The 121,896-nt window shown below is 55.7% G+C and overlaps 3 protein-coding genes, 2 long non-coding RNA genes and 1 pseudogene across 10 annotated transcripts; 2 read left to right on the top strand and 4 right to left on the bottom strand.

Annotated features, from left to right (window-relative positions):
* Positions 1-1,859: 1,859 nt before the first annotated feature.
* On the bottom strand, positions 1,860-3,620 carry LOC124083641 (myotubularin-related protein 14-like; annotated as a pseudogene).
* Positions 3,621-27,710: 24,090 nt separating this feature from the next.
* LOC131423654 (uncharacterized) lies at positions 27,711-36,583 on the bottom strand. The gene is made up of 2 exons (XR_009225509.1): positions 30,617-36,583; positions 27,711-30,448 (listed from the first exon to the last, which is right to left on the bottom strand). It is a non-coding gene; the product is annotated as an uncharacterized LOC131423654 (long non-coding RNA).
* A 108-nt stretch (positions 36,584-36,691) lies between these two features.
* On the top strand, positions 36,692-40,665 carry LOC124083650 (uncharacterized). Of its 3 annotated transcripts, XR_006848847.1 has the most exons (4): positions 36,692-37,365; positions 37,950-38,003; positions 38,732-38,912; positions 40,252-40,665. It is a non-coding gene; the product is annotated as an uncharacterized LOC124083650 (long non-coding RNA). The 3 variants fall into 3 exon arrangements; XR_009225506.1 differs by having other exon boundaries at positions 36,692-38,003; XR_009225507.1 differs by having other exon boundaries at positions 36,692-38,003; positions 38,732-40,020.
* Positions 40,666-42,940: 2,275 nt separating this feature from the next.
* LOC124083649 (palmitoyltransferase ZDHHC11-like) lies at positions 42,941-54,152 on the bottom strand. Its single transcript, XM_046430413.2, has 6 exons — positions 54,041-54,152; positions 51,741-51,981; positions 50,895-50,996; positions 49,327-49,451; positions 47,410-47,565; positions 42,941-43,444 (listed from the first exon to the last, which is right to left on the bottom strand). The coding sequence occupies exons 1-6, from the start codon at positions 54,114-54,116 to the stop codon at positions 43,296-43,298; spliced, it is 849 nt and encodes a 282-aa protein (XP_046286369.2). The 5' UTR covers positions 54,117-54,152; the 3' UTR covers positions 42,941-43,295.
* An 18,709-nt stretch (positions 54,153-72,861) lies between these two features.
* Positions 72,862-90,167, bottom strand: Brd9 (bromodomain containing 9). 4 transcript variants are annotated; one of them, XM_046430345.1, is made up of 16 exons: positions 90,054-90,167; positions 88,497-88,711; positions 88,161-88,293; positions 86,833-86,893; positions 86,325-86,469; positions 84,862-84,972; positions 84,212-84,387; positions 82,297-82,429; positions 81,083-81,158; positions 80,055-80,150; positions 79,272-79,404; positions 78,695-78,806; positions 76,072-76,110; positions 75,277-75,376; positions 73,981-74,148; positions 72,862-73,445 (listed from the first exon to the last, which is right to left on the bottom strand). In XM_046430345.1, the coding sequence occupies exons 1-16, from the start codon at positions 90,103-90,105 to the stop codon at positions 73,345-73,347; spliced, it is 1,851 nt and encodes a 616-aa protein (XP_046286301.1). In that variant the 5' UTR covers positions 90,106-90,167; the 3' UTR covers positions 72,862-73,344. The 4 variants fall into 4 exon arrangements, with proteins under 4 accessions (XP_046286301.1, XP_046286302.1, XP_046286303.1 ...); XM_046430346.1 differs by having other exon boundaries at positions 84,212-84,327; XM_046430347.1 differs by having other exon boundaries at positions 84,212-84,324.
* A 53-nt stretch (positions 90,168-90,220) lies between these two features.
* Positions 90,221-104,903, top strand: Trip13 (thyroid hormone receptor interactor 13). Its single transcript, XM_046430422.2, has 13 exons — positions 90,221-90,350; positions 91,135-91,300; positions 92,255-92,384; positions 93,300-93,355; positions 93,845-93,935; positions 97,360-97,432; positions 100,044-100,107; positions 100,575-100,661; positions 100,897-101,003; positions 101,513-101,666; positions 102,961-103,073; positions 103,689-103,758; positions 104,098-104,903. Exons 1-13 carry the CDS (start codon positions 90,259-90,261, stop codon positions 104,191-104,193), a joined length of 1,299 nt encoding a protein of 432 aa, XP_046286378.1. The 5' UTR covers positions 90,221-90,258; the 3' UTR covers positions 104,194-104,903.
* The last annotated feature ends 16,993 nt before the right edge of the window (positions 104,904-121,896 follow it).

Here is a 121,896-nt window from a genome sequence, read left to right as displayed (position 1 = left end):
GCCACCACCTGCTCCTCAGCCCCTCTGTGCTGTGGGGGAGAAGCCCGCATTCCAGGCCGCTGGCTGAGCCGGGGGAAGAGAGGGGATCCTGTTATGCAGAAACCTGGGCTGTGTCCTCGGATGTCTGTGGTGCCTGAGGGAGCAGGGCAGACACCTGCCCGGCAGCCACGGCTCCCCCAGAGCAGCCACTGGAGGATTTAAAGCGAAGACCTTCCTCCTCTCTTGGTAGCTAGACTTTTGAAAAGTCTTGTCAGGTCGTTGACTGAACTTAGACAGCAGAAGGGAAGCTTCAGTTGTAAATAATACACATTTCACAAAAGTAGTTTGGAAAAGTCACAAATGGATGACTTTGCCCTCAACGAGGAAGAATCCATAACCCCTGTGGGGTAGGAAAGTCTGATTTCAGGGGATGAATACTTGGAGCATCTAGTTATTGATTCAGTCACCTTCTGCTGCTGTGACTAAAAGACCTGACAAGAACAACGTCAGAAGAGGAAAAATGTATCTGGCTCACAGTTTCAGAGGTCTCGGTCCACAGAGAGCCAGCTCCATTCCTCAGGGCTCACGGTGCCGCCGAAGAGTGTGGTGGAGGGAGGGAGCTCACAGGAGGATCGGGAAGCGGAGAGAGCCTCAGCTCAGCTCCCCAAATACATACCCCAGAGCCACACCCCCAGTGGCCCACCTGCTCCAGCCACACACCCGCCTTCAGCTCCCCCCAGTGAATCCCCATCAGGGAGGCGCTCACGGATTGGGTTCCGGCTGTCACCGCCCAGTCCTTTCACCTCTGAAGGGTCTTGTATTGTCTCTCACATGAGCCCTGGGGTCACCTCACCTCCAAACCATAACGGTCATCAACAAAAACCTACAAAGAAACGAGAAAATATGGCCCATTCACAGAAGAAAAAGTCTTTGGCAAAAAACATCCGAGGGAGCTTGGACACTTTACCTATCAGGCAGAGACATTAAATCATCTGTCTTCAATGGACTGGACAAACTAGAGGGGACCCCAGCAAAGGAAATGAGGACAGTGGGCCTCAACAAGGGAGTCACCAACATGGGGAGGAACCGCAGGGTGCACCAAGACGGGCTCCAGAACCAGGCCGGGAGGGGTGACATGGCACTCCCACCACAGGAGCCCCACAGCTCCGAGCAGGAGGCCAGCTGCCACCATCCTGTCTGCAGGGTGAGGGGGAAAGAATGAAGAAGACAGATCCTGAGGCACAGGGGACAGGGGACAGGGCGAGCACCAACCCACGCATCCCAGGAGTCACAGGCAGAAAAGAGGGAGAGAGGCAGAAAACAAACTCAAAGAAATTCCCAGACCTGACCCAAGGTGGGAGTGCACATCGCTGAGTGGCCCACAGATTGGAGGGGGACACACTCTGCGAGGTCCAGACCCAGGCCCCTCGGAGCTGTCCCAACCTCGGCAACAAGAGGATCTCTTTTTCTTTTTCTTTTGTTCAAAGACTCTGATTTTATTTTGTGATCTATGTCAAACAGCCTCATTCTCAGTGCAGGTGGCCCCTCCTCCCCAGGGGACAACTTGGGGTGGGGTCCCCTATGAAGTCATGGCCTCCACAGGCCCCAGGGAGACCCACGCAGTTCCAAGAGTTGAGGGGAATCCTGGCCAAGACCCGGTGGGTGGGAGGCCGTGACTAGATGGGGTGGTGGTCATGTCAGGTAGCTGAGAGCTGGAAAACCCTGTCCTCGGCCCTGCTCAGTTTGGGGACTGCTGTGCCTGTGACGGAGAGGGGTGTGAGGTTTCCCCCCACCTCACAGGACGCCCTTGGCCAGGCATGGCTTCGATTCCACCAAGGGCTCAGCTGAGAGGGGAGCAGGAAACGCGTGGGCTGGCTGCTTCACAGGGTGTTGGCGCTGGTGCCCCGCAGTCCCACACCGCGGGCCAACTGTTCCAGCAGGCCCCCAATGGCCCCACTGGGCTGCTGTATGCGGCCAAGAAGGCTGAACGCACCTCCGGCAGCCGCGTCTCCCGGGCACTCAGAGCTGCAAGCCTGGGTTTGGGACTTCCAGTGGACTGCTACCCATCCTGAAGACGTTGTCAGAATGGTTTGAAGATGAGGAGCTGGAAGACTTGGCTTCAACCAGCCCCGGGTGGGAAGGCAGGCGGTCCTCAGAGGGCTGTGGCCGGTTCCAGAGCACACTCTGTGGAGAGGACGAGTGATTCTTCCTCCAAGCTGCCCGAGTCTGTGCTCCTGCCGGGATCAGCTCCAGGGCCTCGTAGGTGAGGCTCCCGGTGGCTCCTGGGGAGCTCTCCATGACTAGGGAGAAGTCACTGCCAAGGCTGGTGGTCTGCCACGGTCCCTTCCTTCGTCTCAGCATGCAGATGTCTTCCACAGTGAAGCCTGCGTCCCGGGCTGGCAAACTCTTCCCCCTCTGGGTCTTCAGAGCACAGAACTCCTCGGAGGTGATCTGCTTCAAAAAATTGAAGCAGCAGAAGAAAACCTCCTCTCCTTTGCTGAGCCGATCTACCAACATGTGCCCAAAGAGGAACCAGTCACAGGCCACAGTTAGGTAGAGGATCTCAGCTAGAGACGTGTGGATGAGTCCAGCAGCCACAAGGAAAGGCGCAGGAGAGAGATGAAGAGGGGGGTCCCATCCCAGCCTGAGATACAGTGCCCCAGCAGCCCGCTGTCATCAGCGCTGCTGACTACGGACAGCAGCAATTTCAGGTAGTTTTGTGTCTGTTGCACCAGGTCCCAACTCTGATACAGGCTCCAGTCAATATTCAGAGGGTGAGTCAGGAAATCGGGGATGCTCAAGGGGGCATCGACGTAGTCCTGCTTCCAGTTAAATATGAGCCCTTCGGCCATGTAATCCCGATCCTTATATTCCTTGAAAAATTCACAGCCTGGATACGGGATGGAGAGCAGAGTGAAGTCGGCATAGCCCTGGGCTTTGTCCACCTTCTCGGAGGAGGCTACGTTCATGCCAGATTTCACCTTCTTGTTCTCCACCATTAGATCACAGATGTACTTGACTGACAAGTACCAAAGTAACCTGATGTCATAGCCTCTGACCTTATCAAAAAGATGCATGTCCCCACTTCAAAGAGCACAATCCTCTGTCTGTGACGTCCTCCACACCTGCCCAGGAATCATCTGCACCCCCTGAGAAAGAACAGTTGTAGCCAGAGTGTCCATAGAGCTCCCCGCATCCAGCCAGGGTGGCTGACCTGCAAATGTGCTTGCCTTTGAACAAGATTACTGGGCAGACGCACCGTCCTCTGCACCTGGCCATCTTGCTGCGGTGGACGAGGTCTTGCAGCTTGCTCATTGCACGGTGGTCTGAAACGTGTCTTTCTCCTTCTCAGAACTCTCATACTCCAGGAACACCATGTGCCGGGGATAGTGACCGCAGATATCCCCATTCACATTTGGAATCACGCTGAAACAGAAGTCTCGGCCAAACAGCTCCAGACATCTCTTCTCAATGCGCTCAACCTTAGAGCCGCTCATCCCGCTGCTGTCCTTGGCCCGGTACTGAGTCCGGGAGAACTCTTCTAGCAGCTCCCCGAGCCCCGGCTCCTGAGGCGGTGGGTTGCCTGAAGAGGCTGAGGACCCTGCCGAGGCGGCGGCGGCGGTGGCCCGAGCGCCAGCCATGGTCCAGCCCCATGTCCCCTCAATGTGCCTCAGCCCGGCCCATGGCACCTGGCGGCACCGACTACTACTCTGGAACCTCGCGAACCGCCTCAGCCGCCGCCTTCTTCTTCCGCTTGCAAGGAGAGGATTTCTACAGCAGCAGGAGAGAAACGACTGATCGCAACCAAGAAACTCGAGAGAGCTAAGGTGATTTCTCACAAAACCCAGCGCCTCAGCACAAGGGGGATCGTGAAGCCCGAAGGAAGGCAGAACGGGGAACAGCTGTACCAAAGCTCTGTCTGACAAGTGGATCCTCAGAATGGAGGGGAATTGAGACACTTTCCGATTCACAGAAGCTGAGGAAGTTCCAACCCAGTGGAACTGCCCTAAAAGAAGTCCAAGGAAGCCCTTCAGGCTCAAGGGGAGCTGGATGTGACTTGAATCAGAGAGGAAAGACGGGGCAAGGGCCCAAGCCCAGGGCGCCCTGAGTGTCCTTCTCCGGGTATGTGACTCTCCTACCTACGCGACTCAAAAGGGGACCGTGGGAAGCCCTGATCTCAGTGTTGGCCACAGGGCAGGGTGAGAAGCGTGATCGTGACAACCAGAGGAAGAAGGAAGATGAGAAGGTCCAGGGGGCACCCTCAGCTGGAGTTCCTGGGACTGGCTGTGACAGACGGAAGGTGCCAACTGTGTTCCCAAGGTGACCACTAACAGAATGATGAGAAGATATACAGAAAAGACAAGAGACGTCAAAATGGCATACTATAGATATTTAATATGAATAAAACAATTGAAAATATATTAGGTACAAAAAGGCAGTAGTGGAGGAATTGAGGGGTAAAATTACATAAAATAATCAGAAAAATGCTAAAATGCAGAATTAAGTCTTTTCTTGTTAGTAATTGCTTTAAATGTATATGGATTAATTAGTACTATTAAAATGAGATTGGTTTAAAAATATGGTCCATTTAAAAAAATATATTTATTGTTTTGGTGTAGATAGAAACAACACAATGCCTTTATTTTTATGTGGTGCTGAGGATCGAAACCGGGTCCCGCCCATGCTAAGCAAGCGCTCTACTGCTGAGCCACAATCCCAGCCCAAAAAATATGGTCCATTATATACTCTGTATAAGAAACTCTGTAGGGTTTGAAACTTGGAGTTTGAAAGAACAGAAAAAGATTGCATACCAATCATAATCAAAAGAGAGCCAAAGTAGCTGTATCACTGTCAAAAAATAGACTTTGTTGAAAAAAATTTTAAGACACAAAGAAGGATATTGGTATTAATAAGAGTTTCAATCCAGCAAGAAGATATAAATATTCTACACTTCTAAAGGCAGAGTCCCAAAGTAAATAGAGCAAATCCAGACAAAATTAAAGTGGGATATAGGCAGAGCTACAATAACTGTGGGAGACTTCAACATGCCCCTGTTAGGAAATGATGGGAAAATCAGACATGAATCAAAAAGAAAGAAAGGACGTGAACCCGGAAAACTAATCAGGACTCACAGACCCACACAGAACACCCACCCAACAATGGAGTACACCTTCTTCCTCTCCAGGACACACGGACCCTCTCCAGGACACACCACATGTGAGTCCACAGTACTACAAAAATGTCTTCAGGAATTTCAAAAACTGACATGCAGAGTATTGTTTTCAATCACACTGGGATAAAACGAAATATCACTAATAAAAGAAAACCAGGCGCTAGGCTGGGGCTCAGCAGCAGAGCCCTGGCCTAGCACAGTGAGGCACTGGGTTTGATCCTCAGCACCACATAAAAATAAATAAATAAAAATAAAGGGACTGAGTCCATCTACAACCAAAAATATCCAAAAAGAAAAAACCATATGATTCATATATATGAAATTAGGCAACCAGTGAGTCAAACAGAAGTCACAAGAACAGTAACGAGATCACACACCAGAATTTCTGGGAATCGGTGACAGTCGTGCGGAGAGGGAACTGGTGGCTGGCAGCACCTGAGCTGAGGAAGACCTGAAGTCAGTGCCCAACCGCACACTTTAAAAGGTAGAAAAGGAGAGCAAACCAAACCCAAGCCTAAAGGGACAGAACAACAAAGAGTACAGCAAGAAACGGAAAATGATAGGTGAGTCCAGCAAAGTCCAGCAAAGCCAAGAGCTGGGTGTCTGCAGATCCCACAGACCACAACAGGTTGCCGGCTCGGAGCCAAGAGGAGACTCAACTCACCAGAGCCACAAGAAACTGATGGGACTTCAGTCCCGATTCTGCAGGGAAAAGGACCACAAGAGGGTAACCCGGCACAGCCACAAACTGTACCGTGTAGATTTTTAGGGTTTAGGGTTGAGATGACAGGTGGCCCCAGAGAATGCACGAATGTTCAAGGGGAAATGATCAGATTACGAGACCCCTAACCTGAGGAGCAGACCTCGAACCTGGAACCGATACCCTGAAAGGCTTAGATGACGAGAGCCGTGGCCTGAGTGGTGATGGAGCCTTTAGGATGCACTAACTGGGTGTCACTGTAGGCAGGTAACCAGTGGCTGGGAAGGTGGGTCACTAGGGTGCCACTGGGGTTTACATTTTGTTCCCAGGGAGTGGTGCTCTCTCTGCTTCCTGACCCCCCAGTTCTGAACTGAGTTCTTCCGCCACATTTCTCTGCCACTATGATCTGCATCACCTTAGCCCAGAGCTACGACTCAGCTGACCATGGACGGAAGCCCTGAATCCAGGACCCAAAATAAGCTTTTCCTCCTCTAAGTTATTGTTGTCAGATATTTGGCCACAGCAGAAAAAAGGTAACTAAACATAGACAAGATGAGAAAAACGCCGCTAAATACACAAATTACCAACATGACTCAAGAGGAAAATTTTAAAGATGCCATAAATTCAGTTAAAAACAGCAGTGGAGCACACTCATGCCCAAGCCCAGATACCCTGAATTATGGGAAGACGAAGGTGACGACCAAGCCGGGTCTGTGGGTCACCGATGAGTGCCTGAGGACACCTGTAGGACAGGGAAGGAGGGAGGAGGGAGCAGGAGGATGACCATCACAGAGTCTACAGGGAGGACGGTGAGTGCCTGAGGACACCTGTAGGACAGGGAAGCAGGGAGGAGGGAGCAGGAGGATGAGAATCACCCAGAGTCTACAGGGAGGACGGTGAGTGCCTGAGGACACCTGTATGACATGGAAGCAGGGAGGAGGGAGCAGGAGGATGAGCATCATCCAGAGTGTACAGGGAGCACGGTGAGTGCCTGAGGACACCTGTAGGACAGGGTAGCAGGGAGGAGGGAGCAGGAGGGTGACCATCACCCAGAGTCTACAGGGAGGACGATGAGTGCCTGAGGACACCTGTAGGACAGGGAAGGAGGGAGGAGGGAGCAGGAGGCTGACGATCTCACAGAGTCTACAGGGAGGACGGTGAGTGCCTGAGGAAACCTGTAGGACAGGGAGGGAGGGAGGAGGGAGCAGGAGGATGACCATCACAGAGTCTACAGGGAGGACGGTGAGTGCCTGAGGACACCTGTAGCACAGGGAAGGAGGGAGGAGGGAGCAGAAGGATGACCATCTCACAGAGTCTACAGGGAGGACGATGAGTGCCTGAGGACACCTGTAGGACAGGGAAGGAGGGAGGAGGGAGCAGGAGGATGACCATCACAGAGTCTACAGGGAGGACGGTGAGTGCCTGAGGACACCTGTAGCACAGGGAAGGAGGGAGGAGGGAGCAGGAGGATGACCATCTCACAGAGTCTACAGGGAGGACGATGAGTGCCTGAGGACACCTGTAGGACAGGGAAGCAGGGAGGAGGGAGCCGGAGGATGACCATCACAGAGTCTACAGGGAACACGGTGAGTGCCTGAGGACACCTGTAGGACAGGGAAGCAGGGAGGAGCGAGAAGGAGGATGAGCATCACAGAGTCTACAGGGAGGACGGTGAGTGCCTGAGGACACCTGTAGGACAGGGAAGGAGGGAGGAGGAAGGAGGAGGATGACCATCTCACAGAGTCTACAGGGAGGACGGTGAGTGCCTGAGGACACCTGTAGGACAGGGAAGCAGGGAGGAGGGAGCCGGAGGATGACCATCTCACAGAGTCTACAGGGAGGACGGTGAGTGCCTGAGGACACCTGTAGGACAGGGAAGCAGGGAGGAGGGAGCAGGAGGATGAGCATCACAGAGTCTACAGGGAACACGGTGAGTGCCTGAGGACACCTGTAGGACAGGGAAGCAGGGAGGAGGGAGCCGGAGGATGACCATCACAGAGTCTACAGGGAACACGGTGAGTGCCTGAGGACACCTGTAGGACAGGGAAGCAGGGAGGAGGGAGCAGGAGGATGAGCATCACAGAGTCTACAGGGAGCACGGTGAGTGCCTGAGGACACCTGTAGGACAGGGAAGCAGGGAGGAGGGAGCAGGAGGATGACCATCACAGAGTCTACAGGGAACACGGTGAGTGCCTGAGGACACCTGTAGGACAGGGAAGCAGGGAGGAGGGAGCAGGAGGATGAGCATCACAGAGTCTACAGGGAGCACGGTGAGTGCCTGAGGACACCTGTAGGACAGGGTAGCAGGGAGGAGGGAGCAGGAGGGTGACCATCACCCAGAGTCTACAGGGAGGACGGTGAGTGCCTGAGGACACCTGTAGTACAGGTAAGCAGGGAGGAGGGAGCAGGAGGGTGACCATCACCCAGAGTCTACAGGGAGGAAGGTGAGTGCCTGAGGACACCTGTAGGACAGGGAAGCAGGGAGGAGGGATCAGGAGGATGAGCATCTCACAGAGTCTACAGGGAGGAAGGTGAGTGCCTGAGGACATCTGTAGGACAGGGAAGGAGGGAGGAGGGAGCAGGAGGATGAGCATCACCCAGAGTCTACAGGGAGGACGGTGAGTGCCTGAGGACACCTGTAGGACAGGGAAGCAGGGAGGAGGGATCAGGAGGATGAGCATCTCACAGAGTCTACAGGGAGGAAGGTGAGTGCCTGAGGACATCTGTAGGACAGGGAAGGAGGGAGGAGGGAGCAGGAGGATGAGCATCACCCAGAGTCTACAGGGAGGACGGTGAGTGCCTGAGGACACCTGTAGGACAGGGAAGCAGGGAGGAGGGAGCAGGAGGATGAGCATCTCACAGAGTCTACAGGGAGGACGGTGAGTGCCTGAGGACACCTGTAGGACAGGGAAGCAGGGAGGAGGGAGCAGGAGGCTGAGCATCACCCAGAGTCTATAGGGAGGACGGTGAGTGCCTGAGGAAACCTGTAGGATAGGGAAGTAGGGAGGAGGGAGCAGGAGGCTGACCATCACCCAGAGTCTATAGGGAGCACGGTGAGTGCCTGAGGACACCTGTAGGACAAGGAAGCAGGGAGGAGGGAGCAGGAGGATGACCATCACAGAGTCTACAGGGAGGACGGTGAGTGCCTGAGGACACCTGTAGGACAGGTAAGCAGGGAGGAGGGAGCAGGAGGGTGACCATCACACAGAGTCTACAGGGAGGATGGTGAGTGCCTGAGGACACCTGTAGGACAGGGAAGCAGGGAGGAGGGAGCAGGAGGATGACCATCTCACAGAGTCTACAGGGAGGACGGTGAGTGCCTGAGGACACCTGTAGGACAGGGAAGGAAGGACGAGGGAGCAGGAGGATGAGCATCTCACAGAGTCTACAGGGAGGACGGTGAGTGCCTGAGGACACCTGTAGGACAGGGAAGCAGGGAGGAGGGAGCAGGAGGATGACCATCACAGAGTCTACAGGGAGGATGGTGAGTGCCTGAGGACACCTGTAGGACAGGGAAGCAGGGAGGAGGGGAGACGGGAGCAGAGATGCTTTGCTTATGCACCTGGAGAGCTGGTCGCGAGTTCAAGTCTGTAGTCTGTCTCAGGGAAGGCTGGCGAAGCTCCTGCCCAGGGCAAGGTGGAGTCAGGGCTGGCGGATGGCAAAGGTGGGGATTAGCCTCAAGTGGAGCACATGTGTTCCGCGGGCTGGTTCCCCACTCCTTCATCAGCCCGCGAAGGTAGAGGCTCTGCTGCCAGGAGAGCAGGCACATGGGGGAGTGGACGTGTGGGGGAAGGCCCCAGCCAGGACCCTTCCTAGGACAGGGAGAGGACCTGCTTATCAGATCTTAGGCCGCGGGGCGTAGGGTGAGCGGTAGAGCAGGGACGGGTGGTGCAGAAAGGGCATCGACTCGAGAGAGCAGAAGCAGGCCCAGGTCTGTGGGGTGGCTTAAAGGAGGACTGCTGGGTTATCAGAGTGAAAACAACAGGATTCACAGGGCAGAGGCAGTCATATCCTACCTCACACCTGCACCCCAAAGAACCCTAGTTTAGCACTCAACTCTCACAGACAAAAATAGAAAACTTTTATAAAAGAGATTGGTGCTATATTTTGGATATTTGCACAGAAAGACTTACTGAGACCAAAAGGTGTTATCATTAAAATATGTAGAAACCTGACATTGAAACTCACAGCTCTGATTCATCAAATGGCACCTTAAGTGAGAGAGTCGCGGTACGCTCATCCCACTGACAGAGGATTTGTGTCAAGAATGTATAATGAACTCGCATGAGGGTCGCGGAGGACGCTAGTGAGGGAGCGCTTGCCCAGCCTGCACAGGCCCTGGTACTGCCATTAAAAAAGGAGGAAGAACTCACAGGGATCAATAGGAAGAGCACAAGGAACCCAGTGGGAAATGGGCTAAGGACAGGAGCAAGTGCCTCATGCAAGAGAAATCTCAGGTGGCAGATATGTGTGCAGCCTCACTATGGTGAGGGAAGTGCTGGAAGGGACCCCGGGGGTACAAGTGTGGTGAGGGAAAGGACCCCGGGGGTACAAGCTGACTGGACGTCCTACACATTGCCACTGCCTCAGCCAACAGCTGGGCCTCGTCTCTTGGAGAAGACATTCCCATGCCCAGCCATTCAGCTGCCAGGAAGGGACCAAGGTACACCCTGGCACACGCAGCAAAGGAGACAGAGGAGGCGCCGTCCACAGCAGGGGGGTGAATAAGTATGGCCTGGGACAAAACCGTCTCAGAAGAGAGTCAACGGACAGCAGGGACAGAGTGTGGGCAGATTCCGAACACTTCACCCACGAGGCATTTTCCATAAGCTGCCAATGTGCCCTGTGTGTCCGTCTCCAGAACACATGCAGAGGCCGAAGAAGCTAGAGCAAACCAGAGAAGGTGACCACAGTGGGCTGCCAGGTCTCAGACGGGACCACAGAAGCAGGCGCAGACTGCACGTAGCCTGCCTCTGATCCGAGTGACCATGCTTCTTCAGACGAAAGCATCCAAGATACTGGGTGCATTTGAGAAGCAGGCCATTCAGAGCTGAGCAAGGGGTCGTCTCCAACTGAGCACCATAGTTAATGGGCATCTGTGCACCTGTAATGCCAGATTCGTGGGACCCCAATAGACCTCCAGGAGCCGAATCCGATGCAATCACACAAGAGTCTTTATTGCAAGCTCGAGCCTGGACTCATAACCATTTCTGACACAGCGGTCCCAGGGAGTGAGTCCCGGCCCTTAGTTCAGTGAGGATTTGTAGGTTTGCGGGGGATACTCTATGCTTCACAACATCACACAGCAAATCATTTCACACTGAGGGAAAATCAAACCACAACTCTTAACATTGATTAGCAATTCACTGGAGGGAACAAGTTGGGTAGGAGTGATTGGCGACTTCAAGAGGTGGATACATTTGAACTGATTGGTTTAAGCCACGAGGGCTGTACATGCTAAACTACACGGTTTCCTGTTATCAATCACCAAAACTATTGGGAGGATCACCTGGCATTTCAGATGTTCCCTGTCTCACTCTGATTGGTTGTTGCTATGGTCCGAAATTAGGTCTCAAGCATTCTTTGGTCTTGCATTGCTGAGTCAAGGCTATCTGGTCACTACAGGGCAGGCCCTGCTCTGAGGTAGAGGCTGTTTTTTTTCAAAAATGGAGTCACATCAGTTTCTCACACCCAAGGTCCACAGTCGCCCCAGGAGGAGCCGACACTCACTGGGCTTCATGGGGAGCCGGCCGCTGGCAGAAGGTTCACAATTCCCTCTGGTCCTCACACACGGCCTACTTTGTGAAGCAGATAGTAACATCCCCTTATTTCCTGGAGGAGAGATAGTGCTCAGAGACGTGATGGAAACTTTTTCAGGTCACAGATCAGCAATATCTCCAAACTAATCTGGACCCGACGTCTGTGTGAGGCTGAAACCAGGAGCACTCTGCAGAGATCACTGGTCTCTAGCCCAAGAGCCGCAGCACTGGAACCCCCACCTCTGGAAACCGAGGGTCTGACCGGCCACATGACATGCAGTGTGAGGAGCAAGGCTCAGCAGTTTTCAACAGTACCCATTTGGTCAACAGGGTCCCAACAACTAGGTTTCCCTAGAGACATTTCCTATGTCAAAAAAGGCTAATGTTGACTTATTACCAGTTCCATCTAGATGATTCATGAGCTCCTATTGATGTATCACTTTTCTTACAATCCTTTCGTTAAACAAGTGAGCCAATTATCTCTGCTAAAGAAGACTGAATTGAGCAGGACAAGGTGGAGCACACCTGTAATCCCAGCAACTCAGGAGGCTGAGGCAAGAGGATCACAAGTTCAAGACAAGCCTCACCAATTTATAAAGCAGGACCCTAAGCAACTTAGGGTGTCTCTGCCTCAAAAATTTAAAAACAGGATGCAGTGCAGTGGTAAAGTGCTTCTGGATTCAATTCCAAATACAAAAATGATTGGATTGAAAACTAAAAAGAATTCCAACAAAGAGAAATGTGAGACCTTTCCAAGACAGAATAGTTGACACCCATCAATATCATGTCACAGTTTTTTTATACCTTTGTTTTATTATTTATTTTTATGTGGTGCTGAGGATCAAACTCAGTGCCTCACATGTGAGCCATGTGTGGGAGAAATTGTTGGAGACTGACACTGATACCAGGAAAGGTGGGGTCTGCAGGTGAGGTAGGGGAATAAGGATTCTCTCCCCACCACACGAGTGGAGCTCAGGAGAGATCCCTCAGTACAGCCTCCCAGCCTGGACAAGCAAGCCCTGGGCGCTGGAGATGCACTGACTTAAAATCCCCAGACCAACAAGCATTCAGTGAAGAGCCTGGCGCCCACCTGAGCCCAACCCAGCCTCCAGGAGCTCCGCCTGTGGACCACCTCTCACCCCAGCAGGCCAGAGGGGAACATCCCACTCCAGAAGACTCCACCCAACACTGCTGAGAGAGAAGCGGGGAATATTTTGAACGCCAAAGGAAAGAATTCAACTTTTCATTGAGATTTCTTTCTTTTTTTAAGTTCTTTTTCTCTGTTTGATTGTGACCATGATGATTCATAGACAGTTATACATTTTCATATTTTTTTTTCATTTCCAGAATTTTTGAAGCCGATTATTTTTCATGGATTGGTTTTTTGTGAACTATGATATTTGATTAGTATATTTGAGTTTTGCATTCTTTTATTTTCAAATTTTTTTAAATTTTTACTTTATATAAATATTTTCCCCAACCTGTTTTCCTTGCTAATAGCCAATCTCTATTGTGCTCTTTAATGTTCCGTTAATTTTTTTATTTCTTTTTCTCTCCTTCTCCCTCATAATCATCACATCTTATAGCACTTCTGTTCTCTCCGTGTCCACCATTTAAAATTGTAAACCCCTTTGAAAACTTGCTGTTTTTATTGTAGGCAATGACTCATCATATAATTTGTGTTTATTTTGGTAGTTAGTATTGTAGACATCATAGTAAGAGCTATTGGTTTTAATGTTGTATATTGTTTGCATTGGTGGCTTAGTTGTTGTTGTTGTTGGTACTGGAGATTGAACTCAGGGGCACTCAACCAATGAGCCACATCCCAAGCCTTATTTTGTAATTTATTTAGAGAAAGGGTCTCATTGAGTGTTCAGTGCCTCACTTTTTGCTGAGGCTACCTTTGAACTTGTGCTCCTCCTGCCTCAGCCTCCTGAGCCACTGGGATTACAGGTGTGTGCCACTGTTATTGTTGTTATTTGTCTCCCCCTAAACAGAGAGGTACAGGAAACCTTCAGGGACACTGCAAGTCCACAAGGTAGAAACTCTACTGCCTCAGATTCATACTGTTAGATGGGTAGACACATGAAAAATCAAGGGCACAACCAAGATACTCCAATAACAGGATCCATTGTCACCACAGTGGAAGAAATGTCAGAGAAGGAGTTTAGAATGTACATAGTTAAACTTATCTGCAAAGTAAAAGATGGTATAAAGAATGAAATTAGATTAAAAAAAATACAAGAAGTGAAAGATCACTTCAATAAGGAGACAGAGGGGCTGGGGTTGTGGCTCAGTGGTAGAACATTTGCCTAGCAGGTGTGAGGCACTGGGTTCTATTCTCAGCACCACATTTAAATAAATAAAATAAAGGTCCATTGACTGCCGCAGTCTGGCTGGGCACAATCAGGAGCCACTTGTCAAAAGAAACTAACTTTATTTTTAGAACCACACACGCCAAACAAAACAGCCTCTCAGGAAAAACCCTCAGAGCCTCAACTGCCACCACCGGCTTTCCACAAGCGCCTCTCTCCCACATAAGCTTCTCTCCACCTCCCACAATCCTCCTGCTCTTGAGGCCGATTGGCTGGGTCATGTGGGTGGAGCCAAAAAAGTCCCCCAATGAGCAGCTCCGTGGTCTGAAAGGGCAGGGAAACAGCCCAATGAGCATCACCGCAGAAGAGCCAATCAGCTAGATGTTGCTGGGGCCGAGGAGCCAATCAGCTAGATGTTGCTGGGGCCACTGTGAGCCAATCATCAGCCGGCATCTGGAAGTTTGCTGGCAGCTGGAAGTTTGCTGGGGCCCCTTCGGCTGTGGCTCTCAACATCTCCCCCTCTCTGTTTAAACAACAAGCATGTGGCTTAGGGACCATGCCTGCCTTAGGTTGTCCAATAGTACATATGGTCCTTAGGTTGGTACCATTGCAATTGGATCTTACCCGTCACTGACTACCAGTCCAGTATACAGCCACACCTGTGGAGAGGTCTTTGTACCAGTGGGGGGGTGAGGTTCTTTGCCTCACCTCTGTTGGCCCCCAAATTTTAGCTGGACGATCATGACAAGCAGAAGGGAGGAAGATACACCAAGCCAATTGACGGCTCCTTTTGGAAAAATTGTACCACCAATGACATCATCAGCAAAAATACCCCAACACTACCACAAGTCGCTGCACCAACAGATAGTTCACAATGCATACAGGTGAGCTCACAATGTGTCCAGGCAAGTTCTGCAAGCAGTTCAGTGATGGCTATTGTAGAAGCTGTAGATTGGTTTTATCTTTGACTTCACCAGCACTGGGATGAAGATAGGAATTCTGGCAATAATGGCTAAAGAAAAAATTATGTAACATTACAGAAGGCACTAAAAGAAAACAATTTTCTTAACAATTTACATTGTCATCACCGGCACTGGGATGAAGATAGGAATTCTGGCAATAATGGCTAAAGAAAAAATTATGTAACATTACAGAAGGCACTAAAAGAAAACAATTTTCTTAACAATTTACATTATCTTTAAGAGAATTATTAAATATAATGAAAAGGAAAGGTGAAAGTAAACAAACAGATCTGTTAACCTTCTTTTTTATTTACATATTAAAACAATCCTCAACAGTTGTTTACCCAATTTAAATTAAACCATATAAATCACGTGAAAAAAAATATTTGGATCCATTTTATCATGAGCGCTCATCATATATGATATATGGACATACGTACATTCAAACATATAACACAAAACACAAGTGTGCACACATAATATAATACATACAACACATAACATTATAGTAAAGGCCTTATAACTTTTTACAGGTGAAATCTCCATTGCAATGTTTAAAAACTCTATAGTCAAAAAATAGAACTGATCAGCAAAACATTAACCTAGGTCTGTATGAGCTCAAAAAACAAAATAGAACTTCATGATATGGCAAAGGGCAATAATAAAATAGATATTGAAAAAAGCATCCTGGTTCTGTTGCAGATGTAAGAATAGCCAAACTGGAGTTTTGGATATCAGTTGTTATGGATTTGAGCCAAATCATCTTCTTTTTGGTCTGTAGAAATCGCTTTAGTTAATCTTTCTGGAATCCAAATCGGCTGCTGTTCTCCCTGTGGAAACACATAAACAGACCCCCGACTCCAGACAATCACTGGGTCAGGACCTTGGTTAATCTCTCTGGAATCCAAATCGGCTGCTGTTCTCCCTGTGGAAACACACAAACAGACCCCCGACTCCAGACAATTACTGGGTCAGGAACTTTCCATTGTCCTGTTAGAATATCCTTCCAAAGTACCTTGGGCTTATGCACATTTTTTGGACACATATGCCTTTCCGCAGCACTAAGTCCTGATGAATCCAAATTTAAAAAGTTTAGAGTAAAAAGGGTTATTTTAAGTTTATCTTTGGGGAATATATACCCCTTCCCAATTCCTTCTTTTTGCTTTAATAAGTACATTTTAATAGTTTGATGAGCTCTTTCAACTATGCCTTGTCCCTGTGGATTGTATGGGATTCCTGTTATATGAGTAATGCCAAATGTTGAGCAAAATTGTTTAAAAGAGGTAGAAGTATAACCAGGGGCATTATCTGTTTTTAACTGTTTTGGAACACCCACAGTGGCAAAATTTTGTAAGCAATGAGCTATAACATCTTTAGTTTTTTCTCCGGCATGAAGGGAGCCCATCAAAAATCCAGAAGAAGTATCAACTATAACATGTAAATATTTTAATTTTCCAAATTCTGGCAAGTGTGTGACGTCCATCTGCCAAATATGGTTAGGTATCAATCCTCTAGGATTGACTCCAAGATTAACTTGTGGTAAAAAGGTCACACAATTTTGACATTGTTTTATTATTTTTCTAGCTTGTTCCTTAGTTATTTTAAAACTCTTTTGTAAAGTATTAGCATTGACATGGAACTTTTTATGAAAATTTATAGCTTCTTCTAGTGTAGAAAAAATATGTATGTCATGTGTAGTTTTATCTGCTAAATCATTGCCCAAACTAAGGGCTCCAGGCAATCCCGTACGTGCCCTGATATGTCCTATAAAGAATGGATCTTTTCTGTCCCAGATTAGACTTTGTATAGTGGAAAGCAAAGAGAAAACAGTAGAAGAAGGGGAAATCCTACCAGCATCTTCAAGAGATACTATAGCATTAACTACATACTGACTATCAGAAAATAAATTAAATACAGAATCTTTAAACATCACAAAAGCTTGTAAAACTGCTTTAAGCTCTACCTTTTGAGCTGATTGTTTGGGTATTAAAAATGTAAAAGTTTGATCAGGGGTAACTACTGCTGCTGTACCATTATTTGACCCATCAGTGAATATATTTGGAGCATTCATGATAGGTGTTTTTCTTGTCATTTTTGGAAAAATTACAGGATGCAATGACCAAAAAGACAATAAAGGATTAGGTGGTAAGTGGTTATCAAATGAAACATTAGATTTGCACATGATTATTGCCCAAGTATTTAACTCATTAGCTAACTCATCAATTTGATTCATAGTGTATGGAGTAATAATTTTATTGGGAGAAATTCCAAACACTCCCTTTGCTGCTTTTATTCCTTTGAGTATTAATTGTCCTACAGCCTCAGGATACCTAGTAAGAATAGTGTTAGGAGACTAAGATAAATGTATCCATAATAATGGACCTTCTTGCCAAAATACTCCTGTAGGAATATTTTTTGTTGGTAGTACAATAAATAATAAAGGCAAACTTATATCAATTCTATCCAAATGCATATTTTCCATATATGTTTCAATGATTTTTAATGCCTTTCTTGCTTCAGGCGTTAACATTCTGGGTGAATTTGGATCTGATGGACCTTTTAGGATATCAAATAAAGGTCCCAACTCTCCTGTTGGTATACCTAAATAAGGCCTTATCCAATTTATGTCTCCTAATAACTTTTGAAAGTCATTAAGTGATTTGAGTTGATCTACTCGTATTTGAATTTTTGGTGGACGGACCATGGTTGAGGATAATAGAACTCCTAAATAATTAATTGGAAAATTTAATTGTACTTTATCTATTGCTATCTCTAGATTATAATTTTTTAATAAGTTTGTAAGTGTGGCATAACATTCTAGCAATGTGTTTTTATCTTTGTGTGCTAATAATACATCATCCATATAGTGAAATATTTGTAGTTCAGGATTTTGATTTCTAAGTGGCTGGATTACTTTGTTAACATAAATTTGACACATAGTTGGGCTGTTAGCCATCCCTTGAGGGAGTACTTTCCATTCATATCTCTGATCAGGACCTTCATGATTCAGTGCAGGGATAGTAAATGCAAAATGTGGACTATCTTCAGGATGAATTGGAATTGAAAAAAAAACAATCTTTAATATCTATAACTAAAACATACCAGGTTTTTGGCAAAGCAGACAACTGAGGAATCCCTGATTGAGCAGGTCCCATAATAACCATCTCATTATTAATGGCTCTTAAATCTTGCAATAATCTCCATTTACCAGAATTCTTTTTAATGACAAAAATGGGAGTATTATGGGGAGATACAGAAGGTTGTATATGTCCTTCCGCTAATTGTTGTTTGACCAGGTCATGGGCTGTTTGTATCTTTTCTTTAGTCAGGGGCCACTGAGGAACCCATACTGGTCTTTCTGATTTCCAAGTAATTTTTATTGTCTCAGTGGCCCTTTCTGAAAATCCAACCCATGTCTTTCTGTTCCTTGATCTATTTGTATTGGTGCTGCTATACCTTGTTCTTGTTTTTCTAATCTTTTCCCTTCCTAAAACCTTGTCTAGTCATAATAGTGGGTGCATTTTGGTTGATGTTATTTGTTAATGTCAAACTAATTGATCTAGGACATCTCATCCCCATAAATTTACGGGAAGATGATCCAATACATATGGCTGTATAGTTCCTTCACATCCTTCAGGATCTTTCCAATCTAATACCATTGCACTTCTATGGGGATTAGTTGCCACTCCTAGGCCTCGAAGCTTTTGAGTGGCTTATTGTAATGGCCAATGTTTTGGCCATTCTTGACGAGAGATGATGCTAAGGTCTGCACCTGTATCCAGTAGCCCATTAAATTCATGTCCTTGAATATTTAGTTTTAGCATGGGGCGAGAATCTAAATTTAAAGAAAGCATAGCCCAATCTACACCTGTGGAGCCTAATCCCTTGGAACCTCTTTCTACAGTACGACTGGAAAATTTATCATGTAGGCTGGGTATTATTAGTAACTGTGCTATTCTATCTCCTGGTGAAATTACTGATATACCCTTTGGAGAACTGGCTATTTTTATTTCACCTTCATAATCGGGATCAATTACCCCAGGACTTATCATAAGTCCTTTTAGAGTAGAAGAGCTGCGTCCCAATAATAAGCCTACTGTTCCTTTGGGAAGAGGTCCTTTCACCCCTGTGGGAATGATTTGAACTCCCATCTCTGGAGTTAGTACTGCTCTGGCGGAGGCGCAGATGTCCAACCCTGCGCTCCCTCTGGTTTGTCTGATGAGGGATCTGATAGACAATGTGTCCTGGGCACTACCCTGATGGGGTTGCTGGGTTCCTCCAGTGCTCCGTATATTTGTGGTTTTGGGCCCCGGAGCATTGGGCCCCCCTGTCCATTTTTTGGCAATGGAGCCCGATGCCTTTCTCCACGATATCGTGGATAAACACCTGGTCCTTGTTCGTTTTTTGATAATGGAGTACCCTCTATGGTGGTTTGAGAACGGCATTCATTAGCCCAATGTCTCCCTCTACGGCATCGTGGGCAAATACCTGGTATTCTACTCCTTTGATACCTAATTTTGTTAAACCCTCCTCCAATGGGGCAATTCCTTTTAAAATGTCCTGTTTGTTCACAATTGTAGCATGTTCTTGGCCTGGCATCTAAAGCCTGTTTTACTGCAGCTGCCACAATTTGCCCTTGTTCATTAATGTCTCTGGCATCTAAAGCCTGTTTTACTGCAGCTGCCACGACTTGCTCTTGTTCATTAATGTCTCTACATAATTTAATATATGTGTTTAAATCTTCATGTTTCCATGGTCTAATGATATCTCTGCACCAACGATTCGCTTGCTCATAAGCCAGGTGTTTTAGTAATGGCATTGCTTGTTCTGTATTCCCAAAAACTCTGGTAGCTGTTTGAATAAGCCTATCTACAAATTCAGCATAAGGTTCATTAGCTCCTTGTATTACCTTAGATAATTGACCTTGTAAACCTCCATGTCCTTGTAAAGTCTTCCATGCCTTAATTGCATCTGCAGCAATTTGTGCGTATACGCCAGGATCATATGCAATTTGTTGCTGCTGATCCTCATAAGGTCCCTTTCCTAACAACATATCTAGATTTCTCTGAGGATAACCAGCTGCTGCATTTCGCCTAGCCGTCTCCTTGCAAAATTCCTCATTGGCAACCTTCCATAACAGGTATTCTCCTCCATTTAGCACAGCTTTACACATATTAGCCCAATCTGCTGGCGTCATGTTCAAGTTGTTAATGGATTCGACCATGCTTACAGTGAAGGGTGCTTGAGGACCATAGGTTGTTACAGCCTCTTTTAGCTGCTTCACTGTTTTGAAATTTAAAACTTGGTAAAATCGCTGCCCTCCTGCCTCAAATACAGGGCATGTTAATATTTGAGATCTTGTCTCAGGATCCCAACTATCAACTGCGGGGGTTGGGGACCTCCCAGCATATGGAGGTGGCCTTGTTAGTTGGACACTTACGTCCTCTGGTGATAGAAAGGTGTTAGTAGCAGTCTCCTGTAGAGGTGGTGCTGTTGGTTGGACACTTACACCCTCTGGTGATAGAAAGGTGTTAGTAGCAGTCTCCTGTTGTAACTTTCCCCCTGATGGCTTTTTCTGTTTTACACTTTCTTTCTCTGTCTGACTAGCTTGAGAGGCCTTCTCTTTTACTTGAATCTTTTCCTCTGTCTGACTAACTTGAGAGACCTTCTCTTTTACTTGAATCATTATGTCTTCTTCTTCCTCTACCATTGTCTGAACTGAAGGCTTTGGACTAAGCAAACAAGATATGAACGTCCACAATGGCAATGTGCCAACTGGCAGAGTCCCTGGGCTTTTCTTTTCTATTCTTTTTAAATCTTCACCATGATGGTTCCATTGTGATATATTTAACAACTCCTCCTTAAAAAGCCATGGGCTACATTTTTGTATTGTATCAACGTATGCCCTGATTGTTCTTGATTTTACTGGGATGCCTCCTTCCTCTACCAATTTACTTAACACTCTTTCAGTTTGTTTTTTACTAATTTCTGATCCCGTATTTCTACTATAATACAACCCAACAAGATAATGCCTAACAAAACTGAAACTGAGTGAAACAAAACTGGAACAACACAAAATCATTATAATAGCCTCCTGAAATGTCCATCTGTCCTTTCTCCCTATCTGTTCCTCAGATGTGAGCGGTTTTTCTTCCATCTTACACATCTCCAGGGACAGGCAACTTAAAACAAAAGTGAAACAAAAAAACAAAAGAGGAATCTTAAAATGGCTACCCATCCTCTCGCCCTGCCCTCAGGGGCGAGCAGTTCACTTACCCTCAGTTGCCCCCCGTGCGAGCCACCAAATGCCGCAGTCTGGCTGGGCACAATCAGGAGCCACTTGTCAAAAGAAACTAACTTTATTTTTAGAACCACACATGCCAAACAAAACAGCCTCTCAGGAAAAACCCTCAGAGCCTCAACTGCCACCACCGGCTTTCCACAAGCCTCTCTCTCCCACATAAGCTTCTCTCCACCTCCCACAATCCTCCTGCTCTTGAGGCCGATTGGCTGGGTCACGTGGGCGGAGCCAAAAAAGTCCCCCAATGAGCAGCTCCGTGGTCTGAAAGGGCAGGGAAACAGCCCAATGAGCATCACCGCAGAGGAGCCAATCAGCTAGATGTTGCTGGGGCCGCTGTGAGCCAATCATCAGCCGGCAGCTGGAAGTTTGCTGGCAGCTGGAAGTTTGCTGGGGCCCCTTCGGCTGTGGCTCTCAACAATTGACAACTAAAAAGATATTTTTTTAAAAAGGCTGGGGATGTGGCTTGGTGGTTAAATGCCCTTGGGTTCAGTCCCTGATGCAAAAATAAATAAATAAATAAGGCAGAGATTCTGGGGAAAAAAGGGCATAAATATTCAAAATGAAGGAAACAATTAAAAATTCAATAGAAAGCATCACCAACAGACTAGACCACTTAGAAGAAAGAACCTCAGTCAATGAAGATAAAATACATAATCCTGAAAATAGAGTTGACCACAGGGAGAAGATGTTAAGAAACCATGAACAGAATTTCCAAGAATTATGGGATAACATGAAAAGACCAAATGTAAGATTTATCAGGATGGATGAAGGTGTGGAGATACAAACCAAAGGAATGTACAGTATTTTCAATAAAATAATATCAGAAAACTTTCCAAATCTAAAATATGAAATGGAAAATCAAATACAAGAGGCTACAGGACCCCAAATGTACAAAATTACAACAGATCTACATCAAGGCACATTGTAATGAAAATGCCTAGCCTACAGAATAAATACAGAGTTGTAAAGGCTGAGAGAGAAAAATATCAAATTACACATAGGGGGAAACCAATCTGTATATCAACCGATTTCTCAACCCAGACCCTCAAAGCTAGGAGGACCTGGAATTACATGTACCAAGCTGTGAAAGAAAACGGATGCTAGCCAAGAATCTTGTATCCAACAAAATTAAGCTTCATATTTGAAAATGAAATAAAAACTTTCCATGATTAAGCAAAATTTAAAAGAATTTGCAACTAGAAAGCCTGCACTACAGAAGATCCTCAGCAAAATATTCCATGAGGAGGAAATTTTTTTTTTAAAGGGAAAATAAGGAAAGGGAAGAACTACACTAAAGGAAGAGTCAATCAAAGGAGAAACTAATTCAAATTATAAGCTAGAAATAAACCAAAATGACAGGGAACTCAAATCATATCTCAATAATAATCTTGAATGTTAACAGCTTAAACTCATCAATCAAAAGACATAGACTAGCAGACTGAACTAAAAAACAAGACTCAACAATCTGCTGTCTCCAAGAAACTCCTCTCATAAGCAAAGACATGAAGGTGAAAGAATGGGAAAAAACATATCACTCCCACGGATCTTGTCAACAAGCAGGGGTTTCTATCCTAATATCAGATAAAGCAGACTTCAAGCCAAAGTTAATCGGAAGGGAAAAAGAAGGACATTTCATACTGCTTAAGGGAAACATACATCAACAAGGCATAACCATCATAAATATGTAAGCTCCAAACAATGGAGCATCTACATACATTGAAAAAACAACCTCTCAATTTCAAGAATCAAATGGACCACAAGACACTAATACTGGGTGACTTTAACACACCTCTCTCACCACTGGATATATCTTCTAAACAAAAACGGAACAAAGAAACTATAGAATTCAATAATACAATCAATAATTTAGACTTAACTGAAATATATAGAATAGTTCATCCATGAATGATTGAATACACTTTCTTCTCAGCAACACACAGATCCTGCTCTAAAATATACCATATCTTATGTCTCGATGCAAATCTTAGCAAATACAAAAAATAGAGATAATACCCTGTATTTCATCGGATCATAATGGAATGAAATTAGAAATCAATAACAGAATAAGAAATAGAACCTACTCTAATACCTGGAGACTAAATAATACACTATTTAATGATGAATGGATACCAGAAGAAATCAGGATTGAAATTTAAGAAAATACTTAGAGGTAAATGAGAATAGCAATACAACATACTGAAATATCTGGGACAGTAGAAGGCAGTGCTAAGAGGAAAGTTCATTCAATTGAACTCATTCATTAAAATAATAAAAAGTCAACAAATAAATGTCCTAACATTACATCTCAAAGCCCTAGAAAAATAAGAACAAATCAACCCCCAAAGCACTGGAAGACAGGAAATAATTAAAACCAGAGCTGAAAGCAATGAAACTAACAAATGAAACAATCCAAAAAAATGACAAGACAAAAAGTTGATTGTTTGAAAAAAATAAATAAAATTTATAGACCCTTAGCCACACTAATGAAGAAAAAGAGAAAACTCCAATTACAAAATTCATGATGTAAAGGGAAATATCACATTAGACACTACTAAAATACAAAAGATAATCAGACATAGTTGTGAAAATGTATACTCCAATAAAACAGAAAATCTTGAGGACATCAACAAATTTCTAGATACATGACCTACCTAAACTGAATGAGGAGGACATACATGATTTAAACACATCAATTTCAAGCAATGAATTAGGACATGCCTTAAAAAGCTTATCAACCAAGAAAAGCCCAGGATCCAACAGATTTTCAGCTGAGTCCTACAAGATTTCAAAGACGAATTAACACCAATACTTCTCAGATTGTTCCATGAAATAGAAAAGGAGGGAACCCTTCCAAACTCATTCTATGAAGCTAGTATCACCATGATAATAAAATCAATCAGAAACATCAAGTAAAGAAAACTTCAGACCAACATCCCTGATGAACATAGATGCAAAAATTCTCAATGAAATTCTGGCAAATCACATACAAAAATATTAAAAAGAGACTGCACCACCATCAAGTGAGGTTCCTCCAAGGCATGCTCGGTTGGTTCAACATATGGAAATCAACAGACGTCACCATAGAATCCTATGATCGTACCAAACAATGCTGAAAAAACATTTGACAAAATACAGCCCTGTCCCATTCCCAGCGACAAGAACACTCAGGGTCACTCCAGGGGAACTGGGCCACGTGAAATAATTACACTAGGGACAGAGATACCTTTTTCTTTGGGGATCCTGTGATGGCTCCTCTGACCTTAAGCATCCGCAGAAAGGGAGAGAGAGAGAGAGAGAGAGAGAGAGAGAGAGAGAGAGAGAGAGAGAGAAAGGGAGCTGAACCCTTTTATTGAGGAGAAGCCATTCAACCTAGGCAAGGGGTCAGGTTTCAGGGGGCTGAGTCTAGCTTCCTGATGTCCACTGTCAGCAGGCTGACTGACATCTAGGAAGGCCACACCCAAGGGCAGAGCAAGAGAAGGGGACACACAAAGGGCGTTTCCATGGAACATTCTATCCCAAACAGGGCAAGGGGGTAATATCACAAAGGAACAGGTGAGCGTAGGTTGGCCCATGAGGCTACAGGAAGACACGCCTATGCATGAAGACACATTCTGTGACATTTTGCCACATCCAAGATCGGGGCAGCCATCTAGGGCCATTTTGATGTGGCCAGATCACTTGGAAGTGACCGACAGAGCCTCAACCAATCAGAGAAGGAAAATGCTGGTCACACAGTGTGAGGGCCTCCCACACAGCACCCTTCATGTTCAAAATACTGGAAAAACTAGGGATAATAAGAACATATTTCAACACCGTCAAAGCTATGTATGCCAAGCCTGGCCAGCATCATTCTAAATGGAGAAAAACTGAAAGCCTTCCCTCTAAACCCTGGAAGAAGACAGGGATGCCCTCTTTCACCACTTCTATTCAACAGAGTCCTTGCTCTAGACAGAGCAATCAGACAGATGAAAGAAATTAAAGGGATATGAATAGGAAAAGATGAACTCAAACTATCACTATTTGCCCATGACATGATGCTATATATACAAGATTCAAAAAATATACCAGAAAACTTCTAGAACTAATAAATTCAGCAAAATAGAAGGATATGAAATTAACACCCATAAATCAAACGCATCCCTATACATCTGTGATAAATCCACTGAAAGAGAAATTAGAAAAACTACCCCATTTACAACAGCCTCAAAAAAAAATACTGGGAATCAATCTAACAAAGGAAGAAAAAGACCTCTACAATGAAAACTACAGAACACTAAAGAAAGAATTGAAGAAGACCTAGAAGATGGACAGATCTCCCACGCTCCTGGACAGGCAGAATTAACATTGTCCAAACGGCCACACTACCAAAAGCATTATACAGATTAAATGCAATCCCTATTCAGATCCCACTGACATTCTTCATAGAAATAGAAAAGGCAATCATGAAATTCATTTGGAAAAATAAGAGACCCACAATAACTAAAGCAATCCTTAGCAAGAAAAGTGAAGCAAGAGGCATCACAATTGCAGAGTTTAAATTATTCTACAGAGCTACAGTAACACAAATGGCCTGGTGGGGCTGGGGTTGTGGCCAGCGGTAGAGCACTTGCCTAGCACATGCAAGGCCCTGATTTCGATCCTCAGCACCACCTAAAAATAAATAAATAAAATAAAGGTCCTGTGTCCAACTACAACTGAAAAAATAAATCTGTTTTTTAAAATGGCATGGTATTGGCACCAGAACTGACAATGGTACAGACTCCAACCACGGCTCCTGATTACCTCATGGCTATGTACCACTGGGGACTTCCTGTGCGAAGGTGCAGTCAAGATGGCCCAGTTGCTATGGTCACCCTGGCCCGAGGATGCTGCATGCAAAGTGCAGAGCTGTATCAGGACCTTCAGCTCAGGCACCAGCTCCCCGGGATTGGCAATTCTGAGCATCACAAGATGACCCTAATGTCTCGACAGTCCTGCGCCTATCAGATTGCCTGCTTTGCAGAAACTTTCCCACAAATAACCTTTTCATAAAAACACTTTTTTTGTTGCAAATGGACCCAATACCTTTATGTACTAATGTGAAGCTGAGGATGAAACCCCGTGCCTCTCATGTACCAGGCAAGTGCTCTGCCACTGAGCCACAACCCCAGCCCTGGCCCCGGCTTTCAGTCTCAATGTGTGTCTGCCTGTCTTTTCTTCATCCCCCATCGCCCCTCGCCGGCTTCTGAATTCAGCATGACTGTGTGTGTTCCATACAGGAGGACACCTGTGGCTGCACCCACCCTCGGTGCTGAGTGGCATCAGGAAGGAAGGTGAGGGGGTTGCCCCTTACATACCACTGCTGTGCTTGATGTTCACAAGTGTGTGTGACGGATACAAGTAAGAATCAGGCACTGGGTCCCCCCCCGCCAAGTAAATATCCACCTGTGATCCAGGGCGACTGGGTGGGAAGAAGGGACCCAGCTGGGTGCTCAGACTCATGGTGGGGAGACCTGAAATGCTGGCACATGTTTTAATCACTCTGGGCCTTGGGGCCTCCAAAAGGTGCCAGAGCAGTTCACAGAAACTCGTGTGTGGGTCTTCCCTCTGCCAGGCAAGAGAGTACCCTCCCTCACCTGTCCTCCCTCTCTGTCCCTGTCTCTGGGCTGCTGCCCCTTGGTCCCCCTCCCTGGCAAGGCCATGGCTCCACCCTCAGTAGAAGAACCTTCTCTATTGGTTGCAGAGTCCCCCCATGAGCTGTGGCTGGCATGGCACTGGATGGAGGGGTGCAGAGCAGGGCCGGGCTGCTGTGTGCAGGGCGCTTCCCTGAGGGACCAGAGACAGTGCTCCCAGCCTGCTCAGCAGTCGGGCGGGTTCCCCAGTGAGCTGGGGGGGGCCTGCGGGAGGGTGGAGGGGACTCTAGCTGAGAGCAGGTGTGTGGGGGGTGTGCACTTGGCTGGGAGGTTCAAGTAAATGACTTCTCCTTTTTAATTTTAAATTGTATAAATGACTCTAGATTAAACTTTTTGAGATTAGGGAGCAGGGATGCAATAAACGTACTTAAAATAAATGAAAGTGTCTCATGAAAATGCCTTGTGAAGATATAAAGATGATGTGTTCCTTGTATGCTGATGGCAACACAGAGTCGAGCAGAGGGTGGATGCGGTGCCAGCCCTCGTAGGTGGACGTGCCTCGTGGTGCCCATCACGCTGTGGGACAAATGTGTCCCTGGCACAGCACACATGGTGCCATGTTCGATAAGGACAGAGTACGCTGTTTAAAATGTGTGCTGGCTCTGGGTCGTGACTTTCCAACGGCCCACTCCCCGCCTTTGTGACTTGGAGAGCCAGAGTCAGAAGCCCCCACTGGACCCCTGCTGCCTCCTGCTGTAGAGGGCCTGCTCTGCATTCCCTTGACTGACTCTGAACCCGGCACGAAGGGCGTCCCAAGGGCCTGAGGCTAGCCACAGACTGCCGATGTCCACAGAGGGCAAGATGTCAGGTGGGAGAAGACAAAGAACCACCATCAGCTGCATGACTGGCTCCAACGTCAAATGAAACCACTTTACTTCCCATTATGTCCCCACGGGAATTCGCCCTGATATGGACAAGGCAAGGTAGCCTGCTGGTCACATAACAGAGCAGCCCTCAAAGCCAGGAGGATGGCCAGTGCCCTGCACGGGAATCAGCGTATCCAACTGCACCAGTGCCTGGGGTCAGCTGCACAGCCAGGTGGCCACTCCACAGGACGGTGGCTAAGGCCTGAGCTGCTCCCACGGAGCTGGAGGGTGCTCTGCTCCCAGACCTGCAGGAAGGGCTGCCTGCTCACCCACAGGACCTCTCCAGCCCTGTTCCACCAACACCCTGGCACAGGTGTGCGCCATGCTGAAGGACAATGGGAAGCCGTCTGTCCACCACGCAGCAGGCCCTTCAAAGGAAGGCCTTTGGGCAAGCCCACAGCTCCAGACTCCACCAGCTACAGGCCCTGCCTGGAGCGCAGCTGCTGGTCCTCCAGGCACTGTTCTGCCTGCCTCTCCAGGAGTGGATGGGTCAGGTCCTCACGACAGGTGGCCCCACAGCAGCAGGCGGCTGGGGCTGGCCGTGGGCATGGGCCGCAACCTGTCAGTCATTCACGTCACCACCACAGGCCAGCGTCAGCGTACCCAGCGCTGGGCTCTCATCTGGCCCCAGCTAGAGTGGCTCTGGGGTGAATCCACGGGGCCAGGCTTGTCCCACCTGGATGGACTTGGTCCTGCCTGATGACCGGGGAGACTCACAGAGGCCATTCCACGGAGGCAGTGAAGGGCTCCTCAGGCCACGAAGGACCCACGGGTCTGGGGCCAGAGTCCTGGCTGGAAGGTGCTGGGTGCCCCACCCCCAGCACCTCTCTGTGCAGGAGCGCCTTCTCAGCAGCCATCCTGCGGGAGCTGCCGTCCATCCTCTGGGCTGAGGAACAGTGTGCCCAGGAGCCGAGGGAGGGCTGGCCGTGGAGGGAGCCTGGACCCTGGACCCGCGGAGCCTGCACTCTGCAGGTGCTGCTGTGTGGCTCAGGGCTGGCAGGGCTCATCACTGGCTCTAGACACCTCCTCCTCCCATAAAATTGTCCTGTGGTGCCTCGGAAAGCCCCCGATGCCCTGGGCAAAGCCGTGAGTGCCACGCTGTGGCCGGGCTGGCTGTGGTCCGTGCTCTCTGTGAGGGAGGCGGCCTGCCTGCAGCCATACTGTGCTCCTGAGGACCTGCTCCTGGAGGTGCGGCTGGCCCACAGGAGTCCCCCTGGCATCTGCAGTCATGAGTTCTTGGATGGAGGTGCCCAGTCCGTGAGCTGCTGCTTCCCACCTCAGACCAGAGTCTCGGTGGGCGGAAGCCAGGGGACAGAGGCTTGTCACTGATGCAGGGAGACATTTCACCAGCACAGCTGGCGTCGACGGGGACTTCCCAGGCACCTGGGAACCTGGGCCCCGGATGCGCAGGCAGAAAGGTAGACCCCGGGCCCTTGCTGCCATGCAGGGTGGCCCAGGGTCACTTTTGATGGCCAAGTCCAGCATGGGGCAGCAGGACACCCCACAGGCACATGCTGCACACCACAGACCACGCTGCACGCCACAGGCCACACACTGCACCCCACAGACCATGCTGCACACCACAGGCCACACACTGCACCCCACAGACCACGCTGCATGCCACAGGCCACCTGCTGCACACCACAGGCCACACTGTACCCCAAAGACCACGCTGCATCCACACACTACCTACTGTACCCCACAGGCCACACTGCACACCACACACCACCTACTGCACCCCACAGGTCACACTGCATACCACATGCCACATGCTGCACCCCACAGACCACGCTGCACCCCACAGGCCACGCTGCACACCACAGGCCACACACTGCATTCCACAGATCACGCTACACACCACAGGTCACGTTGCACACCACAGGCCACACTGCACCCCACAGGCCACGCTGCACACCACAGGCCATGCTGCATGCCACAGGCCACCTGCTGCACGCCACAGGCCACATGCTGTACTCCACAGGCCACGCTGTACCCCACAGACCACGCTGCACCCCACAGACCATGCCGTACCCCACAGGCCATGCTGCACACCACACGACATATTATACCCCACAGGCCACGCTGTACACCACACACTACCGGGTGCACCCCATAAGCCACACTTCACACCACATGCCATATTACACACCACATACATTCTGCACACCACACGCCATGACACATGTGCACCATATGTCATGTTACACACCGCCCGTCATGTTACTGAACACACTCTGTAACACACCATATGCATGCTGCACACCGCATGCCATAATATGTGTACACCATACACCATGTTCCACACCACACATGCCAGTTGGACACCACATTCCACACTCCATGTTACATACGACATACCGTGTTACACACGCCACATGCAATATTATACACACCCAGCACACGGACACACACACACACATTATATACCATGCACACATGCACACGGCACATACACAGCGTACACACCACACGCACCACAGACACACCACGGACTTCACAGTAATGCAGTCTCACACGTGGAGACATACACACAGTTGTTTAACAGCAGAGAGCATGTCCACCAGAACCCTGCCCTTGCCTCGCTCCAGGGAGCCTAGCCCCTGTCTGGGTGCTGGCCCCTCCTTCAAAGCTCTGTGCCAGCTCGCAGCTCACCTGTGGTGAGGGGCTCTCTGCAGGTGGACAGCAGCTCTGCAGATCAGAGTCGGCAGGAACGTCTGTGCTCTGTGAGGAGGGCCAGGAAGGACAGACACACGTCACACTGGGGAGGGAGCCCAGGACTGGCCCCTGAAGGCTGCAGTGTCCTGAAGCTCTGGCATGGACTGGTCCCAGCACCTGGAGGCCTCCTGGAGGTTATCAGGTGCCTCTGAGCTCACTGCTCATGGGACTCACCAGGAGTGCCCCTGCAGGAGGTGGCCAGGAGCACTGTGGCAAGATGGCCTCAGGAGGGAGGTGAGATCAGCCTCAGGGGGTCACAGAGTGAGTTTTGACCTGGAAACAGGAGAGAGAGACAGTCAGTTGGAAGGTGCAGTGTGGGCAGGACTGTCTTCACGCAGAGAGCCTTGCATGCTTTAAAGGGTCATGTCAAGGCAGGAGGGCCAAGGGCCACAGTCACCATCTCTCTGCACAGCCAGTCCTCCTGGGTGCCTCCCTGCATCTGCCTGTGCTCTACTGGCCAACCACTGGCCACTCAGTACCAGAGCATGAACCCAGTAGTGTCCCTTCCTGCTGAAAATCTTTCAATGACATCAGAACTCCTCACTGGGCCCTCCAAACTTAACTTTAGCCTTCCTGATTCAGACCCTGGATCTCAACACTCACCTCTGCGCTGAGTGTTTCTGGATGGACGCTGGGAAGCCTCGCTGAGCCCTGTGCACTGGCTGCTCCGAGCCTCACGGTGGACGCCTCTTTACTCCACAGGGGCCTGTACTCTATGACACTTGCTAAGACCACCTCCCAACACCTTTCTTTATTACTTCTTTGTCTTCAAAACACATTTCACAAACCTTTGTAATTATTGGGTATTTATTTCTTGATGGGACTTATCTATACAATTCACATTTCCATTGCTAAGAACAGTGCCTCCTACATAGGCCACTCAAAAAGTGTGATTAAAAATTCCAATTGTATGAACTGCATGTCGGTGAGTGGTCATAAACTATGTGGCAGCAGAATGTAGCTCCCCTTCCCTAATCCTGGCCCATGATGTCACACCTGTGAATGTGTCACATTGGGCCTAACAGATGGAATTAAGGTTATTATTGATCAATGACCTTAATATAGGCAGTAGGGTGGCATGAAATGTATTCTTCCAAATTGATGATCACTCAGACTCTCGCAAAGTTTCCTGATTTGGAAACAGAGTGCTTAGGGAAGTAACCTGCTAAGGATGATCTTGAGATGAAGTTAAACTCAGATCAAGGGGGACCTTACACCCAATGACTGACGTTCAGCACTGGGGAGGGAATTGGAGAGGACACGGAGATAACAATGAAGGTCAGACAACAGAGATCAGAGTGGCACTTCCAAAAGTGATGGGATCCCAGAGCCACGCAGCACTCAAGGAGGTGAGTGCAGACCCTCTTCCACAGCTTCCAGAGGCAGCACGGGTCTGCTGATACCTTGTTAGACTCCTGGTCTCCAGGACCGAAACTCCTGCAGTTTTAAGCCACCAAGGTAGTAGAAACTGCTGCAGCATCCCTAGGAAAGTAATTGAGCAGGATCATATGAATCAGCTATGTAAGGCCATGTAATAATTTGAATATTTACAGAAAAATGAGGAAGAGACTTGAGAGATTCAGAAGATAGCCTGTCACTGCTGACTTCAGAATCAAGGAGGTAGCAGGGCTGGTGCTGGGGCTCAGTGGTAGTGCACTTGCCTGGCATGTGTGAGGCACTGGGTGGGTTCTCAGCACGAAATATAAATAAATAAAAATACAGGCCTGGCGTGGGGATGTGGCTCAAGTAGTATCGTGCTCGCCTGGCATGCGCGAGACACTGGGTTCAATCCTCAGCACCACATAAAAATAAAAATAAAGATATTGTGTCCACCTAAAACTAAAAAATAAATTTAAATATAAAAAATAAAGGTCTATCAAGAACTAAAAAAGAACTTTTTTAAAAAAAAATCAAGGAGGCAAGGAGAATAGCATGAGAAAAAAGGAATTGTCTGCATCCTATAAGGGGTTAACAAGTGGAGCTCTGGCTGGGGTGTTCAGGACTCTGTTGAATAGAAGTGATGAAGGAGGGCATCCTGTCTTGTTCCAATTCTGAGAGAGAATGGTTTCATTTTTTCACCATGTATGATAATGTTGGGCTTCAGCTTAGCATAGACAGCTTTTACAGTGTTGAGGTATGTTCCTACTGTCCCGAGTTTTTCTAGGTTTTGAACATGATGTATTTTGTCAATTACTTTTTATTTTTATGTTTATCTATTGGATGATCATATGATTCTTGTCTTTAAGTCTATTGATGTGATGAGTCACATTTATTGATTTCCATATGTTGAACCAACCTTTTACATCCCTGAGATGAACCCCACTTGATCGTGGTGCACTATCTTTTTAATATGTTTTTGTATGCAAATTACCAGAATTTTATTCAGAATTTTTGAATCTATGTTCATCAGGGATATTGGTCTGAAGTTTTCTATCTTTGATGCATCCTTGTTTGGTTTTGGTATCAGGGTGATACGAAAGAAATTAAAGGGATATGAATAGGAAAAGATGAACTCAAACTATCACTATTTGCCCATGACATGATGCTATATATACAAGATTCAAAAAAGCACACCAGAAAACTTCTAGAATAAATTCAGCAAAATAGAAGGATATGAAATGAACACCCATAAATAAATCTCATTCCTATACATCAGTGATAAACCCACTGAAAGAGAAATTAGAAAAACTACCCCATTTACAACAGCCTCAAAAAAAAAAAATACTTGGGAATCAATCTAACAAAGGAGGAAAAAGACCTCTACAATGAAAACTACAGAACACTAAAGAAAGAATTGAAGAAGACCTAGAAGATGGACAGATCTCCCACGCTCCTGGACAGGCAGAATTAACATTGTCCAAACGGCCACACTAACAAAAGCGTTATACAGATTAAATGCAATCCCTATTCAGATCCCACTGACATTCTTCATAGAAATAGAAAAGGCAATCATGAAATTCATTTGGAAAAATAAGAGACCCACAATAACTAAAGCAATCCTTAGCAAGAAAAGTGAAGCAAGAAGCATCACAATTGCAGAGTTTAAATTATTCTACAGAGCTACAGTAACACAAATGGCCTGGTGGGGCTGGGGTTGTGGCCAGCAGTAGAGCACTTGCCTAGCACATGCAAGGCCCTGGTTTTGATCCTCAGCACCACCTAAAAATAAATAAATAAAATAAAGGTCCTATGTCTAACTACAACTGAAAAACTAAATATTTTTTAAAAAATGGCATGGTATTGGCACCAAAACAGACAATGATACAGAATAGAAGACACAGAAACAAACCCACATAGATATAGTTATCTCATACTTTAAAAAGGCACCAAAAACATTCACTGGAGAACACAGCATCTTCAACAAATGGTGCTGGAAAAACTGGAAATCCATATGTAGCAAAATGAAATCGAACCCCTATCTTTCACCCTGCACAAAACTCAACTCAAAGTGGATCAAAGACTTAGGCACTAGAACAGAGAGCCTGCACCTAACAGAAGGAAAAGTAGGCCCAGATCCTCACCATGTTGGCTTAGGACCTGACTTCCTTAACAAGACTCCTAAAGCGCAAGAAATAAAAGTCAAGAATCAATAAATGGGATAGAATCAAACTAAAAAGATTCTCCTCAGCAAAGGAAATAATCAATAATGTGGCAAGAGAGCCTAGAGAACAGGAGAAAACCTTTACACACACACCTCAGATAGAGCATTAATCTCCAGGATATACAGAGAATTAAAAACTGCACACAGACACAGACCAAGGGACCCAGCCAATAAATGGGCAAAGGAACGGAACAGATACTTCACAGAAGAAGAAATACAATCAATCAACAAATACATGAACATATGTTCAATATCTCTAGCAGTCAGAGAAATGCAAATCAAAACTACACTGAGATTTCATCACATTCCAGTCAGAATGGCAATTATCAAGAATACAGGCAACAATAAATGTTGGCAAGGATGTGGGGGAAAGGTGCACTCATACGTTGTTGGTGGGACTGCAAATTGTTGCAACCATTCTGGAAAGGAGTATGGAGATTCCTCAGAAAATCTGGAATGGAACCACCATTTGACCCAGCTGTCCCAGTCCTCAGTTTATACCCAACAGACTTAAAATCAGACTTAAAATATTACAGTGACGCAGCTACATCCATGTTTATAGTAGTTAAATTCATGATTCCAAACCACGGAACCAACCTAGGTGCCCTTCAACAGATGAATGGACAAAGAAATTGTGGTGTATATATACACAATGGAATATTAACCAGCCTTTAAGAAGAATGAAATTATGGCATTGGCCAGTAATTGGATGGAACTGGAAAATACCATTCTATGGGAAATAAGCCAATCCCAGAAAAACAAAGCCTGAGTGTTTGCTCTGATATGTGGGTGCTAATTCAAAATGGGGGTTATAGAAGTATAGAGGTACTTTGGATTAGACAGAGGAGAGTGAAGGGAGGGGTGGGGATATGGGGGTAGGAAGACAGTAGAATGAATTGGACATTATACCCTATGTACCTGTATGATGACACGACTGGTGTGCTTCTACATCACGTACAACTGGAAGATTGAGAAGTTTTGTATGATACCATTTTTGTAGGATATGTCAAAATGCATTCTACTGTCACGTATAGCTAATTGGAACAACAACAACAAAATAAGTAAAGCTGCCCTACAACCTCCAATATGGAATGAAATTCTGCAATATACCAGTGTCTTGTGAGTTGTAGAATAAGTGATCCAGCTTCACTCCCTGGGATTTCTGACCCATGGGCACTGTGAGATGACTGATGTCACCTATGCCACTGTGTTTGTGGTTGGTTGTTTTGTAATGGAAAACCAACTCAAGTCACATAATGGACAGCAGCTGACTGGGAAGTATTCAAAATCAGACAAGAAGCATGGCCATACATATCATCAACTCCTTGTTTACACTGCCCTCAGATCTGGTCCAATTCTACACATCCAATCCAGGTAATATTTCATAGCAGATAAAGAGGCCAGAAGTAATACTCCCACTGAGCATTCCAACTACCACTGGAAAGACACAGTTAAAGTTTGACCTGAGGTTTCCAATGAGCAGCACTTGTGGCTGACATACTTGTATTTCACAGGCACTCACTCTTGTCACTGCATTATGTCACTTGATTTAGACATACACAGTGATCTTAGGACTTGAGGTGTGACGCGCTACGGCAGGGGTGGGCCAAAGACAGGTTGTGAGTGGCCAACTATGCTCTACCTGTCTGCATCCAAATCAGAGGTTGCCCAGAGCATTTCCCAAATTGAAAGAGGGCTGCTGGTATTTTGCTGCCCACCACATCAAAAGAAGCCGTGACATTTATATTACAGTTTACACATCACTAGTGTTACCAATAAACTTTAGACGATTTCCTGTTGGAGACATAAAGACTCTATTGAAAATGAAAAAAAAAAATCAACAAAGATGAAACAAAGATAAAAAAAATCAACAAAAATAGAATATTTTAAAACCATTCATATCTTTGGATTAGACAGAAAAAACTACAGAATAGAGGTATAAACAGTAGGCTAGTAAAGAGGTATAAACAATAGGCTAGTAAAGAGGTATAAACAGTAGGCTAGTAAAGAGGTATAAACAGTAGGCTAGTAAAGCACTGTGCAATATAATTTTATGAAAGAAAAAATTCATTTATTGCACAGAAAAATCATGAGAATGGAAGACTTGAAAGATGCCAATCAAAATGTCAGCCACAGCTCTGTGGCAGTGGGCTGCAGGTGCCTTTCTTTGGGGAATTTTGTACTTTCAAGTCTCTCTTTGATTTGGTGATCATGAAAAACTAAGCTGCAAGTCTGCAAGGTCACGACGAGTCTCCTCTCATCTCGGCCGAAGGCGGAGACAAACTGCTCCTCGCTGGCACTCAACGCGGCACCCAGGTCGCCTGGAGCCCAGCTTCCAGGACCCTGCTGCCGCCGGGAGACCGAGCGGGACCTGCTGGTCCGCGGAAGGCACCGCTCCTTTCACACAGAGCACCCTCCCTGACTGAGCACCCAACCCGAGGCGGCGCTCGCACGCGAGAAGGTGCCGAGCGCGCGCGTCCCGGGCCCCGCGCACCAGGGCCTCGCGGGGAGCACCTCCGCGCCGGCCCCTCACTGCGGGACCCGCCCGCGGGGTTCCGGGGAAAGGGTGGGACTTCCGGCTAAGGCGTGGGGAGGGGCAGCTTAACTTCCGGCGGCGTGCTGCGGAGGGATACTAACTTCCGGGGAGGCCTGCTCTGCGTTCCGAGCGCCGCCGCTGGGGCGGGCGGCTGTGCGAGCCCCTGCGAGGCGGGCCGCTGCGGGAGCTCGGGCCCCCGCTCCGGGTCTCGAGATCTGGGGGAGATGACGTGGAACTTGCGTGGGAAAGTCAGCGTGCCTTGACAGACGTCTTGGGAAGTGGGAGGACCTTGGGAGGGAGATTCGTGCAGAGGCAGGGAAGGAGCTAAGGAGGCCGGGGCGCTGCCTGACTGAGTCCACGGGCAAATCCAAGGTGGAAACGGGGCGAGAGGAGAGTTACCGAGCAGGAGGACGCGGCCTGGGGCCTCGGCGGAAGGGACTTTAACAGACTGAGCTCCGGAACCGCTCATGACCCCTACGCTGCAATGGCACCGCGCACCGGGTTTCAGATGAAAGACTGCCAGGCGTGGTGGCCTTGCCTCTCGTTCCCGCACTTGGGAGGGCCTAGGCAGGAGGTCGTTTGAGACCAGCCTGGGCAACAGGGAGAGTAGATACTAAAGTCTGGAAGAAATAGGTTTGAAAGTTCGGAATTAGGATTTATATCCCTCACCTGCATTTGAGATCTAACAGTTGATGAGAAACACACAAAAGTGCCTCACTGAAAGTGGACAGAATATTTGAAAACCTAATTCACATTTAAAAAAATATTGTGCCATGATCAAAACAGGTAAAAAGATGTACATTACATATTAAGAGAAACACACACAATGCAGTTCTTGGTTTTGTGTGGATAAAACTCAATATGCTTTTGGTATTTGTGCTGAAAAGTGTGACGCGGTGGGTGAAACTACCAAATACTCTGACCTTTTTAGAAAGTAATCAGAAAGACTATGAAGATTGAAAATGCACAGGCCTGGGCTGGGTGGATCCTTGGCAGAGGGTGTGGATGTGCAAGGCCCTGGGTTTTGTCCCCTGCACTAATTAAGATGCACAGACCCTTTGACTTTTAGACACCCTTCAGAAATCAAGCCACCAGAACTGACAATGTAGGTACAAAGACTTGTCTACAAACTCTTCTCAAAAGCCAAGCATAGCCATCAACTCAGTGTCCATCAAGAGAGAATGGGTGATTGAATCAAAATGTATCCATACCATGGAAGTGTAGATGTTCCTAATGAGAAAAAAAATTTGTCCATAAGTAACTAGAAAGTTATCCATGTTATATTTTGGAGAAAACAAAAAAGGAAGGTACAGATGAATGCCTGTGTGTAACTTAATCTCTCAGTGTGAGTGACTATGTGTTCCATACAGGAGGACACCTGTGGCTGCACCCACCCTCGGTGCTGAGTGGCCTCAGGAAGGAAGGTGAGGGGGTTGCACCTTACATACCACTGCTGTGCTTGATGTTCACAAGTGTGTGTGACGAATACAAGTAAGAATCAGGCACTGGGTTCCCCCCCCCCCAAGTAAATGTCCATCTGTGATCCAGGGCGACTGGATGGGAAGAAGGGACCCAGCTGGGTGCTCTGACTCATGGTGGGGAGACCTGAAATGCTGGCACATGTTTTAATCACTCTGGGCCTTGGGGCCTCCAGAAGGTGCCGGAGCAGTTCACAGAAACTCGTGTGTGGGTCTTCCCTCTGCCAGGCAAGAGAGTACCCTCCCTCACCTGTCCTCCCTCTCTGTCCCTGTCTCTGGGCTGCTGCCCCTTGGTCCCCCTCCCTGGCAAGGCCATGGCTCCACCCTCAGTAGAAGAACCTTCTCTGGTGGTGGTGGCAGAGTCCCCCCATGAGCTGTGGCCGGCATGGCACTGGATGGAGGGGCGCAGAGCAGGGCCGGGCTGCTTTGTGCAGGGCGCTTCCCTGAGGGACCAGAGACAGTGCTCCCAGCCTGCTCAGCGGGTTCCCCAGTGAGCTGGGGGGGGGGGCTGCGGGAGGGTGGAGGGGACTGTAGCTGAGAGGTGGGGGCTGTGAGCAGGGGTGTGTGTGTGTGTGTGTGTGTGTGTGTGTATGCATGTCTGTGAGGATTTGAATAAATGAGTTTATTTTATTTGAAATTATATTAATTCTAGATGAAATTTGTTGTTTTTACAGGTTAGGAATGCCATATCCAAACACTTGAATGTTTAAAACAGATGAAAACTGGTTTTAACATAGTTTTTTAAAATTATAAGCATAATACATACATACTTGTGCCCTGAGGGAAGGACATCAGGAAGCATGGAGCATCTGACATACTCACTATTACAGACTGAGTCCTGCCTTGTCTGAAATGGTGTGTTGGAGTCTAACCCTCAGTATCCCAAATGTGCCCTTATTTGGAGACAGGGTGAACAGAGGTATCAAGATGGAATTAGGTCATTAGGGTTGGCCCTAATCCAGCATGACTGGTGGTCTATGAAAGACAGATTTGACACAGAGACATCACATACAGAGAGAAGATGGTGTGAAGAGACACAGGGAGAACAGGGCCCTGAGGAGCCTTGAGGTACAGGGTCATGGAAGTGTAGCTGCTCCCTCTGGTGCAGCCTTCCCTCAGACCCTCAGAAGGAACCGCCCCGGTGAAGGCTCGACTTTGAGCTTCCGGTCTCAGAGGTTGAGCCGTACCTACCCACTGCTTTAAGCCACACTGTGGGTGGTACTTTGTGACTGCAGCCTTAGCAACGTGATACATATTTTGATACAAGGAAATGGGTGGGGTGGGGACTGCTCTAACAACCACCTATAAACATGGAAATGGCTTTGGAATTGGGTAATGGAGAGAAGCTGGAAGAATTGAGAACCATGGCAGATAAAGCCCAGGTTATCAAAAGACACTGTTGGTAAAACATTAATGGAGGTCCCCGTGAGCCCTGACCCAGAAAGATTAGGCCTGCAGGGGAGGACACCTCAGCTAAGAGAGTGCACAGCCTCAGGGACACAGTGGTGCTAGACCAGAGGGCAGATGGCTCTTCCTGGAAGGTCTGAAGTGGGAGGAGATGAGGAGGCCACCAGAACCCCAGGACCCACCCAGAAAATGGGCTAAAGAGTTACCAGCTTGAACATGTCATCCATGAAGGAGCAAGAGGTGTGGCAGTGGGGTAGACCGCAGGGACCCGTGGTACAGTGTGAGGGAGCACGTGTCTCTGTGGCAGCACAGAGCCCACAGGGAGGCTGCAGGAGGGCCTTTTGTGGTAAAGTGTGAGTGAGTAGCCGTTCCTGTCAGCTTCCCTGCACTAGACACATCTCATGGTGGAGGCGTGTCTCCATCTACCCTGATGTGTAGAGACCCCTTGCGTCTTGGGCTGTGGACTGACTCCAGTAAGCTCTAACTCACCCGTGTGTAGACGTAGAGGTGCTCGTGCCGCTCTCCTTTTCCTGTGAGGGTACATGAACATTCATCGGTGAGTTTTCGGCCCTGAGACTCCGTCCCCACAGCCAGCTCCTCTCTTACTCGTTTGGGGAGGGCAGCAGAGCTGCCTTGGGAGGACTGCTCTTGGGGAGAGCATCCTCCCTCAACCACGTTACGAGAGCATGTGTTTTCCTTCCCCTGGGTGGAAGCAGGCACTGGCGCTGGTTGAGTGATGGGTGTTTATGAAACCTTTCTTTATTCCATATCTTGCTCTGTTGCCCAGGGTGTCCTTGAACTTCGTGCCCCATCCTGACTGTGTGCCACCGTGTACCACCATCTTGATGTATCTCGTGAAGAGAGCCGGCTGATTTTTGGGGGTGTGCGCACTCCCCGGCCTCCCACTGGCCACGCTGACCTCAGGCTTCCCTCTGGTGCGGCCTTCCGTGGCGTGGGGCTCTGTGTTTCCAGCCTGCCGAGGCCATCATGCAGCTTTCTGTGCTCATGTGCCATCCGTATCCCCCTGGGTGAAGAACCTGTGATCATTAGCCCAACTGTCACCTGCGTCTTTTTTCTTAGACTCCAGCTCTGTAGCTCTTAGTGAGTCCTGGGTACGACATGTGATGTGGAAATACTTTGTGCATGTCTCCTGGGAATCAAATATTTTAATAAAGCCCGTTTGTCAGTTTTTCTCAGTAGACTTCGATTTTGGTGTTACATTGATGGAATTTTGCTGAACTCAAGGTCAGAAAGAATTTCATCTGTTTTCCTCTAGGAGTGTCACAGTTTAGCTGTGGAGTATAGCATGACTGTTTGCAGTGAGGGTGTGTGGGCGTGACGAGCTCAGTGACTTTTAACTGCAGGTATGCTCGGCTCTTCCAGACCACTTGGCAAACTCATCCCTCTCCCACTTCCATTCCCTTGGTTTAGAGTGAGCTGAGTGGAACTGAGAGGTTGGGTGTGCTCTTCCGTCCTTTCTGTGTGCCTGTCTTCCTGTCAGTGCCACATTGTTCCCATCTGCATCTCCCAGAGCACCATCCTGGTTGCCAGAGGCCGGGTCCTCAACTTCCACACCTACGGTGGGACCGGCTGCCATTCCGCCAGACCTAGTTGCAAGGTTCCAGGGAGGAGGTGACGCAGGTTGCTGAAGGGATGGTGCCCATCTTGAGTTTAAAAGGCTGCCTTCTCTGTGCTCAGCTCGACAGCTCTGGCCGTCTTCCACCACGCAGCAGGCCTTCAAAGGAAGGCCTTCGGAGGGGCTCATGGCTACACCTGGAGCGCAGCTGCTGGTCCTCCAGGCACTGTTCTGCCTGCCTCTCCAGGAGTGGACGGGTCAGGTCCTCACGACAGGTGGCCCCACAGCAGCAGGCGGCTGGGGCTGGCCGTGGGCATGGGCCGCAACCTGTCAGTCATTCACGTCACCACCACAGACCAGCGTCAGCGTACCCAGCGCTGGGCTCTCATCTGGCCCCAGCTAGAGTGGCTCTGGGGTGAATCCACGGGGCCAGGCTTGTCCCACCTGGATGGACTTGGTCCTGCCTGATGACCGGGGAGACTCACAGAGGCCATTCCACGGAGGCAGTGAAGGGCTCCTCAGGCCACGAAGGACCCACGGGTCTGGGGCCAGAGTCCTGGCTGGAAGGTGCTGGGTGCCCCACCCCCAGCACCTCTCTGTGCAGGAGCGCCTTCTCAGCAGCCATCCTGCGGGAGCTGCCGTCCATCCTCTGGGCTGAGGAACAGTGTGCCCAGGAGCCGAGGGAGGGCTGGCCGTGGAGGGAGCCTGGACCCTGGACCCGCGGAGCCTGCACTCTGCAGGTGCTGCTGTGTGACTCAGGGCTGGCAGGGCTCATCACTGGCTCTAGACACCTCCTCCTCCCATAAAAATGTCCTGTGGTGCCTCGGAAAGCCCCCGATGCCCTGGGCAAAGCCGTGAGTGCCACGCTGTGGCCGGGCTGGCTGTGGTCCGTGCTCTCTGTGAGGGAGGCGGCCTGCCTGCAGCCACACTGTGCTCCTGAGGACCTGCTCCTGGAGGTGCGGCTGGCCCACAGGAGTCCCCCTGGCATCTGCAGTCATGAGTTCTTGGATGGAGGTGCCCAGTCCGTGAGCTGCTGCTTCCCACCTCAGACCAGAGTCTCGGTGGGCGGAAGCCAGGGGACATAGGCTTGTCACTGATGCAGGGAGACATTTCACCAGCACAGCTGGCGTCGACGGGGACTTCCCAGGCACCTGGGAACCTGGGCCCTGGATGCGCAGGCAGAAAGGTAGACCCCGGGCCCTTACTGCCATGCAGGGTGGCCCAGGGTCACTTTTGATGGCCAAGTCCAGCATGGGGCAGCAGGACGTGATGGAGCTCCCACTATCTGTGTCAGTAAATGTTAGGGCAACCAGAGGACACTTCTCAAGCCCACAGACACTGTGCTGAGTCCCTTCCAAAGAGTCAGCGAAGCCACTGGACCCTTCAGAAATCCCGGCTCCACCTGCTCAGCCACCACCAGGGACCCCTGGCAGTTGAGCTCCGTGAAGAGCAAGGACACATGGAAAGCAGTCGGCCTGCTGGCTTGTCACGTGAAGCAGAGACACAGAGGCGCAACTCCACAGGGAGGCCCCACACGTGTGCTGCAGACCAGAAGCCACACGCTGCACCCCACAGGCTACCTGCTGCACCCCACAGGCCACCTGCTGCACCCCACAGGCCACACTGTACCTACCCCACAGGCCACACTGCACCCCATAGGCCACCTTCTGCACCCCACAGGCCATGCTGTACCCCACAGGCCACACTGGACCCCATAGGCCACCTACTGCACCCCATAGGCCATGCTATACCCCACAGGCTACCTGCTGCAGCCCACAGGCCATGCTGTACCCCACAGGCCACACTGCACCCCATAGGCCACCTACTGTACCCCACAGGCCACGTTGCACATCACAGGCCACCTGCTGCACCCCACAGGCCATACTGCACCCTACAAGTCACACTGCACCCCACACACCACGCTGCACACCACATGCTATGTTACACCCCACAGGCCATGATACCTGTGCATCACATGTCATATTACACACCACACGCATTCTGCACACCACACGCCATGATGCACACCACACTGCACTCCACACACACGCTGCACACCATACACCATAATATGTATATACCCATGCCATGTACACCATAGCCATGTTACACAGAACACGTTACACACATGCCACTCCATAGTAACACACCACAGAGCACATGCCCTGCCACACCATTACTATACACTCACCAACCTAGAGGTGGGCAGAGGGGCACGGCCGCCAGGTCCTGCCACACAGCACACCTGAGTTTGCTCAGCCCTGGGTGAGGGTGCCACCAGGCAGGCCTACCTTTGGACGCCCCTTCTCTTTGAGCAGAGTCAGCCCTTCCCGCCTCGTGGGCACTTGGTTCTGCTGGAAGCGGGCCTGCATCATGTACTCGAAGGTGCTCAAGTGCTTGGCCACTGCAAGGGGAGGGCAGAGTCACCTGCAGCAGTGCCCGGCACACATCTGCACCTACAGTGGCCTCCAGGGTAGAGGACACCCCACCCTGCCCAGGGAGCAGCCCACGAGGCCAGGACAGGGTACGGCTGTCTATGCCGGCAGTGGGAGCCCTTGCACATCTCATGGGAGGGCCTGGACTTTCAGGGGCCCTGCTGCCCAAGTCTGGGCCCCAGCCCTATCCAGCATGTTGAGGGATGTCAGCGAGGACCTCCCAAGGACCTCTTGTGCTCCTCTCCCTGCAGCTCGAGGGGCTGTTCCGGAAACCCCTGTGAGCCTGGTGGAGGCCAGAGGGCAACTCAAGTAGGGCAGCGCCATGCCCACCTGGCAGGAGTGCCTGGGGGGTTCACTGCTCACAGCAGATGCGGTCACATGGCCCCCACCTGCGCTTCTTCCTGAGACCTGGGCTGTTGTGCCTGGGTGCTGAGGGAAGGCTGGGGCAGTGCCACCAGTCAAGGAGCCAGCGGGCCGGAACCCTGGGTCGCCTCAGCCTGCGCTTCCAGAGGGGGCCTGCCCATTCCTCCTTCCTAAAGCTCAACAGGCACAAGTGCAGGGGGCATGCAGCTGCCCCGGGACATCGCAAGGCCCCACGGAGCGCTGCCGCCGCCCAGGAGACAGGCCCTCCGGGAGGCCTCCTGTGCCCATGCTGTGCTGCAGGGGAAGTGCCTCCTGGCTCTGCCTGCTCTCCACACCTCCCTGGCCTTGGAACCTGTGTCACAGGAGGAGCATCTAAACCTCGCTTGCTTCTCCTCCTGGGCTGCCCTGGTGCCCTCCAAAACTGACCGAGCGCCTGTGCAGCTCCTGGGTCGCACCTGGCCTGGTGAGCTCCACATGAGCATTGCCATCTGATGGTTGGAGTGGGCAGGGTGTGTCAAGCCCCCCTGAGAACCCAAGGCAGAACCCTGTAGAGCAGATGAGCATCCTGCATGTCCTTCAGCACGTCCAGGTGCCAGCGGTCAGCTTGGGCAGTCTTGGACCTGTCCTTGGTCTCCTCCGGGTGTTCTTCCCCTGGTTTGCCTCCGTGGAGCCTCTGCATGGGCACTTGAGTGTTCAAACACTCTGGGCACTGAGCTGCACCTGTCTGCTTCCTGGCGGAGCCTGAGGGCCCCTGCCTCATGAGCTCCCACCTTGCGCTGGCCCTTGATTGGGGGCTGGGCCTGGAGGCCTGTGCCACAGCGAGGCTATTGCCAGGCCACCTGCCCTCTCTCCTGCCTTCCTGATGACCTGCTCTGATGAAGCCACACCAGTGTGTGACGTGCAGGCACACCGCAGCTACATTGTGCGCAGAGAAACCAGCCTGTCAGCCACGGGAACAGGAGGCTTGAGTATGGCCATCCACACACATTGCCAGCTGGTCTGCAGGCCTCTGGGCCCAGAGCAGCCGACCAGCAGGGTCGTCCTGGCCAAGACATATCTCTGTGGCACAGCTGAATACCAGGGTCAGATTTCTTGGATGGACAGCATGAAGGTAAGTCCTGGTCAGTCCTGGAGGAGGGGCCAGCCCCTCGCTGCTCTTTGCCCACAGTCCTCCGTACCAGCAGGGGCAGAGAGGCCCTCGGTGCTCTTCCTGCCTCCGCCCACCTCCATGGGCTGGGATGCCCTGGGCACTCCTCTCAGGGGTGTTCCCAAGCCCTCGCCTGGCCTGGTGACCTGAGCACTGTCGTCAAGGAGGGTCCAGGATCGAGGCAGTCAGAACAGGAACCTGGGGCCCTGCCGACTCCCGCGGGAGTCCTGGAGCCCTCCAGGTGCAGGTGCTGCCCGTGCATGGGCCCTTCCTTGCAGACTGGGCCCATGTGGGTATGCAGGCACTGCTCCTCCTGTGGAAGCTGCTGGCGCGGAGTGCCTTTGAGTGTCTGCAGCTGGTGGGGGCTGTGTGAAAGACCACTGCCTGGCAGAGAAGAGAAGCAGCCAGCACGGAGGCCTCTGCTGGACTCCGGCCCCATGGAGCCACCTCACCTCGTCCAGCCGACATCTGTGGCCTCTGAGTCTGGGAGGGCAGGGACCTGGCGGAATTCAGGAGGGGCAGGGCCAGTGCCCCGAGCTGCAGAGGTTAGGTCTGTTGGGGCGAGCAGATACTCGGGGGCACACACGGCCTGCGGCGGGAAGGAGATCCTAGGAATTCGCGGGACCTGCTTCCCTGGCATGGAGGCACCCAGGGCTCCACATCCAGGCCCTGGAGAATCTTTGGCGGGTCCTTGAGTACAGGAGGAAATTCAAGCTGCAGGGCCAGAGCCCCTGGGTTCCTCCTCAGCCTGACACCCGCACCAGGCGACGTGGCTGGGGACTTCTCGCCCTAGGAGCCTGGTTGGCCTCTTGGACGTCTGGGACGCAGAAGCGAGAGGGTGTTGTACCAGGCTCTCAGGCTCCAGCCCAGGCCCCTTGCTGTGGGCCGGTGCTCTGGGCCGGGGTGTCTAATCTCGGCATTCCCATGGGAAGGGGGCACGCTGCTCCGCAGGTCCCTTTGGGCCCCTGGCTGTGTCCATACCCAGCACCACTGGCTTTCAGTGGGCCGCAGAAGTCCACCGTGTTCCCGGGGTCCTGCTCCCCTACAGAGACCTCCTATCCTGCAACAAGCGGAATCTAGTGTCCCGCAGTGCCCATCAGGCTGGGCCCACCACTCCAGAGGCACCCCCGGCTCTCACTGCCTGCCACAGGCGGCCTGATGCCTACTGGACGTGCCCAGCCACCTCCTCCCACCTTGGCTGGCACCATCCACACACTGTGTGCATCTCCTGGTCCTTATCCTGTCACCATGGCACAGGTGACCCCACACTTCCTCCACAGCAGTGCCCACTGTGCTGGCACACAGTGGCCTGACTCATGCTCACCATCACAAAGCCACTGGGCACTTGGGGCTGTTATCCTGCAGGTGTAGAAAGGACTCCAGGCCTGAGAGGACCTCGGCATGCAGCCCCAGCTTCTGGCCCTACCTGGGGGTCAGGAGTGAGCGGTGTTGGTCAAGAGGGGAATAAATCCTGGGTGAGCAGACTCCAGGAAAGACTGCAGTCAACGAATCTGAAAGCACTTACACAAAAGATGTTTCTAGATGGTCTAGAAAGGGGTGTGTCCTAAAAACCATTCCTAAGGTGGCCCGAGGGACTGCCCTTCCTCCAGAGATCTAGTTGCAGAGAACATGAGGTCCTCTGGAGGGCTCCATGTTGATAAGACAGCACATGTCCCTGGCGGACCTGCCCAGTCCAGAGGGGTCAAGGGTCACTCTCCTCCGGCAACACATACCTTCTGTGTACCCCACTGACCTGGCCATTCCCAGTCAAAGCTCTGAAAACAACACATTCTGGCCCCCACAAGACGCAGTCAGAGGGTGACGTCGAGGGCAGGACAACAGTGCTCCAGGCTTGGGGCGAGATGTGTTACCCGCATTCTCCTGGGTTGGGACACTATGGGGCCACCTGTGGGGCCTCCCCTCTGCCAGGCACAGGAAGGGTGGCAGACACAACATGGTCAAGGTGAGGCCCAGAGCCTGGCCTGGCTCCACCTCAGAGCAGGCATCTGTCGGAATGACACCCACTGCCCCGTCTCTCACTGCCCAGAGAACAGGAGGCTCCTGGTGGCAGCATGGCAGAGTGCAGGCGGTGCACGGCGGCCTGGCTCTGCACGCCCAGGGTCCTCCAGCTGTGTCGGGGAGGGGGCTGTGCGGCCGGCTCGGCCTCTCCTTGGTAGGGTGTCTGCCTCCACTGCTCTTTTCCCGTCCTGCCCTTGCGAAGGTGCTGCTCCCCGTCTCTGCACATTTCTGACTTGTCTTGACGCCTCGGCAGAGTCTAGCCCTTCACAGGCCTGCTGAGCCTCCCTGGCCTCCTTCCTTCCTGTGACCCACCCTGTGCCCTGGCTCCTTTCTGGCAAGGCTGCCCAACGCACCACCTGCCTCGGGTCAGGGAAGGCGAGCGCCAGGGCCCTGTCAGGTACGTACTCAGGTAGAGGTGGAAGACGAGCAGGTGCCCGAGCAGCACGAAGCTGGTGGAGCCCAGCAGCAGCACCACTGTGAGGATGAAGAAGACCACGGGGGTCTTCACCTGCACGGGGCACAGGGGCAGGAACAGCAGCCACTGGTTGGAAGACCTGACATCTGTGGACACAAGGGAGGCACTTGCAGCCAGCGCCTGCTGACCGCTGCCCACCCAGCCCAGGCAGGCCCCCAGGCTGCGGGCCACCCCTGCCGAGGGCCCTGGGGATCTGCAGGTGAGGCTGAGAGAGGAGACAGCCACCTGTCCCCTAGCACCTGCCCTTCCCACAGGCCCCGGGCCCCTCTGTCCCTGGTCAACCTGGCAGGCCACAGCCCTGCCTGGGGGCATTTCCCGGGCAGGGCCTTCTGTGAAGGGCTGCCAATGCCCAGAGCCACGCTGTTTTCAAACTCAGGTGTCAGAGAGTCCTCAAGGGCTGTGGGTACAGCTGGGCAGATCTGGATGCGCAAGGTGACCTAGGTCAGGACTGGACTCTTTCTAGACAGGTTCCAGCCTGTGCCATCTGACAGGGAAAGCCCCTTGCTGCCTCATGGACAGGTGGGGACGCTTGATGCCAGCCCACTTGTGTCCAGCACTGGCATGATGAAGTCCAGTGTATGGGAGGCCATGCCCCACGGAGACTTCTGGAACAACGAGCCAGGAGTTTGCCTCAGCCACGCACAAGGAGCCGCCTGGAGCGGCCCAAGTGCTCCCTGAGACACACCACACCCAGTGACCGGGCAGACCCACGGCCACGGCCCCTGCTCTTCCCCTCGCAGCTGCCTCGTGCCCCACAGGAACAAGGCTGATCTGTGGTCTGGAGGACCTCTTTCCCCAGAGGAGAGAGCATCGTGGTGGTTCTGGTCTGTAGGGTCAGCCACCAGGGGAGGCAGCTTTGGGAAGTCCTGGGCGGGGAATGGGGACACAGAGGCCGAAGGCGTTCCCTGGACCTCAAGGTCATTCCTGGAGGGTGTTCCAACACGGTGGCTCAGGAATGTTTCAGAACGAGCAACAAGCAGGTTGTGCCCCTCCTGCCATAGAGCTGGTGTTCCTGTGGTGCCTGGGGCTGAGATGGCCAGCCACGCTCTGGCCCCACCACCATGCTCCTGGTCAGTGTCCTGGGCTGTTGTGACAATGACCATAAGCTGGTGCCCCCTCTATCGGGCCCACTTTGGAAGCAAGTCTGGAATCAGAGTGTGCTGAGCTACATTCCTCCAGGCTCCCGGGAGGTCCTGCTCTGCCCACTCTGGGGGCTCTGAGCCCTGGGTTGGTGGCCACTTGCTTCAGCCCCCACCTCCATCTCCTTCTCCACAGGGCCTGTGTGTGTCTCCTCTTCTGTCCCTCCAGGCCTGATCCTGGGTTTGGGCGCGCTCCTCATGGGCAGACCCTGACCATGTCTGCCAAGGCCTTCCTCTACACACGATGCCCTCCTGGTCCTGAGGTCAGGACGTGGGCGTGTGTCAGAGGCCAGGCTGGCCTGCTCATCTCATTTGCTCCAGAGCAGACTTCTGCACCCAGCCTGGGCTGCCAGACCCACCCAGTCCAGTGCTGCCCCGGAGCCTGCAGCTCTGCCTCCCTGGCTGCTTCTGCTCCTGGCAAGACAGGCCCCTGATGCTCTGCCCCTCAGAGTCTGGCTGGCCTGGGCTCAGTGCTGATGGAGAGGTGCCGGAGGGCCGGGGCACATACCCACCCTGCCTGGACGCAAGGCCTCAGAGCAGCACGCCTGCCCCCTGAGCACGGGGACATCACTGGCCAGAGTGTGGGTGCTGGGCTGCTGCTCAGCTAGGGAGACCTGGGGGAACGGGGGCACCCTCAGACTGAAGACTCTCCCAGGAAGAAGGCTGGGGCAGGGCTTGGCCCAGAGCCCAAAAGCCCGGGAGGCCTACCTTTGTACAGGGGGTCCGTGCGGAGCTTGGTGGGGTTGACGAAGTTCTGGATGACAACGTACAGCAGGAGGACCATCAGGCAGAATAGCCCACACAGGGCTGAGGCCACAGAGGTGAAGAAGAACCTGAGGGAGGAGCCGGGACGGCTGAGGCACCACCGCCAGGACCTAGCCAGAGCCGCAGGCCTCCCGCAGCCACGTCCGCCCGGAGCAGGCGCACCCAGAGCCAGGCCGCCTGCCACTGGGCATCCCTCCATCCATCATGCCCTGGTTCTTTGGACCATTCTTTCAAGTCTGCAGGCTGACATCACTGGCTGTTGTGACACTGGTCATGCCCCATGCCCCCCACCTGAGCCTCTCTGTGTCCATCCTGTTGCCACGGACAGCAGAGCCCAAGGCCTTGTGGAACCTCACAGCTGCTGCCTTCCAGAGCGTGTCCTTCTCACTGCCCGTCCTGCAGGTGCTGTCCCTCTGTCCCTTCCTGCCTTGTGCCTGGGCTCATCCTCTGCAGGCAGTCTGCAAGGCCACGTGCTCTTTCCTGGGCCAGGCGTGTCCCCCTCCTCACTGCTGAGGCACAAGAGCATTTCCCAGAGCCCTGCGTGTTTTCTATCCACTTCAGGGGCCAGGTGACATTCTAAGTGCCACTGTTCTCTTGCTTTCCTGGCCTCCAGGGGATGAAGGGACAAAGAAGCTTGTGCCAGCATGGGGCCGGTGCTTCCCCAGGCCCTTGCCTGCGTGACCTTGAGCTGGTGCTCACCCTGGTGTCTTCTGAAGAGCAGACCCTCCCTAGGCCCATGTGCTGGCTCTGCCCCATGTGCTGGCCTTGCCCGAGGCCTCTGCTGTGCCAGGCTGCTCAGGCACCAAGGGGTGCAGCCCGCCTCTGCCCTTGCCGGGCAGCCCCTCTCAAGGGTGCAGGTCAGGGCCTGTCAGGCCCATCCCACCACCTGGCTCCACCACTGCTGTAGTGCGGGCCACTCAGGGCCCACGTCTGGGCCTGGCATCCCTGCACCCTGGTGCCTTGCAGGAAGTGGGACCTGAGCTCACAGCTCCTACTGTGGCCGGTGTGCTGCCACGCCGCAGGGCTGACTAGAGCCTTGTCTCCCGCGTTAGTCCAGGGTGGCAGGCACCTGTTTCTTCCCAGGGACGGTCATAGACTGCCAAGCTGATATCCACCCTGGGCCCAGGCACAGCGGACTGAGCACGCCATGGACCCTCTGTCCAGTGACCCAGGAGCACCTCCATCCTGCACCTGGATGCTCTTTTCATGCTCCAGGTCTGGCCACCGCTCCTGGGGTTGATGCCTTGGTGTGGAGAGGTGGGCAGGCCTAGGGAAGCAAGCAGGTCTGGGGGCTCTCTGGTGACTAGCCTTGTGGGCATGAGCTGACCCAGCATGTCCAGGACGGCTCCACCAAACATGTTCCAGAACAGTGAGACTCAGGCCCTGAGCTCTACCCCGCCGGGGTCAGGGATGTGGCCCTACGATGGCCCTTCTCCCTATGGTGCCCCAGGCCCGCCCCCAGCCCGCGCCCACGTGCTGGCCTCCACCTGGTGATCCTCTGCCAGCCTCACCAGTAGTTCCTGCTCCCCACACAGTTGTTGAGCCATTTGCAGTGGTGGTCGAATCCAGAGACGCACTTGTTGCAGGAGCTGCAGTGCTTGGCTTTCTCGCTCCTGGAAGGGAAGCAGGAACATGCTAGCCCAAGGGTGCAGACCCACAGGGTCAGGGCCCACCTCCTCAGGCCAGGCAGGGCTGGCCCAGGAGAGCTGGCTCCATGTGGTCTGGGAACAGGGTGTGCAGCAGGGAAGGGAGGCTGAGGCCTCCACCTGGAGTCAGGAAGGGCACTGGAGGCCTGTTGGGGATGGATCATTGCTGGACTCTGGCTGCAGAGTAGGAGGAACCCACCCAGTGGGAAGATGGCTGCCCCTAGCAGCCCACGTACGTTGATCCCTGATTCCCAGCCGTGCTCAGCTGCCTGGCGAGTGCCTGGCAGAGGCCACACCTGCCACACGGTCCCAACCATGCCTTCTGAGCTGCCCCACACCCCACACAGCCGTGCCATCTCCCGACACCGGTGCCCAGGGCCCTGAGACCTGGGACACTGGCAGGCACAGCCGTGATGGCCACCCTCTTCCCCAGGGGCAGGGCTCCTCTGGAAACCTGGGGAGGATGGGGAGGACAGCACTGAGTGAGGGGTGAGCCAGGCTTGAGCCCCCCTCCAGGAGCCCCAGCCCTGCCTCTGGATGCAGGGACAACGGAGCATCAGCCCCATGGTGAGCTGTGAGGAATTAAATGCAGCCATCCAGGCACGGCAGCCCAGGCCAGCCCCGCCCCAGCCCCCGCAGGGTCAGCTACTGTCTCGGAGCCCAACCCCAGGAGGTGGCCCTGGCACCTCAGGGGCCTGGCAGGGCACTCACACAGTGACCTCACACAGGTGGCAGTACTGGTTCTGGATCACGTGTGCATGTTTGGACCGGTCGAAGGTCGGCACAGGCTGGGCATAGCTTTTAAGTCGCACGTTGACTTCGGCGGGGTCAATGGTAACAGCAATCAGGTGGACCAACATGTGGAACAGGAACACGGCTCCCATCACCTGGGCTGTCAAGGAACACTCGGGCTGGCCTGGTCCGTGTGATGCAAGGTGTCCCTGCAGCATGGCTGGTGGCAGGGACAAAGGAGGGCCCTTTGGACTCCTTTGTCCAGCACTGCCTGCAGCCTGCACCTCTGGCAGGTCCGCAGAGCACACCCAGACCTCCAGGGGCTCGGCTGGGCTGCAACTGAGCCTGGGGCACACATGTGCCGAAGCCCCCATGGGAGCCAGAGCCTCGCAGGGCTGCAGGAAAGAGGCAGCCCCAGCCCAAGGCCCCGGGGGCCTCTCAGCAGTGCAAAGTGGGGCATGGCCCAGGGGACATCTGCTTGCCAGAGGCACTCCAGCCAGGCAGCCAGGACGAGGCATCCAAAACCAGCCTCAGCTTAAGTGGAGGGGGCTGGGCCCCTGAGGACCCCTGGGACCCTCAGCTGGGCCCTCAGATCCTACCTCTTCTGGCCCAGGAAAGCAGACAGAGGGCTGTGGAGCGTAGGGCTCCCATCTCCCTGCTCTGGCTCTGGCCCCTTCCCAGACGGAGGCATGGAGCCCCCAGGCACCCCCAGAGGGAACAGGTGGGACCCTGTCCAACAGGCTACAACAGGCAGGCCACCCTTTGAGCCCAGGCTTTGAGCCCAGGCCTGAGTCTGCTGCAGGGACCTTAATAGCAGAAGCCTCTCCAGCTCCTTCTTGGGGCTCAGGGTCTACGGCCTGGCCCACGGCCCTCAGCTCTATCACAGAGCCCCATGGGCTCCGGGGTAGGCTTTGTGCTGGGGACGCTTCCCATAGGGTTCTGAGAGCCATGCTCCGTGGTGAGGACTAGGCGCAGGAGAAGCTGGTTCTGACCAACCCGAGGCAGGCCCAGTGCCGCTCTGTCCCGGAGCTGGGACAGACTCTCACAGATGCCCTGAGGAGGGCGGGGCAGAGCCAGCAAGACAGCAAGAGGGTCGGGCAGCATGCCCACGAGGAGCTGGACAGCAGGTGGGGAGAGGATGAGTGCTGGCCAGGCCCAGGGAACATCCGCAGGCAAGAACACGGGTCCCGTCAGGCTGTGTGACAGGCACAGAGGTCTTTCCCACACTACTCTGACCCCCCAGTGCTGGGGTGAGGCCAGCACCTCCCTGCCCTGGGCAGAAGAGTCTGAGGCTGTGGCTCCCACAGGGTGAGGGTCAGTGGGGCAGCAGGGTCAGTGGACCAGGTGCGGGGCTGGCTCTCCTGTGAAGCTCTGACAAAGCACAGCCCAGCATATCCCTGCAGGCCAAGCTGAGGGCAAGAGGTGCTACTGCAAGACCCTGGTGGCTGAGGCTCAGGGACAGACCAGACAGGAAGTCGCACTACCTGGAGCTACAACAGTCCTCACCTAACTGGAAGCCGGTGAGCAGTTGGGGCCGGGCAGGGAAGGCAGGCAGGACAGGTCCCACACCAGACCCACAGCCTCATCCCTGTGAACACACGGGCCTCTGTGGGGAAACAGGAGGCTGGTCCCCTGAGCCTCCAGGCGCAGACGCTCGCACCCAGCCTGCAGGTGCTGTGGCCAGGGCCACCCTGACAGAGTCATCTGGGAGAGAAGGGGTCCCGTTTCCACAGGGACCCGGGGCTGCCAGGACAGAAGCGGCCCCTGGACGTGCCCTCTGGGCACGAAGCCATTCATGGGAGGAGAGCGCTGAGGCTCACGTTCCCGCGTGCTGGCAGGCCCTGCCTGCTCATCAACAGGCTTGGCGCAGATCCAGAAAAGCACATGGTCTGGGGTTGTCCTCTTGTGACATTCATGTCACCCACAGGACTGTGTTGGTGACCTTAATGGATCACATAGTGATCAGGAGGGCCTGGCTGCCTACTCTCAGCCACAAGCTGGGGAGCCACCCAGGGGCGAGCCGGGACAGGGAGTACCTCCAGGGCGCGGGGCTTGCCTCTGCTCCTGCCCTCCAGCCACCCCCCAGCAGCCTCAGGCCGAGTGGGGAGTAGAAGGGAAAGAGTGGGGACCCTCCCTCTCCTGCCAGGGCCTCCCCTGCAGTTTCGGCCTGGAGCTGTGTGAGCCGTGCTGGAACATTCCCTAGCAACAATCTGTGTTTGGTAAACAAACAGCGGAAGGGCGCCAGCCCAGCACACACGCCCTTCGCCCTGGCCACTGACCTCTCCTGTCCTGCTCTGCGCAGGAAGAGCAGCGTTCCCAGCGCTGGGTCATGTACTGTCCCCCTCCAGCAACCATAGTGGAGCTCTCAGGCTGGGGACAGGAAGCCCGAGCCCACTGCCACCTTCACACTGCCCGCCCCAAACATGGGCTTTGCAGACGTTTCTCCAGATTAAATACAGTCCCCACCCCTCCACTGGTGCCCCTGAGCCAGCTGTGCAGCCCTGGGGCCCTTCAGGTCGGCCGGCCTCGAGCTCCTTCCAGAGTGGGCTGCCCCCTGCCTCTTGCCCTCTCAGAGTCCAGAGTAAACAACGCTGGCGCCCCCCTGTGGCCACAGCACAGCACCAAGCCCTGTGGCCGGAAAACTGGTTCTGAAGGCAACCAAGCCCTAGACAGAAGGACAGGGACGCTGCAGGACAGAGATCTGAGCCGCCCAAGGTGGGGCCCAGGCTCCTTGAAGAAACAGAGAGGTGGGCTGCAGAGGCCCCTCCAGAGAGCTGCAAGCCCCAGGGCCACAGCGGGACAGTGGGCCACCAAGGCGCACAGAGGAACCACAGGTTGAGGGTCAAGCCACGCTGAGCCCTGATTCCCAGCTCATGAACGGGGCCTTGCACAGAAACAGGGTCTCAAGATGGTCAAACAAGGGTTTTAGAGAAGCCCTGCAGGTCTTCTAAGAAGGGGGACAGGCCAGAGACAGACCCACAGGGGCCAGGCGACCTGAGGACACAGGGAGAGGCCAGGGCCTTGGGATGGGAGAGAGCTCAGCCCTCCTTCACCCTCCCGTCAGCCATCTGTAGCCAGAACGGAGGGACACGTCTGCTGCTGGTGTGCCTTGCAGAGCCGCGGCTCTCATGTGAGCCTTGCAGAGCCGCGGCTCTCGTGTGGCCCTTGCAGAGCCGCGGCTCTCGTGTGGCCTTTGCAGAGCCGCGGCTCTCGTGTGCATGGAGCTGGTAACACTGGAGGCAGAGGCCCAAGAGGCAGCACAACCGTGAGGATTGGAGGCCCTCTTGGCAGGGTGTGAGCTGGCCGAGGTGGGCAGCCCCCAGGACTGCAACCAGAGGGGGCTGTGGGTACAGAGCGGCACACCCACCGTCCTAGGTCTGATTCTGTCCACTCTCCCTAAGAGCAGTGGTGTCCCCACTGAAAGTGCTGGCCCTGTGTGCATGGCTCACAACTACCCTGCTGCCTTCTGCAGAAGCTGCTTGGCCTCCACCAGGCAGGCCACAGGTTGTGCAGCCAGCCTGGATGCCCAAAGACCCGGGGTCAGGGCAAGGCCAGCAGTGGCCAGCAGAAGGCAGGTGTACTGGACTCCAAAGACCAAGAGGCTCTGTGATCATATTCAAGCCCGAGCCCTGGCCAGATTCTGGGCTAAAAGCCCGGCAAAGGACATGGGGGGGCTTGCAGAGGTCTGAGATGGGCTTGGAGGGTCACGGGGCCACTGGCTGCTTCTCATCGCAGCGAGACCCGGTTCTGTGGGGTGCTCATACCTGGGGCGTCCTGTGCAGAAGCAGGAAGGTGAGCCGGGGTGGCGACCATGGCATGGGAAGCATCCCCATGCTCAGCATGCACAGGAGACCCAGGAGGCCACACTGAGGGACATGGAGATCAACGGTGTGGTCTTGGGGTCCGTGGAACTCTGTGGGAGGCTCTAGGTTGGGGAGGCTGCCCAAGACAGGCTTTCAGGGTCTGAGGACTGGGGCAGAGGACCGGGGCGTCAGGCCACAGAGGACATTCTCCAGGCCAACAAGACCAGAGTCTGGGGGATGCCACAGGAGGCAGGAGGGCACCAGGTTCTGCGGAGGGCACAGGGTGGTGGGGAGGGCCACCACCAAGAACTGAGATCAGCCGGCCCAAGGCTACGGAGCACTCTGTGTCTGCAGAGCAGGACGGGCAGCCACACTTTTCAGACCCTTCCTCAATGATGCCTGAGCTCCACACGCATGTTCAGGCGTGGTCAGGGTGCAGCTTCCTGGGGCCCCGTGCTGGTGACTTGGCAGGACCCAGGCCTCCATAAAGGGCTCCCCTGGGAAGTAGGTGCTGCTGCCCACCTCTCTGGGGTTCTGGGAGTGGGGATGTGCAGCTGCCCACTCTGACCAGTCAGGGCCACCCAGGCAGGCTCTGGGCAGCCTCTATTTCAAATAGAAGTTGAAATCACAAGAAGGACCAGAGGGACGTGCACTGTGACCTTCCTAGCACCTCTGGCTGGAATGCAGCCTCGGACCCTGGTAGGACTGACAGCCCCCTCACCCGCCCACTCCAGAAGTGCAGGTGGCGGGGCCTGGTGCTCAGGGAAACCGTGGCTGCAGAGGGCGTCCCAGACCCAAGGCAGAGCGCCAGGTCTGGGGCGGGCAGCATCTGAACTCGAAGGAGAGCTTGTGTGCACTGCAGGTGTGAGCGCGTGTGCACTGTGTGTGCCAGCTCTGTGTGCTTGTGGGGAAGCCGCAGCTTTAACAGGACACGTCCACCCGGGTGGCCGAGTTCCCACCTTAAGATGTGGAAGGAGGGGCACAGCAAACCCGTGGCCCGCTGAAGAAAGGGCAGGCACGGGACGGAAAGGAACGGTCCCCACGCTGGTTCTCCACGAGAGCCACAGAGGTGGCAAGCCCTAGGACAGTGCACGAAGACAGGAAGGAGGGGCTCGTCACCACACGAGGAGGGACCGCCACGGGCCCAGGCTCTGCAGCCTGTTCACCTGACAACTGAAGGAGCTGCTGCAATTTCCTGAAGAATCCCATGTGCCACCGCGGACAGAGGTGGAGCAGAAAGTCTGAAGAGCAGACTACTACAGAAACCGCCAGGGAGCACCCCAGGCCACCGAGCACCACTCAGCAACCACAGTCCCCAAGAGTGACTTCTCAGAACCCCCGGCGACGTGGAGGAGGTGCACCAGAGGCACTGTGTGGGCTTCCACAGGACGAGCCACACGCTGTGGAAAGAGAGCCCCGTTCAGCTGGGTGGCAGCAGCCCTGGGCGACACTGCCCCACGCACAGGGAGGAGCCAGGCGCAGACCCCAGGGCGGCCTCAGTGCTGGGAAGAGGCCCACTGCACACACTCTGTCTTGGAAGCAGGGCCCCCACAGTGGGAGCTTCTGGAAAGGACACCCAGAGGCAGAGCAGACCCGGTGCAGGGGAGCTGGGTCCTGGCCCGGCTGCATGCCCAGGTCCTGCCGCGCCTCCTCCCTGCCCACATTCCACACCCTGCGTCTCTCCCTTGCCAGACCTGTGGTGGGCAGCCAAAGCAGAGGGCCGCATGAGTCGATGGTGGCTCAGTGAGGGCTCTAGCACCCAGCCATCAGGTGTGTCCCCCAAGCAGGCCCATTCCGCCCCTGTCCACTTGTCCTAAGGTCTCAGTGAGGGGGCGGGGCTGGGGCTTCCTGCCAAATGCCATGGTCAGAGGCCTGACAGACCATTCCCATTCCGACACAGTGGGGAGGTCAGCCCAGAGATGGACACTCTCCACCTGGGCACAGCTAACAGGCCATCTGTGACTTAGCAGTGGCTTAGCCACAGGTGTCTGACTTCACACACCAGAGCTAGCTATGAGGCAGGGCACTCGGCAGGACCGTAGAGACACCTGCCCGAGGTGCATGGTGGAGCCTCGGGGTCCTGAAGTCCCTTCCTGCTGGCCTTGCTGTCCTTGGGGGATGACCAGAGTGGACCCCTCAGTGTCCTGGGGGAGCTGGCTGAGGCAGGCCCCACCCTCTCCTGTGCTCACCACTCAGTGTCCCCTGCCACCGCAGGCCAGTGGTCGCCTGCCAAGCCTGAGGGTGGGCTGCACAGGGAGCCCCTTGCCCATGGTGACACGGTGCTAGGGCAGCTGGCCTGGCCTGGGCAGGGGCAGAGCCATGGGCGGGCCTGCTGGGGGATGGGGCCTGCTCATCCCCCTGACGGCAGGCGGCCTGGGGAGCCCCACCAGGAGCAAGGATACAGCGTAGGCAGCGAGCTTCCAGTCCAGGGGCAGGAAGGGGATGAAGATCCCGAAGGTGGTGACACACATGACCAGGAAGATGGCCCAGCATACCACCTGGAAGGAGTGCAGAGGGGGCGACCAGCCGTTCACCCTGGACAGGTGGTGCGGTGGGGTCTTCACAGAGCTGCCCAGGTTTTCAGGGACGACCTGCCTCTGGCTCTTACAACAGATGCCCATCTGCAAGACAGAGAGGGGCACCAGGGACTTAGGGTCCTAGCAAGGGCAGGTGAGCTGCAGCACCTCCCACCATTCTCAGGGAGACCACTCGGACCAGGACTGCAAGTAGACACCCCGCATGGCCCAGGGTGACTTCAGCAGACTCTGGGGCCTGCTGGTGGGGAGGGGTCCAGCCCCAGGGAAAGCTGCCCCAGGTCACAGCCAGCATGCTCTGGGCATAGCCAAGGGTGCTCTATGAGCTGCCCCACTGGCCGGACCCTGGTCACCAGACACGATTGCAAGCTCTGGGGAAGCCCTAGCCAACGCTCTCAGCCATGAACCCTGGGGCTCATGTATGGACAGACAGGTCCATCAGAGGCCAGGAGAACCCTGCCTCCTCGGTGAGCAGGGAGGGGCAGTCAGGAGCAAACAAGCTGGTGCTCCCTCCTCAAGACTCTAGGTCTCCCTCCTCAGGGACAGGAACCTGGCCCCCACAGAGCTCTGGGACACCACTCTGGAGCAGCCCTGGCAGCCATCAGGGAGGAAGGTGCCTGAGAGGGAGAAGGGACAGCAAGATGGTCCACAGCTGCAAGGTGGCCTCGAGTCACCTGGGTGCCACCTCTGAGGGGCTTCTGGGAACCTGGCCATAACACAGCTGGGCAAAGCCCTTTGTGGCCCTGGGGGAAGCCAAGTCTGCAGAGTGTGGCTGATGCTGAGTGTCACCTGGAGGTGACACTCTGCACGACATTCTGAGTGTAACCAGTGGACAGGGCCACAGGGCCAGCTTCATGGGAGACAGAGACAGGCAGGCAGGAGGCAAGACCAGGCTGTGGGAGCCCAGAAGCAGCCCTGTGGCTGGAGACCCAGCCCCACCCACGGGACAGGAAGAGGTAGGCGAGAGGGAATGTTGGAAGAAGACAGCAGGCGGGTGTGGAGGACCACCACCCAGCGCACTGGGGTCTGCTGGCGTGCGACTTGCCTGGTGACCACTCAGGGCTGGGTGTGAGCCCTGGATCCACCCCAGCACTGGGAAAGGACTCACAACCCAGAGCAGTTCCAGGAACAGAGCGTGGTCCCCGCCCACACAGCCTGGCCGAGTGGTAGAGCCAGTGGAGGGCAGGGCCTCAGCCCGGAGGGCGCTTTCCCTCTGAGCCGCTGCGGCTCTCCAGGCTACCAGAGTAGGGGAGGGTTCTCCAGAACAAGGGTGCAGGGCCACAGGGTGCTGCCCACAGCAGCAGAGAGGCGCTGGGCCCAGAGCCAGTCCCCCACGTCCCTGCTCACGAGGTTCGATGCCCTTCCGCTAGTTTGGAATGTTTACAGGGGAATGTGGTTTTCTACTTCAAATGCATATTTCTTAGGAGGTCAGAAAGTCTAGAAAAGCCAGGACCAGCCCAGGCTGGACAGCGAGCAGAGCCTTCCTCTTCCCCCCCAGAGAGGATGCATGCCCCCAGACAGAACCAGCTCCGAGGAAGCAGGACCCGGTGGAGAGTGCAGGCCAGTCAGGGCCAGCTGGCAGTCACCCCAGGTGCCTGGGCACGAGGCTGGGGACAGTTCCCATGAGCACATGTGGGCATTGAGGGCACTCTACAGGGTGACCAGGGCAGGGCCCAGCATGTCCTTCTACCTCCACGGACCAGCCCTCCAGGCCAGGGACTACCTCTGGGCCCAGATGCCAGGCATCGACCTCCTTAAGCCCAAAATGGGTCCTGCCACTCCAGGTCCCAGGTGACCCTCACCAGAAAGGTGGGGAGGAGGACCAGCAGGCCTTCCTGTCCCAGGGGCGAGAGCAGGTGCCCTGCTGGCCAGCACCCTGGAATGCGGGAGGCCCACAGGGCTCCAGGCAGCAGGGGAGCAGAGGAGGCCTCAGGGCCAGCGGCTGGCCCACCAGCCCCAGGGCTCCATGCTGATGCTGCTGGGCAGAACAGGCACACACTGACACTCTAACACACACAGCACACACCCCCGCAACACGACACACAATAACACACAGCACACACCCCCCCGCAACACGACACACAATAACAGACAGCACACACCCCCCCGCAACACGACACACAATAACAGACAGCACACACCCCCTGCAACACGACACACAATAACACACAGCACACACCCCCCGCAACAGGACACACAATAACACACAGCACACACCCCCCGCAACAGGACACACAATAACAGAAGCACACACCCCCCGCAACACGACACACAATAACAGACAGCACACACCCCCTGCAACACGACACACAATAACACACAGCACACACCCCCTGCAACATGACACACAAAAACACACAGCACATACCCCCCGCAACATGACACACAATAACACAGCACACACACCCCCAACAACATGACACACAATAACACACAACACACACCCCCCGCAACATGACACAAATAACAAACAGCACACCCCCCCCGCAACACGACACACAATAACACACAGAACACACCCCTGCAACACAACACAACACACAGCACTGAAACACACAATAACACACAGCACACACCCCCGCAACATGACACACAACATACATCACCTGCAACACAACACACAATAACATACAGCACACACCATCTGCAACACTATACACAATAACACACAGCATACGCCCCCCGCAACACGACACACAACACACACCCCCCGCAACACGCCGCACAACACACAGCACCTGCAACACAACACACAATAACATACAGCACACACCACCTGCAACACTATACACAATAACACACAGCACACACCACCCGCAATATGACACACAACACACACCACCTGCAACACGACACATAACACACAGCACACACCCCCTGCAACATGACACACAATAACACACAGCACACTCCATCTGCAACATGACACACAGCACACACCCCCTGCAACACGACACACAATAACACACAGCACACACCCCGCAACACGATACACAATAACATACAGCACACACCCCCTGCAACATGACACACAACACACACCACCTGCAACAGGACACACAAAAATACACAGCACACACCCTCTGCAACAGGACACACAATAACACACAGCACACACCATCTGCAACATGACACACAGCACACACCCCCTGCAACACGACACACAATAACACACAGCACACACCCCGCAACACAACACACAATAACACACAGCACACACCACCTGCAACACAGCACACACAGCACACACCACCTGCGATACAACGTACAATAACAGCACACACCACCTGCAACACAACACACAGCACAATCACATACACGGCACACAGAAGCACATCTGTCCCAGCTCCAGGCGCCTCCTCTGCTTCCTGACGTGGCAGAGGCCACCCCGTCCCAGCCTCCTCTGCCCTCTGCCTCCTCTCCACAGCCCCTCCCAGGCAGGCCCTTCGGCAGGAGCTGGGCCCTCATTCCTTCATTCCACCAGGCTTGGAGGGGCTCCAGGAGGGGCGCCCAGCAGTGCCTCCTGACACTAGGACCTTGACCTTGGGGGCAGGAGCCAGCACTGCTGGGGCTGGGGCGTGGGGCCCCTCCATGGCCACTGTGGTTCAGGCCTCCTGGTCTTCCCTGGAGGCGGGATTCTGCTCCAGGGCTGGTGTCAGGTGCCCATGGTCCCAGACTGCCATTGCCACAGTGTAGCAGGGCCACGCCTGCTTCCCATTCCGTGGCTCCTGTGAGCCGCCCTAGTGCTCCTGGTCCCCTCCTGTGCTCCTGGTCCCGTCTGCACGGCCCCTGGCTTCCACCCACTGCCTGCCCTCCTGAGTGGCCCGTCCCCACCTGTGAGCCCTCCTTTCTCCCAGCAGCCCTATGCCCACTCGCCCTCAGGAAGCTTGCAGGCCACATCCTGCCCCAGAGACCCCTTTCCTGAGCCTCACCAGACAGAAAGCCCGCCAGCTCCGGGGGAACCACCACCGGTGATCGGCCCCATGCTGCGTGCAGGCCACAGCTGAGTTCAGAGGGTGGCTGCCAGGCTCGGGGCTGAGAAGCCCAACTGCAGCAGAGTCCCCTCCAACTGCCGCCTCTGTCACACCAGGCTGAGCACCAAAGGCACGCCTTGAACTCGGTGCTGGGAAGTGGAGGGCCTCCCTGGTCCTGGTGGCAGCCACGGAACCCAGGTGCCTCACAAAGCCTCATCCCAGCAACAGCGGAAGCTACAGGCTGCAGACCCGGCTCAGTGCTGTCGGGGCTCCTCACAGGGGACGTGAGGCAGAGCTTGCCTGCCACTCACACTGACTGGGAAACTCTTGTCCCACTCCCTAATGATAAGCCACCAGCTTGCGGGCCTCTGACTCCAGGGTCAACAGCTCATGCTGGCCGAGGTTTGATCTTGTTGGCTGTTTGCTCCAGAAGCTGAGATACCCGCGCTGCCTGCACAGTATTCCAGACAGATGTGCCACCCTGACCGCCTGGCAGGCTGCCCCTCTGTGGTGGCCATGCATCTGGATGGCTGAGGCCGATTAAGCATGTGGACACTGCCTGGTTTGCTGGAGAAGGCCTGTGTTCTCCCAAGGGCCAGACAGTGTCCTCTACTCCTCCCTTGAGCCCTTCTCTCAGACTCAGGCCTTAAACTCAAGAAATTCTCAGTTCCTATTGGTGGGTCCTGCTGAGAGCCACGGCCGAGTCTGTATGGCCCCTGGCATTTTGCCAACAGTATTGATTGACAGGCGAGGCATTACTATCTGCCTCTGCCGCTACTTTTGAGTTCTCGCACTATTTTGGAGTTCTCGTGGGGATTTCCGGGGATTCCCTGAGAGTTCCCATTGGTTGGGGAAGTGCAGGAGGAGGGATTTCCGGGAGAGATATTTGCGGCTGGGGGTTCCTGGACTAGCCGTGTGGCATTCGGGAGAATTCCCCAGGAGCGTGTGTGAGGTTTTTTTCTTGCAGTTCAAAAATAAAGTTTGTTCCTGCTTCAGTGGCTCGTGATTTGTGCCCAGCTAGACAGCGGCAATTGGTGGCCCGTACGGGGAATGTCTGAAGCTTCGGGGTAAGTGAAATTGCTTGCTCCTAAGGGAAGGCAAGAGAATGGGTGACCATTTTAAAAAGCAATGTGTTCTTGTTTTGATTTGTTTTGTGTTTGTTTCAAGCTGCCTATCCCTAGAATTTTCTCAGGCAGACTGAAAAAAATGGTTGGCTCAAGGTTTGAAGTTGTTCACCCCTGAGGAAGAGATAGAAATAGACCACAAATGCACATGTCAAGAAAATAAGAAAATTGATACAACGATTTTTTGTTCCGTTTTTGTTTCATTCTGTTTCGGTTTTGTTTTGTGTTATCTTATTGGGTTGTGTTATCTTTATAACAGATTAGAAATTAATAAAAAACAAACTGAAAGAATGTTAAGTAAATTGTTAGAGGTTCAGACCATGGAGAAAGACATTTTAGATCAAGCAAAAGAGAAGGTCTCTCAAGCTAGTCAGAGGAAGAAAATTTAAAGGAAGAAAGCTTAGAGGAGAAACAACTATTAGGGAAAAAGCTACAACAGGAGGCTGCTACTAACTCCGTTCTATCACCAGAGGGCGTAATTCAACCAACAGTTCCACCTATGGAGATAGCTGAGTGGCCCTCAACCTCCGTAGTTGATAGATGGGATCCTGAGACAGGACCTCAAAGATTAGCATGCCCTGTACTTGAGCAGGCAGGAGGGCAGTGAATTCACTGTCTTTAGATTTCAAAGCAGTGAAGCAGTTAAAGGAGGCTGTAACAACCTATGGTCCTCAAGCACCCTTCACTGTAAGCATGGTCGAATCCATTACCAACTTGTACATGACGCCAGCAGATTGGGCTAGTATGTGTAAATCTGTGCTAAATGGAGGACAATATTTGTTATGGAAGGTTGCCAATGAGGAATTTTGCAGGGAGACAGCTAGGCAAAATGCAACAGCTGGTTACCCTCAAAGAAATCTAGATATGTTGTTAGGAAAAGGACCTTATGAGGGTCAACGGCAACAAATTGAATATGATCCTGGCGTATACGCACAAATTGCTGTAGATGCGGTTAGGGCATGGAAAACTTTACAGGGGCATAAAGATTTACAAGGTCAATTATCTAAGGTAATACAAGGAACTAATGAAACTTACGCTGAATTTGTAGATAGGCTTATTCAAGCAGCTTCCAGAATTTTTGGGGATACAGAACAAGCAATGCCATTTATAAAACAACTGGCTTATGACCAAGCAAATCGTTGCTGCAGAGAGGTCATTAGACCATGGAGAAATGAAGATTTAAACACATATATTAAATTATGTAGAGACATTAATGAACAAGGACAAGTCTTGGCAGCAGTAAAACAGGCTTTAGATGCCAGGCCAAAAACATGCTACAATTGTGAACAAACAGGACATTTTAAAAGGAGTTGCCCCATAGGAGGAGGTATCAAAGGAATAGAATACCGGGTATTTGCCCACGATGCCGTAGAGGGAGACATTGGGCTAATGAATGCCGTTCTCAAACCACCATAGAGGGTACTCCATTATCAAAAAATGGACAAGGACCAGGTGTTTACCCACGATATCGTGGAGAAAGGCATCAGGCTCCATTGCCAAAAAACGGACAGGGGAACCCAATGCTCCGGGGCCCACGACCACAAATGTACAGGGCACTGGAGGAACCCAGAAACACCATGGAGGAACCCAGCAACACCATCAGGGTAGTGCCCAGGACACATTATCCATCAGATCTCTCATCAGACGAACCAGAGGGAGCGCAGGGTTGGACATCTGCGCCTCCGCCAGAGCAGTACTAACTCCAGAGATGGGAGTTCAAATCATTCCCACAGGAGTAAAAGGACCTCTTCCCCAAGGAACAGTAGGCTTATTGTTAGGACGCAGTTCTTCTACGCTAAAAGGACTTATGATAAGTCCCGGGGTAATTGATCCCGATTATGAAGGTGAAATAAAAATTATAGCTAGTTCTCCAAAGGGTATATCAGTAATTTCACCAGGAGATAGAATAGTGTCGAAGGCCGGGTGGCTGGGCAAACTAGCCGGGGGGTGACGAACAACTTGTGTAGATTGATACTGCAGGAGTAGGAGCCATTTATTGTAGGACAGAAGCGGTATTTATACATTCCACACAGCTTATCTAATTAACATAAACTAGATACAGCAGTCAACCAATCAGAAATCTCCACACTTAATGGCTTGCTTTTGTTACTTCTCAAACCACTCCCTCTGCCATTTTGCCAGGCACCATCCAGACTTGTTTACGAACTCTAACATTCCCCTGGCAAAATGCCAGGTGTTATTTTGATTTGTTTACAGACTCTAACAGAATAGCACAGTTATTAATAATACCCAGCCTACATGATAAATTTTCCAGTAGTAGTATAGAAAGAGGTTCCAGGGGATTAGGCTCCACAGGTGTAGATTGGGCTATGCTGTCTTTGAATTTAGATTCTCTCCCAATGCTAAAACTAAATATTCAAGGACATGAATTTAATGGGCTACTGGATACAGGTGCAGACCTTAGCATCATATCTCGTCAAGAATGGCCAAAACATTGGCCGTTACAACAAGCCACTCAAATGTTTCGAGGCCTAGGAATGGCAACTAATCCCCATAGAAGTGCAATGGTATTAGATTGGGAGGATCCTGAAGGATGTGAAGGAACTATACAGCCATATGTATTGGATCATCTTCCTATAAACTTATGAGGACGAAATGTCCTAGATCAATTAGGTTTAACATTAACAAATAACATCAATCCAAATGCACCCACTATTAGGGCTAGACAAGGTTTCAGGAAAGAAAAAAGATTAGGAGAACAAGGCATAGCAGCACCAATTCAAATAGATCAAGGAATAAATAGACATGGACTGGGTTTTCAGAAGGGGTCACTGAGGCAATAAAAATTACTTGGAAATCAGAAAGACCAGTATGAGTTCCTCAGTGGCCCCTGACTAAAGAAAAGATACAAGCAGCTCATGACCTGGTCAAACAACAATTAGCGGAGGGACCTATACAACCTTCCGTATCTCCTTATAATACTCCCATTTTTGTCATTAAAAAGAAATCTGGTAAATGGAGATTATTGCAAGATTTAAGAGCCATTAATAATGAGATGGTTATTATGGGACCTGCTCAATCGGGGATTCCTCAATTGTCTGCTTTGCCAAAAACCTGGTACGTTTTAGCTATAGATATTAAAGATTGTTTTTTTTCAATTCCAATTCATCCTGAGGATAGTCCACGTTTTGCATTTACTATCCCTGCACTGAATCATGAAGGTCCTGATCAGAGATATGAATGGAAAGTACTCCCTCAAGGGATGGCTAACAGCCCAACTATGTGTCAAATTTATGTTAACAAAGCAATCCAGCCACTTAGAAATCAAAATCCTGAACTACAAATATTTCACTATATGGATGATGTATTGTTAGCACGTAAAGATAAAAACACATTACTAGAATGTTATGCCACACTTACAAATTTATTTAAAAATTATAATCTAGAGATAGCAATAGATAAAGTACAATTAAATTTTCCAATTAATTATTTAGGAGTTCTATTATCCTCAACCATGGTCCGTCCACCAAAAATTCAAATATGAGTAGATCAATTCAAATCACTTAACAACTTTCAAAAGTTATTAGGAGACATAAATTGGATAAGGCCTTATCTAGGCATACCAACAGGAGAGTTGGGACCTTTATTTGATATCCTAAAAGGTCCATCAGATCCAAATTCACCCCGCATGTTAATGCCTGAAGCAAGAAAGGCATTAAAAATTATTGAAACATATATGGAAAATATGCATTTGGATAGAATTGATATAACTTTGCCTTTATTATTTATTGTAATACCAACAAAAAATATTCCTACAGGAGGATTTTGGCAAGAAGGTCCATTATTGTGGATACATTTATCTTATTCTCCTAACACTATTCTTACTAGGTATCCTGAGGCTTTAGGACAATTAATACTCAAAGGAATAAAAGCAGCAAAGGGAGTGTTTGGAATTTCTCCCAATAAACTTATTACTCCATATACTATGGATCAAATTGATGAGTTAGCTAATGAGTTAAATACTTGGGCAATAATCATGTGTAAATCTAATGTTTCATTTGATAATCACTTACCATCTAATCCTTTGTTGTCTTTTTGGTCTTTGCATCCTGCAGTTTTTCCAAAAATGACAAGAAAAACCCCTATCATGAATGCTCCAAATATATTCACTGATGGGTCAAATAATGGTACAGCAGCAGTAGTTACCACTGATCAAACTTTTACATTTTCAGTACCCAAACAATCAGCTCAAAAGGTAGAGCTTAATGCAGTTTTACAAGCTTTTGTGATGTTTAAAGATTCTGTATTTAATTTATTTTCTGATAGTCAGTATATAGTTAATGCTATAGTATCCCTTGAAGATGCTGGTAGGAATTCCCCTTCCTCTACTGTTTTCTCTTTGTTTTCTGCTATACAAAGTCTAATCTGGGACAGAAAAGATCCATTCTTTATAGGACATATCAGGGCACATACAGGATTGCCTGGAGCCCTTAGTTTGGGCAACGATTTAGCAGATAAAACTACACATGACATACATATTTTCTCTACACTAGAAGAAGGTACACATTTTCATAAAAGGTTCCATGTCAATGCTAATACTTTACAAAAGCATTTTAAAATAACTAAGGAACAAGCTAGACAAATAATAAAACAATGTCAAAATTGTGTGACCTTTTTACCACAAGTTAATCTTGGAGTCAATCCTAGAGGACTGATACCTAACCATATTTGGCAGATGGACGTCACACACTTGCCAGAATTTGGAAAATTAAAATATTTGCATGTTACAATTGATACTTCTTCCGGATTCTTGATGGGCTCCCTTCATGCCGGAGAAAAAACTAAAGATGTTATAGCTCATTGCTTACAAAATTTTGCCACTGTGGGCGTTCCAAAACAATTAAAAACAGATAATGGTCCTGGTTATACTTCTACCTCTTTTAAACAATTTTGCTCATCATTTGGCATTACTCATATAACAGGAATCCCATACAATCCTCAGAGACAAGGCATAGTTGAAAGAGCTCATCAAACTATTAAAATGTACTTATTAAAGCAAAAAGAAGGAATTGGAAAGGGGTATATATCCCTCAAAGATAAACTTAAAATAACCCTTTTTACTCTAAAGTTTTTAAATTTGGATTCTTCAGGACTTAGTGCTGCAGAAAGGCATATGTGTCCAAAAAATGTACATAAGCCTAAGGTACTTTGGAAGGATATTCTAACAGGACAATGGAAAGGTCCTGACCCAGTGATTGTCTGGAATTGGGGGTCTGTTTGTGTGTTTCCACAGGGAGAACAGCAGCCAATTTGGATTCCAGAGAGATTAACTAAGGTCCTGACCCAGTGATTGTCTGGAGTCGGGGTTCTGTTTGTGTGTTTCCACAGGGAGAACAACAGCCGATTTGGATTCCAGAGAAACTAACCAAGCAAATTCTACAGACCAAAAAAAAAAAGGGTGATTTGACTCAAATCCATAATAGCTGATATCCAGAGCTCCAGTTTGGCTATTCTTACATCTGCGACAGTGATTAACCAGGATGCTTTTTTCAATATTTATTTTATTATTTGCCTTTTCCCACATCATAAAGTTCTATTTTACTTTTGAGCTCATACAGACCTAGGTTAATGTTTTTCTGATCAGTTTTATTTTTTGACTGTGGAGTTTTTAAACATTGCAATGTAGATTTCACCTAGGTAAAGCTACAAGGCCTTTACTATTGTCTTATGTGTTGTATGTTATGTGTGCACACTTCTGTTTTGTGTTGTATGTCTGTATGTGCGTATGTCCATATATCACATATGAGGAGCGCTCATGAATAAATGAATCCGAATTTTTTTTATTCACGTGATTTTAATGGTTTAATTTAGATTGGGTAAACAGCTGTTGAAAATTGTTTTAATATGTGAACAAATAAGGAGGTTAACAGGTCTGTTTGTTTACTTTCACCTTTCCTTTTCATTATATTTAATAATTCTGTTCAGGATAATGTAAATTGTTCAAAAAATTGTTTTCTTAGTGCCTGTTGGAATGTTACATAATTTTTTTCTTAGCATCATTGCCAGAATTCCTATCTTCATCCCAGTGCTGGTGAAGACAAAGATAAAACCAAACTACAGCTTCTTCGATAGTTATCACAACAAACTGTATAAACTGATGCATCAATGAATAATGTAACTGAACAAGTGATGCTCAATCAAGGAGTCGATTTACTTTGGGAGGAAATGGACATATTGACAGATTCCGCTGCTTTGAACTGCTTGCAGAACTTGCCTGGACTACGTGTCACTTGTGTGCATTGTGAACTATCAGTTGGTGCGGCGACTTGTGGTGGTGCTGGAGTATTTTTGCTGATGGTGTCACTGGTGATACAATTTTTCAAAGGAGCCCTCAATTGGCTTAGTGTCATGGCATTTTGCATCCTCCTCCCTTCTACTAGTGATGGTCTAAAATTTGGGGGCCAACAGAGGTGAGGCAAAGAACCTCACCCCCCCACTGGTGCAAAGACCTATCCACAGGTATGGCTGTATGCTGGACCGGTAGTCAGTGACGGGTATGATCCAATTGCAGTGGTACCAACCTAAGACAGGAGGCTGACGCCTAGAGGTCAGCTCATCCGATGACGGGTAAGGACCATATGTTGAATTGGACAACCTAAGGCAGGCACATTCCCTAAGCCACATTGCTTGTTGTTTAATTAAACAGAAGGGGAGAGATGTTGAGGGCCATGGCCGAGTCTGTATGGCCCCTGGCATTTTGCCAACAGTATTGATTGACAGGCGAGGAATTACTATCTGTCTCTGCCGCTACTTTTGAGTTCTCGCACTATTTTGGGAGTTCTCGTGGGGATTTCCGGGGATTCCCCGAGAGTTCCCATTGGTTGGGGAAGTGCAGGAGGAGGGATTTCTGGGAGAGATATTTGCGGCTGGGGGTTCCTGGACTAGCCGCGTGGCATTCGGGAGAATTCCCCAGGAGCGTGTGTGAGGTTTTTTCTTGCAGTTCAAAAATAAAGTTTGTTCCTGCTTCAGTGGCTCGTGATTTGTGCCCAGCTAGACAGCGGCAGGGTCCAACAACTATCTGAAGGCCCCTGTGTGGACCAGCTGCTGTGTCCCTTTGGGGCTGGACAGGAGGGCTGATGACTTCCCTTCACTCCCTTCCCAGTGGCCCCTCAGGTGCCATCCAAGGAAGCCATCTGCAGCCAGGCCCACCTTGCCAGCCCAAGGCTGTCTGATTATTGCCCAGAGCCCACACTGGGCAGAGTCCACCGTCCGACAGGCAGCCGACCACGTCAGGGTATATGGGAGGCCAGTGACCAAGACCAGCAACTCGAAGTCACTGGCAGACAGGTGGAGGTGTGCTTGGAAGGAAGACAGAGGGGAGGCAGGCGTGGTAAGAAGTGGGCGGTCATGGACCCCAGGCTCCCCAGAACTGGGGCCTCTGCTCTGGACGGCCCAGGAACATGGATAGCTTCCAGCTCCCACAGGTGCTGCTGGACCAGGGGGCAACAGCAGGTCTTTGCAGCCCAGAATGGCTCTGAGGGTATCTTCTTCGCTGTGTTCACAGCCTGGCTGCAGGGTGGACGTGCCACAGGGCCAGCCAACTCCTTCACCCATAATGAAAGCAGGCGCTTCCAGCTGTGGCCACCAGGTCACCCAGTGAGTGTCACTGACAACAGACTGCTCTCCTGTTCTGAGTACGATGAGGTAGACCTGCACACCTGCACATGCCCACACACCTGCTCACACATGCACACTCCTACACCTGGCACACCCACACACACCTGCACAGCTGCACACCTCTCACACTCTGCATACACCCACATGCTCCCAACAGCACAACCCACAAACCTGCACAGACACACTTATGCCCACAGGTACCTGCACACACTCACACACCTGCACACATATACCTACACCCACACACCCACATGCACCCATGTGTACCTGCACGCAGTGCCCCACACTCCCTGTGGCGCACACTTTCACACGTGCATACCCACCTGCATACCTGCTGCAGGCACTCCACACACACAATGGCACACCCTGCCCCGTAGCCAAGGGCAACTCTGCCTTTCCCAGGCTCCGGTATGGAGGCCTTCAGTAAATGCCCAGCCAGGAGAGGGGGCTGCCTCCCCTCCCTGGATGGGGGCGCTGGCGCCCAGAGGGATGCAACAGCCAACCACAGATAGGCTCAGCCACACACCAGGAGATGGGGCACTGCCTCAGTTTACCCATCTGCAACAAATCCTCAGGGTCCCTTGGGGACCACAGATCCCAGAGTGGCTGGTGGTCCAGAGGCGCTGCACTGAGGCAGGGGTGAGGGCTGGTCCTGCACAGCAGGCCCTACCCCACGGACCAGAGTGTGGCCTTGGCCAAGGGTACAGCTGTGGGCTCTTGTGACGGGCAGCAGTGGTCACTGCAGAGCCCCCATGGAGAACCAAGAGCAGGACTGGTGGCCACACCCAGGCTATGTGGGGAGAGGGGGCAGCACCTCCAGGCCTACCCGGCTGGTCCAGTTTCTTCCAGAGATACACGGGTGTGGTGGCCGCTGCAACTCCTGCCCCTTGTCCTAGCCCTGATGAGCAGTGGCCACCTCAACAGCAGCCATGGAAGGCCCAGGGCCACAGCAAGGGGCTGGGCAGCACCAGCAGCCATGTAGCACCCTCCACAGCAGCTCCTCTGGGGCCCAGGAGCTGGCCACGGGCCCGTGTAAGCAGGAGGCAGAGGCAGGCGGGAACTCCATTCTGCGATCTGGGCTGCCCAGGCTGCCCTCTGACTGCAGCAGGGTCCCACAGCCAGGTGGAGCTGGGCAGTGCCCGGGGTGCAGGCAAGGCCATGGCAGGGCATCCCTGACACCCCCAGACAGCTCACCATTCCTGGACACAGATGGGCCCAAGGAAGGAGGTGGCCACACAGGCCGTGAGCACATCTAGTGCCACAGATATGGCCTTTGACATGCTCAGCAGCAGGTCTACGCTGGGTTTCTGCTGCAGAAAGGGTGAGGGCTGCGTGCAGAAGGGTTGAAAGCGGATGGGGCTCGGGGCTGTCTGGGGGCCATGCGCCCCACTCCATTGTGGCTCAGGTTGGGGCGCGAGGAGCTAGAGCACCAGCTCGGCCCAGGGGCCTCCAGACACCAGCTGGGGCGCCCACCAGGGCCACGTCTGCCAAGCTGGAGGACTCCGGGCTGCACAGCAGGGATGCCCAGGGAGGGACCCTGCCCTGTGAGGTCACATCGTGCACACTACAGGACACTGCTGTACAGTACAAGGTCTGGCCCAAGGGCTGAGGGGAGCGAGCAGGACTCCCACGGAGCCTGTGGATGCCATCCTGCCTTTGCTATGCCAACCCAGGGATGGGCTGGGGACACAGGACAGGGACAGCCTGTAGGGAAAGTGGCACTACTGAGGCCAGGACCGCAGGCTCTGATGCACTGCGTGGCCGTGGGCTGGGGTTTGCCCGCAGGGAGGACATGCTGGCCCCTCCCACCCTCAGTCCCGTGGCACTCAGGCCCTGCTTTCAGGGGGCCGTGGGGCCGTGCATGTTCTGAACTCTGTGTGCTGCCCACAGGCCTCTCCAGCCGTAGCCCTGCTCCCCAGGGCCTGAGGTCTTCTGTGCCCAGTCACTGGAGCCCATGGAAGTCCCCAAGGGGGCAGGCCAGCAGAAGCGCCCACAGCCTAGCAGGGCAGAAACCGTCCCGCCCGGCATCCCAGAAGTCCTTTATTAGGCTGTGTACAGTACTCTGCAGTAGCGACAGGCTCAGCAGAAGCTCAACTCCAGACGTCTCCTGGCTGACCTTCCTGCCCAGAGGACAGCTCGCCCTCTTCCAGGGGCTGCGAGGCTCAGGTCCGGCGATCACATGGGAGGTCCCGCTGCCTTGCCCAGCCAGCCCTGAGCAGCCCTCAGGGGCACAGGGGGTGGGCTTTGGTGGGCACAAACTGGCACCTGACACACGGCGGGGCAGGCCCTCAACTCAGCGCTCTACCCCACACCTCAGCTCCTGCGGCGCTCGGGACTCGGGGCTGTGCCAGGGCTGCTGGGCCTCTGTGCCGCTGACGTGACAGCCCAGAAGAGCATCCCCACCCCAGGCCACTGCCTGCACACAAGGGGACAAGGTCAAAGTCTCTGTCTCATGGCAGAAACCACAGACACAGGCAAAACTGGAGCAAAAGGCCTGGGACTACCGAGAGCTAGTTCTTCACGGACGCAGTGGGCTCTGGGGACTGCAGAAACTCGTAAGGGTCGTGGGTCACGTCCGGCTGCTCCCCAACGCTGAGGTGAGAAGGGCTCCCTGCAAGTGTGAGGGAGCACTGTGTCCACATGACACGGAAACCCACGCTGCCCACTGGCTCCCGGGCGCAGCCCAGCCGCAGCCTGATCACGAGGAGGACTTTCTCCAACGGCCCTGGCAAGCCGGCGTGCATCCTGCTCCCAGAATGCCCCGGCACTCCCTGGCAGCCAGGAGAGCAGTGCTGGGTGGGCGGCCACCCACGGGGGACGCTGGCTCAGCACGGTGGGCCTGGGCTCTGCCCCCGTCCCAGGAGGAGTGAGTCAGAGGGGACAGCAGGATGTGCCTGAGCCAACCCCACGTGCCACCGCAGGGGTGCCCCGCCCAGATGGCGCTGCACTCTGCCCAGCAGAAATGCCCCCCGGGGCCCCCAGAAGAGCGCAGTGCCTGACGGCAGAGGAACCCGCAGGGACGGCTGGACTAGGGCGCACAGCCAGGGCCCCCACAGCACTGCGGCACCCGCTCAGCTGCACCCACTGAGGCCCTGGGGCACAGAGGCAGAGGCAGCCCGGGCCCAGCCTGTGGCCTGGCCACCTACCCGGGGGGTGCGGCTCCCTCTCGGAGGCATTGGACAGGGAGCTGAGGTTGGAGGGCGGCCGGGAGCCCCCTCGCTCGGCCTGCGCCTCGTGCAGCTCCTGCAGCAGCTGCGCGGTCCCACCCAGCTGCAAGTGGCCATCGTCGGGGTCCAGCTCCTTCTTCACCTTCCCTGTGGGGAGAGAGCGGCATGCCCCGGCTCAGCTGGGCCCACAGCCGGCCCACAGGAGCGGGCCCGGTCAGCTCTGGGGGCTGGGCAGCTCACAGTGAGGGCGCCCAGCTGCAGGACGGGGATGGACAGAAGCTGCAGGACCCTCAGGCCAAGCCCTGTTGGCCAGCCTACTGGGAGCTCAGACCCTGGGCCACAACAGGACATCTGGGCTGGGCTCCCACGTGGACCACAGAAAGCCAGCGGCCACACGGGGGCTGGAGAGGCCACCACCCAGCCAGGGAAGAAGTCCCCAGGCCCATCGCTGGGCACACCAGCACCCCACGCACATATGTGATGGCCTGCATCCCGTGGCCGGGCCAGTCAAAGCCTCGGAAGGGTGTGGCCAGACAGGGGCCTCCATTGCCTCTACACAAGCGAGGCTGGGGCCTCCCTATGCCTGGAAAGGCTCCAAGGCCTCCAAACCACCTATGGCCACAGAACAAAGGCCACCCAGCTGAGCTGTGTGCCCTGGCACCCAGTGGAGTAAACCCTGACACCCAAGAAATGCCCGGACCGTGCCACGTGTGCCCGGGGGACTCTGAGGGAAAGCAGGATGCTCCACCAGGAGAGAGGGAAGGGACAGTGTCCCAGGAGGCAGGGATGGCCTCAGCACACCCACAGCTCCTGCTGCAGGGGGAGAGGTGGCATCTGAAGAGGTACCCAGGATAGCACAGCCCACATTCAACAGCCACAGGCCAGGCCAAGCCACTGGGTCCAGCGACACGGAGGCCACCCTCCTGTGAGCCAGATGATCCGTCCAGGGCTCGGGAGGAAAGCCCCTCCTTCCCCACGTGACCTGCACTAGCACCAGGGGTGGGGCTCCGGCCAAGCAGCGCTGCCGTGGACACCAGCAGGGTCCTCCAGTCCACTCCGCTGACTCGACCCCTGGAGCTGCAACAGACTCCACGGTGAGGGCCCATTCTCTGCACTGACCACATCCCAGGCCCATCAGTCAGCCTGCGCTGTGCTGCTGGCTGGCTGGGCCCCCTCCTCGGGAGGCTCCAGAATTTGGGGCCAAGCACTCGTGTCCCATCATGCCACATGAGCAGGCACGCAAGAGCCCAAAGGGACGTGCCCAGCATGACTTACCCAGAGAGCTGAGCATGGACATGTCCAGAGAAGCCTCGGAATATGACTTCACTGACATGAAGTCCAGGACAGAGCCGCCGTCCCCCAACGGGTCCCCAGCCTGTGGAGAGGAGCACACTGAGGTACCCAGCACAGTCATACCCTTCCCAGGGCGCCAAGGGACAGCCCTGGCTCTGAAGCTGCCGTCGGGCGACACTGGGCTGCAGCACATAGGTGGACACACAAGTCCATGTCCAGGGACAAACTCTCAGACTGCCCAGTGCCTGCTGTCACACAAAGCCAGTGACTTGTCACCTTCCAAGGACTCAGGCATGCTGGGGACGTGGGACCACATCCAAGGTCCCATGGCCATCCCACAGCGAAGCTCCCTTCTCCCCCCAGCAAGGGCCTCCTGGGGAGTCTGCGCCAGCCCAGGGTGCTGTCAGCCCCTGCTGCCCAGCTGCTGCCCTCACACCCAGGCCTACGGCCTCTTCAAGCTCCAGGGGACCCCAGGCCCAACGCACAGCAGATGGCCCGAGATAAAGTCTGCAGGAGCTGTCCTGCCAGCCAGAGGCAGGCTCTGCAGCAAGGGCCCATGGCCCCATTCCACAGGACAGGCCACTCAGGTGCCATGGCCCCTGCCCACCCTGAGGGCAGCACCACAGGCCGGGAAGGAGAGAAGCCCCACAACTCACACTCCCTCAGAAAGAACCTGTTCCCAGAGATGCAGCAGGCGCTGTCCTGCAGCCCCCAGGGCCAGACCCAGCGCTGCCATGCAAAACCTCGTCCAGCTCCGTGTGCACTCGAGAAACCCACCTTTACTTCATCTGCAGGCCTCGGGGGCGCACTTCTTCTCTGCAAAGGAACACAGGTGGACACCGGGTCTTCCAAGGCCATTCTCATGCAGGGCAACCTCTTTACATCACCACAAGCAAGAGCTGCACAGCCCTGGGAGCTCCCAGCCAACTTCATGGCATCCCAGGGGAGGCCAGGTCCCACAGGGCTCCCCAGCTGGCAGCAAAGGCAGCCACCACAGGCCCACACGCCTCTGCCAGGCGAACTCTGTAGCAGTGCTGGGTGGGGGGTGCCTGAAAGGTGGGGAATGCAGCGGCAGAGGGTCCCAAGGCCGTGCCTGCAGCCAAGGATGTTTAAAATAAGCCAGGGACAGCAGCAGAAGCAGACCAGGTGGTTTGCCCCAGATGCTGGGTGCCGAGGGGGGTGTGTGCACAGGGCGGGCAGGGCCATGGGCCATGTGTTTCCCACCACCTGCAGTCCTGTGCTCCGACAGGAGTGTTCCCTTGAAAGCATCCTAGCTTTGCACACGTTCCTCAAAACAGTCATTCAGAGTTTGTCCCCACGTCTGTTTCCAGGACGTCTCTGAGCCGACCCTGTCCTACCCACCAGTCTCTCACCAAGCCGGCCCTGTCCCTCCCACCGGCCCCTCACCGAGCCGACCCTGTCCCTCTCACCGGCCCCTCACTGAGCTGACCCTGTTCTTCCCACCTGCCCCTCACTAGCGACCGTCCCAGGCCTTCCCCACACCCTGCAGTGCCTGCCAGACATCCCATCACTCCGTTCTCACACCAGTCACCCAGAAGAGCCACTGCTCTGCAGTCCAGAGCCACCCCAGGCCTCAGGAGTCATGTCCCTCCTGCTGTGGCACCCACCTGTAGCAGCACCACCTGCAGAGGGGCTGGCCTCCTGCCAGAGGGACCCTCAGCTGGAGGACTGTGGACGGGCAGGGCGCAGGGCTGGTGGAGTCCGAGGGACCTGCCTTGAAGCTCCAGCACGCAGATGCCCTCTGTGCCCAGGGCACAGGTGCATCCCAATGTCACCCAGGCCGCCAGAGCAGACCAGCAGTGCCACTCCACACCCAGACTAAGCTCCCAGCCAGCCACAAGCACTGGCCTTCTGCCAAGATGACAGCCAGCACTCCCCAGGAAGATGACGGAAGGCACCAATTGTGGTTGACAGGCACAGATGCCACACCATCTACTGCAGGACTTCTCGCAGCCACGGTACTCTCAGTGTGTTGGAGACATTTTTATTGGGGCTGGGGATATGTAGCTCAGTTGGTACAGTGCTTGCTTTGCATGCATAAGGCCCTGGGTTCAATCCCCAGTACCACCAAAAAAAAAAAAAAAAACCACTTTTAACATGAGATCCACACAAAATGACCCACAAGGACTGAGGTGGCTAGTGGTCAAGTGCTTGCCTAACCCGTTCCTAGGTATCCCCAGCCCTCAGGAGATAAGCTTCATAAGTGGAAGGCCTCTATGCCCCTGTCTGTTGTCAGAGTTCTGGGTACGGCTGACCCAGGCCAACCTACACCCTGACTAGCCAGAGGTAACTTCCAGCAGCCACATGTGGCTGCAGACGGTCGCCCAGACTGTGGACACCTTGCATCCAGCCAACACGGCTGCATCCACAGGCCTGCACAGTGGCCGATGGGCCTCTTCCAGGAGCAGCCCCACGGCAGTGTGGTGGGCATTACCGGTGCGGCAGGAGACAGGTGGGAAGGAGAACAGCTGGATTCGCGAGACCACGCGACCTCAGGAAGCCTCGTGGCCTGCAGCAACCAGGGGTTTGCACAAGGCCCAAGAGCAGTTTGGTAAAGTTCCCTTCCCCCTAGCAAGGGCCTCCTGGGGAGTCTGCGCCAGCCCCCTGCTGCCCAGCTGCTGCCCTCACCCCCAGGCCCATGGCAACTGGAAGCCATAGCAACAGAAACTAGTCAGAGCCAAACCAACCACACACTCACACAAGACCACGATACGCGGGGGGGCGGGAGGGGGGGGCACTAGCAGCAGCTGAGCTGACACTAGGGCATCCAAGTCGTGCCGGGACCCAGGAAAGGCAAGAGGCACCAGCAGGAGGTGAGAGAGCAGGCGGGGACTGTCACCTTGAGGCACAGGCCGGGCGTGGCACACCCCAGCAGGAGCCTGACAGTGGGCAGACGCAGGTGTAGCCCTGCAGCCAGAGGGCAGCAGTCCTGGAGCTGCCCGCCACACCCAGCCTCCTGTTTAAAAGGCATGTGCACCCTTGGCCTGGGGTAGCAGGAAGCTGGGGACTCTGCAGGGGCTGCAGCCTGAGACCCAGAGCCTGAAGAAAACACATCGGAACAAAACACAAAGCGGACCCCAGAGCTGGGATCCCGTCCCTCAGACAGCGGTTCAGAGACAAGGCAAAGGCAAGCCCTCCAGGCCAACCCAGGGGCCGCGCCTCGACAGGTGAGGACCACCAGACCCCAGGCTGCAGGAGCCCCACAGGTTGCTGCAAGAGAAGCTCAGGGCCCTGTCCAGGGCAGGACAGGAGCTCCAAAAGGGGGCCCGCGCGGCCAGTGTCCTCAGGAGACAACTCCTGGTCCAGAGCACACTGTCACCCAAGGACACAGCAGGGTGGACGAGCTCCTTCCCTGGGCCATGCCACACGCACAACCCACCTGCTTCAGCTGGAAGAGCACCCTCGAGTGGTCTCCTCCCGTGATCTGGTCCAGGAGGTCATCTACCATTCTCTTGCTGTAGCTCCCAGCGTCCTTCACAAACTCCTGCAGGCTAAAGGGGACCGTGTGAGACAGTGTGCTAAAGGCCCTGTCTACCCTCAAGGACTGCTGCCCACCAGAGTCCTCCTGATCAACCCAAGGGGCCTTGAAGGTGAAGCTCACCAGGAGCAAACCAAGTCAGGGAATGGTAAACACATGACCGTCCCACAGACTGGCCACCTCCACCAGCCTGGAGGAGGCCGTGCCTGTAGGGTGGGGCTAAAAGCACAGCAAGCCAGATGGCCACAGGGGAGATGGTGAAGCATGTGGCAGTGCCCCAGCAGACTGGTCGCCCTGGAGAGGCTTCCCATACAGTGGTGAAGCAAGGCCCTGAGCACACAGCTCCTCAGTAGCCGCCCAGGTCAGGTCCTCTCTAGTGATGACCTGCAGCAGGCTGGGGCACTGCTGAGAGCCAGAGGAGACTGCTGCCCCGCTCCCGTGGCCACTCCAAGGGCCAGCCTGGGCAGGCCATGCCTACCTCAGCGCGCACTGCACGCCCGTCTCGTCTCCGTAGGCCGAGTACAGCAGCTCTGCCTCATCTGACTTTAAGTCACCAAACACAGAGTTGTTCTGCATGGACAACGCAGTGCTGGCACTGGACAGGAACGTGACTAGAAAGGGGACAGTGGGACATCAGAGCCAAGCCCTAGGCACCTCTGTTCCTGGTGGTAGCCATCCCTGCTGGGCCAGCTCAACGCCACAAGGACGTCACCCACAGACACCAGGGCCCTCCTGCCATGTGGCCAAGAGAACGCCTCTGGACACTGAAGTCCCTGCAACTGACAACTGTACTGGAGGCAGGCGCAGCAGTGTCCCCAACACAGGCGTGAAGGGCAGGAGTCCGGGGAGGGAGGTGCTGCTCAGCATGGTGTATGCCCGGAGCACAGGGAGGACAGGGACACTGGGGCTGAGAAGGCACTCCAGCAGGCGATGCACTCCAGCCCAGGCTGTGCCATCAGCAGAGGGACACGCGTGAGGCTGAGGTGGGGCCGAGATGGGAATGCAGAGTTCTCCCCAGGACAGACTGGAGTTGAGCCCATGGGGCCCTGCAGATAGCACAGTGACCACAGGAAGGGAAGGAGGACAGGGACGCATCCTGACCCCAGAAAGGGACAGAAAACAGAAGAAACCCTACAACCAGGGGGTGCAGATCAGTGCTCAACGCACGCTCTGAAGCAGGGCTGCACCTCAAGCCCGTAAGGAGAGGCCGACGTGTGGCAGGAAGGACGGGGCGTGGCGGGGCTGCGGCCAGCCGGCACACCTTTGCTTCTTCTCTCGTCCTTGAAGCCCAGCGTCGTGAAGCCTGGGAGCAGCTTGCTGGAGAGCGAGCTCAGGTCCACAGGGTGCGTCTCCTCTTCTGCAGGAAGACGGGAGGTGTGGGCAGGCAACCGGCAGCCGGCAGGCCCAGGCAGGACGGCTTGCGGGCTGACCTGGGCTCTTGCGGCTGCTTGTCCGCTCCCATTCTCACCACCCCCGGGGCAACAGCATCAAGAGGCCCGTCTTGGCCTGGCCACTCAGGCTCCCCACAGCGCTCACGCAGGGCCAGAGCCCAGAGGAAGCCTCGCCCACCCTGCCTACGGCCAAGCAGCGGCAGCCACCACAGCTTGCTGCCAGCGGCACGTCTGCTAGCCACCTCACTCCCGCCACCCGGGCTCGGAGCAGATCCCTGCACTCCCGACAGCCACCTATCCCGGCACTGTCTGGCCTAGGTACCAATGGCCTCACCTGTTCTCTTACAGAACACTGCGGTCACCCCAGCTAAGCATTAGAGGTTGGAGTGACGTCCTATACACGTTGGAGAACACCGGTCAACCTGCTAACATGGCTGGGCGAGGCAGTGCCACAAGGTGTGTGGGCACCTGGGCAGGCTGTGGGGAAGCCAAGCCAGCGTGGCCACATACCACCCTCCCCACGTGCTGCAGGTGCGTCCGGATTCCAGTGAACCAGGCGTGGGGCAGTCTCCCCTCCTGCCTGGGGATGCTTCCTGGGGCCAGAGCACCCACCAGGCGGGGGCCCAGCCCTCTCACCCTGTGACCATCCCTGCTACTCTGTTGGAGCTCAGCAGGCGGGTGCCTCCCAAGTCCCAACCATGAGGCTGACTGGCCTCCCTGCACACATGCGGCACCTAGGTGCATGCAGAGTAGGAAGCCAGGCAGCTGTGATGCTGACCCTTCACCAGCAGCACGGACATATGGCCCAGTGACATGGGCTTTGCATCACTGAGCCTGCACAGGGGTCAAAGGGCAAAGGTCAGGCAACTGAAAATCAGACCCTGGGTGGGACACCCACCATCGGCATCTGGCTCGGCTGCATTCACCACGCTGTAAAGCAGGCTTCCGTCTCCAAGCTTCTTCAGGTAGCCCATCTGCAAGGAAACAGCACCTGAGCATGCCCTGGGACAGCACCCCACAATGGAGGGCAGCAGGAGCCAGTCTTTGCCACGTGGTTAGAGAGTGCAGCGGCCTCTGGTGTGGGGCGGACGCAGAGCTTTTGGTGGAGAGCATGTCCGAGTTGAGGCCAACCCAGGTCCATGCAGATCCATCAGGAGCCCTATGCCCACGTGTTTCCAGCTCTGCCAGAGGCCTCGCCCAACACCTGGTGCCCAACCTGCGTGCAGACCCGCCTGCCCAGCAGAACTGAGCCTGGCCACACAGCAATCCTGGCTCGGACGGAGCAGCCTGAGGTCCCTGGACCACCACCCAACACCATCATTTAGCTTTCTACTTCTGTCTGTTTGGTACTGGGACTGAACCCTGGGGCATCTATGTGAGCTACACCCCAGCCCTTCTGTTTTTTGTTTGAGACAGGGTCTTGCCAAGTGGCTGGGGTTTCTCCAAGTTGCCCAGCTGGCCTTGAGCTTGCCATCCTCCTGCCTTAGCTTCTCTGTCACTGGGGTCCCAGGCGTGGGCCACACCCGGTGTGTTTAAGCTTCCTCGCGTGCCATCAGCGTGCACTCTCGAGAGTCCTCCCAGACCAGGCGATGGCAAGACTGGGAGCCAGGGGCGCAGGGCTTGGGAGCTAGGCAGCACGTGCTCGACCATGCGGACGCACTGGGCCACACACAGGCAGAACAGGGGCAGGGGCAGTGGAGCAAACAGCGCCAGAGCTATTGCCGCTGCACAGGCAGACCAGGGCAAGTGAGGAGCACCCTGTCAGGGACATTCGAACACTCCCTGCAAAGAGGCCTGGCCGGCGGGGAGGCTAGTGGGTAGGGTGCACACCAAGCGATGAGAAGACGGGCCGGGCACTACGTGGTGAGGGGTGCATCGTGGCTACTGGTGGCCCTGCCAACGGGCCACACTGGGGCCTTTCTGAGGAAATAAGGCCAGGAGGACCAAGGAGCTGGTGTGCCCTCTGACCTGGACTCTCCCAAGATAAAGGGCAGTGCTGCGGCCTGAGCGGTCCCCTTGCAAGGCACTGTAGGGCTGTGGTGGTATCCTCCTGACTCTGAGGGCCGTGCTTGTGACACACACGAATGCCTGGGCCAGGGGCCGGGGCACTACCTTGCCACCCGGGAGGAACCGGCTGATCCTGTCCCGGGCTTCATCGGCCGCGTGCTCCACCAGGGCCAGCACATGCTCCTCCGCTGTGCTGTCTGTCAGGCTGCAGGCATTCCCCTCAGGCTCGAACATGCAGCTGCAGGGCAGGGACACCAGGCGTCAGACGCTCCGCCCAGCATGCCCCACGCACAGGCTGGCAGCTTGTGGCCTGGGCCCCTTTAAGCCCCAGGCACCTCTCACACCTCTACCCAAAGACAAGGCTCCTGTGGGAATGGGCGGGGGGTGTCGTGTGCAGAGCACCTGCTCCCAGTCCAGCTTAAGGAGCACTCCCCTAAAGCACAAGGAGAGAGGGACAGCATTCTCATCCAAGGCACCCCGGGAGCCACAGACCAGGGGCTGAGCACCACGCACGGGCAGAGCTAGGTGTGGCTGTCAGCAGGTCTGGACCCAGAGCAGCGTAGCCAGGGTCCCGGGGCAGAGGACATCTGGCCGAGTGGCTGAGAGCCCTGCCTCCTGCAGAAGTCGAAGCAGATGCAGGGCCTCCCCCTGTGTAGGGCAGGGGTCTGAATGGCTAAGAGCTGCTTGCAGCAGGGGCAGATCCTATGTGAGGGTGTCCCTCTCAGTCACTGCCACGACAGCACCCTGGAAACCCATCACGGGAAGGATGTCATCGAGAGCCACAGTGCAGGGCTCCATAGCACTGGGCTGACACTCAGGCACAGCCTATGACACAACCCGACAAGGCCCCGCCTGAGGTGACAAGCCAGCACCAGCGCGAGGCCCCGCCTGAGATCTGGATGTTCGGAGACTTTCTGCAGGTCTGAGCCCTGAGCAGAAGGCCAGGCACCCACAAGGCAGCTGGTGTCCTGCAGGGAGACGACAGAAGGCACTGGAGCACACCGGTCTGCATTGGGAATCGCGCCCTCCGTCCTCTCAACCTTGTGACCCAGGCCACTAGAGGAGGTACGCAGCACAGACACTCAGCCCTGGCCAGCTGGGTGTCCCCACTCTGTGCAACTTGGGTGTGTTCTGCATCTGTGGCTCAAAGCAGAGCCACGAGGTCACGGGCCAGATGTGCTGGTGAGGAAACAGCTCACAAGGGTTCCCGCGAGGCCTCAGCAGGTGCTGCCACAGGGGACTGCACCGCGCCAGCCTCCATGCTCAGCCTCCTAAGACCAATTGCACTGTGAAACTCCAGGCCTGGGCACAAAGAGGAGGGCCCCCTGGAGGACCTCTCGTCAGCTGCAAACTGCAGTGCCCACCTGCTTCCTGACCACCAGGCTGCCCTTCCCTCCAGTCCAGCATCTATGCAGCCACAGAGGCAGCACCGAGAGCCTGTCTTGTGGCAAGACAAAACTCTCCATGAGTGCTGGCTACCCAGAGCGGGCCACCGAGCCTCCCGTACGCAGGGACAGGCACAGCAGAGGCCATCAGCAGATGCTTGTCCAGGGGCTGCCCCAGGAGTGGCCAAGAAATATCACACCAACAGAATGGAAGGCACTTCAATGACCAGTCGGTGCATGTGTTGCAGGCCTGGCCAGAGGGCCCCATGCCACGCCTGGGCCAGCACAAGGCACCAGCCTCAACATGGCCTCCTGCCTCCCGTGTCCACCGGAGGCGGGCATTGCTGTGGAGAGCAGGACGGTGAATAACAGCGTGTGCTAGGCAACCACAGCACACTACGGAAGTGACCCAAGGACCCTGGTCCACAGGCTGCTCTGAGACACGGCCAAGGCCACCCATGCAGGGGCCCTTATCCTCCTCACGCTGCAGGCCAGCAGGGAAGGCCGTGCTGAGTCCGCCCGGTGCCTGGCAGGACCTGCAGGCTCTGAGCAGCTGCCTCCTTGCAGAAGCTCCTGCCAGTCTCCACCTGGCCACCTGCAGTCTCTCCTCTCTGGGGCCCGCCCCGGAGCCTCACCTGATGGCTTCTCTACTCGGCTTTTTGGACTTCTTGGCAGTTTCTACTTGTACAGGCACAGCCTCAGGAACGGGCTCCTCAACGGCCGCGTCCTCACTGCCCAAGAGAGCTGCCTGCTGAGAGAAATCCATGTCCTGCATAAACGACATGCTGCGCTTCAAAGCTAACAGCCGCTCCTAGAATCAGAAAGGACAGAGCAGCGGACTTTACCTCTCCCTCACAGCCACAGGGCCATGACGATGGGATGGGATGGTGGCCACCGCCTCACCTGGCCCACAGCTAGCTCCCAGCACAGCAGTGCCAGTGGGCACGGGCTCAGCACCAAGGGATGCAGCCCAGAGCCCATGGGGGAACAACCAGAGCCAACAAGCAGCCCCCACGGGCAGGGGACACTGCAGGCAGACCTGGGAGGCCCCTCGTCCCGTGGGACAGTGCCCTGCCAGGCACACCCACGGCAGCACTGCAGTCGGCCCAGCGCAGGACCTCCACCCCCAGCCCTCACAGCTACTCTGCGCAGGAAAGGGAGCCCAGCAGAGGCCGCCAGGCAGGGCGGCGGGCGAGGCGGATGAATGGGTGTCACTCGCCGTGCTTCTGTCACACGGAAGCCACAGTGTGGTCTGGCCCTCGGGCCGCCGTCGGAGGCCCCTTACTTTGCTCATCATCTTAAAGCCGGCATGGAGGATCTTCTTGGCCAACTTGTAGTACACGGTGTCAGGCCGGTTGTAGGTCATCGCGTTGTCACACATCAGCTTAAAGTCTGCCTGGAGAGAGCAGCAGGTCAGAGGGCTCCTCAGGCTGGAGGTGCCACGTGAACAGGAGCCCAGGAAGGGCTAGGGATGAGTGGGGTTTAGTCCTCTCCACCCTGTGATCTGAACAGCAATTTTCAAGAACTCAGAGCCATGCGCAGTTTTTCATGGGTCTGTGTTTGTTGAAGATTCCCCGTGAATAACGGGCACTGTTTCCGACTCCCTGGCGTGTTTGTGAGGGGCACGGGCCACTGTTTCTGACCTCCCTGGGCACGACACGTGTGTCTGAGAGGGACACAGGCAGGTCCCCTGCTTCCCCCTCCAGCCCACCTCTCTCCAGCAGGGATATGGACCAAGACAGGATTTGGCAGCAATGTTAAGTTCTTTTGGGTAGAACAAAGGGACAAGGTGACAGTGGGCACCATGATTCCTCTGCCTCCAAGGTCTCTCCAAGCAGGGAACTTGGAATGCCATCTACAAGTTTCCTAAAACTGTTAGAAAGATGTCCCCCAGGTGAGGAGAGCCTCGCTGAGCAGCTCTCACCCAGAGATGCTGGCATGCCTGTCACCACAGATCCCTGGGCACCTGCCTCCCACAGTGAGGGCACTGGAGGCGTCCACTGGCTGGCAGCATGCCACCTGTGTCCTTGACAGAGCACGGGCCTGGGTCTCCCACCAGCGCTCTGCCAGTGTCCCCAGGGAAGTGAGGCAGTGCAGCCAACACACCTCCAGGCCATCAGCTCTGGATGATGCCTGACGGAGTGCTGCCCCTCTGCCCTCAGCCAGCAACTCGCAGACCCCAGGCTGGGTCCTGGGGAGGACCTGGGGAGGGCAGTGCTTCACGCCTGGCCCTGGCCTCGCTGGTCTCTCCCAGGAAGCCCCTCCAACCACCTTTCCTGCACTGCTGTGGTGAGCGCCAAGCCAGCCCACTCTGCAGCTCTCCAGAGCTACCCCAGATGCAGCCCAGAGCCAGTATGGCCTGTGTTCCTCCTGCCTCGCCAGGGGCAAGTTCAAATTCACCAGGAGCCAAGAGCAGAGCTTCCAGGAGAAACACGCATTCCCAAAAGAATAAAACCAAACACACAGGACAAAACTGGAATCAAGGAGATCATGCTGCTCCCAATGCCCACTGTGAGCCAGGCCACCCAGACACACTCCTCATACCTGTGGGACAAGCCCTGTGTGACCAGCGCGATGACCTAAGGTCTCTGACCGCCCACAGCACACAGCTCAGCCTCCGACCCAATGCAGGGAAGGCCAACCTACTTCCTTCCTGCTGTCTGTGGACCCCCAGGACCCTGCCCACGGACACGCCCAGCTACGCTGAGCCGAGGTGAGCGAGAGGTGTGCCAGAAAGCACGGGCTTACCTTGAATTCTGTGACCGACTTGTACTCGTTGGCCACGATCTTGTCCTTCATCGTGCCGAAGTCCATTGGGTGTTTTATTATCATCGAATACCCAGGAGCGATTGCATCCGTGACAGGAAAAGCAAAAAACCCATGAGGGTCTTTTCTGAAAGCAAAGACGCCTTTAAAGAGGACAAACTTTAAACCTAGATTTCTAAGCCACACAAAGATCCTCGCGATCAGAAAACTTACAACTGACCAGGTTGAACTTTGCTTCCCAACGGTGGAGGCCACCCTGCGCCTTCAGGCCGTGACAGCCTCTGGGTCAGGACACACTCCTGCCTCAGTTCGCACCTCCAGGCGGCCAGCACCAGCCGTGCCTCGGCCCAAGCCCCAGCCACCTCCAGGCTGCACTCTGGCCCCAGCCCTGCCCTCATCTCGCAGACCTTCCCACCCTGGCTGGACTGCGAGCCCCCTGGGAAGGCACACGACAGGGCAGGGGACGCTGTGGACGGAAGACAGAGCTCACCTCTGCAGCTGGCGGAGGAAGTGCTCCAGGAGCTGCTGGATGGGCGTGCTCTCGGTCTCCGCTGCCCATCAGAAAGAAAGCAGAGACAAGCCACGTGAGGCTGGGCCCCTCATCTCCCAGCACTTCAAGTCCAAGCAAGAATGTGCACACAGACAACTCAGACTCCGCGGCTCCTGTCGGCTAGCTGGGTGGAAGGGGTGCCCACAACACCCGTCTCAGACCCCTACCTCAGCAGCACAGACCTGCCACTCAGGCTGTTCCCAGCTCAGACTCAACTGGGCCTGGCGCCTCCTGGGCAAGGGCCTGAAGCATGGGCCTGGACATGCCATACAAAGTTCTCCTGAGGACAACAACGGTACCTACGGCTCTGGCTGTGATGCTCTTGAGCGAGCAGGGTGCACCACGTAGCACCCATCACTAACCCTGGCGGCACCCTGGGGCTGCGCTGGCTGCAGGCCCTCCCACAGGCAGTGACATCTCTCAGGCTACAATGTTCAGCAAACTGTGAAGCCTGACTGCTGCTTCATGCCTACTGCCTACAGTCCCCACAAACTGGAGGAGGCCAAGGAAAAAGATCCCCGAGAGACAGCCGCACAGGTGAGTCACAAGCTCTGCAGAATTGGCCTCTGGGCAGCCATACCACATGGCTCCTAATGGTCTGAAAAACCCAGCAGTAGCCTCCTTGTCATGTCCCTAATGTCCCACCCAGCTGCCTCAGTTTCCCAGCTGTCTGGGAAGCACAGGATGCCAACTTCTGTAGGATATCTGGGGATGCAGGTCCAAAGGAAAGACCATGAGCGGGGAACTCCAGCCAGACACCAGCCCTGGCACACAGCCCAGGTCAGGAGCTAACTGAAGACCACCCCAGCCTCCTTCACTTCAGTTGCAGCCATCTGAAGGGAGTCCAGACCCACCTAGGTACTTTCTCCCAGGGGACTACCCACTTCCACTGAACTGCCCATGTCTAGAGTGAGATCAACTTGGGGATCACTCACCTGACAGTCTCCATGAGGAGCAACAAGGCAGATAAAAGCAAACTTTTAGACTCAAAATTGGCCGGATATTTCTGTGAAGGCCAGATAAAACAATCTAGTAGTGAGGTCACACACCTCAAGTCTCTGAGGCACCTGCCTTTTTCTTTTCGTGTTTAAAAGTGAATAAGTCCTGCTTAGCTTGTGGGTTAAAGGGTTTTTAAAGGCCACAGGCAGTAAGTGGCCAACTGATCTGGATGAGGGTGGGAACCCCGGGTCCAGGGCACGCTGGCATGGGCCCAGGAGAGCACCAGCCTCTCTCAAGAGGCTCCCTGAACAAGAGCCACCGTATCTTGCCTGGCTGTGTCCGGCAAGCTCGCACCGGCCGATCTGGGGGTGGCTCCACCTCCACCTTCTTTCCAGGGTCGAAGTCATCTGCCTCTCCCTCTGTGTCACAGTGCTCCTTCTCCCTCTTCCGCTTCTTCTCCTCCTGTGAGGCAGGCAGAGTGACAGCTGCACTGCGTCTCGCCCCGCCTAAGCAGGAGACGCATGCCTCTGCCTCAGTCCAGGGGACACCCCTCCCGAGACCCTGCCACAGGGCAGCCAAGGACCAGCCCCAGGTGCCCACAGCAAGCCACTGGCCTGTGGTCTGCAGCTCCTGCAGCCCTGCAGCAGTCCCAGCCATGACCCCACCTTCCGCTTTCTCCTCTCCTCGTCATCTGGATGCTTCTCCTTCTCTGACTTCTTCTTCTTTTTCTTCTTCTTCTCTCTGTGTCTCTCCCGCTCGTGATCTGACCGGTCCTCGTAGTAGCTGGAGTCATGGCCTGAGCCTGAGAGCTCGGTCACCTCGCTCCCGCCCACCTTGAGCACCAGCTTCAGAGGCTTCTCCAGTGGAGCATCTGCATAATCTGCAACAGGCCAGGGCCGCTGAGTGCTCAGCACGTGCAGGACCCACAGCCCCAGAGGTCGGTGGCCCCAGGGTAAGGCCGAGGAGCTGCCAGAACCCTGGGCAAAGGCAGCTTGGCAGTGCTCCTCCCTCCACTGGAAGCCCATTACCATGCAGGGAAGGAACAAGGCCAGGTTCCCTTACCAGCAGCCCCTCCCCTTGCTGCAGCTGTAGGTCACACCCCCCACCAGTCAGAGGAGCTGCTGCTGGCAGAGGGAGGGGAAGGCAGGTAGGGAAAGGGCAGGAGAGGTGATCCCCTGGCAAGGCAGAAAGGGTGCTCTAGGGCAGGTGACCCGGGACCAGCCAATTTCGGGGGACACCAACTTGGATCCCCCATCCTTAGCCTAGGTTCTTCTCCCATGCCCTCTCCCCAGAGCCTGGGAACCCACTTAGGCCTCTCTGCCCAAGCCGGCCACCTAGCCCAGGACCTCAGGACCCTTCTCCACCCACTCCTGAACCCCCGGACCTGCCCTGCCCAATCCTGCGACCCCTGCCCAGGTCCCCATTACACCCTCCCAGCCCAAGACCCGGAACCCTCCCTGTCCAGGACCCCAGAGCCCCAGCACCCTCCCTACCCAGGACCCTCCCCCGCAGGACCCCAGGCCCCTCCCTGCCCAGGACCCCAGCACCCCCGCCGTCCAGGCCCCCAGAGCCCCGGCACCCTCCCTACCCAGGCCCGACCCCAGGCCCCTCTCTGCCCAGGACCCCAGCACCTCGCCGTCCAGGCCCCCAGAGCCCAGCACCCTCCCCACCCCGAACCCCAGCATCTCCCTGTCCAGGCCCCCAGCGCCCCCGCACCGTCCCTACCCAGGCCCCTCCCACGCAGGACCCCAGGCCCCTCCCTGCCCAGGACCCCAGGACCCCCGCCGTCCAGGCCCCCAGAGCCCCGGCACCCTCCCTACCCAGGCCCGACCCCAGGCCCCTCTCTGCCCAGGACCCCAGCACCTCGCCGTCCAGGCCCCCAGAGCCCAGCACCCTCCCCACCCCGAACCCCAGCATCTCCCTGTCCAGGCCCCCAGAGCCCTGGCACCCTCCCTACCCAGGCCCCTCTGCCGCAGCCCGGCTGGCTGGGCAAAATACTGCAGGCCCCCAGGCCCCTCCCCACCCAGGACCTCAGGCCCCTCCCCACGCTGGACCCCAGCACCCCCGCCGTCCAGGCCCCCAGAGCCCCGGCACCCTCCCTACCCAGGCCCCTCCCCCGCAGGACCCCAGGCCCCTCTCTGCCCAGGACCCCAGCACCTCGCCGTCCAGGCCCCCAGAGCCCCAGCCTCCCCGCCCAGGCCCCCGGCACCCTCGCCGCGCACCCTCGTAGGACGAGCGCCATTCAGCCTTGTGCTTCTTGTGCTTCTTGCCCATGACAGCGGCGGCGGCGGACCCGCGGGAGCGCTGCCGCCCGAGGCCCGGCCCGCGCCCGCCGGAAGTGGCTCTGGAAGTGGCTCCGCAGCCGCCGAGCGCTTCCGGGTCAGGGAGCGGCGCTCCGCGCGCGGCAGATTCGAAGCGGCGCGGGGAATGGACGAGGCGGTGGGCGACCTGAAGCAGGCGCTGCCCTGTGTGGCCGAGGCGCCCGCCGTGCACGTGGAGGTGCTGCAGCGCGGCGGCAGGTGTGCGGCCAGGGCGGGGGCCGGGACCCCGAGTACCTGCACGGGACTCCAGGGACAGGGGACCTCGGGGAATGGGAGCCGGGATCCCCTAGTACCTGCAGGGCGCCCCCGGGCGGGGGCCGGGACCCTGGGGCGGGATGCCGAGACCCAGAGTACCTGCATTGGACTCCAGGGGTGGGGGACTCCAGGGACAGGGGCCGAAATCCTACCTGTGCGGGGACTCCAGGGGCGGGGCTGGAACCCTTCAGTACCTGCACAGGACTCCAGTGGGCCAGGTACCAGGACCCCTGTACCTGCACCCCACTACCTCCAGCAGGTTCCTCAGTGTGCTGGGGCAGTGCCAGGCAGGTGCAGAGGCTAGGCTGCAGGAGAGGGGAAGCCTGGGGAGGACGTGGATGGTGGCATGGTGGGCTGAGGGGAGCCCGGAGCTGGCCGAGCACCTCAGCCACAGGTGTTGGGCTCTTGCTGTGCCAGAACAAGCAATGGCCACCCTGTGTAAGTGCTCACCCATTCTGGCCTTCCTCTGGCACTGCTAATCTTCAAGGTAACTGTATGGCAAGGCCTCCTGGTATCACCCCCTTTGTCCAGTGGGGAACTGAGGGTGGCTTCCTGAGGTCACATAGCTGCAGTGGAGCTGTAGGCTGGGGGTGGCCCTGGAGTTGATCCCCAGGCAGGCCACCCCCAGCCAGTTCTTGACTAATGACTTTTTTCTGAGCAGTCTGTTTTTGAAATTTTAAGAATGCCCTTGTGGCTCAGATCTGTTGTGTGCTGTGTGTTTTCCCAGCACTGCAAAGAAAGAAGACATTAAGCTGAGCGTCCGGAAGCTGCTCAACAGGCACAACATCGTGTTTGGTGACTACACGTGGACCGAGTTTGATGAACCTTTTCTGACCAGAAATGTGCAGTCTGTGTCCATAGTTGACACAGAGCTGAAGGCTAAAGACCCCCAGGTAACTTACTGGTCCACAGTGTCAGGAGCAGTTAACCCTCAGCCAGATACAGGATTGGTGTCATGAATCTCTGTTGCTGTTGATAGCGTTTCACTTGCTTATTTGTTGGTTCTGACTGTCTCTCCTGGAACCGGGTGCTGGGGCAGGACATGGCCTGGTGTCAGGAGGCTGTGGGTGCAGTGGGGCCCAGATGGGAATCGAAGCACTGGGATGCTGTACTGCAGGCCAGTGGGCTGTCCTGGTGAGCCTTGGGTTTAGGTGCTGGGTGAAGGTGTCAGGACCCCAGGAGGTGTAGAGGCTGTAGGCTGGGGCGGGGGGGGGGGGCCTGCTCAACAGCTGCCATACCCAGCATCTTTCCAAGGTCATGTGCTCCCACATGTGTAAGCTTTTTGTGGGTGCGGTGCAAACTGGGCAGTCCTGTTATCAGTAGAACCAGAAACGCATCCCTAAGGAGACAGCCCTGCTCGGCACTGTGCAACTCTTGCCTTTAAAGAGGGCTTGGCACTAGAACTGTGCACGTGACAAGGACCTCCGCACTCGGCTGCTAGGCTGGTGTTAGTGGCTCAGCATCCTCATCCAATCCTGCGAGAAATCATTCGACCTTTCCTAGCTGGAGGACAGCCAAGAGGAAACCTGCTGGCAAGAGGACAGCAAGCCCCACGTGCGAGGGCTGAGCCTGGCCCGGCGTGTCCGAGAGTGCGGCTTCGCTGGGTTGAGACGCGAGCGCTTTCCTCAAGGGCTTGTGTCACTTGGCAGTGATTAAAAAACAGGACAGCAAAGTTGATACATGACCCAGCCCAAAGGGGAGGAATGGATTTACCCTAGACCTGAAGTAAGGCCACAGCTCTCCACCCACCCTGAGTAGGGGCTTTCAAAAGCACTGTGCTGTCGACCGAGGACCTCGGCCTTCCTGTGTGTGGCCGGCCTCGGGACTGACCGGCTCTCCCCCCACAGCCCATTGACTTGAGTGCCTGTGCGGTCACGCTCCACATCTTCCAGCTTAATGAAGACGGCCCCAGCAGCGAGAACCTGGAGGAGGAGACAGAAAATATCATCGCAGCAAACCACTGGGTGCTGCCTGCAGGTACAGGCCAGGGGGCTGGGGCTGAGGGGCCAGGTGGCAGGGTGGCCTGCGGGACTCGCTGAGCCAGTTCACTGAGGTCCGTTCGTCAGTTTTGTAGAACTGTAGGAAATCTCATCTCCTTTGAAGTGCAGAGCGTGGTGCTGTGTTGGCTTCCTGTTACTGCAATTAATACCTGAAACAGTGAACTTGCAAGAGACAGAGTATGTTGGGCTCAGGCCATGACAGGTGGCCCCTTACCTGGGGGCTGGGGTGCGGCAACATGCCACAGCTGGCAAGGTGTGGCAGAGCAGCCACTCGCTCCACGGCTAGCTAAAAAGACAGCAGGAGACCCAGGGCCCACAGTCCCCTTCCCCAGCACACCTCCCCCTGGGCCCATGTCTTAAAGGCCCCGCCACCCCCTGGTGGCACCCAGCTGAGGATCAAGCCTTCAGCGTGGCCTTTGAGGGATGTAGCATGTTCATGCTCCAGCAATTACACACAAGGATGTGGCACTCCCCATGTGTCTGCCTTGTCCTCAGGGTACCCTGTCCTGCTCTTTCCTGCCCAGCTGGTCTCCCCTCTGAGAGCTCCTTCTACCCTCTGCATGCTCTGCTGTGGACTCCAGAGGTGGAGCTCAGGGTTGGCTCTCCAGCGGCACCCTGTTTGTGGGGAGAGCGCACGTTAAAGAAGAGGGGGATGATAGCGAGACAGGGGACACGTTCTTCTCCTTCCAGTCACCTGGCAAAAGCCATCTGACTGGCGCTTGTTTTGGATCTTTAACCCAAGAAAGGTTGGGCTTTGAAGGAAAGTGTGGACACTGCCCTGGCCTGCTGGCACCCTGGCCTGCCCCGGGAGAAGGCCTGGAGGGCCGCGGGCTTGGGCCAGTCCGACAGGCCGGGGTGGTCTTCCTAACTCCCGCTTGCTTCTGTCTCACAGCTGAGTTCCATGGGCTCTGGGACAGCCTGGTGTACGACGTGGAGGTCAAGTCGCACGTAAGTCGCCTCCTTGGAGGAGGCGCAACTGCCACCTGCAGTCCCTGAGCCATCAGCTCGAGAGGCACTGGGGCTCCTTGCTCCAGCAGTGCCCTAAAAGCACAGAGCTGATCTCCAGGCAGCTCCCTGAGGGGGAGAGGGGAAGGAAGTGGCTGGAGGGGGGCAGGCGCAGACCAGGGCCTGTGTGGTCTCCCAGGGGGCACGCTAGGGGCTCACCTGACCCTGCACATGCCTGTGGGCCCTGCCCATCACTGGAGGGAGGCCTGTTGGCTGGTGACCCTGCACAGTTTGTTTTTGTGGCATTTTAAGTGACAGCGGGTATTTGTCCGTAGCATGTACAGCCACGACCACCCTACCTCGTGACTCCTCCTATTGGGAGAGCCACATGGCTGCTGCATGTTGGGAGTGGTGTCCAGCCAGGTGGCTGCTGTCCCAGCCCTTGCTTGGGTGTGGTTTGTGGGGAGCCTCATCTGCACCCTCTCGCACCAGCTCCTGGATTACGTGACGACGACCTTGCTGTTCTCAGACAAGAACGTGGACAGCAACCTCATCACCTGGAACCGCGTGGTGCTGCTGCACGGTAAGCCACGTCCACACCTGCTGGCAAGCACGCCCCAGCCACCTCCCCATGCTGGCGTTCCTGCCCACCCCCATCCTGTCCTTGTCTGAACAGGGCTCCCAGCTCCCGTTCTTGGTGTTTTGGGTTTTGAAGACCTCTATTTTATTTATTTTTATGTGGTTCTTTGAACCCAGTGCCTCACACGTGCGAGGCAAGTAAGTGCTCTGCCACTGAGCCCCAGCCCCAGCCTCCGTCCTTGGCGTATGATTGACCCTTTTCCCCCAGCTGACTACAGCTCTTGGGACGAGCCGCCTGGTCTCTCTCGGCGGTGTTCTGGGAGCTGCACATAGTGGGCCTAGACTAAAAGGCCGTGTGTGTAAGACATTGTGTCAGGTCTTAGGAGAACACCTCGGGAGTTTGTTTTCTTCCCGATGTCCTAGGTAGAAGAGGACAAAGTGGCTGAGGCCAAGTCATGGTGAGGTGCAGGCTCAGTGCTCAGCCTCCTTGTGCCGGTGAAGACCGTGAGGCATCCACAGCCTCTGAGCACCCTTAACCAGTGGACACCCATGCTGCCCTAGAGGGCCAGGGAGCCAGTTGGCAGGCACCTCCAACAGGGCAGTAGTGGGCCTTCTGCCGGGTGCCACTTCGCGGGCTCTGTGGCAATCACAGACTGATAGGTGGGCAGACCTCCACCCCAAGGTTGGGTTGGTTTCCCGTCCCCCTCAGAGCTCCTCTGTGTGGTGCAGGGGACAGGGGAAGGGCAGGTCCTGGCCACGCTGTGTCTCCCCGTCCCCCTCAGAGCTCCTCTGTGTGGTGCAGGGGACAGGGGAGGAGCAGGTCCTGGCCACGCTGTGTCTCCCTGTCCCCCTCAGAGCTCCTCTGTGTGGTGCAGGGGACAGGGGAAGGGCAGGTCCTGGCCACGCTGTGTCTCCCTGTCCCCCTCAGAGCTCCTCTGTGTGGTGCAGGGGACAGGGGAGGAGCAGGTCCTGGCCACGCTGTGTCTCCCCGTCCCCCTCAGAGCTCCTCTGTGTGGTGCAGGGGACAGGGGAAGGGCAGGTCCTGGCCACGCTGTGTCTCCCCGTCCCCCTCAGAGCTCCTCTGTGTGGTGCAGGGGACAGGGGAAGGGCAGGTCCTGGCCACGCTGTGTCTCCCCGTCCCCCTCAGAGCTCCTCTGTGTGGTGCAGGGGACAGGGGAAGGGCAGGTCCTGGCCACGCTGTCTCCCCGTCCCCCTCAGAGCTCCTCTGCGAGGTGCAGGGGACAGGGGAAGGGCAGGTCCTGGCCACGCTGTCTCCCCGTCCCCCTCAGAGCTCCTCTGTGTGGTGCAGGGGACAGGGGAGGAGCAGGTCCTGGCCACGCTGTCTCCCCGTCCCCCTCAGAGCTCCTCTGTGTGGTGCAGGGGACAGGGGAGGAGCAGGTCCTGGCCACGCTGTGTCTCCCCGTCCCCCTCAGAGCTCCTCTGTGTGGTGCAGGGGACAGGGGAAGGGCAGGTCCTGGCCACGCTGTGTCTCCCTGTCCCCCTCAGAGCTCCTCTGTGTGGTGCAGGGGACAGGGGAAGGGCAGGTCCTGGCCACGCTGTGTCTCCCTGTCCCCCTCAGAGCTCCTCTGTGTGGTGCAGGGGACAGGGGAGGAGCAGGTCCTGGCCACGCTGTCTCCCCGTCCCCCTCAGAGCTCCTCTGTGTGGTGCAGGGGACAGGGGAGGAGCAGGTCCTGGCCACGCTGTCTCCCTGTCCCCCTCAGAGCTCCTCTGTGTGGTGCAGGGGACAGGGGAAGGGCAGGTCCTGGCCACGCTGTGTCTCCCTGTCCCCCTCAGAGCTCCTCTGTGTGGTGCAGGGGACAGGGGAGGAGCAGGTCCTGGCCACGCTGTGTCTCCCCGTCCCCCTCAGAGCTCCTCTGTGTGGTGCAGGGGACAGGGGAAGGGCAGGTCCTGGCCACGCTGTGTCTCCCTGTCCCCCTCAGAGCTCCTCTGTGTGGTGCAGGGGACAGGGGAAGGGCAGGTCCTGGCCACGCTGTCTCCCCGTCCCCCTCAGAGCTCCTCTGTGTGGTGCAGGGGACAGGGGAAGGGCAGGTCCTGGCCACGCTGTGTCTCCCTGTCCCCCTCAGAGCTCCTCTGTGTGGTGCAGGGGACAGGGGAGGAGCAGGTCCTGGCCACGCTGTCTCCCCGTCCCCCTCAGAGCTCCTCTGTGTGGTGCAGGGGACAGGGGAGGAGCAGGTCCTGGCCACGCTGTGTCTCCCTGTCCCCCTCAAAGCTCCTCTGTGTGGTGCAGGGGACAGGGGAGGAGCAGGTCCTGGCCACGCTGTCTCCCCATCCCCCTCAGAGCTCCTCTGTGTGGTGCAGGGGACAGGGGAGGAGCAGGTCCTGGCCACGCTGTCTCCCCGTCCCCCTCAGAGCTCCTCTGTGTGGTGCAGGGGACAGGGGAGGAGCAGGTCCTGGCCACGCTGTCTCCCTGTCCCCCTCAGAGCTCCTCTGTGTGGTGCAGGGGACAGGGGAAGGGCAGGTCCTGGCCACGCTGTCTCCCCGTCCCCCTCAGAGCTCCTCTGTGTGGTGCAGGGGACAGGGGAAGGGCAGGTCCTGGCCACGCTGTCTCCCCGTCCCCCTCAGAGCTCCTCTGTGTGGTGCAGGGGACAGGGGAAGGGCAGGTCCTGGCCACGCTGTCTCCCCGTCCCCCTCAGAGCTCCTCTGTGTGGTGCAGGGGACAGGGGAAGGGCAGGTCCTGGCCACGCTGTCTCCCCGTCCCCCTCAGAGCTCCTCTGTGTGGTGCAGGGGACAGGGGAAGGGCAGGTCCTGGCCACGCTGTCTCCCCGTCCCCCTCAGAGCTCCTCTGTGTGGTGCAGGGGACAGGGGAGGAGCAGGTCCTGGCCACGCTGTCTCCCTGTCCCCCTCAGAGCTCCTCTGTGTGGTGCAGGGGACAGGGGAGGAGCAGGTCCTGGCCACGCTGTGTCTCCCCGTCCCCCTCAGAGCTCCTCTGTGTGGTGCAGGGGACAGGGGAAGGGCAGGTCCTGGCCACGCTGTGTCTCCCCGTCCCCCTCAGAGCTCCTCTGTGTGGTGCAGGGGACAGGGGAGGAGCAGGTCCTGGCCACGCTGTGTCTCCCCGTCCCCCTCAGAGCTCCTCTGTGTGGTGCAGGGGACAGGGGAAGGGCAGGTCCTGGCTGCGGTGTCACTCACGTCGCCTGACACTGAGGACATGGACCTCTGGAGGGAAGGCTTGTTTGGGGCAGAGAGTGGCGCTGTTGGCAGAGGAAGCAGAGGCCTGAGAAGGGTGTGCCTGGGTGTGGAGGGCAGCCGTGGACCAGCCTGGCACAGAGGCGGCCTCCACAGTGGAGCTGCTCACGGGCCTCATCGGGGACGCAGGTTCGTGGCAGCAGGGTGCCCTTGGCGGTAACTGCCCCTGTTGTCATGAGCGACTTGTGCCCTGCTGGCTTAGGACGTCTGCTTGGCTGTTACAGGGCCTCCAGGAACTGGGAAGACGTCCCTGTGCAAGGCCCTGGCCCAGAAGCTCACCATCAGACTGTCGAGCAGGTAACCAGGCCTGGGGCCTAGCAGGCGTGGGGCCTGCGGGCGGGGTCTCCTGGGTGGGAACTTGCCACACTGGGCACTGGACCCAAGGCACTCCACCATTGCGCAGAGTGGCCACGGGTGTACTGTCCCCTGCCTCGGCCTCCCGAGCTGCTAGGTTACGGGCATGGCTTCAACACCGGGCTTCATGCTTTAATTTCAATTTCATCATGTGAGTAATAGGCTCCTCTCCTTCAGGGCGGTTCCTGCTCTGTGCCCGGCAGTCCTGCCCACCCACAGGCCGGCCAGGTGCTCTGGGCAGAGCCGTGGGGCTGGCACCCCTGCTCCGCAGTCCTGTTGACTTCTGTCTGTCTGTCCATTCTTTGCCAGAGACAGTGTCGCAGTCCCTGGGACCCCTCCTCTTGGAGTGTGTCAGCTGGGGTCTTTGCCCTGTTTGGAAGTGATACTTGTTCTTCTCACAGTCCCCTGCCCCCACCTGGCGTCCTTGGCTGGGATGCTAAACATGGCGGTTGCTGTGCTGCAACTCCTTTGACCCCCCGAGTGTCTCTCCGGCTTCCTGTCTACTGGTGTTCCTCCCTGAAGAGCTCATCGGTGGCTTGTGTGCCTGTCCTGTGCTCTCTCTGTCCTGTTGCTGTCCTGGCCAGTGCACAACTTCTGCTCGCTGTCCCACCCACTGTGGCATCAGCTCCCTCTTCTGGTGGCCACGCTGCTGCTGCCCCCTGAGCCCTGGGCTCCTAGCAGAATCCTCCAGACTTGGCTCCTTCCTAGTCACCAACCTTGTTCTGGTTTCTTCAGCTGCTTGTGACCGGGGCCAGCCTTGCAGAAGGAGCCAGTGCCGGGCTCTGTAGTGCCAGGTGTTGGGTCACTCTTCACGGCCCTTGAACTCGGTTCCCAGCTTCACAGGCTCTCCTGCTCCCGTGCCTCTGTCCAGCAGGGACTGGGGACCCCACGCCACTTTATGGGGATTGATGTCCTCGTCTCCTTCCCGGGAACTGTACCCTGCAGCCTGCTTCCCACCTCTGACCCCTGACCGCTGACCCTTGTCCTTTGTCTCCTCAGCTCAGCAAGGTGCATGCTCTGTCTTAGTTCCTTCCAGGCCTGTGAGTGCGGGTGCTTCCCATCCCTGCTCCCCAGGTCCCGGGGTCACCTCCCTCCACTCCTGGCCAGGGGGGCTGTGCTGGCCTCCTGTCCCTCCTCCCCAGGTCCCAGGGTCACCTCCCTCCACTCCTGGCCAGGGGGGCTGCTCTGGCCTCCTGTCCCTCCTCCCCAGGTCCCAGGGTCACCTCCCTCCACTCCTGCCAGGGGGGCTGCTCTGGCCTCCTGTCCCTCCTCCCCAGGTCCCAGGGTCACCTCCCTCCATTCCTGGCCAGGGGGGCTGCTCTGGCCTCCTGTCCCTGCTCCCTGAGTCCTGAGGTCACCACCCTCCACTCCTGCCAGGGGGGCTGCTCTGGCCTCCTGTCCCTGTTCCCTGGGTCCTGGGGTCACTGCCCTCCACTCCCGGCCAGGGGGGCTGCGCTGGCCTTATCTGTCTTTCTCCTGTTCGGCCTCCTTAGGCATTAGAGGCCGGTGGGTCGCACCTCTTCCTGTCAGGAGTGGCAGCTGGCCCTTGTTTTCAGGGATTGAAATGGATTGGTGTTTTAAGAACCGAACTCCAAGGGCAGCTTCCTAAAGCAGAGAGGAGAGCCACTGTAGGAAGCAGCTTCTCTGCCGGGGAGGCCAGGAAGCACGTGTGTGGCCCCTGAGCCATGCCTAAATGGCAGGTGTCTTGACAGGCTTCCTGCACGCCGTGGTCAGAACGTCTCGTGGCCAGCTTGTTAGGGACAGTGTGTTTTGTTAGGGTGCCTTTGCTCTTCCTCGTATACGGGGTAAGCGTCTGCTTCTCTTTACAGGGAGCCAGTGATGCCCTTGGAAGTAACTCTTCTGTGGACTTGGGGCGGGGAAGCCGGGGAGGGAGCTGGGGACTGCTGCCCGCTGTGGGTCAGGAGCTGAGTGTGAGCTGGCTGTCCCGCTGCCCCAAGGGACAGCCTCAGCGCGAGACAGTGGCCAGGTGTGGGTGGTGCGGTGCGTGCCAGGCCTCCAGCAACCCTGGCCAGGTTCTGTTGGGAGGAGGACGGCCGCACTGCTAAGGTGGGTGGGAGGACCAGCGTTGGACCAGCATTTGACCAGCCAGTCTCCCCACACTCCATCCGTTTGCTGTGGTGGTGGTGGTGGTTCTTTTTGAACGTGGAAATGTAAATTATGAGTAGTTTAAATTGAGAATTTTTAAAATGCTTTTAGCTGTGGGTGAATCTGAGACCTGGATTATGTTTGTTTAGTCACTCTTATGTGGTACGAGGATTGAACCCAGGGCTCACACATGCTAGGCAAGCGCTCTGCTGCTGAGCCACAACCCCAGCCTCGAGAAGTTTTACTATTTAATTCAGTGCTGTCATGGGAAGAAATCGCTCTGATTCGGAACCACTGATTGCACCTTGGTTACTCAGTACCAGAGCTGGGTCCTAGTGCCTGCCAACTGCTGTGAAGCCCTGCTGAGCTGACCGGCCCTGCGGGCGGCCGGATGGAGCCTGCCGCCGGGCTGGTTCTGAAGTAGCTCTCCTCCGTCCTGCTGTCTTAGGTACCGGTATGGCCAGCTAATTGAAATAAACAGCCACAGCCTCTTCTCTAAGTGGTTTTCAGAAGTGAGTACTGACCGTCCTCTTTGTCTGGCTGTCTGTCCCACATGGTTGAGAAGCACAGTACTCCAGGACAGTGGGGAGCAGGGCAGTGCCTGGGTGGAACAGGGCTGGGCGATAGGCCTGGCCACCCCCTGCCTGGTTGGAAGGTCGCGGAAATGCTTAGCATCTCCTGGGGACTGTGCCCGCTGCTGAGCAGCCCAGAGGGTGACCCTTAACTTTGAAGGGCCATGCCCAGGGCCCCTGGTCAGTGTGGCTGGTGCAGAGTGTACCCTGGCCAGTGTGCATGCCAGCACCAAGGGCCTGTGCCCTGACTCATGGAGCAATGGAGCAGTGGGGGGGGGGGGCTGGGCCCCTCCTACATTGGGGGGCACCATCAGGAGGCTGGGCTCTTGGGCTACTGGGGTGGGTGGTGCCGTGAGCACCTGTGGCTTGGGAGCTGCAGGCGGTCCTCAGGGAGGTTGTGGTTGCAGAGTGGCAAGCTGGTGACTAGGATGTTCCAGAAGATCCAGGACCTGATTGACGACAAGGAGGCGCTGGTGTTCGTGCTGATTGACGAGGTAAGCTCTCGCAGGCAGCTGCCTCTCGCTGTTGCTGGCACAAGGCCTGCCCCGCCTGCTGGGCTGCCACCTCGGCCTGCCACCCGGGCCCGTGGTGCTGCAGGACTTCTCCCCAGCACACCCAGCCCTGGGCAGCCACCGCAGGCCTCTTCAGTCTCCACCCACTGTCGCAGTGTCCCTTGGCTGCCAGGAGATGCTAGGTGCCATCCTCCCAGCTGTCACTCTGTCCCTGCAGGTGGAGAGTCTCACAGCAGCACGCAGTGCCTGCAGGGCTGGTGCCGAGCCCTCGGATGCTATCCGCGTGGTCAACGCCCTCTTGACCCAGATCGATCAGATCAAAAGGTGATGATGCTGGGCCAGGCTGCACCATGAGCAGCCAGGGTGAAGTGACAGGGCTCACGGCTCCTGTCACCGCTGGTCTCTTGGCCACAGAGGCACTCTGTGCCGAGCACTGGCCTTTTCCCACTTGGACTTACTTCATTTCGAACATTAAAAACACAAAACAAAAGCTGGGGTGGGAAAGCTTGGTGCTTTGGGGTGCAAAGCTGGCTGAGTCCTGCGTCGGGTGGAGCCAACGCCAGGCCTGCCTGTCCTGAGTGCACCTGAGGGTGGGCGGGCCTCAGGGCAGGTGCCAGGGGCGCCTTAGACATGGCGGAAGCACGGTGCACAGAATGAGGTTCTCACTGAGTCAAGAGGGGCGAGAGGCGAGTCAGGAGTGCCCGGGAGAGCGTCCTGGGTGTCGGGCATCCAGAGATTGAGCTCAGTTTTGCAGCCCTGCAGGGTTGGCCAGATGCAGTGTGGCAGTCAGGAGGGCACTGGGTGACCATGGTCCTTGCCCCCCACCACAACAGGCATTCCAACGTGGTGATTCTGACCACCTCCAACATCACCGAGAAGATCGACGCAGCCTTTGTGGACAGGGCTGACATCAAGCAGTACATCGGGCCGCCCTCTGCTGCAGCCATCTTCAAGATCTACCTCTCCTGTCTGGAGGAGCTGATGAAGGTACCTGGGCTTCGTCTTTACCTGACTAAATAGCTGGAGTTAACCAGTTTCAACCTAGATGAGGGTGTTTGACAGCCTAACCCTCTTCTAAGTTGAAGGTATGGCTTTCCTCTTGCAGGTTGGGCTGTTGGTCTCAGTTACAGGTACTGACAGTACTTCTCTTCTTAGAATAGAGTGGTCCTTGCTTTTTGTTACCAGAGGTGATAGTGGGCAGGAGGTTGGGAGTGGGCCTTGCCGCCCACTGGCAGGGCACAAGTTTTCCCACCTGCAGCCCCTGCCAGACAGCACAGAGCAGGGGCCTTACTGTGCCCACCAGGAAGGGCACGGCCTCCCATGAATGTGGCAAGAGCTGCCCCAGCATGACCCCCTGAAGGTGCCAGTCAGCACTGTCCTGGCACGGGTGCCCATCCTACCTCTGTGTGGAGCGTGTGCTCTGAGGGCCGCCGCAGGCGTGTGTGTTCTGAGGAGAGGCTCTGGCTCGGCCTTACTGCAAGGGGCTCATCATACTTGGGCACCAGGAGCAGGCTGGTGTCCTCGGGGCCTCTGGCCTCACCATGGGTCCCTGGCTGCTGTGCGGTGAGCCTGGGTGCTCTGATGTGGCTCAGAGGTCCCAACTTTCCCTGGGATTGAGAGCAGGGACATTCGGCCAGTCCTGAGGCCTGGGGAGTCCCTGGATGCCACTCCCTCAGGACTCCTGTGCCTCTGGCCAGCGCATTCATGGGAGGCAGAGCAAGCCAGGGTGCAGGACACCATGGGGATCCCAGGGAGGCCAAACAGTGAGCCCAAGGAGCCCTCCCAAGCCTGCAGGTGTGCAGGGAGGAGCTGTCTGCTGGTAATGGTTATGTGCCTGGGGCCGGTAAAGCTGCTCAGCAGTATGACCTCCAGGCAGCCGTCCCAAGGTGAGCTCAGGTGCCACTGCTTGGGCTGTCCTTGGCTAAACAGGTCATGTCCAGAAACACAGGACCCTTCCTGGAAAGGACTGAAGCCCTGACTGTGGGCACTCTGCCCCTGAGGGTTTGGTATGTTTGTGCAGCCAGGGGACAGGGCTGCAGCCCAGCACTGGTGTAGAGAGGGGCTCTCCTGGCCCAGCCCCAGGGGAAGGGCGTCACTGCTGCCTGAGGGCGCGGACTCACAGACTAGGGGACCTGCTGGTGGCCGAGGGTGTGGCCCAGGGAGCATTGAGCAGCTGCTTCCTGTGCAGCTTCCGTGAAGCTTGTTCTTTGGAGGCTGACCTGATTTGTATTTGGCCTTCGTTGGCCTTGCGCCCTGTGTAACTGTGTACCTCTGTCCCCAGTGCCAGATCATATACCCCCGCCAGCAGCTTCTGACTCTCCGAGAGCTAGAGATGATCGGCTTCATTGAAAACAACGTGTCCAAGTTGAGCCTCCTTCTGAGTGAAATTTCAAGGTGCAGATTGAGCTCAGTTTTGCAACTAAGAAAAATGCATTTGCTGAAGTAACTGGGGAGGTGGGGAGGGCTTGGAGGTGAGCTCTCCAGACAGCAGAGGAAGACATGTGTGTGCACACGGGTCAGGCATGCAGAGTGCAACCTCCTCCCCAAGGCCCTATGACACGTGAGCCCTGGGAGCAGCAGGCACTTCCACCTGAGCCCTCCAGATGGCCCTTGGGGCGGTGGAGCACGAGGCAGGAGGGTGGAGTGTGGTTGCAGGTGCAGAGGCCCGCCTCACCTGGGCTGCACAGAGGCCAGCAGTGGTGCTGGAAGGCGGGTTCCTGTGGGGAGGGCTTTGGAAGGCTCTGGTTGAGGGCTGACTGAAGGAGACTTGCTGAAACAAGAACAGTTCAGACATTGCCACATGGCCTGGTCACTGGGGACTGGGCTGGCCCAGGCCTGCCTGCAGTGTGCCACTGCCCACTTGGAGCAGGACTGACAACAGGGCCTTGCACCCATGAGACCACGGTTGTGTTTTGAGGTCACCTCACCACCTCCAGGCTCAGGTTTTGGAGTGCCGAGGGATACTGGTCCTGAAGCCAAGCTCCTCTGAGCCTGGTTGTTCTCACACAGGAAGAGCGAGGGCCTGAGTGGCCGGGTCTTGAGGAAGCTCCCTTTCCTGGCTCATGCACTATACATCCAGGTGAGTCCCAGGCCGCCCCTCCTGCCCTGTCCACCCCAGCGGGCAGCATCAATGTTTCCTGACTCTCTCCGTGTAGGGGGATGGGCCTAAGTCTTCAGTGTGGGTGGTCTGGAGCCCTTGGGAGCAGTGGCCATGACGGGTCTGTTCACGCCGGCACACACACAGGCACAGCAGAGCCTGCGCAAGTCACTTCCACGTCTGCCATGGGCACAAGCCGGTGCTGGGTCTGTTCAGCCCACTGGCTACTGAGCCCCCATTGCCACTGAGTGGGGTGGTTGCTGCCAGGTATCCGTAGCAGCGCGTAGGACCACCCAGCACCCCAACTGTATGTCTTTGCAGGCCCCCACCGTCACCATCGAGGGCTTCCTCCAGGCGCTGTCTCTGGCAGTGGACAAGCAGTTTGAAGAGAAGAAGAAGCTCTCACCCTGTATTTGACCCTGGGTGGCATGTCTGTCTCAGCTGCCCTCTGGAACCCACTAACCCACCGGGGTGCACAGGCCAGAGCTCGGGCACAGGTGCCTCGTCAGAGCCAGGACCTGTTCTCGTCATCTAAATGCGTGTCAGAGGCAAGCAGCCTGCTCTCTTCGTTGTTTTTAGAAGATAGTACAAATTCTGTTGGCCTCTTTGTAAAGAACTGTCTCAATGCGTCTGTTTCCGTCCTGTCTGGCCAGTCAGACGCAGGGTGCTCAGCAGAGCTGTTGAGAGGAGGGAAGTGGAGCAGGCCTGACCCTAAGCCGGCACAGAGGTGGGAGGGCCCGGCCACCTTCCAACCCGAGTGATGTAACGGGTCAAGAAAACTGTTCCCATGTAGCAGAAGTTGGGAAGGAGATTCCAGGCAGGAAGCCTTGCGTGGCCAGGCGCTGCCTGTTGGAGGGCACCGTGCAGATGCTCTGGCCAAGCACCCTACCCGGCTGAGCCTGCTGGTGCAGGGCGGCAGGTGAGGTCCTGCAGGCTGGCTTGCTCCGTGACGCCGTTCACATCGCGAGGAAGACTCGCTTGATGGGAGGCAAGCAGGCGGGTAACGGAGTGCTCCGTGAAAGCTCGTCTTGCTCCTATCTTGGGCCAGAATGTTGACGTGGCGTCTGCCTAGAAAGCAGGTGTTAACTGTTATCGTGGAATTTCTGAAACATCGTCTGCTGTCAGAAGCTTTCTTGTTTGATTCCCACGTCTCCAGCACTGGGTCTTACTAAGGCTTGCTCAGGTGCCCCTTGCAGTCCCACCTGCCTTCGCCGAGGGCCTCGCAAGGCAGTGCTGGCCAGCAGCAGCAACACTTGCTTCAGGAGCCTGTTGCAGGTGGAGGCGCTGGGTTTAGAGCGAGCACCGAGGCTTGACGCCCGCAGATTCTAGTCTCCGCCTTCTGCTGGGCCTTGACTCCTGGAGCCACCCTCTCTGGGAAAGCTGAGCCCAGCCCTGGTCCCCCACACCCATGGGAGGCCACAGGCAGTGGGGAGGGCAGTAAGAGGTCTTTCCACCCTGAGTGGACAACAACCATTCTCCAGGAGGCCCTGGGGTCCAGCGGGCAAGGTGACCCTTGTGCCCACATTCTTGTGAGAAAGGGTCTTAGCATTCTAAGGCAGCTGGAGTGGGAAGGTAAAGCCCCCTCTGCAATGGACGCAGGTGTGTGTCCAGGAGACGAGTGTCATCAGCAGGGGGCTTCACCCCACAGTGACCTCACTGCGAGGCTGTGAGGGCAGGCTCCATCCTCTGGAGTGCTCAGCTGACTTCCAACCGCCACTTGGGGCCTATGGGCCCTGCTATGCTCTTGGGGCCTGTTCCAAGCTTCAGGGTGGTCAGGGAAGCCCTTCTGGGGAGCTGGTTTGGTGCAGTCCCAGAGGGGACCCTGTGTGTCTCCGGCCCGCCCTCCACGTTCACAGAGCCATTTGCTCTGCTGGTGGCTGTGGGCTCCTTCCCTGGTGTCTCCTCCTCAGTGGGCTCGGCCCTGTGCCCGTCTGCAGCCTCTGTGAGCTCCCCACTCCCCCAAGCTGCACCCCAGGCTCCAGCCCCCATCCTGCTGGTCTCTGACCTCTGCCTCCCCCAGGGGGAGACCGCCCGCGGGCTGAGCATGGCTCCCTCACGGCCCACTAAGCCTCGCGGGACTTCCTGGCTGCCACGCTGGGGCAGTGTCTTCAAGGCCTTCTGCCTCTGCCTGGCCTTCCAGCTCCTGTCAGGGAGGTCAGCACGCACTCTCGCCAGCAGGCCCCTGGCCGAGCTCCCTCCACGCTGCCCATGAGCAGCCCCCGGGCTCCAGCTCCCTCTGGGTGGGGGTGCTCAGGCTCCTCACTTGAGCTGAGGGGCCAAGCCTCAGGCACCAAGCGGAGCCTGAGGAGAGCGATCACGGAAGAGGAAAGCTTCCTTGGGCTCCTGGTTCCAGAGGTCTCAGTCCAGCCACCGTCCATTGCTCTGGGCTTGAGTGAGGCGGCGCGGCACAGCGCGGAGGTGGACCCCAGAGTCACGCCCAGCCACACCCCCTGCCACACACACACACACACACACACACCCACCGTCCCCAGCAGGGGATTGATGCACTGACTGGGTTATGGCTCTCAGCCCCTACCCCGCCTCTGAACTTTCCTTCTTGGTCCTCACTGAGTGTTTATGGACACCTCCTGTTTAACATAAGGGTCAGCACGTGACGGCCACAGCCAGGTGCTGTGCAGAGCTGCCCAGCGTGCCTGGTTCCCCCAGACAGCCTAAGTCCAGGGGGTTCCTGGACGCAGCTGCGTGGTCATCTGCAGGTGCTTCCGCACCAAGCTGAGTGGAGGGGCTTCTGGGTCACAAAGGCAAACCTCTTACAGTCTGTTTAACACACACCTGGACCCAGGCTCCATCATCCCTGGCTGTGAGTGGCTGCCCTAGGGCCAGGGGCTCACGCTGTGGGGCAAGGACCCCCCTCCCAGCCACTCAGGTGTCGGGGTGACCCTGTACAGGCTGCCCCGGTGCTCATGCCCCACCAGCTCTGCTTTTCTCAGCACTGGGGCTGGGCTGGGTGGGTGACTGGGGGGGCCACCTCTTGTCCTCTGCTGTCAGGGTCCAGGTTAGTACAGAGGCTCTCTGTCCCAGGTCCTGTGCCTCAGCCTGTGCACATTGACTCCTCTGGGTGACGTTCCTCCTGCAGATCCTCTGTGCTGGGATCCTCTGTGCGGTGCTGCCCTGACCCTCCCTTGCTAGCCCTGCACATTGGTGGAGTGGTGCACACCCGGGGTTCTTTCCCCTTGCAGGCACCTTCAAGACCAGGGAGGTGGACCAGAAGAGGTCCTGGGACTCCCTTGTGCCCATGGGCTGCTGCTCATTGCCATGGTAATGGAAGGCTCAGAGGTCTGGCTCCTGGTAGGAGGGTGACCAGTTCCAACAGATTGGCAACCTAGGGTCTCGGGGTGGTTGCTTCTTTATTGCAGGACCAGAAGGAAACCTCTGGAAGTAACTCCAGTGCCTGCGCAGACAAGAAGGCGTACAGATGCCTGGGTGAAGCCTGCTGTCTGCATGCTGTGGGGCACACTTTCTTTTGTGACTGCAGATGTCCCTGGTCCCTTGCTCCCCACCCCTCCATTTCCCACCAGTCAGTCTCTGTCCTGCTTGTGCACCATGGGACACCAAGGCTCATGGCCCACATCTCTCCCATCTTCTGTGATGACTGATTGCAGTGGCAAGGATGCGCCCTCTGACCCCTGGACCGGAGTTGCTGAGAACACATGGCCCTTGTCATGCCCCCGACAGAGAGCGGCCTTGATGATGCCCCTGCTGTTCCAGAGGTAGCTAACGCAGCTGTGGGGGTGTGGGGCAGGATGAGGGACCAAGGGCATGATGTGGAGAGCCTTGCATGGCTGGCCCAGGACCTGTGCCTGGCTTGTGAGCCAGAGTACACTTGCACCAGGACTTTAATGGCTGAGACCATGCCCAGCCAGGGACCTGATGGGGCCGGCCCCTATCCAGACCCATTCATACCTGGCCAGAACACAACACCTATGGGCTAGGTCAGCAGCACTTGCAAGAGTAGATGCACTGGACAAAAGGTCCCGAAGCCCCCAAGGGAATGAGAGGGTCCTAGGGCACTGGGGTTAGGACAGGGTGAGAGAGGGGTGCTGCATGTTGCAGGACTCGGCTGGGGTGGGTGATGACCTTGGGTCTGCAGCTGAGGTGCCTAACATCCACGGGCCAGGATGGAGGGTGGGAGACATGGGGACTGAGAGCAGGGAGAGGCTGGGACACCAGGGTCTCAAGGCAGAGTGGAGCAGCCATCAGAGCCCAGGCCTTGCAGGTTGAGGACCACCAGAGACCACCCCTTTCCAGAAAGTGCATTCTGGGATCTGAGCTGGTAGTGTGGGTCTGCCTCAGGCCACCAGAGTGCAGCCCCATCCCATGGGCAGGACAGGCCCTGAGCAGCTGGGGCCCCATGAGCCCCTTGTGCAGAGGCTGTTCAGCCCCTCCCCACAGCTGTGTGCATCTTAGGGGAGGGCTGGGTCCTGGAGAAAGCAAAGGAGACAAGCCTGGGCACCGCAGCCACCAGGCCCCCTCGGCGGGGACCTGGGCTCCTCCCTGGCTGGCATGGGCACTTTCTGGCCATGCTGGGTAGGGCACTAACATGGCTCAGAGCTTCAGGGATGGCATTGGGAAGAGGAGTCCTGGAGTTGGCTGTCTGACGCCTGTCCCCAGCAGAGCCCTCCTCTGGAAGGTGACTGGCTCAGGAGACTCGCGGACCGGGGACACCCTCATGCAGCAGCTGTGAAGGGGAGCAGAAGCCCCTCCTCAGCCATGGCAACCTCTGGTGCTGCCAGGGCCCCAGGACACCTGGGGGAGGGTGCAGTGACTCAGCAGGCTCCTAGTGCCCAGCAGCAGTGAGCCAGCACCACGCAGGGAGCTGTGGCCGAGTATGGAGCCCACAAGGGCTTCCTGGCCATGCCAGGCATGGAGGTGCAGGGCAGGGTTGTCCGGATGGAGTCCGCAGTTCCCATGGCAGTGCCCCGTTCTGCAGGGCTGGGCCCCTCCAGCCAGAAGCATGTGGTGAGCCCAGCTGCCCCTTGAAGGCTGGTCTGGTGGAGCACAGGAGGCAGGGCTGTGGCTCCCCAGGGATGGCAGCGACCCAACACTGGGGTCAGCCAGTCCCAATTCGGCAGCAAGCACCTCCAGCCCCTTGAGCTCCACTCCTCCCCCACCACACCCCTGCCGCCAGCCCAGCCCCAGGCCACAGCAACCTGCTGAGGGGTGCTGGTGCCAGCTGCTCCCTCGGGTAGGGTCACCATGTCCCCAGAGGGATGGCGCTGGGAATAGCCAGTCTTGGGCAGAGTCAGTCTACTGTAGGCTCAGAACAAGCCTGGGAATTTGGGGGAGACTGGGAGCTCAGGGCCATCCGTGCAGACATCAGTCATGCCGTGTCTTCTCCCCTGCAAGATGAAGGGCAGCAGTTGACACAGCGTGAGAAGTAAGTGCTGCGTCACAGGCAGGGCCACCAGCACCCTTGGGAGCTTGGCAGTGGATGTGGGCACAGAGGCAGTGGAAGGGTTGGGGCTGAGAAACAGCCCAGCTCCCATTCTTCCTGTGGAGAACTCCAGGCTGCAGGAAGTAGCCACCGTGGAATGAGACCTCCTTGGTGACCGAGGTGCCAGGCAGCGGTGGGGGCTCAAGCATGACTCATGCTTAAGGAGCAGCACAAGAAACAGGCACTGGATCTGGAGGAGAGACCAGGACAGCAGGTGGAGGAGGACCAGCCAGCCCTTGTCATGCTGACTCTGGACTGTGGGCTGGAGGCACAGGTGCTGTCCCAGCACCTGGAGGCCAGCTAGTCACCAGCTGGGAATGTTGACAGACTCCTGCCTCCAGGGTAGGTCCTCCCTCTGGGGACAGGCCACAGCCTGGTGTGAGCAGAGCCACTACCCTCTGCAGTCAGAGTCCTCCAAAGGGTGGTCCTGGCTCCACAGGAGGACAGGTGGAGCAGGGTAAGGGGCAGTGGTCCTGCTGGTTGGCTGCTCTGGCGAGACTTGCTTTCTGTCCCGTAGACTCAGGGACATCCCACGTCTGTGACTGGGTCTGCTGTGAGGCAGGAGTGTCTGTGGCGTGTCCTGGGCTGCCGGGCGCTTTCCCCTCCACAGAGGGGAAAGGGGGCTTCCAGGCACGCAGGGGAGCAGACAGCACACAAGTCGCTCCCTCCAGCCATTGCGGAGCCCTGGGAAGGAAACTGGGGACAGGAGCAGGAAGCCACTTTAATCAAGCCCTGGGCTGGGTGCTGTTGTGTCGGGCAGAAGCAGAAGCCCGCAGGGCCGGGGGCCCACAGGAAGGCCAGGTCCCGTCTGCCTGCAGCTCATAACAGGGTTCTGCACTCTCTGCTGAGATGAATGACTTCTAGTGTTTCATTTTTGGAGAACAATCACCAAATGTTCTCTACAGTCATTATTTGGCTTGAATTTTGGAATGAAAGGGAAGTACTACCCGACACTGAAATTGGCCATGAGGAAGAGAAACCGACTGTGGAGCATGATGAGAGGCAGGACTTCCAGCAGAGAGCAAGGCCTGGACACGGGGTGGCTGTTCTCCCTCAAGTCAGCCTCTGGTCAGGCCTCTGTGCTCTCCAGGCTCCCCCTGCAAGATGAAGGCCACCAGTTGACACAGCGTGAGAGGGAAGTGCCATTCCTGGGACTTCAACTTCCAGCCAATGACAAGCTGTCAGCACAGAGTGATGGAAGGCTTGTCTAACTGTGTGTGAGTACCAGACAGACCTCACGTCCCCTGGCAGGAACCGGAGCTATGCCTGGGTACACGCTCAAATCCTTTAGTCACCGCGACCTTTGGACACCAGGTGTCCTGAGCACAAAGTCTGCCAGTCCCTCTGCTGTAGACAGAGGGTCGTGGTGTCATGCACAGTCTTATGGGGCCCGGACCCCAGACCCACCTTGCCTGGACCTCCACAGGCCAGGCCAACGCCCTGTCCTCCACTCTGCAAGGCACCTCTTCTAATAGAAGGCCTGCCTCTGTAGCCTCCTCACCACGCAGGCCATGGGGACCTGAGGGGGCCTGGCCCAGCGCTCGCTCAGGGCCTGGTGGTGAGGCCAGCCACAGCCCTGCCAGGTCTACCTCCCCTCCTGAGTGACCTCTTGGCCCATGGTGGTGGAGTGGTCCTGCCAGCAGCACATCCAGGGGCTGGTGGGGCTGAGAGGGTGGCCCGGGGCAGCACTGGCCGCAGGTGCGAGGATACAGGGCCGTCAGTGTCCTCCAGGACCTCACACAGTACCCGCGAAAGCCTACCACATGTCTCGAACCGAGTAGCTGGAAGGTGCTTCCTGAGTCCTGTCCCTGGGGGAGCATCCAGAGTCCCTCCCATTCCCGTGGACCCTCGGGGCAGAATGGTGCCTCCACGGTCCACTTGGCTATGTCTCCCGCCTCCCCCACCAGCCGTGCTTCCTGCAGATGCTCGGGCTCTGCCTCAGTCTCTGGGCTACCTGAGGCTGCTCCTGGTCCCCTTCTCAGCTCCTCCTGCCCTGGGTCTTTCCCTGGCCCTGCATGCTCTTCACAGGGTCTCTGCCCTCACTCCCGGGCCTCACACCTAGGGATGCCATCTGCACTCACACCTGAGTCTCAGGGCTTTGAGAGTCCTGTACAGGGGCTGCTCCTCCCTGTCCGAGGGCTGTCCCTGTGGCAGTGGCCTTCCTCTCCCAGGCTCTGGGCGCAGCAGTGTCCTCCCCATCTGCTGGAGGTCCACGCACCCTGCCAGTCCATCTTGGTTTTCTCCAATTCTGAAAATGTGTCAGTTGCTGGTTTTGTGTCTGTTTCCATTTTCCCCTGTTTTTCTGTCCCCTGTGGCCCCTGTGTGGGTGCTGACCCCGACCCCCAGGCCCTTGTCTTCCTCTGGCTGCACAGTGGCATGCAGAACACCCTCTGCACCCCTCACCCAGCAGTGCGAGCCCAGGTGCTGGGGAATCATGGCCTCTCACCCCTCTGCCCTGCTGCAGTGTCCCCCTGGACCCTCTCTGTCCACTTGTCCTTTCTACTTTCTTCAGAGGCTATGCTGGAGGCACACTGTGGGGCGTGGTGCATGAGGATGTCTTTACTTTGCCCCCCCCCCATGGTGTTCCACTGCCTGCTGCCCACAGGGCTGAGGAAACTGCACCCACCCCTCGTCGCCTGCTGCCCCTGCCTCTCCCATGCTGCTAGCCGCTCTCCAGCAAGGGTGGTCTGCCATCGTCCAGGGAGGAGTCACTGCCCTTCTGGTGGAGACTCGTCTGCTGGGCATGGAGCTGGCAGCCTCGCCCAATCTGGGGGCACTGGGTCACCAGCTCCAGGCTCATCGCCTTCTGGGGCTCTGTCTGGACATCACCCTCTTGTCCCTGAGTGCCACTCTCAGGCTGCCCTCTCCAGCCCCAGGCCAGGACCCTTCCGGCCTGCAAGCTCTTGGGTCCAGCCTGGAACCACGCCCCGCGACTGGTCCTCAGTTGCTCGTTGCTGCGTTTCCAGAACACTGTTTCTTGGTGGGGTCGTCCGGCTCCGCACCGTGCTCGAACACTTGCCATCTGAAGTACATGAACCACACCTGCTTTTCCCGCCCACGCCTGCAACCTTGCCCACGCTCCATCTCCTGACATCTTAGGGGTCTACTGCCCACCACTACTGTCCCACGCGTGTCCCTTCTGACCTGACTTGGGGAGAGGCACGGATGTAGTGTGTTCCTGTGTTGGGGCAATGATGTCACTTCTTTGGGTGCCAGGAGGCTTTGGCAGCTTGTGACCCAGGACGTCCTCTGCCCCTGGGTTGGGGTGTGCCCAGGGGTCTTAGCTCTCACTCTGTTATCTGCCTCTGGGTGGCGCCAAGTCTCCACATCAGGCGCTCACTTCAGGGGACCTGCAGCCACGGGGAACTGCCACCCACCCACAGCAGGGGTCACATCCCAGGCCATTCTAGGGCCAGCAGAGGGTGCTTTAGCATTCGGCTCTCGGTCTCCCCTCTTCCCTTTCCACCCATGTCCTCCATCTGTACATTAGGTGGACGTGCGCTTCAAGGCTTCAGAACTTCAGATACTTTTTGCTTCTTTCTTTCTGTCTTGTTCTATCTTTCCCCTCATATATCTCTGGGAGTGCATAAATTTTTAAATATTGATTATTTCTTAGTGTATTATCCTCATTTTTATACTTCCCAAACTCTCCCTCTCCAGACAGCAGGAGCCTCACAAAGCATTTGTCTGCCATATTTCAAGAATCTTTCACGCTCTTTCTTTAAATAAAAAAATAAACTTTCTGAAGTACAAGACATAACAAAAGAAAGCACAAAAATCCTCAGTTAACGGCTTTGCTGACCTCACAGTCAGCCACCCCTGCAGTGACCAGCCCCATAGTGGACATGGCCTTCAGATCACTGTCTTGTGAGTCTAGGCCTCTGGAGCACATGCTGTTCCGGTCCTTGCTCTGTCCTCCTGCCTCCTGCTCTCTTGACCCCACTCCTGAAGTCTGCGCACCAACTTCCAGTTCGGCGACTCACTCCTGGTCTCAGCTCCGATCTTGTCCAGGCTGCCAGGTGCATACACCCCTCCCAAACCTGCCCAACAGCTGTCCACAACACAAGAAAAGTGCACACAGCCCAGGAAGAAACCAAGGAGACATTCTTGAGAAGAAACTCCCCAGAATGTCAACATGGAGAAAAACTAATCAGGAAAAGAAGGCAAGAAGCCCTGACACTTGGGACCCGTGGGGTCAGTGGTGAAAGCCTTCCCAGTGGGAACGAAGATCTCCCGGGCCTGCGCTGGGGTTCACAGAAACCTCTCTGAGAACCAGGCTGCTGCTGCGGGCAGCGGGCAGCGGGCAGCGACAGCCCTGGTCACCAAGGGAGAGGCAGGAGCCTGCTGCGCGCCAGGGTAACTGGCCTGACACCCTTTGGCCAGCCGCAGGGCAAGGGCAGATGAGAGCCCCCAGGAGCCAGTGGGCAGGGTCCCCATGACAGCTACTATGCCCACCAGAGAGCCTAGCGGAGGACACAGGGAGCACTGGCCATCCACCCCAAGTTGCTCCAGTTCCCTCCTTCAATGAGCCCATTGCATCACCTGCTCCCCCACCTCCTTCCCATGGTGCCCTCCCTCCTCCCTTGCTCATCCCGCTCCCTCTTCTCCTCCTGCACCTGCTCCTCCTGAACCCCCTGCACCTTCTCCAGCACCACCTCCCCTTCCTCCCCCTGCACCACCTCACGGTGCTGCTCCTACACCTTCTCCCCTGCTGCCCCTGCGCCTCCTCCCCCTGCTCCCCCTGCACCTCCTCCCCCTGCTCCCCCTGCGCCTCCTCCCCCTGCTCTTCCAACACCTCCTCCCCCTGCGCCTCCTCCCCCTGCTCCCCCTGCGCCTCCTCCCCCTGCTCCCCCTGCACCTCCTCCCCCTGCACCTCCTCCCCCTGCACCTCCTCCCCCTGCTCTTCCAACACCTCCTCCACCACCTCCTCCCCCTGCTCCCCCTGCGCCTCCTCCCCCTGCTCCCCCTGCTCCTCCTCCACCACCTCCTCCTGCGCCTCCTCCCCCTGCACCTCCTCCCCCTGCTCCCCCTGCGCCTCCTCCCCCTGCTCCCCCTGCTCCTCCTCCACCACCTCCCCTTCCTCCCCCTGCACCACCTCACGGTGCTGCTCCTACACCTTCTCCCCTGCTGCCCCTGCACCTCCTCCCCCTGCTCTTCCAACACCTCCTCCCCCTGCGCCTCCTCCCCCTGCGCCTCCTCCCCCTGCTCCCCCTGCACCTCCTCCCCCTGCTCCCCCTGCACCTCCTCCCCCTGCTCCTCCTGCACCTTCTCCCCCTCCTCCCCCTGCTCCCCCTGCACCTCCTCCCCTTGCGCCTCCTCCCCCTGCTCCTCCTGCACCTTCTCCCCCTCCTCCCCCTGCTCCTCCTGCACCTTCTCCCCCTCCTCCCCCTGCTGCCCCTGCACCTCCTCCCCCTGCTCCCCCTGCACCTCCGCCCCTTGTACCTCCTCCCCCTGCTCCCCCTGCGCCTCCTCCCCCTGCTCCCCCTGCGCCTCCTCCACCACCTCCTCCTGCACCCCCTTCCCCCTCACCTACTCTACCTTCTCCCCTGCTCTGCTCCTCCTGCTTGGGCTCCTCCTGCCCCTGCTTCTCCTGCATCTCCTTCCCCTCCTCCATCTGCACCTTCTTCTCCTTCTTCCCCTGATCCCACGGCTCCTCCTGCCCTTGCTTTCCCTGCTTCTCCTGCAACTCCCTCCCCTGCTTCTCTTCCTCCTCCCTTCTCTCCTGCTCCTCCTCCCGCATCTCCTCCACCTCCCCCTCCTCCTCCTGCACCTTCCCCTCTGGACCTACCCCCTGCTCCCCCTGCTCCTCCTGCACCTCTTCCCTCCCCTTCCCTTCTCCCACCCAGCTCCTCCTCCCCCTCCTCTGAGGAGCCAAGTCTTTTCACAAAGTCTTTCCTCTGCTCTCCCACTGCAGTGTCACCCTGTGAGCCCATGGCTTTCTTCCCTCCAGGGGTGGTGGACTTGAGGATTCTGGTCTTATGATTTTGGGCAGATGCATTTACACTCAGAAGCAGGTTCCAAGAGGTCAAAAAAGTCGACTTGAAGTAAGTTCTTAGGAAAATGTGGTATTGGGACTGTGCAGGGCTGGGAGTCTGCCTGGCAGTCTTGCAGCTCCTGGAACTGCAAGGCGGCCACAGGTGATCTGAGGGTTCCAAGGGACAGCTTCCAGCATGGGGCACCATCCCTCCCCTTCACTGCAGCATGTCGGTGGTGGTGAGGTCATGCGTTGTCAATCGAGTCCATCAACAAGATGGTCCTTGCTATGGCCCACGATTCTGCAAGTGGGAGACAAGAGCAGGTGCCAAGATGGAGACAGAGGGTCGGTGCTGAGGCTGGAGCTCACCCTGAGAACTGACTGGCCGCATCAGAGTGGGCTGCAGAGGTGGCAGCCGCAGGCAGGGGCTGCAGCTACCCTGTACTCTCAGTTTGCCAGGAGCGTCCTGTACATCGTGTTTCGGGGGTACTGGGGCTGAACCCATGCCGGGAAAGAACTCCACCTCCAAGCCGCATCCACTGCCTGTGCCGTGTTTGAGAACCAGAAAGGAATGCTAAGTTTTCACCCATGTCTTTTTTTTTTGGGGGGGGGTACTGGAGATTGAACCCAGGAGCTCTTAACCACCGAGACACATCCCTAGCCCTTTTATATTTTTCATTTTGAGACAGAGTCTCACTAAGTAACTTAGGGCCCCACAAAGTTGCTGAGGCTGGCTTTGAACTCGTGATCCTCCTGCCTCAGCCTCCTGAGCCCACGTCTTTATTCAACAACTAATAACATCTTTTAAAGCCTATTAACATGGTGGGTTATACTGGTTGACTTTCAAATATTGAACTAACTTTCATTCCCAAGATAAACCCTACTAGGCTGTGGTATACATATATATGTTAATATTATATATATATTATATTCCTGCATTAAATTTGCTATGATTTTGTTGAGGACTCTTGTGTCTACATTAATATGTGTGGTAGTTTTCTGTCCTTGTAAAGTCATGTCTTGGTATTCCGGTAGTGTTAGCTGAATATGATTTGCAAGACATTCCCTCTTTCTGTAACAGGCTGTGCTAATTCGGCCTTAATTCTTCACAACTTCAGTAGAGGTGGCCAATGAGACCATGGCTCCGAAGATTTTAAACCCAAGCTCCATCTTGAGTGGTCGCAGCATTGCTCAGGTTGTGTTTTGCTCCTGGGGTGGGTGGTGGCAAACTGCAGGTTCCTGGGACTTTGAGTGACTCAGGACAGCGGCTGTCTGCAGGCTCCCCCCCCCTGCCCCCGGCACCTGGCAGCCCCACAGCTGCCCCTCTCCTCATGCCACATGGCCATTCGTATCCTTTCTTTCCTTTCCACATGATGGAGGCTGCTGATTTTGCTGATCTTTTAATCTGGCTTTTCCTTCATGGCGGCTCTCCATTTCCCTTCAAGTCCACTTTCTTCTGTTTTGCTGGCTTGCCTAGGCTGCTTTTTTTTTGCTTCCTCACCTAATTTTTTGGAGGGGAGTCAGGATTCTGGCTTCAGAGCTTCACTCTTTTCTAACGTGGACGCCCACTGCCACGGTCCCTTCTGCACACTCTCCTGGGGTCCCCGGGTTCTGGTGTGTTTTAGTGTTTCACGGTCACTTCACTCCCTGTGGGACTCCCTGGGGGCCTTCCTCGTTGGCACAGCTTGCTGATCGGGGCCCTTTGATGCTGAGCACCTGGAGGTTGGCCGGCTGCTTTTCTGTTGCTCATCTCTGGTCTGGTTCCGGGGACCCGAGAGCTCACCTGGGTGGTACATCACCCTGCGTCTGTGAGGTTCTCCTGCAACCCAGGATGTGGTCTGTCCTATAAATGCCAACTAGATCCAGTCACTAGATGATGCTTGGTTCTCTAGACATTGGCTGATTTTCTTTTACTCCTTCTACCAGTGTTTGAGGGCAGAGAACAGAAGCCCCTGTAACTGCGGCTTGTCCATTGTTCCTCTCAGACCTGTCCACCTCTGTCTGGTGCATTTTGAGACTCTCTTGTTTAGGATTATAATTTTGCAGACTTATTTTTCTTCTCTCTTTTTAAATGTTTTTATCTGTGCATTTCAGTCATACACATTGGGGGTCCATGCTGACAAAAGCATACTGCATGTGACATAATTTGCTCCACTTCAGACCCCAGTGCTTCCTGTTCCCTCCCCTCCCTCCCCTCCCTCCCCCATTCACCTGACCCCCTTCCTCTAGTGATCATCCTGCGGTTTATTGTTTTAAAGTGGTTCATTATAATTATATGGCTTCTTTTCCAGGAAACCAGGCTGAGTCACAAAGGAGAGAAGGGGCTGTGATCTGGTCAGGGCCACTCACAAAGCCTACCCTCCATATCACGCCTGCAGCCTCCCTTTCCCAGGCTGCTCCCCAAGTCCCTGCTCCCCAAGTGAACCTGAGTTCACTCACTGCTCCTGCTCCCCAGCCCTTCAACCACGCCTCCCCCTAGGGCCACGCCTACCTCTAGGGCTCTGCCTCCCCTAGGGCCACGCCTCCCCCTAGGGCCACGCCTTCCCCTAGGGCCACGCCTACCTCTAGGGCTCTGCCTCCCCTAGGGCCACGCCTTCCCCTAGGGCTACCACTGGAGGTCGCTGCTTGTTCATCCCAGGGGGAAAGTGAGTGAGGCTCTGTTAGCCATAGTGCCTAGATGGTGGGAGTGCAGGCCCCACCTCTGCAGAGGACGCCAGGCCAGGGCCTGTGAGGTGAAACGAGGGTCCACATGGGCCTCCCATTGCTGGGTGAGACTGGGCGTCCACCCAGGTCCATCCTCACTTCGCCTTAGCCCTCCTGTGAGAGCATCACCAGTCTGCAGAGACCCAGACTCTGCAGAGCAGCCCCCGTGGACCAGCCTCCAACCAGTGGTCCCCGCCTTCCGCTTGCCCTCCCCCACTTGGAGTCCCAGTCCCCACCTCCGGGAAGTCACTGCCTCTGCTGGAGACCCTGGCAGGTGCCTGCAAGGCCTCAGGCCTCCACTGGCTGGGGTCGGAGGAGGAGCTTGGGGGAGGGGGAGCCGAGGAGGGGCCTCTGCTCCACCCCAGGCCTGGCCGCAGTTTCTCCCTCTGTTCAGGATGGAACAGCTGTGAGGACAAGGGCTGACTGATGTAACTACCCTGCACTTCCCCGAGGTACACCCTGTTTGACACACCCAGAGGCTGGGGGCAGCAGCCCATTGGGTCCCAGATGGGCCTGAGAACCCTGGGCCACCCTGGCACATTCACCAGACGTGTGACCCGAGGCCAGGCCCCAGGACACATCTGCACTCAGCACAGGCCACTGCATGGAACACCTGCCCAGGACCTCGGGTCCTGCAGGTGCCCACAGCCCTGCTGGAGTCATGCGTCCTGCTTAGAGCTATGAAGCCAGTGGGTCAGGCAGCCGGACACTCTCCCCATCCACCAGGGCCCAGAGGGCTTTGAGTGTGGGGCAGTGACCATCACCTCAAGGTGCTGTGGGCATCTGGATTGCTAGCCTGTGGTGCAGCCCAGAGTGTCCCTGCCAGGACTTCAGGCCTGTGGACCCCAGATCCGGGGCTGAGTCTCAGGCCAGCCTCTCCTTACCTGGTGGCCTTGGGCTAGGCCTTGCCTCAGTTTCCCTCTCTGTGACATGCAGTGGCAAGTCCTTTCTGGGGCCTTTGTGAGATTGATTTAGTCACTGGTTCAGGGCTCCAGAGCACCCAGCACGCCAGGGGCACCCCGAGGATCCCGGGTGTGCCTGCCTGGCCTGCTGCAGTCGCCCACTGCCTGTCACGGGCCACGCTGGGAACACCGGGGGCACCCGGAGCCATGTCGCTCAGATGAAAACCTGGATGCTTTCTTCCCTGGCCAAGGTGGAGGCGAGGTCATCCGCCCTCCTTGCTTCTTGGGGATCCAATGGGGCCACCCTGATTCCTCTCTCAGATGAACACAGGTGGAAGACTCAAGGCTTGCTCTCTTCCCGGTCACCAGTATCCCTGGAGCTACAGGTCACCCGCCCAGGCCCGGGTCAGGTCCTTGGCAGCCCAGCTGAGGCAGGGGGAGGAAGGAGGCTCCCAGCGGAGGCTCAGACGTGCAGGATGAATCTTCTCAGCATTGACGGAACCACACACAGGCTGGGTGGGTGTCCAGGGCTCAGGGGAGCCATTGTCCGGGGGGTGGGCTTTTGGGCCCTCTGCATCAGCCCCATGTGGCAGATTGTGACCACAAACTATCTGGGAAGATCAGGGTCCCAATTCCACTGTTCATCAACCCTGATGGGAGCCACGAGTCTCAGCAGGGATGGCCACCAGGTGGCCTCCCTGGCTAACAGCCTCGGGCCACTGGGCCCCATGAGGACATGCCCTCTGTGGGCCCTCTGCTCAGAAGAGCCAGCACATCAGCATGGGCAGTGCACGCTCAGGCCTGGGCCAGCTCTGCCGTCCAGCCAGCCTGCAGTCAACAGTAGAGCAGCCACCCAGGCAGGCCCTGGCCAGACTTTGAGCAGACTTCAGGCTGGGTCAGTTCCTTGGATGAGCCAAGATCCAGCCACCTTGGGGCAGGCAGGGTCCACTGACCACAAGGCTTGTCCCTGGCATCTGCACCTACCTAGCATGGTTAACTAGCCTTCCGGCTGATGGATCTGCCAGGAGACAGAGAAGGAAGCAGGCCCCCGGCCATGTCCAGCAGGTGCCTCAGTGCCCACTGAGTCTGCCCTGCTCCTCCACGGGAACACTGACGGGGTGGAAGCAGGGGTTCTCTCCCCCAGCCCTGGAGACCAGAATCCAGCATCCGGTGCCCCCGGGTCATGTGCCCCACGGCCTCCTGCAGCTTGGAGGCTCTGTTGCCTCTGGCCTTGTGGCTGCCCCACCCCCGCTGTGCTCCATCTTCACGGTGGTCCTCCCTGTCGGTCTCTCTCTGTGGGCCACCTAAGGACTGTTGTCATTGGATTTAAGGCCCAGCTGGGTCACTCAGGATGATCCCCTTGAGATCCTAGTGACCTCTGGAAGAACCCTTCAGTTCATTCACACTTCCAGTTGTGGTGGTCAGGAGGCGGGCACATGTCTGGGGACTCCGCGGTCAGTGTGGCCCCCCCAGGAGGTCCCTTCACCCAGTCCCCAGGCGGGCCCCCAGGTCCAGACCCCCTCCAGACTCGTGCCCACTGCACCCCAGGCCCTCCCCCTCCCAGAGTCCACCAGGGTCGTCCTGCGACTTCCAAAGTGGGAGAGGAAAACCAAGGCTGCTCACTGTAGCCAGTCAGGAGGGTGGACGTGCCGCACACAGGCTTCTGTGGCCAGAAGGCCTCTGGTCCCTCCTGCGGGCACCTCCTGGCCGAGGCCTCCTGCGCTCACCATGGTTTGGGGCCTGCCTGCCGGCCCGTGGGCTCTCCTCATTGCATCTCAGAGCCACCTTGTATGGGGGGCCCTCGGAGATCCCGGGCAGAGGAGGGTTGCTGCCTCCTCACCTCCCTTTGGCCCCGATCCCCTGTGCCCGTCCGACTCCCTGTCCAGGAGCCCCTTGTCCTTGTGCCCCCTAGGCATGCGAAGCCCCTCTGAGGCTGGAAGGAAGACGACAGGTCCCGGAGTTCCCTGTCCCTCTGAGGCAGGGCAGGGTGAGGTGGGGCTGGACTGTAATGGGCAGCCGCCCTCCGGCCAAGCTGCACTCCGTGGGCTTCTGAACTTGCTCTGGGTAGTGCCGTGTGAGCTCCTCCTCCTTACCACTGCTCTCCCTGTGCCGGGCATCGGGCATCGTGTACGGGAATAGGGCATCTCAACTGTTTCCTCCGTCGAGGCCCCTCCCACCGCCTCCCTTCCTGCTTCCACACATCTGACCTCGGTGCCTGAAGCTCACTGCCTCATCCCGCCCGTCTCCAGTGCATTTTTAAAATAGAGTTGCTTGGTTTTTAGTTGTAGATGGACACAATACCTCTATCTTATTTATTTTTATGTGGTGTTTGGGATTGAACCAGGGCCACACACCTGGGAGGCAAGCGCTCTACCGCTGAGCCCCGCCCCAGCCCCTCCTGTGCACTTTTAATCTTTCTTTAGGTTTTCAATCCCCAGGGGTCTTCACCTGTGGGGGAGGGGAAGCACCGCGAGTTCCCCCAACAGGAGGACAGCGCTCTTGGGGCCAGTGCGTCTGCAGGACACCCCGGACGGCCACCTGCCTGTGTGCCTGGCTGCACAGCTCCGCTGTCACCACCCAGGTGAGCGCTCGGGTCCCCAGAACCAGACCAGAGATGAGCAACAGAAAAGCAGCCGGCCAACCTCCAGATGCTCAGCATCAAAGGGCCCCGCTCAGCAAGCTGTGCCAACGAGGAAGGCCCCCAGGGAGTCCCACAGGGAGGGCTAAAGTGACCGTGAAACACTAAAACACACCAGAAACCGGGGACCCCAGGAGAGTGTGCAGAAGGGACCGTGGCAGTGGGCGTCCACGTTGGAAAAGAGTGAAGCTCTGAAGCCAGAATCCTGACTCCCCTCCAAGGGGAAATGCGGGGAGGGACAGATGGCGCAGAGGACAGGGAGGGAGAGGCCACCCACCTGCTCTGACTGTGCCGGCAGCAGGACCCCGAGTCCCACCCCTCGTGGAGCTGGGGGCCACCGGGGCAGAAGCTGCCAGGGCTGCGACCACGGGGCCCCAGGCAGGAGGCCCAGCCAAGAGCAGGACCTCAGCTTGCTTTCCCTCCAGGACCACCTGCAGCCCGCACAGGG

This window comes from Marmota monax, unplaced genomic scaffold (genome assembly GCF_021218885.2).
Source record: "Marmota monax isolate L192 unplaced genomic scaffold, Marmota_monax_Labrador192_F-V1.1 WCK01_AAM20220418_F8-fsc00082, whole genome shotgun sequence".
In the NCBI taxonomy this organism is placed as follows: domain Eukaryota; kingdom Metazoa; phylum Chordata; class Mammalia; order Rodentia; family Sciuridae; genus Marmota; species Marmota monax.
This window is presented reverse-complemented; position numbering and strand designations above follow the sequence as displayed.

Coding starts and splice junctions, on each gene's coding strand:
- LOC124083649 (XM_046430413.2), bottom strand. CDS start 54,116: ATGGTTGCTGGAGGGGGACAGTACATGACCCAGCGCTGGGAACGCTGC. Junction 51,982..54,040: donor CGCAGAGCAGGACAGGAGAG/GTCAGTGGCCAG, acceptor CCCTGCCACCAG/CCATGCTGCAGGGACACCTT. Junction 49,452..50,894: donor GTGGGGAGCAGGAACTACTG/GTGAGGCTGGCA, acceptor CTCCTCCCTCAG/GTTCTTCTTCACCTCTGTGG.
- Brd9 (XM_046430345.1), bottom strand. CDS start 90,105: ATGGGCAAGAAGCACAAGAAGCACAAGGCTGAATGGCGCTCGTCCTAC. Junction 81,159..82,296: donor GGTTCCTCCCGGGTGGCAAG/GTAGTGCCCCGG, acceptor GTTTCCTTGCAG/ATGGGCTACCTGAAGAAGCT. Junction 75,377..76,071: donor GGCCTGCAGATGAAGTAAAG/GTGGGTTTCTCG, acceptor TCCTCTCCACAG/GCTGGGGACCCGTTGGGGGA.
- Trip13 (XM_046430422.2), top strand. CDS start 90,259: ATGGACGAGGCGGTGGGCGACCTGAAGCAGGCGCTGCCCTGTGTGGCC. Junction 93,936..97,359: donor CCGCGTGGTGCTGCTGCACG/GTAAGCCACGTC, acceptor TGGCTGTTACAG/GGCCTCCAGGAACTGGGAAG. Junction 97,433..100,043: donor ACCATCAGACTGTCGAGCAG/GTAACCAGGCCT, acceptor CTGCTGTCTTAG/GTACCGGTATGGCCAGCTAA.